Here is a 129962-nt window from a genome sequence, read left to right on the forward strand (position 1 = left end):
TTCCTCCTCTCCTGTGGTGTTCCAAAGCACAGATGACCACTTTCTTTCTATTTCTTTTCTAGATTATCAAATCCGGTTTCATTCAGTGGCAGCATGTACCTTTGTACTCTGCTTTCAGGGAGTAACCAAGGCTGATCTTGTCTCCCTGTTGGTGACACTGAACTCATCAAACTGTGAGCTCTAGCCAATGAGAAGGTTTTTGTGGTCTAGTTAAATTAAAAACCCCAGAGGAAGCAGGCTTGTATTACCAAGCTTAAAGGTGAAAATCCAGCATGCTGAGGGTGATATTAGGAAGGCATAGAGGCCATGTCTTTAGTGACATCCCAAGCCACTCATGCTGAAGAAAGAACCTTATTTTTCTAGGACTTTTTATATCAGATTTTCAAGGTGCTTTTCCCTAAGCTAGGTGAGGGATGTGTGCTGATTCTCAGAACTTGTTGGGAGCTGACTTTAGTAGAAAGTGGCTAGATCAACTTTGCAGCCATCTGGAACCATATACCCTGATGAAAGACTTGGTTTTCAATAGCCTACAACAGCTGAAGCACACTCTGATATCCCACATATTTTGTGTTGCTGTTTACTGCCCCCAGCTGCAAGGCGCACGTGGTATCCAAGCCTGCAAGGCACACAGTGCATGTGCTGTCCACGCTATAGACGCCTGTAAGGATTACGTCATATCCACACCTGCAAGGCACGTGGCAAAAGCGTATAAATACCTCAGAATTCCCTTCAATAAAAGAGACCTGACTTGAGACTTGGTAAGAGACTTGAGGCTTGATCACACCCTGTCTTGTCTTCATTCTTCGCGTCTCCTGCCCCTGCAGCCCCACTCTCTCTCATGACCAGAGCACTTAGCCCCAAAATGTTGAGGCAGAGTGTGGGCCTCAACAAGAACTCCTGCATTCCCAAGAGAAGCAGAGCCTTAGGGGCCTGTGTGTGTGTGTGTGTGTGTGTGTGTGTGTGTGTGTGTGTGTGTTTGAGAATCAAACGCTGAGAATAGCTCCAAGGCAAATTCACAGGCTCCTGGGATTCCAGCAGTGGAAAGACTGAGATAGGAGAACGAGTTCCAGGTTAGCCTGGGCTACATAGTGGAAACCTGGGTGGAGGGGATGAGCAGATAATCATCCAATAGATCTTTGTCTTACAACTACTTCTTGATAGTCTTTCCCAGCTTATAACATTCAATTGTTTTATTTGGGAAGTAACAAGCGTAAGGAAGGAGGAACCTGTCTCCAGGTTTTAGGGGAAAACCATAAAACATAATGGGATTCAGTACATTTCAGAGACTCTTTCTCCTTGGCTCCTTTTCTCCTAGCCACCTGCCATCCCTAAATCCTCTGGCCCACTTACTTTCGGTCAATTAGCCACCAGACTCTAGGCTCCAGTTCCTAATTAACTCGTCCTTTTTGCTCTCAGTGGTTCAGCACAGGCGCCTTAGTTTCCTGCTGAGGTGACTGTTCTCTCCCTTCTTGGCTGCCTGTGTCCTCCTGCTCACCTGATCTCTGCACACCACCAGCCCCAGCTACTGAAACAGCCTAGCTGAGCATAACACATCAAACTTTCCACTAGTCCCCTTGTCCTAAGCATTTTCTCCATCCGGGCCATTCCACATGCTTTTTGAAAGGTCCCCTCCACTCTTCTCCTTCTGAGGTCACATTTGCTGACTTGCCTATGCCTGAGGTTTAGGACATGTTATTTCTTGGTGGTGGTTTGGATAAGAATGGCACCAATAGGCTCATAGTTTTGCTTGGTCATCAGGGAGTGGCACTACTTGAGAGGGATTAGGAGGTGTGGCCGTGTGTGGCACTGGGGGTTGGCCTTGCAGTCTCAAAAACACAAGCTGGGTCTAGTCTCTCTCTCTCTGCTGCCTGTGGATCCAGATGTAGAACTCTCAGCTACTTCTCCGACACCATGTCTGCCCACAGGCCGCCATGTTCACTGCTGTAATAATGGATAAACCTCTGAAACTGTAAGCAAGTCCCAATTGAATGCTTTCTTGTGTTGTTGTTTGTTTGTTTTGAGAGAGCATTTCTCTGTGTAGCCCTGGCTGTCCTAAAACTTGCTGTGGAGACCAGGCCTTGAACTCAGATCCTCCTGCCTCTGCCTTCCAAGGATTGTGGGATTAAAGGTATGTGCCACCACACCCCAACTAAATGCTTTCTTTTATAAAAGTTGCCTTAATCATGGTGTCTCTCCACAGCAGTAGAACAGGGCCTAAGATACCTCTCTCTGAATGCAGCATCTTGATGTCTGAGAAAACAACAGAAACAAAAAAAATCATCATTCCCCTCATTCTGTCCCCGAGAAGCAAATCACAAAGCTTTCATTCTAGATGTGCCCTTGAGGAAAGGGATCTCTTTATCCCCGAAGACCCAGAGATGCCAAGCAGAACCTGAACAAACTGGTCTGGCACCGTCCCCACCTGTGATTGCTGCCTTTGTTCAGTTTTATTTTCCCACGATATACACTTTTTATCAAGTAGCACATAAATAAACACAGGCGTCAGTGTTTCTTCAAACCTTCATTTCTGAAGGCTGTGGTGTCACAAAAAAGTTACAAATCCACTTATATGATTTTCTCTTGATCATTTGTCTTTTGCTTTCGGTGTCTCAGCCATGAACCTAGCCACAGGTAAGGAAGATAACTGTCTCCCTCACATCTCCCTTGATGTGGGGCCCATGCTCTCATTATTGTGTTTTCTCAACCCAACTGTGATTGTGACAAGTGATATGCCTAACTCCATTGTAGACTGTGAATGAGTTGGTAACTTACCCACAATGCCTAGTACAGGAAGTATTCAGTCAGTGCAGAAAAGTCCTTTGGGGTCATTGCTGTTAAATCTGACAACTAGGGTGGAGGTTCACTTAGCTCTCCAGCACTGAGGGGTGTGGTTTGTCCATCTCTGTGCTGTGTTTTCTTTCTCACTTCTCCTTTCTACTTCCTGACTCTAGGCCAGTCTTGCCCACACTAGGACCAAGGAAATGGTGAACTACCGAAGGAAGAGCGTATGTGACAGACAGCTGATACTCCCACACCCAGAAGTCATATTCTCTGGTTATCTGTTATTCAAGATCCAGCCGTAGGGTGTGCAAAACAGCTTTAATGTCGGACATGATGCTGGAGAACAGGAACCTACAGGGAGAGGAGATCTACTTAATGTTAAAGTTTCACAGGTTTCAGTCCTTGATCGCTGGGTTCTGTTGCTTCTGGGTCTGAGGCAGAACATCAGGAGCACATGAGGGAGGAAAATGGCTCCCCTTGTGGTAAACTAGAGGCTCTGAGAGAAACCAGAGGGTCTGGGGAAAATATGCCCTTACAGATGCACTTAGATAACTACTTTCTCCAGCCAGGCTCCACCCGCAACAACCCTTTTAGTCTGAAGTCATTTGTGGATTAGCTCACTGGGTAAGTGTGGCCCTTATGACCAGTCACCTTCCAATAGCGCCTGCAGTTGGGGACCTAGCTTTGAACACACGAGCTTCCAGAGGGAGGCGGGATGTGACACGACACTTAAATTTTTACATACAGTGTGTGAAAAGTAGCAAAAGCCATCAATTCTTCAAAACACTCGCTAACAAGTCGGTCAGTGATAGAAATGGTGTCCACTGGGTTATTCCACAGCGGCATCTACCACTGATCCTTTGATGTTCAGACAACCTATGTGGAAGTATCTGCCATGTCTTTATCTTTGCTACTTGGCTGTTTGCTGATTAGTTTCATGGTGAAAGTCTTATTTTTGTAAGTAAGCTATTCTTGGCCATCACTCTAATCAACCTCATGAAGTTCTATAGTTCAGTAATCCAGGAAGGCTGCCTGTGAGGGGAAAGACCACTGCCTCTGTGGGGGTGGGTGGGGAATGGACTCTGGAATTAGTGTGAGTGGATCCAGAGGACATGTATAAATGTGAAAAGTCACATCATTACATCGTGTTGCTCTAAGCAGATTCTCTGCGGATCCTCTTAAGTCCCAGCTTCTTTCAATCCTTTGGGATGTCAGTTTCTTGTTTCTAGGTTATCTTCCTCCTTGGACCTCCTTTGATTTTTACTGAACATTATTGTTGATTAATTTTCTTATCTAGGGGGTATGGGTAGTAAATATCCTGGGTTATAGCATGTTTGAAAATTTATCTACTCTTTAGCACTTTACAAATAACTGTTTTGGCAGAGTTTATTATTCTAAGACCAATGTCCTCTCACTTGGTAACTCTGTTTTCTAGGACCTAAAGCTCATTGTGTTGGGTGACAGCTCTGCTTTTTGTTCTCTTGAAGGAAATACCAAATTTTTCATGATTTCCTTTTTTTAACTAGAACTATAAGGCATTGCTCTTTGCACCCAGGTTTAATTTAATTCAATAAATCTTTGCTGACGTCTTTTGAGTCTAGGCACTGTTTGTTAGTGAATAAATCAGGCAACAGTTCCTGTTTTCCTGGAGCTGGCAGAATAGTAGGGGAAGCTAGGTCACAGCTAATATGTGTAATGCATAAGGAAAGTATGCAGCATGCTAGTGATGGACAGGCCTGTGGAGAGCAGAAGAGAGCAGGTTGAGGGGCATGCTGGGAGGGGAGTTTATTTATTTATTTTTCCTAATCCTATTCGGTGAGATTTTTCAGTCTTAAGGACTCATGAACTTAAGTAAGTGTTGAATTAGGCATGGTGGTACACAGCTATAGTCTCAGACTGGGAAGGCGATGTAGGAGGATGTCTGATCTTTTCCTAATCACACAGTCAATGGATCTCTAGTGTTCTCCCCTCTTTAACACTTCTGGCCCTTTGTTTCTCTTACTGTACATCCCGAGATTCCTGGACCAACTGCTTTGTTGTTGCTTTTTGTTTCTTTCCTACAATACCTCTCCTTGCGTTTACATCTCTCCAGATGTTAACTAGTTCTGGATGGAGTACACTCTTCTTTAAGTTGCCTGTTTCCTCCAAGGTCAGCCTCCTGGTCGGTTCTTTTCGGACCTGTCTTCTGTGTTGCTGGTTTTCCCGGTGTATTTAGAAATCCTTGAGTTTTGCTCATATTTATGAACAAAGGTGCTCAATACGCTCACCTTTGTGTCTTCGCAGATGTACCGGCTGTTCTTTAGCTGACAGATCAGCAGAGAGTTTTGTGTAAGCAAGCAGGATCTAAAAGAATGTAGAACCAAGAAGTAGTAGGAGGCTTAGGGATGAGCATAGAGTACCAAGCAGGCCTTGTTCTAGTAGATAGGACACTTCAGCACTTCAGGCTGGGTCCATACAGCCTCCTCTAAACAAACATTCCCTTGGCAGATCACCTATGTCCTTCAGGGAGTACAGATCCTGATTAGGAAACAGGAAGCCATGACTTCAGGCCATTTCCTAGTCTTGTAGGGAAGAGGACAGGCATGCCCAGCACTGCTCCTGAAGGACCATCTAGACTCTGTGTTTGTGGACTCTGACCCTGGGCCTACTCACCCTCTCCCACAGGAAGCATTTTCTAGGTCAGGCTTAGGTTCCTCTGGTCTCTCCTGTCAGTGTCTCATCACTGCCCACTGTGGCATAACAAACAACCCATAATTCCAAGCTTTAGGACACCAAAACTTTGTAATCTATAATGATTAAGAAAATTTGTCTTCAGATGCTGTCAGTGTTGGGTTGGCTGGGAGGTTAAAATGCTGCCTACTTGCTGGGAATGTCTATGGCTGTCAGACAGAGCCCTGGTCCTCTGTGCTGGTCTTTTCACATGGCTACTGGGACTTTCCTCATCACACCGTAGCTGGGTTCTAAGAGAGCAGACTTAGAAGTGAGACCCACTAAAACAGACTTCACCTGTGCTACTTTCTCATTGGGAGGAATAGGCTATGCTGCCAAGCCTGATGTCCAGTGCCATGGTTCACTGTCCCCACCCTGATCCCATATCAGTCATCAGAGCCTCTGCCTATCCCTCAGACTTTGACCTGTAAATCATATCGTATCATTTTTCTTTTTAAGTAGCTTAGTTTTTAATCCTTGCACTAGTCAGCTCTTTCTAATGCAAAACTTGGGGAAGTCTTCTTGTCATGCCTCAGGACCGCCTGCACACTACTGAAACGCTGGGGTTTGATATAGGGCTTTAGCCCAGCTCACCTTTTTCATTAGAGTGTCAATCTTCTATTTTCCATGCTTGCTTAAAAGCATGGAACATTTTCTTGCTTGCTTGCCAGCTGCCACAACTTCAATCTCCCTATCACCTCTTGTGTAGTAAAATGTCCTTCCTTCATCTCTCCCTCCTCTTTCTCTTCCCTCTCCCTTTCATGCTTGGAGACAGGGTCTCATCTCCTAGGTTGGTTATGTAACTGAGTCTGTGAATTCTCATTCTCTGTTTTTATTTTCTAAGTCCTGGGATTACAGAAATATATCATCAAGCTTGGCCTTAAAACTTTCTTTGGGAGTGTGTGTGTGTTCTTATGGAGACCGGAAGTCATCTTGGGTATCATTCTTAGGAAACCCCTTTCCTGCCTTGTTATCTTGAGATTGGGTCTCTTATTGTCCTGAACTTTGTTGATTAGGCTAGATTGGCTGGTGTGGTGGTTTGAATAAGAATGGCCCCATAGGCCATATAAATGCTTGGTCAACAGGGAGTGGCTCTATTTGGGAGGTATAACCTTGTTGGAGGCAGTGTGTCATTTGGCATGTGCTCTGAGATTTTTTTTTTTCTTTTGGTTTGGTTTTTTTGAGACAGGGTTTCTCTGTGTATTTTTGGCTGTTCTGGAACTCACTCTGTAGACCAGGCTGGCCCTGAACTCAGAAATCCGCCTGCCTCTGCCTCCCAAGTGCTGGGATTAAAGGCATGCACCACCACTGCCCAGCAAGATCTTAAAAGCCCAAGCCAGGCCCAGAGTCTCTCTCTTCGAAGTTCTATTCTTGGCTACCTCTCCAGCACCACATCTGTCTGTATGTCGCCATGTTTCCAACTATGATGTTAATAGACTAAAACTCTGAAACCAGAAGCCAGCACCAGTTAGATGCTTTATTTTTTTATTTTATTTTTATTTTTTAAATAAGAGTTGCCATGGTCACGTCTCCTCACACAGCACTAGAGTAGCAACTAAGACAGCTGGGCAGTGGTCCCCAGGAACCTGCCTGTTTCTCCCACTAAAGTTACAAGCGCACACCAGCGCGCTTGTTCCCACACATTATGGGGATTAAATTCACTTCTCCAAGCTCGCATGGCAAATGCTTTGCAAAGAGAAATTTACCAGCATGCTCTGTTGGGAAGGTGACACCTAAAGCAAGAGAGTGCAGGAATCAGGCAGGTGGTGATGTCTATCCTCTACTTAACTGGAAGTGGTGGATGGTATGGCTGCTGGAGAAGTACCTTCCATATGTCACTGTCCCCAGATTTTATAAAATCTCCCTCTGGACCAAGTCTAAGTGTTTAGAGAGTTCTTATCTCCATGAAATTGCTTTGACCACTCAAGTATACTGAGCGACACTTGGCAAAATGCCACTCACCTGCCTGAGGCAGTACTGAACACCAGCTGTCTAGAACATGAGCCCGCATTTACTGTAGGAATGTTCCCTGAAGAAGACTGAGGGGAGAGTTCTTCTGAGCAACTGCGCTGTTCTTCATCTTATGGGCAGGGTGAATGTTACAGCTGATTGTGTTTCTTCCCCCACCCCCCTCTGGTTGCTAGGAAGCCCAGGGCAAAACTGCAGACCTCCACTGGCAACCACTCAGGACCTTTGCAAACCTTTTACACAGTCTGCTTTCCTCTTCTCCAACTGCTCTTTCCTACGTCACTTCTGTATCTGGCACCCACACTTGCTTCCCCTCTGCGGTGGGTACTGAGCGTGTTCTATGCTTGGCGCTGTTAAGGGCTGGACACACAGCAACTTCACCCCCCTCAAGATCCTTATTTATAATTTGAGTCTATTCACAGTAATTGTAGAGTTAAGCAGTCATAGGCACTGAGAGTTTCTTCCGGTAGTGAGCGTTAGGGAGGGAAGTGGTGGGTTATTCCTTTCTGGTTTCTGTCATCAGACAGCGTCCTCATGACATACCCCATGAGTCATACAGTCCTAATTTTGACCACTTTCACATCATTTGTTTTGCCACGGTGCAGCCCACAGAACATACCGAGTGTCCCACGCACACTCATCTAGATCATGTAAGCTTCTGTACAAACACATACTCAGCTTTTTTTTTTTTTTTTTTTAATTCTTTCTTTCCTTTTTGTGACATTGGAACTCACCCCTAGGGCCTGGTATATGCTAGGCACGCACTCTATCACTGAGTTACATTTGCAGCCGTACAAACTCAAGTAAAAATGAAACATAGGAGACAGAGAGGGAAGGCCCTGGGGGGATGGGGCAGGGGGTGGGGGGGATGGGGCAGGGGGTGGGGGGAGGGGGCAGGGGGTGGGGGGAGGGGGCAGGGGAATGGTAAAAATCGAAAGGTTGGCTGATTTCTATGTACCTTCCAGAAGACTATTCATCTGGGAGACCTCGACGCTAACTGATAAATGTGAGTTCTTAGTTCCCAGGTGACCAAGCTCCTTGGAGTTTTGCTTTCATTTTTCCTCACTGATGGAAACCTTCAGTTTAATTTCTCACTAACCAGTTGTTGAATCGATACTACAAAAATGGTGACAGATTCCTATTTCTGTTTTACCTTCAAGACACTTGAAATCAGTCTGCTGTTTGGTTATCACTCTAGTTTTAGCATTTATAGTTTATAGATTGATACTTCTTTAAAAGAAAATTTAAAAATACCTATAAGACAAAAAGCAATTTCATTGCCTGAATACCTTAAAACTTTTGGATGTCAGAAGAAGGCGTTAGATCCCTTGGAACTGGAGTTACAGATGGTTGTGAGCTGCAACATGGAAGCTAGAAATCAGACCTGGATCCTATGGAAGAAGAGCAGCCAGTTTTCTCAACTCTGGAGCCTCTCCAGACCTCCCCTGCCCAATGTCCTTTTAAAAGCAGAACTTGTCCCTCTCTCAAACTTAAATTACTAAGCTGTACTGAGTGAGGCTCTGGGTCACCCAAGCAAACCTGAGGTGCGTGCACACACAGTTTCCTTAGGTGCTATTTCCAGTATTGTTGCTGGCTGGCTGTGGCATCCTGAGCAACTGAAAGGGGACATGAATTTGTCATTCCTTCTTCTTTGCCCTTCAGCTTTTAGCAAGTCAGCTAACTTCTTTGAGTTCTCACCTTCTTCATCCACAAATGGCCCTACATTCTTTTAGGATTTGTCTACAGGAGATAAAGATTGTGGGGTTGTGGAGCCGTGGGACACGGAGCAATAGGCCTAGAGCAAGAGTGGAGTTGAGGTGTGTCCAAACCCTGGAAATCTCACCCCAGATCGGCGGGAGTAGGATTGCTTTTCCCCCTGCCCTGGGCCTGAATGTCCTGATGCATGTAGCCGTGTACCCCCAACCCTGCCTCACCAGAGGAGGTCAGGAAACCTGGTAGCCTGGTTTAACTTCCTCCTTCCCTCGCAAAGTCTTGACCAACAGCACCTGGGATTCCACTTTATGCAAATGAGGCATCCCCAGCACCCTGGCCCCAGCCAATGATGTGCACTCAGCCCGATAGCCCCTACTCACCATCCCCAAAGCTTTAAATAGCCTTTGTTCTCCCCAATAACTGGAACAGTTCTTCGAAGCCGTTTCTGGTGTATGTTCTTTGTCCATATACTGCTGAACCAAATCCTGCCTGCACCCAACTGCCCCAGCTAAGCTTTCCTCCTTCCAGCCCGGCCTGGTGCCCAACAGGCCTGGCTACCCCGAGAAGCACAGAAGCAGACATGGAGTGGCAAAAGATGGGGCTTACTTTTTAATCTACAGGATACTGTTATAGATGGGTTTATATTTGCTAGGCTGTGACTACTCACAAGCCCAGGGGAAGTTCCTGCGAAACCTTCCCACCGCTTACTATATATGTTTTCATCGTCAAGATAAATCCCTGAGAACACAAGTCCAATATGCCTGTCATAAAGCTTTGTCTGCTCTCAGCCCTGGGATGTTAGGTGATGGTGCTGTCAGGGTAGGTGTGAGTGTACTGCTCTGCCGGCCTCAGACCCTCTCAGACAGCTCCCCTTTACCCTTCTCTTTGACTCTTCCTCTATGTTGACTTCACTGTCTTGGTTTTAAGCCCCACCCCTAGGCTGATAGCACCCAAACTTGTATCTACAGCCATTGCCTCTTTTGCTGGAACAGATCAAGACCCCCAATGGGCTTTGGGATGGTTGGAACACTGTGGGTACTGAAAACCCAATCCACCCAGACTATAGTTCCTCTAATAGTCTCCTCCCGCTTTGTCTGATTCTTTCTGGCATCTTTCACATCTGTTTCCTCTTCCCTCTCATTGACTTCGGGTTGGTTCTGGTCTTATCATCTTTTGCCAGGATAAACTGTAGAAGCTTCCTGATTGGTCTTCTTGCTGCCTCTTTTTCTGGAAAGCAGCTGTGCACACCACAGGCTTTTAAGATGCCCCCTCATCAGGTCGGACCTTACAAATGGCTTCCTGCACTTGAGGTTTTGTGAGAGGAGCCTGACCTCTCGTCTTCACCATCCTCTCCTCTCTGGCCCACAGCACTTCAGCATTTCCACCCAAAACAGATGACGTGGACCTCAGGATGTGGCATACATAGTCTGTGGTATTTACCGGTACCTTTTTGTTAGTTGAAACAGAATCTCATATTTCCCAGGCTGACCTCAGACTTGCTAGGTAGCTGAGGACGACCTTGAACCATTGAATTCCTCTGCCTCTGTCTTCTAGTGCTGGGATTTCAGATGTGCCCCATCAAATTCAGTTTATGAAGTGCACAAGGACAGAGCCTTAAGATTTGTGCACTCTAAGCAAGCACTATCAGCTACATTCCCAGACTCTATTAAATTGTTTTCATAAATATAATTTTAAATTTAAAACAAACCAAGCATGGATGAGAAAGAATAAGTAAGTATAAATGATATTCAGCAAGTGTCTAGTAGACAAGAAAGATCCAGGGCAGCCAGAAGGGTTCAAACTACACCAGAAGGCTAAGGCAGCTAGGTTCGGGATGTAGAGGAGGTTGGACTGACCTGGGGAGCTGGCCTGGGAGCTGGCCTGGAGGATAGAAGGCACTCTGGGGAATGAAGGAGGTGGCAACGGTAAGGAGCAATCATGGAGGACAGTGCTGTCCAGGTTCCTGACTTCTGGGAGAATCTTTGGAGATGCTGCAGTTTGGATAGAGGCTTTACCCCCTTTGTGCCCATTGTTGGCTACGTTTTCAGGAAAAGGTGGGGCAGGAATTAGGAGAGCTGACTTCGGAACAACCGAATGGCCTGGAGCAGGTTGTTGCCCATCTCTGGTTCATTTTCCTCACATTTAAAATGAGCCAAATGACCTGTAAGCCCCTGTCTTACAGACAGGGAGACATGCGCTCTGCTGCCCCGGTGCTGCTCAGAGCTCACTTTGTTTCCCTTCCCCAGGGCCATCCATACCAATAAGGCTCGGGCCCAGGGGTCACACCCATCAGAGGTCTTGCTCAAGCTGTACACTGGACACTATCGTGCTCTACCCCTAAGACGTCTGGCAATATTCCACGGAGAGCCCTAGTCTTCTAAGTCTTTTTAGCCCTGGGGACCTGCCAGGCTAGCCGGTGGTAACCTGGCCTCAAGAACACTCCAGGCAAGGAATGAACGCTGCCTCAGTGTCTTACATCAGGGCATTCCTCCAAGGGTCAGTTCTGCTACAAACAAGAAAGGGAGCAGGAGCTGGACCAATGTGCCGAGCAGTGCAGGGTAAGCACTCCATACTTGTCAACACGGTTGATTTCCACAATCACACCATGGAGCAGGCTATCCCCATTTCACAGAGAGAAAAGAGGCAGAATGTTTCAGTAACTTGATCAAGGTCAAGGGCCGGTGAGCGAGTAACCAGGGTGGAAAACAAATATTTCCACTTGGACTGGAACATTGGTTGCGGCTGTTGATCGCTGCTGTGTGTGTTTGGGGGGGGGGGGGGGGGCTGCGGGAGGGGCAGGGTTGTTTCCAAGGTTCCAGGAGCATCTGTCCCTGCAGGTCTCTGAGCGGATCTCGCGGGCCTGCGGGCTCTGACACCCTCGGATCTGGCTCCACCCTCTGCTGGCCCTTGGCTCAGCCCAGCTCGGTTCCAGCTCGAGGATGCCCAGCTCCCGTCTGTGACCCGCGTCCTTCGCCCTGCCCCTCCTTTTCCCACTAAAGCAAGCGTCCTGGGTCGCTTGTCTAGTAGCGGTGGCTGCTGAACCGCTGTGTTCGTTAGCGGTAGTCGGGTGGGAACGCCTCTGGGGCTCCTACTGCAGCCCTAGCGCACCCGGGTGGTGCCTCTGCGCGCGCGGGGCAGCTGCGGGCGACGGGGACGCGCAGAGGAGACGCGGCCGGGGCCGGGGGCCGCCTGGAAGAGCAGAGGCGAGGGGCGCGGCGCCTCCGGATGCTGGGGCAGGAACCCCTGGGCGCGATGCGGTGAAAGAAGAGCGACCCGGAGGTGGCGATGAGTGCCTCTGCGGCCACGGGGGTTTTTGTGCTGTCCCTTTCAGCCATCCCAGTCACCTACATCTTCAACCACCTGGCGGCCCAGCACGAGTGAGTGAGCACGCGGGGTCGACTAGCGTCCCGCAACTTTTCCGCGGGCTTGGGACCGCGGCTTTGGGACTGGGTAGCGTCCAGAACGCCACGCCCGCAGCATGAGGGAGGCACCAGGGTCACTCGGCCCTAGGTCCTCGGCTGGGCTTCTAGGGCAGTTCAAGGTCTGAGGGCACCGACTCTTTGTCAGTACTGGGTAGGTAGCTGGTATTACCGAGGTCAATACCGAAATGCCCCTGCCTCCGAGGCTCTCAAACACCAGAGGGGTGCAGAGCAACACGGAAGGCACGAACTGCCTTATTTGAAAGTAAAGCTTTCCATGTATGGACTTTCACATACTTATCGTTTTTAATTTTAGAAACTGTTGTGAGCAGCTAGCAGAAATAACCATAGATTTCTGGGCCTGGCTTTGCTACTCACAGGGTGGTCTGACTTTAGTGTTCTGGTCTGTCAAACGGGCAGTATTTGCACCTCAGGGATCTTGTGGGAACTTTATGCAAGGGATCTGTGAAAGAGACAGAGGTTCGATGCCAGCCTGGAGCACAGTGATTAGTTTAACGCTAAGGAAACGGGTGGAACCGAAGAATTCTGTAAGGGCTCTGTGTCTCAGTCTTGGCTTCCACTTCTCTAAAGGGATCACTGCCTGACCAGGCTCCATGGGCAGCCGAAGGCCTGAGTTGTCAGTAGAAAGGCGCCAGCGGCGGCCCTGCTGAAGTTGATTGTGGGCTGCTGGAGGAGGAAGTAACCGGCTATATTTTCCACAGCAGTTGGTGCTAAGGAAATTGCATCAGTCTATACCCTGCAACCCCCGGTCAGACCTCCAGACAGCTAGCGGAGTGTGCAGTCAGTGGATTCTCTCTCACTGATGTGGTCACCTCATCCAGACAGCATGAGCACTGAGATGCTTCCTTAGGCACAGGCTGCCTCTGCCCTTGGACCAACCCCGCCTTTGATGCATCTCCTGGAGCAGCAGTTCTGAGCAGTTAGATGTTTTGTGCTTTGTCAATAGAGCACAGGGACCTAGGCTCCTAAAGTAATACCATGAGCAAGCAGCTCAGTGGACAGTCGTGAACACCTCTGTGCTTGGATCCCTTGCTGAAGTTGGGGACCAGCTGTGAACAGGCCAGGGATGACTGAGGAGCCATGCATTAAAATAGACATCATCGGATATATAGAGTAGTGTGTTATGAAGACAACAGAACAGGGCATGAGGAAAGGGGCGAGTATGGTAGGGGAAGGAAGTGGGTATGATGGGCAGGTATTTGCTGGAAGAGCAATTTAGAAAGGGCTGCTGGTGTGGGGTGAGGATTTGATGACACATCACTATGTGTTACTGGTCAGTGCTGAGTCCTGGAGTGGAATAGTTCCAGCCATCCTCCCACCCCCTCCTGCATTGTTGGACCTACAGCATGAACAGCAGTCCAAACCCCTCCCTTATATGTCACATTCTCCTTCCCACTGTCCCCTTTCCTGGTAAGTCTCAGGGCTACTCTAGTGTCTGTGTCACCTCTGAGGTCTCTCTGGTGCTGGCTTCCTCTAGCACAGACAGTGGCAAAGTCTCCCTCCTGCCTGAGCCCCTGAGTCTCTGAGGCTCAGCTCCCCCCACCCCGCCCCCAGCATCGACTGTCTTTGATCTTTAACACCTGCTCTACTTTCTGGCCTCTGTGGCTGTTCCTTCTTCCTTTCTCCCCATTGCTGACTGCCCAAGACACCCTTAACCTGACAGCCCTGAGTAAATGAGACGGTCACTCCTTCATTTGTGGGTCCTCCCTCCGAATCAGGAACTTCTGCTTCGAGCCCCCTCAGCCTCATGACTCAGTTTTCCCACAGAGTTCCTGCCTGTGGTCAGAGCTCATCTTCCAGGTTGCAGCTTGGGAACGAATCTTGGTACCGCTCTCCCCAGCCCAGTGCCCTGTGTGTAGCTGGCATTCAGTTACACTCGACTTTCTTAACTTGGGCTTCTGTTTACCCCGGGTTTTTTTTTTTTTTTTTTTTTTTTTAAACTCTGAGAAACAGCGTGATCAGATAGGTTGAAGGGTCAGGAAGAGGTTAAGGGGGTCTCACAGTGCACCCACATATGTTCAGTTGTGGTGAGATCTGAGGACAGAACCTTGCAGGTGTTCTCGGGTATGTGTGAGCTAGGTAAGGAAAGGGGAGGGCTAGCCTGGTGTTTGTTGGGAGAGAAACCTAGGAAGGGTTGTTTGGCAGCCCAGATGGTTCATTAAAGGGCCCCAGTAACTTTTCCCACCGCTCAAAGCTAATGACCATCGCTTATTCAAAGCAATCCTTACCCATCACTTGGAGTCCCTTAGACTTCTTTTTGTCTGTCTTGGGCATGTGTAGTTTTCCCTAGAGGGTCTCCAAGGACAGATGTGGGAGGAAGAAATGACCTACTGCCCCAGTTTCTCTTCATTTGTCTTCCTCCCTCAGAGGTAGAGAGCATGAGAGGACAGCCTGATCCATGCTGCCTGTCATACTCCACAGCGCCCAGCCCCGTGAGCAGGCTGGCTGAGCTCAGCCTTCCGTCTCCTGGGAGAGGGCTGTCTCCTGACCATTGCCTGCCTCTGGGCTTATCATTCACACCTTGTCGTATGGCTCACCCAACTGTTCCTCTCTTCCCTGCATATCTTAAGAGCAGCATCACACTTGTTACCCATGACAGCATCTCCTTCCTCTGCTTTGGACCTCTGTGAGAAGTCTGGAGAAGGTGTTGTTGTGAGGCATCAGAAACCTCCCGTCTTTGGCTCTCACACAGACCCAGCCTCCTTCTCATGATATTATAGAAGCCATCCATACATTATATGTTTTCCATCTACCACCCCTCCAACCACTACCCATATTTCTTACTCATTCACCTGTCCGTCATCTCTCTTGCCATTCCATTCATGCCCCCTTTCTTCCCTCCACCATTGTCTTCTTCCTCCCCAGAGGCATGTGATGAAGGTTATCTGGAGATCCCAGAGTGCAGGCCTTGCTGTGCAAATGTACCGGCTGAGGATCAGTGCTTGTAGCATCTCTGAGTGGTAGTGGAGGGAGAGAGGATGGTATATACCAGAATGACAGAGAGAACCACGCAGGTATTTGTCCAGAACAGGAAGTCCTGCCAGTATTGGCAATCTGGATATCTCTGTAGGTCTGGGGTGAGTTCAGAACCCACAAGATAAATCTCTCCATGTAGACAGAGACCTCTCTTGTTCATCTGGAGTCTCTTTGAGGCCAGCAATGGTGCCTGCCTCATAGGGAAACACAGCTCTCTCCCCGGAGTGCATGTGCAATCATAATGAACTCAGCGTGAGGGGTTATGGCTGGCCCAGGGGAGGTGGCAGACTTGGTGCGTAGGCTAATTAGCTTCCAGGGTGATGGGTTAGAGAACCAGGAGGCAGCGTGCTGTAGATGAACAGCACTGACTTTTCAAGGCAGTCGAGCCTGGATCCCAGGAGCCTTCTGCAGTGCAGGGAGCACGGGCCTTCAACAGCCAGGAAATTCCAGGCGTCACTGTTGATTGTGATTACTGACCACCTCCCTGCTCTGGTCCTTCACAGTTCCTGGACCATTGTTGGGGTTGCTGCCCTCATCCTGCTCCTGGTGGCCCTTTTGGCTCGGGTCCTTGTCAGAAGAAAACCACCGAGGGACCCTCTGTTCTATGGTAGGTAGGCTTCTTTAAAGGGGAAGGGTTTGTATCCACTCTGGCAGGAAGCCGGGCGTTGGGTATGAATTCCTTCTGAGCTCTGACTGCTCTGAGCCCACAGAGAGTGGGAGTGTAGGGCTGTTTGGGAGAGGCCCTTCCCTCTGAGCTTCCCCTTCTAGGCTGTGGTGTCTATTTTCTAAATAGAGTTCTGCTAGAGAGTGACTGGCAGGGCCAAGCGGGCCTCCTTCCTGCACCCTGTTGAGCCCCCAGCAAGCTCTTACCTCAGCCTCCTGCCTGGGCTTTCTGCCTTCAGCTGGCTAGCCAACTGACATGTGGAACTGAATTTAGCTTATAGTGTCTCAGTCTACACCAGCGGTTCTCACCCTTCTTAATGTTGAGACCCTTAAATACCCATGCTGGGGTGACCCTCAAATTATTTGTTGCTACTTCCTGTTATTTTGCTACTGTTATGAATCAGAATGTAAATATCTGTGTTTTCCAGTGGTCTTAGGTGACCCACAAAGGGTGCAACCCACAGGTTTCTCCCTATTTGCACACACACACACAAAACTGACCCTTAGCGAGATCATGTACTTCTCATGTCTGACGTCAGCATTGGGTCCTTATCCCTGTCCCACCCCAAAGCCCTACAGGCTTTGATCTGGTCCCAGACCAGTCTCCCACTGCTGTCTATCTTTCCTCTTCCTCTCCCCGTCCCCCGGAGCCCACACTTAGCCTACTGATGCAGTCTCCCATCCTTGAGGTGGGGCAACCACTCTTGTGTCCTCAGTTCTGTTAGAACTTGGAGGACCCTTTGACCTTGGGGTCAAGGCTTGGACCAGGTTCCTCATCTAGTAGGAGGCAGAGGCTATAACCCTCCATGGTTCAGCAACCGCTAAGGGATTTTCCAGGAGACACGATGGCTGATGGCTACTCACCGGGGAGTCAAAGTGGTAATGTCAGCAGGAAGTAGCCATGGGCCTGCCTCAGTGGAGCCTGATGAAGCACTCGCAGGGACCCCTCACTCATAGTGGCTTCCCATCGGTGCAGCTTTTCCACGATCCCTTTGTTTGTCCATAGCTTTTCAGCTCACCAACTGGGTTTTCTACGGCCCCTTCCACAGGCTCAGACACCAGTTCATTAGAACTTGGAAATGCAGTTTTCTTTATAGTCTCAGATGCCCTGAGTGGGATCGCCAGCTGTTTAAAAGCTCTGGCCCTCAGCAGGTGGGCACTCATAGTGTTTAAAGCTTAGGGATCTTGTACAACTGACTGGATTCCTCAGATGCAGCAGCTCACCTCCCTGCATTTCAGCTGTACCATCTCATGCATATTTTTAAAACTCAATGCCTTTTTCCCCCCCTGAAAGCTCTCTGCTGTCACTTACAAACTAGGCTAAAATGTTGGACATACCCTTCATTGTCCTGCATGCCACACTGAGATGACCCACCTTTTCTAGACCACCTGAGGCCAATTTGGCTGCTTGGCCACAGGCGTAGCTCCTGCTGCCCAAGTGGGATGTGGGTTTCACTTGAAGCTAGTGAGGATGGTGGGGTTGCCTGGCAGGGTCTTCTGGGACATGTGACTGTCTCCCTGACATGAGTTCCCTCAGTGAGAGCCTTGGACAGGTATGGAGAGGTCCATGAGTACAGGTAAAGGCCCAGCTGATGTGAAGTAGGTGCAGTCTGCGTCTCTGTGTAGATGATGCCCACAGCATCTTCTGGGAAAAACGTGAGCAACACTCCATGGTACCTGGTGGATGTCCCGTCCTGGTTGTTGCCTATGGCATGCATTTTCAGCGGCTACTTCCTTTGTTCTAGTGTATGCGGTGTTTGGATTTACCAGCGTGGTGAACCTCATCATAGGCTTGGAGCAAGACGGAATCATTGATGGGTTTATGACACACTACCTGAGAGAGGTAAGGGGTTGCTCAGGGCTCGCTCTATGACCAGCTGGCTCAAATGCAGGCTTCTGTTGGAGTGTTTCCCCAGTCACCAAGCAGCAGAGGGCCAGGAGACCACTCTCTATTCACGGCTCCTTCACTCCGGAACCACTGTGTGATCTAGCACTTCCCTTTAATCTAGATCTAGTATTATAATCCTGGAGCTCCCTAATCAGCCTACCCGTAATCAGTATACCTGTAACCTCAGCATTCGGGAGGCTAAGGCAGGAGGATTGCTGCAAGTCTGAGGGCAATATGACATGGTGAGTTCTAGGCTAGCATGGACTACAGTGTGAGACCTGTCTGAGATGACAGCACAGATATAACATTGGTGAGATTTGTCCAAAGTCTGCATAGCCGAGCTCGGAGCCCTGTGTGGAGAGGCCAGGAAGGACTTAGCCGGGAGGAGAAGCAGTTGAAACTTGGTTGAAGGAGTTCGGGTGAGTTTGAGGGGCCCACAGGTATCCGTCAAGCTCTAGGAGGAGGCCAGTGCTGGCTCTCAGAGCTGAGTGTGTGGGCAGGAATGACTAGAACCAATCAGTTGGAATTATGCAGAGTGCCACGGTGAGAGAAAAGGGCAGTGGCCAGGCTTCCTTGGGTGTGGCTTCCTCCCCCATTGTGATTTGAATCTGAGTTGACTTTGGGCTTGTGGCTGTTGTCCTTGCCCCCGGGAACCACCGAGTTTCAGAGACTGCCTCCTTGGATGTTTGATACAGTCTGGCTGCTCAGACCTTTCCTAGTTAGAGAGGACTGCAGGTATATTAGGGGCACATAAGAAGCAATCTGGGAGGGTACTAACCTGGGAGAAGGAAGAGAGAAAACACCACTGAACAACCCATGTCCCATGATGGGACCCGGAAACATGACTACCCGGGGAAGGGAAACATGCATAGTTCATCATACAATCTTGTGTTCATGAAACTAAAAGTATCTCAGAAAATGTGGTTCTTGGTGATACGTAAGTGGCTCCATGTTAGCTCTGTGACCTCAAGCAAGTCTTGAAGCTCTTGAAATGGTTCTCTCCTCTCTGGACAGTCAGTCCACATCAGCCCACAAGCCCGCTGGGAAGGCTAAATAAAGGGTAGGTGGAAAGCTGAGCACAGTGCTGCCTGTCTGTGTGTGCACGGGCAGAATTGGACACAGGCAGCTCCCCATGTACTGCCCCGTCCACTACAAGAGCAGCATGACTAGTATGACCAGCAGGTGGCACCAGTGAACAGGGCCTTCCTGGGCCGCCCCTCTGAGGAGGGCCAAGCACCTACAGGCCCGGGTTTGGCCTTGCTCCAGTTGGCTGGGATTGCCCACACAGCCATCTGATGCCTTTGTGTTGTTGTACAAACCTTTGCTGAGCAGTCAGATGCCAGTCTGTCAGGGATTCTCCTGTCTGATGCCATGGCAGACCCTGGTTTTGGCAGCCCTAGGGTAAAGATGTATTTTCACAGTCCTACCAACTGCATGGAAGGGAGCTGTTTCATCTCAGTGAGAGAGCAGCAGTTAGCTCTGTTGTTTTATTTGCAATGTAAATATTTAAGTCTTCCTTAAAAACGTCTTTTTAATGCTTTCCTTAGGGTGAACCGTATCTGAACACGGCCTATGGGCACATGATCTGCTACTGGGATGGCTCTGTTCATTACCTGATGTACCTGGTGATGGTGGCCGCCATAGCCTGGGAGTAAGTTAGCTCTCCTGGTGGCTCTGCTATCCTTTGCAGCTCATAAGGGGTATGTAAGGAGAATGCATGCACAGAGGGAAATGTCTGCAGGCACGCCAGAATGGGGATGTTCTATGAGATGAACAAAGCTTTATTCCCCTGTATTACTGGTTTGTTTTTATTGCTTTATGTTTTTTGGTTGCAGTTCAGGCAGAATGACCCCTTAGGTTTCATCTTTCTTGGTGTGGTGGCTCACACCTTTATTCCAGCACTCAGGAGGCAGAGGCAGGCAGATCTGCGAGTTCAAGGCCAGTCTGGTCTTCAAAGTGACTCCCAGGCTAAGACTACACAGTGAGACCCTGTCTTAACAAATAAACAAACACACGGCAACAATAAACCTTGTGTGTGTGTATATATGCACGCGCATGTGTGACAGAGAGAGAGAGAGAGAGAGAGAGAGAGAGAGAGAGAGAAAGAGAGAGAGAGAGAGCGTGCACATACGTGTATGTACCTGTGTGGGAGTGTGTTCTCATTCATGCAAGCCTATATGGAGGCTGGAGGTTAACGTTGGATGTAATCCTTAATTTCTTCTCTACCTTATTTTTTAAAGTTGCATTTTATCATTTTGGGTACATGTTCGTGTGTGTGTGTGTGTGTGTGTGTGTGTGTTTGCTATGATAGGCATGTGGAGGCTAATTTACACAGGGCTGGGGCCTCTCCTTGCACCATGTGGGGTCTGGAGACCTAACTTAGGTTGGCAGGCTCGGCAGCAGGTGCCTTTACCCACTGAGCCACCTTGTTGGCTCACCATCTTATTTTAGAGGTAGGTCTCTCTCTGAGGCCAGAGCTCACCGTTTTGACTAGATTGGCTGGCCAGCAAGCACCTGGGGTCTTCCTTGTCTCTGCCCTCAGCCTGGTGCACATCACCAGGCTCGGCTTTTCATTTGGGTGCTAGAGAGCTGAACCCCAGTCCACAAGGACTCAATGTTGAACACATTGCACTTCAAAGGTCCTGCTGATGTCACTTCCTCCTCAAGTTCAGCTGTGGCCCTAGGGCTTGGGAGATTTCACAGACTTGGGCTCACCCCTCAGATCTTTGTGGCTGGCCCCTGGGGGAGTATAACTATATTATTAAAGAAATTAGGTAAGATTTTGTGACAGTTGCAGTTTTTTGGGTACCAGGATCCTTTGCTGTAACAAGCTAAGTGTATCTCACAGCTCATGGGCTCTTTGGGAACTTCTGCAGCAGAAATCTTTGTGCCACACCAACTGTAAAAGCACTCCACAGCTTTGGCTTAATTCTCACTGTCTGTCCACTGTGGCTTCCGTGGTTTCTTCTAGGCCCAGGAGGCAGTCTTTGACTAGGAACTCTTTCCAGACAGCCAGAGCTTCCCCAGCCTTGGTGCAGCCTGAGATTAGAGAAGGTTTTTCAGTTCTGCCCCGGGAGGCTGCAGTGTGCCCATGAGCTGACCTCTGCTTCCTGTGTCATGCTGCTCCAGCTTGGTCTTGTTTGTCCTCCTGCGGCATTCTGAGACTAATTATTGGCCTGGTGGGGCTGGCTCCATTAGGGGGCTGCAGCAGAGCAGAAAAACACACAGTGTTCACCACTCTGCCCCCTCATTTTGGATTCCTCTCAGTCTCCAGTGTGGTGGTGCTTCTGGGTTATGAGTTGAAGGGACATCTGGCCATCACTGAGATTAAAGCAGCCCCATTTTAGGACACAGGGACATGTCACTATGCTCACCTCTGGGGCTTTACCCCAAACTGTGTGTTGCCACAGAAAGTCCACTTCCCATCCCCAGCACTCAGGTGTGAGGGCATGTACCTGGAGTCCCAGTACTGGGGTGTAGTGAGGAGAAAAGAGCATCCTGGGACTTGCTGTCCAGCCTGCCTAGCTGAACTGGCCAGAACTCCAGGCTCAGTGAGAAACCCTGTCTCAAAACATAAGATGGAGGGTGATTGAGAGGAGCCTGGCATGGCCTTCTGGTCTCTACAGGCATGCACATGGATAGGCCTGCGCATACATGTGCACACACACATACCACATTTTCGTGCATGAGTGTGCAAACTCACAAAAGACACAAAGGTGGCTTTGTGCTGTGTCACTTCTGGGAGTGATGCTTGATCACCAGGGTTTCTTGTGCTTGTCATCTGAGTTGGTGAGTTTCTAGTCATGTGCCTCCACAGCTGGAATGGAAGATAATTCTAGGATGGCCTCTGGTCTCCCAAGACAAGTGCACTAAATCAAAAATGTTTTCTTGTAGGGAAAGCTACAGAACCATTGGCCTATACTGGGTCGGATCCATTATAATGAGCATTGTGGTTTTTGTGCCTGGAAACATCGTAGGTAAGACCCCTGCTTTAACAGTCGCTTTGTTGTCATTGTCGTCTGCTTGGCGATGACAGGGTTTTTAAAGAGGTGTTGTTTTAAACGTATTATAATAGAGTAATTCCAAGATTATGAAAACAGTTTTTGCAAAGTTGCTCCTATTCCCCTCCATGTCCTCGCTAAATGCGCTGGGACATTGTCTTCCAGCTGAAGTAAGAGAAGTCACATGATGCGCACAGCCTTAGAGCATATGTGTTACACATGCTTTTTAATGTAGCTAGGGCATCACTCTCACAAACATCTCACGTCTTTAAGTTGACATTGTCTTATCTAATACAAATATTGCCTGGTTCATAGCAAACTTGTAAAATTTGGGGTAGAAGGCAGCTTAGACGTTAATGTGTTTACCTATGCAGTGTGTAATGCAATGAGCACACATTTGACCGTCTTTTCCTCTTTCTTTTGAATAGGAAAGTATGGGACACGGATTTGCCCTGCATTTTTCTTAAGCATACCGTATACGTGTCTTCCGGTCTGGGCTGCCTTCAGAATCTATAATCAGCCATCAGAAAACTATAATTATCCCTCAAAGGTGACTTTATTACATTTAGATGTATCCAGTGTGAATATTTAGGTGCTGGGGTGTAAGCTCAGGCTTAAGCTCCAGCAGCCGGTAACTCTTATATGTTCTCAGACTCACAGGGCTCACTTACATATCCTGTGAGGAGAGGGGTTTTGAGGTCTGTATTGATGGCTTGGCGTTTGCTGGCATCTTCTGTAACATGGCCGATGGTCTGCTTCTGCCTGAGCCCATCCAGGCCACACTTCTGGAGGGATCAGCTTTTGCAGGGATCAGCTCTGCTCCTGTCACCCTTCTGTGTTCGTGTGACACCGCTTAAGGAAGTTCAAAGCATGTGGTTTCCCTAGGTTGTTAATGGCCTGTGTGTGAGCACCTGACACTTCTTTCAATAATATCATTTACTGCAGAGGTGTTCAAGGTGATCCACCTGGCCATAGGGTCTGACGCCTGGGGATGCAGGCCCCTGGACAGTGATTGCAGAAGCCACACCCAAGGCCCTCCCTTCCATCCACTTCGGAGGTGGTCAGGGTGAAGTAAGTTTAGCCCTGAAGGGTTGGTTAAATCTAGTGATTTCTTTCTAATTTTCTCTTCAGTTTATACACGAGATCCTTGGGTAAGGATCTTTAGATCTACCTGATATGTAAAAACACTACTAGTTAGAGTACAATTACTCACCTTACAGAGCCATTTTTGGTTTTGTATTATTTATTTTTGAGGCAGGGTCTCACTATGTAGCTGGCCTTAAACTCTCTGTGTGGACCAGGCTGGCCTCAAGATCACAGAGATCTACCTGTCTCTGTCTCCTGAGTGCTGGAATTAAAAGTGTGCACCTCCACACGTGGCCAAAGTTATTTTTTACAAATAGAAACTGTGAAAATGTTGTTTTAGGGGAGTGTTGGGGATAAAGTCATGGCCACCCATGTGCTGAACCAACCCACCACTCAGGTTTACATTTTGCTCTATGTACATTATTACACACAGTTGATTTGTAAATATTTAGATACTGCTGTGTAAACACAGGTCAACAGCAGCTACACTCATACCAGCTACACTCATACATGCCTTTGAGGAGTGAGCAAGGGTTACAGGGAAAGGCAAGCAGGAAGCCTGAGGCCCTGACTCCTGTCTTGAAAGGTCTCCATGCCACAGTGTGAACACTGTCTGCATAACAAGAGACACGTAAGCATTTGTGTAGTTATTCCAATGCTAAAGCCTAGCTGTAGGCTTTGTTACACAGTGCTGATAAGAACTAAACTCAGAACAAACAAAACCAACAACCTCAGAGGTACTCTGCAAAGCAGTTTAGCCGTGCTTCCAACCTGTTTCCACACCAGGGCTTGCCCTGTGCCAGCCGGTATAGACCAGACACTCTCCATCACAGGAAGTGTTACAGTGAAAACTGCCTAGTGTCTTGCAGTGGGAGGACACGTGGCTTCCTTAATCACGTGGGGATGTGCTCACAGGCAGTTATTCAGTGAAGAATGAAAAACTATTTATATTCTAAGTCTTGTTTTTCAAAAAAGGTTACGTGTGACATATAAATGTTTAGAAACGTATGAGTTAGGCATGGTGGCACATATGACATCTAATCCTAGCAATCGTGAGGTAGAGACAAGATGATCATGAATTTGGGGCTAACCTGAGCTACCCAGGGAGTCTATCTCAGCCACATAATTGAGATCCTATCTCACTCCCCCCCCTCCAACCAATCAACCAACCAACCAAACCAACCAACCAACCAACCAAAACTATCCATCATCCAACCAGCTGACCAGCCAACCAAAGAGAACCACGTGTGATGGGGACCGTGGGCGGTGTGGCAGCTTATGGTTTACTTTCTAACATTTCAGTTTTGAAATTAATGTAGCTAACTTTTATAATCATAAAAATGTGATTTCAAGAAAAAATATGGACTAGAGCTGGAAGGGCCCCACATCGCCTGGCTCAGCGCCTTCATTTCACAGAGAGGGAATGCACTGGAGGAGACTCTCGTGCCATTCAGTGCCATGGGCTAGGACGTGAACTGTCCATCTTCTAGACTCTCTCTTCATATCGTGGTGCTCAGGATTCTAGACTTGTCCCTGACTGTGGGACAAGTTTGTTCTCTGGTGACAAATTCTATTTCAGGTTCTTCAAGAAGCCCAAGCAAAGGCCCTGCTGAGAAGACCATTTGACTTAATGTTGGTCGTGTGTCTTTTCTTGGCAACTGGATTTTGCCTGTTTAGAGGCTTGGTAAGCATAATGTCAAAATAACAATATACTATTCCATATAGGAAAAAAACTGGTGTGTGTGCATGTGTGTGTGTAAAATCAAACTGACAAACTTCTGCTCCTGCCTGGAGCTCTGGACTACCTTCCTGCTGCCCTCTTGCCCTCAGTCCCCCCACTCACAAGAAATGGCTCATTCTGGGCTATCTCATCCGTCTTCCTTTGGGCCCTCCAGATCAAGCTCTGTCTAGAAGTATTTTAGGCACCTGACAAGTTAGTATTAGAATCTTATTCTTTTGTTTTATTTATTTATTTATTTATATTTATTTCTGATTTAAAGGCAACCATCCTTGGTCAGGGTGATCCTCTAAGACCTTAATACACCTGTGGTCCACAGCAGCCATGTGCTCTCAAGAGTAGGGTGATGGAATCAAGGAAGGGTTCCCTGGTCCTCACCTATACGGGGTTACATGAGTTTCTCACTGCTGAGGGTAATGCTGAGTTAGGCTCAGGTTTGGAGTCTGATAACATGAAGGCCTCATGAGCTTTTTGTTTTTGTTCCTCTTTGCCCTTTATCATTTTTGTACATAGTAAATGCTCAATAAACAATTGTTACAGTTTTAATTCATTAGTGATCCTTCACAGTGACCCAGTTTTATAATTTATTTTTAGAAGAAATACTATCTCAGAATTCTTTGTTAATCATTCAGCTTCCACAGTTACCAACTATTCTAATATTCTAAACTTGCTGGTGTTGGAACAAGTTGAGAATGAGCCATAGAACCTCTTTTTTTTTGTTGTTGTTGTTGGTTTGCTCTGATTGCCAAGTTCAAACCTAAGAGACACAGGGGAATCCTTCCATGTCCTTTCTCTCTTGCTCCTGAGAGAGATGTGTGCATGTATAGTGGGTGGGGCTTTTGCAGATGAGAATTCCGGCAAAGGCCCAACTCTAGTGCTAGCCTGTAATCTACATTGTCATCTAGGTGGAAATTTTCCTGTACAGCCAAGGATATGATGAATGGTGCCTCAGGGAACAGTGTCTCAGGAATGTGCCAGAGTCTATTCTGTGGCCTAGTGTTGTTCACTGCCAGGACTAAATCTGCTCTCTGTTCTTTTTCAGAGTGGACAGAAGGGGCCTCACAGGAGGAACCTGCGTTCCGAGCACCCCTTACTGCTTCCAATGGCCATATGCTCTTTGAGGCACTGCAGAGAAGTGGATGCTATTTTTGAATCTTGCAAAGCATAGTAAAAATTAATTTAATTTTGTGCAGAATTGTTCTTTTCCTCCCATAGAGACTTCTTGACTAGTTATTCCTAAGAAGAGTGAAACTGGCCATCTACAGCAGCAGCTGTGCTTTAGCTCACCACACCTAGGTGCTAACGCTGTGACAATCAGTCTCGAAAGCCCCCCTCCACTAGTAACCTAGGCTTAGTCATTTAGAGAAGTCTGAATATTTCCTGAATATTTCTTTTTCCTGTTACTGGTGAGCTTATAAAGACACACAATTTATATTGAGATCTGAAGCAGTTTATGACTAAAGCTGGCACACAGCCTTATCAGCAAACTGAAGAACCAGACAAGACTATTTATAATGAACTCACTTTGTCCTTAGATTGCTTTGGATTGCCCAGCTGAGCTCTGTCGACTCTACACACAGTTTCAAGAGCCCTACCTAAAGGACCCTGCTGCTTATCCTAAAATTCAGGTCAAGTAGTTACAAAGCCTACAATTTGTCTAAAGTTAATTCTCTCTTATTTTAAATGGGAATAGGAATTAGCATTTTATCTTTGAAAATATTTCATGTTTTTGCTTTTTGTTAAGGTCAAGCCGTTAATTTGTCTTTTCTTCTTTCTCTTTTCTTTCCACAGATGCTGGCATACATGTTCTATTCCGTCCCTTACTTTGTGATTGCACTTTATGGCTTAGTGGTCCCTGGATGCTCGTGGATGCCTGATATAACGCTGGTCCATGCAGGAGGTCTAGCTCAGGTACTGAGAATATTCCCTTGGGAGAAAGTTCATTAGTTCTCTAGCTGTTATTGGATGTAGCCCATCTCTACTTGGTGTCTGAGTAGGAAATTACCTTCTAGTTTTCAGAAGCATTTCTGCTACACACACACACACACACACACACACACACACACACTTACTTTAAATCTAATGATACCACCTTGTAGATGTAGTTATCTGGTGAAAATAAGGTTTTTCTGGGGGTCACAAAAGTAACATGTGGCACTGCTGTGTAATAGGATTGTTTCCCAATCTATGGACATTACGATTACTGAGTTGAGAGCTGTAACTCTTAACCTGTTCTAAATGAAGAGGCCAGCGCTCTGCTATACAATGCTATACAATGTTATACAATGCTCGGCAGAACCAAGAAGGCTGGGTCTGTTTCTGGAAAGCTGAGCCTTCCTGGTCCTTCACCTTGGCACCTTGCCAAGTCTCTGCCTGACAGCAGGTGTTTAATGAAAGCAACACTGATTGGAAATGAGATTGGGGTCCACCCAGAAGCAAAGCACAGTTAATTACACACCCGTGGTACTGTAACCATGATGTCAGAAAGACCCCAGAATTCATAGGGTTGAAAAACAGAGTACTTATGGAGTCAGTGGGTTAAATCCTTCCCGTGGTACTTAATTAGAATATTCATAGAAAAAAAATGATAATGCTTGCAGAAGAAACACCACTTTGCTCTCCTTGGTCAGCTTCTGAATACCTGATCCTCAAGGCCTTGGCTCGGGCTTTGATTTCATCATCTTCCAGGCCTTACAGCTTACAACTCTAAGCTGGTGACAGTCTCTTCAACCCTGACTGCTAACTCCTCAATTTAACTCCCAACTTAATCACTTAATCATCTCATTTGGATGTCTCACTAGCTCATCAGATTTTTTTTTTTTTTTTTGAGATGTTTTGAGAAACTTCTGGTGCCTTTGTAATAGCAGCAGGTACACATGAGTTTTTAAGCACATATGCAAAGCAAGTATCGGTCTATACAAGAAAACATATTGTCCTGTTTGATGCAGAGTCTTGTTTTGTAGCCCAGACTAGCCTTGAACTCATGATTCCCAATCTCCCACTATGTCCAGGTAGCATGTCAAATGTAGACTCAAACAGGACGTGTGATCTCACCATTTCTCCTGTTGCCCATCATCTTTGTCAACAGCCTGAGCTTGCATTGCCAGCTCAAGCCAAAACCCTGCAATCTTCTAAATTCATTTACCGTCATATATGGGTGTTTTGCCTGCATGTGTATCTATGCACCATTTGTGGACCTGTGGAGACTAGAACAGGAGCATTCTCACCTGGAACTGGAGTTCCAGATGGTTGTGAGCCACCATGTGGGTGCTGGGAACTGAATTCCAGTCCTCTAAAGAACAACCAGTTCTCTCAACCACCGTGCCACCTCTCCAGACCCTGGAATAATTTTTATACGCCCTTTCCCCTCACCCACTCTACGTATAAGACCATGCCTAGGTCAGGTCAAGTCAGCTGTTTCCAGAGCGAGCCTGTTGCCACTGTGCTAGTCTGAGCTTCCAACCTCCTGTTTTGATTTACTTGCTTTATGTGAGGGACATCTACATGCTCTGTGGTAGTAAACAAGTTCTCAGTGGCTTAATGAAGTAAATGTGTGTTTTCTGGGGCCAGCTGAGTCAGCTTATGCAGAGATCACATGGAAGTTTCCATGGACCAGATCTTGCAATTTAGCTGCAGGGGAGGCTGGCAAATGTGGTCTCAGTTCTCCAAAGCAATGGTGTGATGAATGGTCAGAACATCTTTCTGTGTTTTTATTTAAATATCCCTTCAAAGATGTGGTACAGCATCACCAAATGACATATAGGGCTAAATTCTTCTGCCCAGCTCTAAGTTCACATCTACAGTGTCATCTCCTGCCTCTGCAAACAATCAGCTGAGGCAGTGCCTAATAGCACAATGTACTAGCACAAGGCTGTAGGTGGCATCAGGGAGTTGAACATTGTGGGGCAAGCATAGTGGTAGGAGGCAGTGCTGCCTGCAGCAGTTTTTGAGGGTTGAATGGAACTTCACTAGGTTGAACTGCTTTAGGGAATGACAGACGGAAGAATTTAGGTATGGAAGCAGGCGGTCAGGGCAGACTCCCAGCAGCACCCACATGGTGGCTCACAACCATCTGAAACTCCAGTTCCAGGTGAGAAGGTTCCTGTTCTAGTCTCCACAGCTCCACAAATGGTGCTGTAGCTTTTGTCTCCTTGGCTTGGTTCCCTTTTCACTTGTACCCTCTAGGACAGACAGGCACACTTACCTCACTTTCACCAGCCAGTCCAACAGCTAACTATGCTTTGATTAAGGTGGACATCCTCTACATGCCATGGGCACTGGTTTGCCCACTGCCACCACCCCAAGATAGGACTTTGAGTGTCCTCAGCTAAGGGGGCAATGGACAGGTCAGTCCTGGGATAACTTGAGAACTAGACAGAAGAAGCTAAACACGCATATCCAGTTATGTGGAAGAATCATATGGCTAAGACAGGAGGTTTAGGAAGGCCTAACCTAGAGGCAAGTAAGTTTAGAGCCTACAGTAGGACCAACTGTTCTGTGGATGAGGCTTGGTTTGCAGTGGGTAATTGTGACTCCAAACAGGTGGCCCTGGGAAGGGCACTATAGGCTGTAGGCCTGGCAGAGGTAGCTTAGACAAACTTTAAGCTTCGAAACAGCCTTTGGGCTTATCTACCATAGTCCAGTTTGACCAGATAGACTGAAGTCATTCTTGCTGTCGAGTACAGATCCAGGATATGAGGGTCAGGCCCTGTTATGTCAGTTTTCTCCCAGTGGATCAGCCCACATGGCATGGTTCAGGGATTATATGTTCAACATCCTCCTAGCTCTTGTTTGGGTTTTACTACCTTCTTATTCACAGTGTTCTGCTTATGTAAAAGTTAATCAGAATGTGCCTTGTTCTGCACTTGACAAACGTACTTAGGAAATAGCCCCGCCTGCTAAGAGGTGCACCCGTGGCAGAAAGGATCTCTGTAACCTTGACCAGCATCCCCAAGTTTTTAAAACTGTTGTCTAATTCAGATACTTTACACATGGGTGCTCCTACTGACATTATCAAACCTTTGTTTGATCTCCAGCTCCCCCAGCATCCAGGCTGGTCTTGTGACCTTTGTGCTCCAGCCTCCCAAATACTGGGATAACAAACACGCACCGCCATGTCTTATTCATGTAAAGTACACTATTGAGTGATGTAGTAAACTCCTAAGGTGCTGCAATTTAATGAGAAAACACCTTAGTATTTTCTTATTTAGGTCATTGGAAGACATACTAGGTGATCAGTTATTGGGTCTTTGATTTCAGACTGTATTAGGAACCTTCCAAATCTGTTCTCTTCAAAAAAAAAACAAACAAACAAAAAAAAAAAAAAAAAAAAAAAAAAAAACAAAAAAAAACCAAGCTCAGTCAATATTTTAAAATAAATATCAGATCCCAGCACTTGGGAGGCAGAGGCAGGTGGATTTCTGAGTTCGAGGCCAGCCTGGTCTACAGAGTGAGTTCCAGGACAGCCAGGACTACACAGAGAAACCCTGTCTCGAAAAAACAAACAAACAAACAAACAAACAAACAAATATCAGGCCAAGTTCCATTGGGGGGACTTACAATAAAATCTCTTTTCATACCCAGCTTGCTAGAGGACTAGAATTCTAAGTTCAATGAGAAGTACGGCAGAGCCTCTCACCTCGCTTTCCATTCCAGAGTGGTCAGTTCTTAGTGCAGCTCTAACCAATTAAGAGACGAGTGTTGAGGCCTATGATGGCCATCAGTACTGAACAAAAAGTCGACTCTTCTTACTTCCTAAAAGACACAGCACAACTGCTTATACTGCATGTACACCGTGTGGCTCTGTAAGTCATTTAATGTAACACATGCAGAAAGATGTACATAAGACACAAACGTGTTTTATACAGGGGAATTGAGGCTCCAAGGATTTTGACATATATGGGATTTGACATGGTCCTGGAACCAATCCTCTTTGGATCCCAGTGGCTGACTGCACTGTTAGAATCACTGAAAATGAAGCAAAAGTCTAAGTTAATATAGTCAATATAATTAACAGCAGGAGCTGGTTCAAGTACCTTGTCGCTAGTTAATTCAGTAAACCCAGTTAGAGCAACTTGTCACTTTGACTCTCTTCATCAATTTTCTCTTCTGTAAAGCTGCTGAGGAGGAAATAGGGTTGTAAGTACAGAACTAATGACAGTGCCTGACATGTAAGATACATGACTCCCATTTATAATTATTATTAATATAGATTCCCAGAAAAATGCCTGCTGAGATTAATTCTTCTACAATTTAAACAAAGTGTATCCCACATATAATGTCCTAAAAAAAAAAAAAAAAAACAAACAAAAAAACAAAAAAAAACAAAAAATGTAGGTAAAATCTGAGGGGCAGCTTCCTAGTAGGTATTCAGTAAGCCCACACTGGCTGGGGCAGCGGAGTCAGGTGACATCCCTTCCCACACACTATCCTGGCTCCCACTCCTGTCCTGGCTATGCCAGGATCCACAGGTACATCTGTGGACACTCTAGTAGAAACGGTTGACCTTCCTTGAGGTAACTCTTGTAACATTTTTGCTTCAGGGAAACCTTTAAGGAGTGTTTTAACCTTTTAGGAAGCTCGTAGATAACTAGGTTACCAATTTCCCATCTGCTTCTGGTGCTTCCTTACCAAGCACCTTTAGTGTTAACATTTGACCTTGGGTTTCACTTTCTTACATGCTTATCCTTTGATAGAGGAGTTAAAGGTCAACAGGGGAATCTAAAACCAAGGAGCCCAGGTTTTCAGCTGAGTGCCAGCCCGCAAACAAGCATTTAACTGACCTCTGTATGCCTGCTCCTCCCGAGGGAGGTGGACCTTTCCCCAGCTTGTGGTGGAGCTCTGATCCCAGATAGCCACATGGTTCTAGAGTCAGAACTGTCAACCTCTGCGCTGTGGATCATCTGCTTGTATCACCTAGGGCCCAACAGACTACAGGTTCTGTCCTCTTAACGTTCATGTGGACATGTAAGACTCACTTCCATGAGACAGGGTTGTTGATTAGGGAGGAGAGGGATTAGGATAGGGAAGTCATCCTTTCCTAATTTTCTATATAAACACAGGAAAGGGAGCTATTACAATTTAGGTTTTGCTTACTTTTATCACTACATTCTAAACCTTTAATTGGACTAAAAAAAAAAAAACAAAAAAAAAAAAACCCAAACCAAACAAACCCCCCAAACCAAAAATGAGTATCTTATTTCTGCTAGGTAGAAAACTCAGAATCTGAGTCAAAGGGAAATGACTAGCTGTGTCAGCCACATCACTGAGTTTTATAGTTATCATAATTGGGATGTGGAATTTAGCAGCACACAGTACCTCCCTCCCTCACCTCCAGCAGGGTTCTCAGGCAGAGTTCTAGGCCCTGCAGGGAAGCAGGTGTGGTGGCTCTGCTGGCCAGTGTGCGTTTGGGAAAGGAACCCTCTTCACCTGAAACTTGGAACCCTGAGCAGCTGACATCAGAGGAAGCTGCAGGGGTGGGCCCACTCAGCTGTCACAAATACACCCCGTGCAGTAGCAGGAGAGCACAAACTGGTCTCATGATTCTTTTCTCAGGGGTACACACTTTTTGGTAAAGACGGTTATGATCTTCATCCCTTATTAAGAATTCTAAGTATAATGGCCTACTACTATAGATACAGAAAAAAATGCTTAAAGATTCTTTTTGTATTCTGACAGTCACAAGACCATTGTTGTTGAACGTTTATTGAACTCTAACATTGTGATAGGTGCCACACAAAACATAAGACACAGTATCTGCCCAGTGGGCGTACAATCTAATCTAAGGACACAGCAGTGTTTGAATGTTGCCATGAGCTTCCTGTTGGTGAGAATGAGGTATTAACTGCACCGTCCAGTGCAGGGAAGGGCCCACACAATTGCTGACTTTTCAGGCAGGTCTGCCTACATAAGTACACCCATCTGCTCATGTTACCTATTCTTGGGAATTATGGGTAGTATTTCTCGGTCATTTTATGACAAACACAATAATGTATAGGGATAGAATCACTAAACCCACAAATTGGACATAACCAGGGTTCAAAACTGGCCTCTAGTCCAGAAGAAAATTGTATGTTCAGAAAAACAGCTAAAGTAGGACCTGGAGAAAGCGTCAGGAGCCAAGTTTTGTTCCCCGTTCCCAGACTGTCCACAGCACTGTCTCCTCAAGGCAGCTTCCAAAGTGCCCTTTATTCTCAAGGTCTTTGTCTGTGTAGCCCTGAGATGCAAACATTTGCTGGGCCTTTGGCTATGTGCCCTAGGGAGGTGTGTCTGAGGGCAGAACTTTCTCAGTGCCTAAGGATCACAGTGTAGGTAATCCACTCGTTGGTCCTTGTCAACATACCACAGGAATTTAATTTTTATTTCCAGAGTAGTAAAAACCTGTTAGAGGTATCTGGAATACATCAGTAATTTATGAATTGTAGCTCATCAATGTATCTGCCATTGATACAAATTCGTAACATGCTCTTTTCTTGTCAAGGTCACATCAAATGCTAAGTAGTCCTTTATCTGTTAGCACTTAGCACTCTCAACTGATTCCCTGTGGAAGGACGCATAAGGTAACAATACATTAAGAACAAACTCCCTAGTGATTCACTGTTACTCTGTCTCTTTAGATTGCAGGGTCCTTTATCTTTTCACTTTGATCATAGTACACTGATAATTTACAATTTAACTATATTTAAATCTTTAGTCTTTATTTCTGTGTATCTTGAATTTCAAGCAAACATAAAAGTGCAGACTTGGGGTTTGCATTTTAAAATAACGTAAAGTTTTCTGAGAAAATACTCTCTTGGTTTTTAATCCTGCTATGGCCTGTATTACTTTTCTAATAGTTTATCTCTGTGCTTATGAAAAGTACAAAAAACAAATGAGCCAAGCAAAATTCAGCCGGCACATTCTGAATAGTTTATAAACTGTTCCATATCAACAGAGGGAGCCTGTTCTGTTCTGAAATTTACACTGACCAGTCAGGGTTCTAAGTAGATTTCAGTTTGATTTGGAAAGGCTGCCTGTGTATATATTTGTCATTTTATTATCATATTGCTATCCACAACCAAGCTATTAACAAGCTTATCTTACAAACAACCACAGTGCTATTAAGTTACATAAAACCAAACACATGAATGACTAAGCAGCACGCGCTGGTCGCTCTGAGCTCTGGCTTCTAGTGGTCGCTCTGAGGCCCTCGATGCTTCTCTTAAGTAGCTCATTATACTAACTACATCGTAAAGGTTAAAACAACTTCATTTGTAACTGAAACCCAGTTTGTAAGACCCTGATCACTCTCTACATGGTGTTCCTAAAATTCAAATTAGAAAAAAAGGGGGAGATTTTTTTCATTTTTGTTGTTATTGTTGTTGTTGAATTGAGCCAGTACTGTTTGGTATTCAGCACTGGATAGGTTAAAACCACACAACTGGAATGATAAAATCACACTTTAAAATGGATACATCATTTGAATAGTTATATCAAGAACAACCTTAAATTTAGTGAAAGACTATATATTGAGACTGGATTATCTAAAGGTATTTTGCCTTTAAGACAGGCTTTGAGGGCACCTGGTCTGAATGAGACACTGATCCAAGTGAACAGCTCTCATCCTTACTCTCGTTTGTTTTCTTTTAATATGAACAGGCTCAGTTTTCTCACATTGGTGCGTCCCTTCATGCTAGAACTGCATACGTCTACAGAGTCCCCGAAGAAGCGAAAATCTTTTTTCTAGCATTAAACATAGCATATGGAGTTCTTCCTCAGCTCCTGGCCTACCGCTGTACCTACAATCCTGAGTTCTTCATAAGAACCAAGGCAGATGAAAAGCTGGAATAAACATACCTCAGTTCTCTCTGACCTGTTCATGGAGCTGGCGCTCTGCTCTCCTTTCTCTCCTTCCACACAGGAATACTCACAAGAACACTCTCTTGCTCTGCAGCATACGTGAGTGAAGTGATGCTATAGCACAGGTATATTCTCAGTTTTGAAGGAAAATTAAAGTTGAGAAACAGCTTGTTTAAGGGAATATATCAACATTTGTCTGTGAATATGACCATTGATCTTAACATTGTTTGCACATAGTATGTGTGAAAATGACAACTCTAGTGCCTACAAAAAGCATAAAAATGAAACTATTCAGAAGTGACTAACCATGTTCACTATGCATAGGAAAGAATTCAATAGCAATTACAGGTTGGAGAAATAGCTTCATATGAAATGTATGAGTTGTTGACAATCTTAATATAAATGCCAGATCATCACAATATTTTTAATTGATTCAAGTGTTTTCACAAGGAAAGCGTATTATTTATTGCTGTTTTAAAAACTGCTGTCAAAACCTCTATTGTGAATTTAAGTAGCTGACACAAAACAACTTTATTAGTTGCCTTAATGAACACTTGTTCTATTGGTGGCTGGCTGATAATATTTCTCTTGTGTTTCTGTGTGTATCTTCAATAAAATTATTTTTTGGTGTTTATGAAGATAAACTTTATTAATTTTGAATCATTTTATATATAAATTTTCATGAGAAATTTTGAACTTTTTATTTAAGAAATCTGTGCCAGGTAGTGCTGGTACAGGCCTTTAATCCTAGCACTTGGGATTCAGAGACAGGCTAATCTCTGAGTTCAAGGCCAGCCTGGTTTACAGAATGAGTTCCAGGACAACCAGGGTTACACAGAAACCCTGTCTCAAACAAACAAACAAAAAACTTTGTGTTATATGTTCCAATTTAAAATGTTATTGACATTCTCCATATGTTTTGTGTGACAATAAAGAGATCTTTTGAAAAATTTCATTATTTTAAAATATTTAAAATTAAAAAGTACCTTTAAAGAAAAAAAAAAAAACTGACTTGATAGCCTGCCTCTTAATGGATTTTCCATACTTGGAACTGTGTGAGTACAATAGGGGAACCACTGATTGCTAAAGGACAGGAACAAGCCTGAAGGGCAGTAAGTAGACTGGTTCATCCAAGCCTCAGAGCCCCACGTCACCTTCATCATCACAATGACACTGGGCTTTTAAGTCTTCCTATTTTCTCTTCATGTTCATGTTCATTAGCTCTTCAACAAAGTAAGAACACCAAAGCAAACAGGTGGCACAGAAGGCTGTGTGTAAACCAAGGTCCACTGAGCTGGTGCCCTCAGACGGCAGACACCCTACTGCTGCTCCTCCTGCCCCTCCCAGGGTTTTCAATTAACCTAACACCCAGAATATTTAAAAACAAAATGATAGAAAAAATAAAATTTTCACCTGCACATAATTCAAATGTCATTTTGCTGTCAGTCTTTGCTATAATACAGGAATTACATTAATACTTCACATTACACATATGAAGCCAAATAACACTAACTCAGTTGTTTACAACCTCAAACCTTACTCCCAGTACACATTCCAATAAATTTATTCTGTAAAAACAATACATTTTTTTGTTGTTTTTGATTTTTTTTTTTTTACAGTAAACTTTTCAGCTACAAACCTCAAACATACACAAAAGATCTTCCAAGGACAAGCATAGCAGGGTTGTTGAAACCCAAATAACTAATGTATTCTCTCACAGTATAAGCTGGCATAAAAATAAATAAGACTCTCCATTATCACAATAGCGACAGTAATGTACACGTAACAATGGTTGGCAGATGAATGCTAACTACTCTAATTCTAGTTCTAAAAGAAAAGTTTATTTTAAAAGTCTATATTCAAGAGTCTATGCTTTGTTTTCCCATAGTGCTCCTGCTGATTTCAGCTTGAGTGTAAAGTGACCATCTTGAGTGATTAGCTCAAATCATATTGGCTTTGGGAAAAAAAAATAAATTCTTGTTTTATTTTGGTATGACACAAAAAGACTCACTAAGTTCACATATAAACTCAGTTTGTGTACACAGGAACATGAATTTTGAGAAGTATAAGTTTCAACTAGCTATTTCTAATACAGAATAGGTATTGTACAACATGGTTAAACTTTACACATGGCCTTAAAACTGAAAGATGACTCTAATTTCATCTCCAATATACCAACAGTATGTATCAAGGAGTTGGTTCTTGGGTTCTGCTATAAAGAAAATCCCATCCTGAAGTATTATGTTGAGTAGTCATCTAAAAATACGAATTACTATTTAGCTGATGATGGTAGGGTAGAGGCAGGAAGCTGATGACTGCCTTGGAAAAGGAGCCTAGACACGAAGAAGTCTGCAAAATCTTGATCATTCTTAGTGGTTAAGGGCAACTTCATGCAATCAAATAACATAAAATTAAGTCAATAACCTTAAAAAGGTTAAAATGTCTCTTTTCCCTTCAACAGAACAGAGAGGAATGTGACTGATGCACACACATACTGGGGCTCTGTCAGTGACAACAAAGACTGTTGGTTCATATCAAATCCAAGTATTAGACAATCAAACAGTTAACCTTCTTGTAGTTTCTCTCAATATGCAGCATTCATTACGGTAGTTAGGTCTGTAAAAAAAAAAAAAAGCAAATAAAACAAGCCTTAGATGAGCTAGGACACTAACAAGAGAAGCTAGTCACACCTGTGGGCACTGGACTACTGTTCTTTGAAGTCTGAATTAGCATCATGGCAGCAACAATACTTGGCAAAACAGTTTCAGAAGCTTTGCTTTTTATCAACTAAAAAGTTACATGCTATTGTTAGTATTCTGTTAAAAACCAAACCAAACCCTAAAGAGTACCTTTGTCTACTCTCCAATGGAGGAAGCTATGGCAGTGGCACATGCTGCACCACTCAGGGAGGTGTGTACTGCTGGTATCTGTCCACCAAGCTAAGATGGAGCTCATCTGTGCCATACAACTGGATTGTCTCAATAGAGGTGAGCAGTGTAACGCTGAACCCATTTGGACACACTCAGACTGTCCCTCATAGGATTTGCAACTTAGTTACTTGTGGTACACATGGCCTAGCCAAGTATAAAGTTAACATCAGCATGTCTAAGTCTCTGATTTCACTCCTTTGGAGGAAAAAAAACAGAAGAAACAAAGAAAGTCCAGATTTCTTTTTTAAAAAAAAAACTTATATGGCATACATGTGACAAAGATAATATATATTTCTGCTTTGTAAAATAATTAAAATCTTAATTTTTATAGTTTATCCTTTTAAGATGTGTGTGTGTGTACACACGCACATGATAGAGTACACGTACTAAGGTCAGATCACAACTTGCTGGAGTAAGTTCTCTCCTACCATGTGGATTCTGTGATCAAGACTCAAGTCATCAGGCTTGGTGGCAAGTCACTTTATCCACTGAGCCATCTTATAGACCCAAGAATTACATTTAAATTTAGATTTCACTTTAAATTGTGTCAAGTTATATTTCCCCAAAGAGATGTTATTTTTGTTTTCTGTGTCATTAACCTAAATATATTAACCACTTCCAGTTCTCATGAGATGAACAAAAAAGGGAACTCAGGCCCCAAATATTTTCCCCCTAAAGCAGCTTGAGTTATCTCATAAATAACTCAGTCAACACACATATGGGTAGATGTTTTGACCTTCACAAGAAGAAAAGGTATCAAGCTTACCATTTCCACAGAACAGAAAATTTAAATTTCTCTGTCCCTACTCCAAACAAGATTAGGGCTTTTTAGACCTTTAAAGGCATATCTACAACCTTTGAACTTAAACTGTAAGGCCTGGTAACTGACTCATCAGTAAGTGAAACACTGAACATATGATTATACTCACAGATACTTTGGAGGACTCTTCCCTTGGGAGGAAGATACCCAAATAATGAAAATTTGTTAATCAAAGAAACCTTTAAAAGTGTATTTTATTAATATTACGTGAAAGGCAATAAATTCTTTGTTTGCTGCAGCAGAAAATTCATTTAACAGCTCAATTCATATTAAAGAATAGTTTACAGCAGATCCAACAGTAGTCTCCGAGTACTGTCCATGCACTGAAGAGATGGTAGCAGCAATGTGACCACCATAAGAGCACAGCTCTGTTTTAAATAAGGCGCTGTCAAATGGATGCTGTGGAGCAATTGTAGAGTTTATGACTTTTAACTGTCTACTATAACTACTGTGCTTATATGTAGTCATTTTTAATTCATAATCGTGTCTACAGACTGGACAAAGAACTCTGGGTATCTGCTAGGCTTGATGCTTCCTTGACCTAAAAGCCAATGTGGTGGTCATGTTCTGTGGTCTCCTTTTGAGCCTTGCATGGCTATGTTGGAGGATGACATCTGGAGGATCCCATCAGAGTCTACCTTGAGGTATTTTAATGAGAGACAGTGAAAGAGGCTTTAGGGGACAGCAAAGTTAGTGGATACCCAAAATACGGCAGGAAGAAGCCAAAAAGATTATATATATATATATATATGCCATTTTTATATGAAAAAAATTGGTATTATGATTTGGATGTTTGGTGAGCTGAACAGTGAGATGCAAATCAAAATTACAGTAAGAGTCCATCTCATGCCAGCAGGAATCTATCATCAAGAAAACAAACATCAAATGCTGGGGAGGACACAGGTGACAAATGAAGCCTAACACACTGTTGGGGAAACAGATTAGCATAGCTGTTATTATCTGTACGGAGGTCCCCAAAAGACTGAAAGTAAGGGCTGGGAACACGGCTCTGCGAGCACAGTGCTTGCTGCTCAAGCATGAGGACCTGAGTTCGGATCCCTAGCACCTATGGAAAGCTGGGTATAGCGGTATATATTGGTAATGCCAGGACTTGTAAGAGGAAAACAGACATGGCGGAGGCACTAGCCAGTCAGCCTAGCAAAATCCGTGAGCATCAGGTTTACTGAGAAACTGTCTTCTTTTTTTAAGTGGACAATGATAGAGGATTTTCAATGTTGCTCTCTGACATACATATGCACAGACAGACATACAAGTTTTAAAGAACAATCAGTAGAACAGAATGATTACAGCTCATGAGTACTAATCCTGAATAGGTATATACAAGAACCAAAGGCACCATTCAGTAAGGTACATGTACACCCATGTTTATTGTGACACTTACAATAATAGCCCAGTTATGGAATCAGGCTGGATGCCTATGAAAGGATAAAGAAAACATGACACACACAGACAGACAGACAGACAGACAGACAGACACACACACACACACACACACACACACACTCACTTTACTCAGTCAAAAGAAACTATGGTGTTTGAAGAAAAATTATTAGAACTACAGATCACTGTGTTAACACATAAACAAGACTTAGAAAAACAGATAAGGCTGTTCTCTCTCTATATATATACATTCTAGGTTGGAAACAGGAAAGAGCTAAGCAGGAGGTGGGAGTGGACAAGGACCAGGCCTCCTAGATAAATATAATAAAGGTGTGTGTGTGTGTATGTGTGTGTGTGTGTGTGTGTGTATGAAAACTTCCTCATGAATCTGTGTAGTTATACACTAATAAAAATTTTAGTATTGGGCACTTCATAAAAAAAATAAAGTGACTTACTAATTCATAAGAAAAAAACTACGGTATTTGTTGCCAGTGATAAAGTTTGATTAAGTGAAAACTATAATTTTAAGTCCTCCATGTGACAGTTTCTTGACATTTAAAGACTTCTAAAAAGATGGTGATATTTAGAAACATGATTAAAATGTAATAAAATACATTACTACAAGATGCAGTAAAGTACAACAAAGAAGCAGTGTGAAGAAGTAGTAAACCAGGATTTGCAAACAAGTAAAAACTACTTAGTGTTAAGTAGTCTAAGAGACTTTACTGAACCAAAACAAAAGTTCAGATCCTGTCCTTGTTAACATCAGCTGTCAATCTGACACAACCTAGACAGCCCAGCACGCTGTGGTCAGCGCCATCCCTAGGCAGGCGGTCCCGGGTTATCTAAGGAAGCTAGCTGACTACAAACCAGTGGGAAAGCCAATGAGTAAGCCAACAAACCACATTCCACTGTGATTTCCTCTTCAAGCTCCTGCCTTGCTTGAGTTCCTGCCCTGGCATCCCTCAATAACAGACTGTGACCTGAAATGTAAGCCAAATAAACCCTCTCCTCCTCAAGGTGCTTTTGGTCAGTGTTTTGTCACGGCAACAAAAGGAAACTAGACAAGTTCTTAATGCAATGACTTTTAAGACACTCCTATATACAAGAACTAAAAGGGCTGGAGATGGAAAATAAAGAAGTCAACCTCACATGCAGCAGATGGTCCTCAAAGTTTCACCAGAGAATCCTCAGACCACATAAACAAAGGAGCAAGAGACAAAGACCACATACAGACAACAGAACACTTGCTATACACTGAGAACCAGAGAAAACCATCTCATTTGTAAAAGAAGGTAAAATGCCCAGGAATAAGTCTAACCAAGGAGGTTGAAGATCTTCACGATGAAACCTGAAGATGCTGAAAAACAGATTGGAAAGCAGGAGACAGAAGGGTTCCCATGCTTATGGACTGGAAGAATCAATATTTGATCAAAAACACCTTACACATATCTATGAAATTCTCAATAATTTTTTTTACCTAAAAAAAGTGAAGAAAAACATAGGCAAAATATTTTAAGACATAAGCATAGGCAAGGGCTTTCTAAACTTCATCGGCATAAGAAATAACATCAAGGATTGATAAATGGGCTCATACAAGATTAAAAAAGTTCCTGTTAAGTTAAAGGAAAAAGATGAAGGAGGTGGAGAGAGGACCTATCGTGTGCCAGGGGAACAACCTTTGCCAACTTTACATCTCCCAGAGGATTAGTATCTACAATGTATGAGAAACTGTAGAAACTGAACACTAATTCAATTACTTCACATATTTTGGACTTTATAGGCACCCCCACCCCCCACCCCCGTACCTCCTTGGCCTCAACTTTTTTTTTTCCATACTCAAGATGAATTGAACGAGATCTCTGCCCTCTCTGTGCCTATACAATGAATTCTACCTGGAGCAAAGTTCAGCCCTTTCCACTGCTTCCTTCAGACGCATGCCCACTAGCCCCAAGAGCCTCAACAATCACCACAGTCCCCAAGTTCATTCACTCTCCCACTCTTCTAAGAAACTGTTTAAAAACTCGCTCTTTCTTGTGAAACTTCAGCACTTTTTCCTGCATTCCCTCAAGCCATGACCTTGTTTCCTTGGAAAACAATCAATCACACAAGTTTTTGTAAGCTCATCTTCCAAGCACCCACGGACCTGAACTTCTGTCCTAATACCCCCTCATGATATGCACTCATCTCATGCATCTCTGCTTTCTAAAGGTCATGGTGCCATTAACTTTTCATTTTGATAAATCATATATCGAACCATTTTAGAGATCTGTGCATCAAGAACACAGAGGCCCTTTGACATTCTACCCAGCTCATGACTATGAAGTACTTAGAGTAAGTTTAACATCAGGCCATTAGCTTTATGAAGTATCATGACTCTTTAGAAAGCTACTAAATTTAGGGTAGGTGGGTAATTGACCAAGGAGACCCAGGAGAACACAGTGTGTTACACTTATGATGTGTAACACAATCTCAAAGACAGCTGACATGGTTATGCTTAAAGACAGAAACTGCTAACCACGGAAAGAAAAGTGAACAGCTGAGTATAATAAAGTTAACAAACTGGGTGTTTTTAAAAAGCAAAAGAAAGTGAAGAGATAAGACATAAACTCAAAAGAGTATCCTACAGAGTAAGTGAAGTCCTATAAGCCAGTAAGAAGAATGTCTAATGGGAAAATGGGCAAAAACCCTGGAAATGTGTATCATGAAGAAGAAACATGGCTGGTTGATAGAAACAAAGTAGAACGACCACAAGCCTTGACCTCATCCCTGATCAGACTGCATCACACACTCATGCCTTAACGACTATTTTACACCAACATAGTGCCAAAAACAAAAGTCAGACAACACCAACTTAACCACAGGGGCTTTAATATGCTGTTGAGCATAAACTGGCCAACTCCTCCATAAAGTAACTAGATACGGCTGAAAGCCAGGAATTTGTACGTCAGCACTGTCAGTTCTAGTTACGTACCTAAAGAACTTGAGCATGTGCACTAGGAGACAGTATTGCTATAAGCTGTAAGCAATACTGTCCAAAGCGGGAAATAGGCTAGATACCCATTAATAGTAGAGTGAATAAACTGTGCATATTAATATAGCATTATATACATCATATAAACTGAAACACTGAAAACTGAATAAGGCCTGGCAAGATGGCACTTTCTGCTAAGTCCAAGGCCTGAGCTGGATCCCCAGGACTGATGTGAAGAGTATAGCTTCTTAAAAGTTGTCCTGGGACCTCCATACATGGACCTTTGCAAGCTGTGACAGGCTCCACCCCAAGAAATAACTTTTAAAAAAAATTGATCAAATGAATAAACCTTAAAAGCACAGTAGTGAGTAAATACCATCATTAAAAAAATACTCATTAGCAAGCCAAATTGAACAATGTTGATAAGACAGAATGGAACTTTTAAGAAAGTGTACACAGATAGAAGGAGAGCTCTGGGAGCCTGAGGGGAAGCAGAAGAGAATGGTGGCTGGTAAGAGAAGTCAAAACAAACTGTCTAATGATACCAAATGCTGCAAGGACACAGGCCAAACCCTGCAGACCCAGCACTCCAGAAAGTGAAGCATGGGGGCCATGAACTTTCAACCAGCCTGAGCTACCTAGTTAGGCAGACAGAGTTGTACAGCAAGACCCTGTCTCAAAAACTGAGGAGGTAGGAGGAGGAAGTTGAAGAAGGCTAACCCGACAGGAGTAACACAACAATTAAAGCCATACTTCAAGAGTAATGATGGATAGCTAAGATGAAGGAGGAAAAAGCTGAGAGGCACAGGGTTGATATGAACAGGTAAGAACAGACACACAATCAGCTTAGTGCAGTAACAAGTCACCACTCGTCTATTCATTCAATCACTGTAGTGCAAGAGTCAATCCTTAGGCCAGCACTCTCCGCTCAAGTGCTCAGCCTTCAGGGGTCATTATCTGAAGGAGAGTACACTAAGAAATGCTATGGGAAATGCCTATGTGCACAAATGACCTTTATTACACTTTATGAATGCGGACCTGCCTGTAAATGCCAAAGTTAACAGACGTTAACAAGAGTCAAGATAAGTAAATCTGTTTCTATGGGTATTTTAAATATCAGTACTCAAATATAGCTTGAACACTTTTATTCTTGTAGGCATCCATAATGTTTTGTGCACTGTATAAGGTTTACCCTTGTTATTCAAGTGCTGATTTCTCTGCCCTCATATTTTGTTTCAACGTGGACATGGCACTGTAATGCTTATACCAAGTTTGTGTAAACGGTTCTTACCATTTATTTTCTGCCTTGTCAATAAATGATGATCACCCAATGTCTGGGCAGAATAGAGAATAGGGTGGGGCATCTGCCAGCAGGGAGAAAGAGAGAGAGATGGAGGGGGAAGGGAATGGGAGGGGGAGAGGTAGAGGTAGAGGTAGATAGATATGGGGAAAGGAGATCAGAGCAGGATGGAGGAATCGGAGCCATGAAGAAGGGGTCTGAAGAGACAGATCAATAATAATATGCAAGTGCCATGGGATGGGGCTGGGAGGAGCCAGATCAGCACAGAGGTAAAGGTAATCATTTAATTGCTCAGCTACTGAAATGCAGTTTTGAATAAATCTTATTTCTTCTGTGTGGCTATTGGGGAATAGCATAAGGTAAAGAAATATAGCTGCCTTATTAATTAATCCTTTATATTTATATTAAGGATACTTCATTTACATATTCTATTTTAGATATGCCATTGACTGTGATAAAAGAAACAGAACCTTTAAATTTCATACTATCAGTAATTTGCAACCTACTTTAAAATACTCTATAGTTACTAACATAGTTTGAAAAAATAATATTCAGAGCTTGAATTTTCCAAGACAGTATACCTTCCACCTGGCTCTCTTTTGTCTTCCGATTCTAAACATCTGACCACTCATTCAGGCTTTGTGAATGGATTTAACAAGCTGAATGGTTACAAAGGCTAAGCCATGGACACTGATTCCACAGTGAAATGTCTTCTAAGAGGCCAACAGAAGATAAGGAAATCATCAGCACATCCTCACCCCTTCACCGGCTTTCTGCAAGTCTGAAGTCGTGTTTCTCGTGTCATTGCCAGCGTCTCCACCCTCAGAGCTGCTTCTGTTCTCCTCTTCCTTGCAGTCTTTATCATCTTCATCTCCTGGAGATTTCCGGGATTGTTTAGAAGACTTCTAAACATTTAGACAAGTTAAAAATTAGAGTCAAAAGTAGAGCTCCAAACGCACAAATGTAAATATAGAGGTGCACAAGGAGCTGTTGGCATGTAGTCTGTGTGGCTTGACACAGCAGGTATAGAAAACACAGGCAGTGTGCCAAGGCTGGGCTAGGTAATGGTGGACAAGTCATTTTACTTCACTGGGCTTCTACTAACTAGCTAGAAAGGAAGCAGATGTGGGCTCAACAACTCCTGAACTTTTCTAAGAAGTGTGCTACTAAAAACTAGACTACACAGATACCCACAACTGGGGGAGTACCTACTACCTCAGGAGACATTAGAAAGTCATCATGTCCTTCTCTGTCACATCATAGTAATAGAAGCCAAGGTCCAGAGAAGTGAGGTGAATGTTCCAAGGCAACACATGAGATTCAGGGCAGAATACTTCTTGAAGCAGTTTGGCTAAGGATATACACAGAAAGAAACCTAGACAAAGCTTTTGTATCAGCACAACACAAACAAGTTAATCTTTATGGGCAATTAAACACTAAGGCTATACTGGTAAAATAGTCTATTTTCTTTGTCATCTTGCATTTGAAATCAAACTATAGCTTGCAGCAAAAGTCTCTGGGCAGAACAGTACTAAAGTTAGAAAAAAGATGCCTCCAATTTTACGTCTTATTTATAATAATGAAATGTAGGATTTTCTAACATTTCCTTTTAAAAGACTTTTTTGGATTTTTAAGGATTTATTTATTTATTTATTTAATGTATATGAGTACACTTAGGCTGTCATTTTCAGACACACCAGAAGAAGACATCAGATTCCATTACAGATGATTGTGAGCCACCATGTGGTTGCTGGGAATTGAACTCAGGACCTCTGGAAGAGTAGTCAGTGCTCTTAACCACTGAGGCATCTTTCTCCAGCCCTGACTTTTTATAACTACACTTATTTACTGTGTATGAGTATGTATTTGTGGGTATATGCACCTGCCATGGCATGTGTGGAAGTGAGAATAACCTGTGGGAGCTAACTCTGTCCTCCAATCAAGTGGTTCCCAAGTCTACCTGAGGTCATCAGGCTTGCTAGCAAGTGACTTCACCCACTGAGTCATTGTGATGACTGATCTCAAGTGGTTTTTTGTTTTAAGTCAAAAATGAGTTTAATTCCAAGCATATAAACAATGACTAATGGCTTGTGTGAAGGACCACTAGGTAGAAAAGCTAGACAGTTTGTTCTAATGCATTTTTAATGCATAATTAACATTTTTTGCCTTTTCATCTGTCAAATTCATTTTTCTCTTAAGAAGTTTTGAGGGCTGAGATTATAGCTCAGTGAGTAGTGCTTGCCTAGCATGCAGAACACTCTGCTTTGATTCTCTAGCATTAAATATCCTGGGCATGAGGGTGCATGTCTGTAACCCCAGTACTCAGGAGACAGAGGAAGGAGGATCACAAGTTCAAGGGCAACCTATATAATGGAGACCAACGGGAACTACATGCAACCATTTCTCTAGGGAAAGAAGTAAAAAGGGGAGAGGGAAATTTAAAAGAAATTAATCTTCAAATACTTTGCAAACAAAAGCTAAGGCAAATGGACTCAACCAAATCATTTTTTTGGCCTCCCAGAAATGAATTATTAAATTTGAGCCCCCTCATACAATCAGATTTTAAAAATTACATTATTTTGTTTGTGCATGTGTGTGTGTGCAGGTGTGTGTGTAAGCAGTTGTGAGTAGCCTGATGTGAGTAATGAGAATCCAACTCTGGTCCTCTACAAGAAGTGCTTTTAACTTCTAAGCCACCTCTCCAGCCTTTATCTACATAACCAGCTCATTGAGGGGTTGTTGTTGTTCAATGCAGAGATGGGCTGAAGAGATGGCTCAGTGGTTAAAAGAACTTACTTGTAGAGAACCTGGGTTCAGTTCCCAGCACCAACATGATGGCTCATAACTATTTGTGTCTCCAGTTACAGGGGATCCATAGCTGGTCTCTTCAGGCAATACATACATGTATTGTACATTCGTATATGCAGGTGACACACATACATTTAAATAAATAAACTTAAAATACATAAATAAATGTAAAATACAAACAGAAAGATCATCCAGTTACATGACAGAAGATATTACATTGCTTCTATTTTACTCAACTAAAACTACAAACTGCACTAAGCATGCTAGTTTAAAATGTTATTACTTTCAGCTTTTAGATTAAAAAAAAGATTTATTAACAAAGTTTGGAGCATCGTCAGTTAAAAATTCCATATAACAATATAAAGGTAACTTTTTCATTTTAGTAACTATCATGTAACAGTTGAAATGTGCTAACTGCATTATCTAGTAATCTTCAGATAACAGTTCTGATCTGCCACTCTTAGCCTAACAGTATCTGGTGCAGGGTGTTTAAGCTTCTCAGCACTTGACATTATACAAACACCAAGTTTCAATACCAATGGGAAGTAGGGCATTGTTGTGCTTCCACTAATAGGTAACAATATTTAGTATCTTAGCAGGAAGTCTAGCTGCCAAACTAACTTTGTAAATCTCTTCAGATCATAATTCCTATCATTTGCTTGGAACTGGTGTTTATCATCTATTTTATTAGTGTAGTTCTGAGCTGGTTTTATGTCTAATTGTTACTTTGTTAACTAAAATTCTTACTCTTTTAGAATCTTTAGTAGTTATTTGTTTTAAGAATTTGATAAGCCTTAACTATAATCATTTGCATACAAATTGTTATTAAGATGAAGTTATAATTTCTTAAATGGTACAAGATTTACTTTGATTTTATACAAATACTTTTAATCAATATTTTTCAGTATCTGCTAGTGCTTAATATAAATCAGCTATACCTTTACTTAAAAGATATATAATTTTCTTCAGATCTGTTGTACTTTGGCTTTTTGATTATTGAAGTTTTTTCCCTCACAGGTAAATGAAATTAGGTAAACAGAGGAGGTGTGAGATAATCTCTTACCTAACTGGAATGTTGCAGAGGTTTATTGACTACTAGTTTTTTAAGTGCAAAGGGAGACTACTCAAATTTAAGAGATTTAACACATTCAATAAAAAGAATGCAGTGGGAATCCAGAAAAAGTACCAGGAAATAGTTTCTCCAAGTGCTATTCCCATGTCAGTGGACTTAGAAACTAGATTCCCTGTCCTGTCCTAAAAGTCTGAATTAGCAGTGCTGGGCCTTAAGGCATGGCAACAGCATCTCACAGGATTCTCATACACATGAGATCCCCTATGTGATACTGACAGTAAAAAGCTAGAGTTCTGACTGGCTTCTGGGCCCATACCAGAAATCACATCATTTAGGAGTTTGAGGCAAGACTACCATGAGTTCAAGGCTAGTCTGGATTACAGAGATTATCCTTCTACAAGGAAAAAAAAAAAAAAGACAAAAACCAAAACCAACAACAAAAAAAACCAACCCTTACTTCACTTTAATACACAAATGTTATAAAAAAGTTAAAATTCTGGGTTGGGCTGTATCTCAGGTGGAAGAGTATTTGCCTAGCATTGTGCAAAAACACCAACAGCAAAAACTTAAACAGTTCTGAAGTGATTGTGAAAGATGAAATTAAATATAAATAGTAATCTTATTCAATTAAAATTAAACAATCATCTAAACAGATAAACTTTAGCCCTCACCTTCATTGCTGTAAAGTGTTAACTCCATCCTAACTACGAGTCTTGGTACTGTTGATCTTTGAAACATGCAATGAAATAATGACATTTAAAGGTCACATATTCATTGTTAAAAGTCTACAAACCTTATGTAGCTTTTACATAATCTAGGGTTGCAAACACATTCCAGAGAAGCTCAGCAGGCAATCAATTAAATAAAAATAACTCAAATGGATGTTTAAGTGAAACCCAAAATGCTAAATGAAATGCAGTCTAAAAATAAATGCAATGGAAGAAACAGTGGTAGAGGGATTTTTTTTCCAACTGTATACTCTACCTCCATCAAAAGCAATCATGTTTGTTTGCTTGCTTAATGTGTGTGTGCACATGTGTGTTCAACTCCTTCTCTACCTCTCCCACTGCTCCCCTCCAACTAACTGCATGTGCCTGTGCTTTGTTTTTCTTTAACTTAATGCCCACTGTGTCCATTTAGCCTGTATTTTCACTGGTGTGGTGCTATCTACCAGAACATAGATATCCTCAAAGGGCCTGAATCTACCTTATATTTTTAGATGGGGTCTCTCAATGAATCTGGAGTTTTCTGATTGAGCTGACCAGCAAGACTTTTCCAGGGATCATCTTGTTTCACCTACCCACCCAGCTTAGGAATTATAGCCGTGTGAGCTGGGATTTTAGGTGGGTGCTAGGTTATTTAAACTTGGTCCCCACGCTTGTGCAGGAAACACTTTACCACTTGAACAATCTCTCCAGCCCCAGCCATCATGTTTGTAATCAATAAGGTACACAGAGAATAACACAATTAGGAATATAGGAAATGCATACAATTTTACCTGTATGTTAGTAACGTGGATTTAAAAGGCTGTCAAAATAAAAATTTAATAGTCTGAGAAGCTCTTGGTACTTGTTTTCTTAGATGATTTCTAAATATATCTAGCCATTAAATATAAGAATCTAAACAGAAGTAATTTCTTCAAGTATTCAATCATGTGATAGACTACTGAATCTTGAACCTAAGGTCTTTAAGGAGTCCTTTATCTTGCTTTTAGTGTCTACAGGACAAACAATTTTCACAAATATCATAGGTTTTTTTTGATTGCATATCTGAAATACTGTTCAACAGATGTAGTCTTTTCTTTTGTAAATCACGATGTCACTGCTGCTACATTTGGACTAAATTCCAAACTCATTGATACAGCTTACAAGTCTGCTCTGTGTGGCATTGATACAGCTTACAAGTCTGCCCTGAAGCATTTGCCTGTCTCTGTCCCTGGGATCTGGGCATGCCTGCCCTTTGTTCAGGCGCATGTGAGACCGTTGCCTTCTCAGGTTGCTGGCCCCATTCCTCTCCCTCTATTGCACATAGCTCTTCTCCTTCACCCTCTTTCAAGTCTTTAGCATAAGCTGTGCCTTTACAGAAAGGTCTGACCATGTTTCTAGTACGTGTTTTCTTGACCTCATTCATTTCCTTCAGAACCCCTTTCACAATTTACATTTATTTATTAACTTGTTACTGTCTCTCTCTCCTTTTTCATGGAGTTGAATTTCCTCATTCCTGCACAACCAGTTCCATTCAGTGTCTGGCTCAGCCTATATGCTTAGCCCTCCTCCTTCAACAAAGTATGTGGTATTTTCAGGGCAAGTCCACCTTGAGGAGTCTGTAGTGACCCCTCATTACCTCGGGGGGTTTTGGCTTTCTCTCTGGTATACCACTCCCTCTAAAGTTTGTAGTGTATGTGTTGGGGTGGAGGGCGAAGAGTGTTGAATGACATGTTCTAAGCAAATACTTTGCCAAAGAGCTAACCTCCCACCCAATCTGAAAATCTCAGTGCTTATGCAGGACACGTTAACAGTAGGAGGGTTTCAGTGACCTTGGACGTGTAGGACTTTTTCCGTTTTGAGCCTCCTTTTTCATTCTTTCTTTTGCCTTTTCCATCTTCTACTCTATCGCCTTCTTCCTCACTGCTTGCATCTGCAGTATTTCCACCTTCTCCCTCAGTTTCTGAAGAGCTCTGTTGCTGAATTGTCTAAGGAAAAAAAATTAGCCAATTACATTTTTTTTTTTTTTTTAAAAAAGAGCAGGAACACAAACTGGAAAAAAAAAAACCCTATGTTTTAATTTCAAAGACGTTGGCCTACTTTTCATATTTTCAAAATAAAGGACTATGGAGCCAAGCACAGCAGCACATATATCTAATTTCAGCTGTCAGGGAGGCTGAGGTAGGAGTGTTGCCTGAAGCCAAGATACTGAAGCTAACCTTAGCAGCATGTGTAATCCAGATTCAATTAATGATTCAAGTGGCCGCCAAAGGCAATTTTTTAAATGTCCACTTAACTCAGGCTCTTTTTGGCAAGAGCTGGTACTTAATCAAAGAAGAACTCTGACCTCAAATGAATGGAAGGTTAGTACTAACATGAAGGACACTTTACACAGGTGCATAAGAGTTAAAAGCAAAGAATGAGACACAACAAGAGACTGTGATGCAAACTATTACCTGGTACCCAGTAAATTTCACTCCTGGATTATTTTCAATTTCCCATAATCCTTCATTAAATCCTTTCCGTTTGTTTGACTTTCCAAACTTGTCTTTGTATTCCTTATATGGGAAAAGGTCTTTAGGACCTAGAAATGCACTGCAGGGATAGATAGAAATAGAACTGACATGCTGATCTTCAAATACAAGGTATTCTAAATATCAGGATTAAATGTGATGTCAGAGCACATTACAATAAACATATTTAAAGTATACATAAACCCTGTGGGTTAAGCACATACCAAAGATGCTTTAGACACATATTTCAAGGCAATAAAATGGACATCTGAGTATGTAAGCCACCAACTCTGGATTGTCCTATTTTGACTTTACATTAATATTATACAATATGCTTTGTTTGAAACTGATTCCTACTTATACAAGTAGAGCTAAAGCTATTTACTTTGACTGCTTCTATCATCATTTAAACTAGTACCTATGCTAATCTCACTGTAAGTAAGGGTTTGTGAGATCTGTAGTAAGAAGTTAAATACTAGGATAAACATTATTTAATACTTTAGAATAGTTAGCCAGTATTATTTCTGTAAATTGGGCATCAGTGGGAGGGAGGGAGAACAAACCAGAAGTATACAGAATAGTATCTAATTTAAATCTTACTCTAAATTAATTGTATCCATTAAAACGTAGTTAGGTTCTATAGTGCACACACGCTGCACTCTGCACAGTCTGCAGCATCGCTCTGTGATCTAAATCTAGTGAGCGAAGCTGCTGAGGGTCACTTTGGCCGACACCCTGGAGACTTACATTTCAAATTAAGGTTTATGTATCTATTAATTTAACAAATAACAATCAAACACCTCTAATGTGACAGGCATTGTTGCAGTTGTACTGGAATTCCACAGGGAATAAGGTGCAGTCACTGCTGCCTTCAGGAAGTGTAGGTGCTGATATATTAAAACAGCAAACAGAGCATGTATCTTATGTATTCAGAGAGGAAGGAGGGTGTCTTAGTTTCCTTTCCTATTGCTGTGATAAAACACCCTGAAATGTTTGTGGGGGATACCCAGGGGGTTCCCCACTCTCTTAGAGGGGACGGGGAGGGGGTGAAAGGAAGGATTGTGGAGGGGGTGACTGGGAGGGAGGCACTGAGTGGGATGCAAAGTGAAAAAACAAACCAAAACCAAAAATGACAACCTGAAAAAAAGCAACTTAAGGAAGAAAGGATCTATTTAGCTTACACTTTAGGTTATCATCCATAACTGTAGGAGAGTCAGAGTGGCATAGATATGAAGCAGATAGACACATTAAATCCACAGTCAAGAGCAGAGAGCTACAAATTAATGCTCAACTCAGTCCATTTATACACTCAGAATACATTTTAGGAAATGGCGCTGTCACTTTGGGTGGGTCTCTCTATCTCAATCAACTCAATTAAGAAATTCCGCACAGATATACCCATAAGCCAACTTAGTCTGGATAATTTCTCATCGAAACTTTCTGTGGTGATTCTAGATTGGGTCAAACTGACAATTAAAACTAGCCATCACAGATAGGGATGGCTTTTACAATTTTAGCTATAAAGATTGGGGAAGGCATCACCAGAAAGGGAACATCTAAGAAAAGGAGTTGTAGAGAATATTTAATCCCAATACTGGATTTGTACCCCACCTTTGACTATTCAGGTTTTGGTTACAAGACACACAACTTTTATTATTTGCAATAAGCCTTAATCAGTACTAGAGCTGGACACATAATTACCTTCTATGCTACTACAATCTATTTTCTATAATAACCCTGAGTTATTCCTTACTATGTTTTATCTAAGCTGCACTTAACTCCATTTGGCCAGCCTTCATGGCCATGCTTACTTGACTTCTAACCCTTGGAGTCTTACTCTCTCCACCTTCTTCTCTCCCCACTCATGGTTGGGAACACCAAGGCCCACCTTTCTCAATTCTGCCCAGTTACAGGCTGTAGGCATCTTTATTCATCAATCAGAAATAACCTGGAGGCATGGTCCCATAGCTTCACTTGAGTCTAAGGGAAAATTCTTAGTCTCTGGGACAGGCCTTCCGCCTTATCTCTTACCCTGGACCCCGAACTTAGCATTGCAATATATAGGAACAAATCAAACATCAACAATGGGGTAAAGGAACCATCTGTGCTGTACCTGGGAAAGAACAACGTGTCTGAGAAACACAAAAGAGGCCAGGGCGGCTAGAGTGAGATGAGTAGCAGTAGACCAGCATGGGATAAGGATGGAGAGGTAACAGGTTAGCATCACAGATTATTTAGGGTTCTGGAAGTCACTGCAAAGGTATTCAGCGATATGGGAAGGCATGAAAGGTTCTGAGATGTGTCACCAAGCATCATTTTGGCTGTTGTGTTAGAAACCAAGTAAAGGTTAGGAAGGAAGATGGAAGTAAGAAGTAACAGGAGGCATTGAAGTAAAGTTAATACTGACAACTCGGGCCAGGATGGATAATGTAGTTGGTGAAGAAATAGTTAAGTCCAGAATTCATTCTTTGGAAAGAACTTTTGACAGAGAAACTGAATTTGAGGCTGTCTCTAAGGTTCCAGAATAAGAAATAAGAATGCTGGAGTTATTTATTGAAATATGATTTTCCTTTTGGAGAAAAACATTTGGGGAGAAGCTCATTGTTAGATGTAAAATCTAAAGTCCCAGTTAAGACATTTAAGTGACGATATCAAGTAGAAAGTTAGAAAGTAATTCTGGAAATTAAAAAAGGCTGTGAGCTAGAGACAGGACTTTAGAAATCAGCAAAAGATGACACTGAAGCCTTCCAGTCAACATGTTAAGAGCAATTCATAGATTCCATTTTCTGACAGGGTATAGCAATGATCTCTCACACTGTCCAGTTGATTAAAAAATTACAGCTAACAAGTGTATTTATACTAAGCATGCTGATACACACTCCTAATGCTTTAGGAAATGGAGGCAGGAGTTTGAATCCATTCTGGGCTATGTGAGACCCTGGCAGTAAAGGAGAAGGAAAGACAGCTTTATCTAAGAATGTAGCCCTGGTAGTCAATCATACTCTAGGAAGACCACACATCCAAGAATATTTGGGCAGTACAAATTGCTATTGGTGGCTTAAAAAGAGACGACATGAAGTTGAATGGATTGAGACGGTGTGGGTTCAGGAAGAGTTGGGGGAGGGGAAATGAGTATGATCAAAACACAAAACCAAGAACAAATAAAAATGATTGAGGGGTGGGTAGGTCGAAGTCTTATTTGACAAACAATATGAACACGAGGAGAAAATGGACACTGTACAAGACTAGTTCATTTTCAAAGAAACATAACAGGAATTAGTACTCTGGCTTTTGACCGTCTGCAAGCATTGACTGTGTGCATAGAAAGTAACTGTGGGTTAAAGTACGTAATGAAGAAAAGGCACATACAGTCTTTATTAGATGAAAATATAGGGCTTGGGTATAGCTTAGTTGTAAAGTTCTTGCCTGCTTGAGGACTTGCAGATAGTTCAGCAACACACACACACACACACACACACACACACACACACACACACGTGCACACACACCACAAGAAAACAAACAAAAAACCTAAAACAAACAAAAAAAAATAACTAAGCCAAACTCAAAACAATACCAAAAAAAAATTCTTACAAAATGTTTATTTCCTGAAAGATACACAATTATTTCTCACATAAGAAAAAAAAATCTGTCTTTAGGATTTTATCCTGGTGTTTTCAAGACCAGAATGAAGTGAAGTTAGAATGGAAGAAACAGCAAGCTAAGATTCATGTCAAATTCTGCCAACATTCAAATGAAAATAAATGATAGGCCGGGCGGTGGTGGCGCACGCCTTTAATCCCAGCACTTGGGAGGCAGAGGCAGGTGAATTTCTGAGTTCGAGGCCAGCCTGGTCTACAGAGTGAGTTCCAGGACAGCCAGGGCTATACAGAGAAACCCTGTCTCGAAAAACCAAAAAACAAAACAAAACAAAAAAAAACCAAAAAAAAAAAAAAAAGAAAATAAATGATATAGTGGAAGTGTGGTAAGACCGCCAATTGTCCCCCAGCGTCATTTTCTTAATTTTTTCACTAACAGATTACTTCTCCCATATTTTAGAACTGCTCAGCTGGAGGTTATTTCCCAGCTTCCCCACAGCCCAGTGTGGCCACATGACCAAGTTCCTGACAGTGGGATGACTGTGAGCAGAAGTGATCCATGAGCCTCTTTTGCCACTTCCTTACGAGGCATTCCTTGTTCTTCATTCTTCTCTCCTTCCCTCTCCCTGAAGGATGCACATATAACTGAAGCAGGTTAATTTTTAGAAATAAGCAAACAAGCTGGGTGTGAAGGCAAGTGACTTTAACTCCAGCATGTAGGAGGGAGAAGCTGGGGATCTCTGTGAGTTCAAGGCCAGCCTGGTCTACATAGTGAGACTCTCACAAACAAGTACACAAAAGTGATACCAAGGACTGGTAGGGTCTGACAGAGGATACTGAATTCTTAGCAAATCTGTCTATCCCTTCTACCTGTGCTCACTTCTGTAATATTGTGAAAGAAGAAAATACATGTCTAGATTACTTTAATCTCTATATTAACAGACATAATTAGAAAACCTTTAAAAGGCAGTACATTTGTTATAGGTCTAAAATTGAAAGAGTTTAGGAGAACATAACTTTGTCTTATAAAAAATGAGTTGAAAAAGCTTCTGTAAAGAGAAGATATACAGAGCTCTAAAAGGGGCTACCAGGAATCTAGCACTCCAGGACTTTACAAGTGGCCTGAAAGGAGACTGTGGGTTGATGGCCAACACTTAAAACAGAAACAGAAGCAAAGATGTGCTTTCAGTAATCAAGACTTCTATGAATGAAAACTTATTTTATGGCTTGAATTTGAAATGCTTCTCCTACTCCTGTGTTTGGACATGTAGTCCCCAGATGGTGATGCTAATTTGGGAAGTTGTGAAGTCTTATGAGGTGAGGCCTGAATGATAGGCCATTAGAAATGGATCTTTAAAGCTATGCCTGTCTGCTCCTGTTCTGCCTTTTCTGCATGTCCTAGCTCAGCATGTGAAAACTGGTTTCTCATCTACATGTCCTAGTTCACCGTGTGAAAACCCGTCTCTCATTCTTGCAGACACAGATCCAGTCATGCCTGCCCTGCCACGATGAACTGAAATCCCAGAAACCATGAGGAAAAATAAACATTTTCTTCCTAATGTTGCTTCTCTTATATATTTTGTTACAACATGCAAAAATAACTAATATGCCTTTCATTAATAAAAACATGTTAAGTTTGGCTACTTTATAAATGGATACAATGACTAACAACATATAAAATAGTATAGATCACAGTTAAGTACATAAGCTAGTGGAGTCAAATTACAATTGTTGAAGATGGAAGCTATCTTGTTAACTTACGTTTCATGGGTACCAAAAAAGAAGATAGGGTACTTGTTTGCTGGAGGCTTCACAGCACCCTCTGGGAGCTCATCAATCTATTAAAGAGAAATTCAGTTATGAGATAATGTTGTAAACACAATTAAATATTGTTTTGATAACATTGCTAATTTCAAAATAAAATTAGTGTAATAAAAATTCTAATAGTTTTTTCCCTCAAACCTGGAAAAATTATTCTAACTATCCTATTTGGTCTATTTAAAACTATAAATAAGTTTTACCCATTATATTAATTTATTGAGCCCAAACTATTCATTTCTTTTGACTTAAGAGTTACTCCTGGAAATCTGTTCTGTGAAATAAAAAACGGAGAAACAAAAGGTATACTTTTTATTAAGACCTTTCAAGTTCCATCTATGATCTTTTTATTAACTTAATGTTTTATTGATTACTTGGGAATCTCATATCATGCACCCCAATTGAGTTCACCTCCCCGTCCTCCTGTATCTGCCTCCATTTCCTCACATCCTCAACGCTGGGGAAAAAAAAAGTCCATGTTGTGTCAAACTCCTAACGGCCAGCCCCTCAGGGAAGCTGAGTCCTTCTCCACTTACACCCCTGCTAGAAGCCATTAACTGTGGAGAGCTATACCTCAGCATCCCCACACATTTTTTAAAAAGTTCTCATTGATGGCTTCCTTGCTAGGCTGTTACTTTTTGGGGGTAAGGGTTGGAGTGGAGGTGGGGTTCTCACAGAAGCCTTTTATGTTCCTCTTTCTCAGCTGTGTGTCTGCAGTCACTGTTAGCACAGCAAGAGTGGATTCCTCATCCCTCATTTAGCAGGAGCAGGGATCCTAGGCTTCCCCATGGTTTCTAGCACCAGCACAGTCCCTGAACATCCATTTGGTCTCTGGTTGCAGTACGGACTGAGAACATTTATATGGCACAGGCAACTGACCAGCATGGCCCTTGGGAGGAACATGGACTGTGGAGGTCTTTTGAAGAGTCCAATCCAGTTAATAGACCATTCTTCACTTACACGATCCTGTGGCTGGGCAGCCTGTTTGGGGGCTGTGTCCGTGCAAGATCCAGACTGTTGCACACCATCCTGTCAACCCTACTGGGTGACAACCTACTCCTCTATCAACCATGCTGACAAGTCTCCAGTTTTACTATGCACACACTGTTCAGATCTGCCATCTTTCCCACTTCTCTATCACATATTGGTTAATCACATTGCAAATGTTTGTTGCAATGAGTTGTTGGTCAGAGTCAAAGCCTTTGGCTTCTGCTACACCATCAATACTGGATCCTTGCAGAGACTCCTCTTTGATATCTTGCTATTGCCCAGAGTTGTGGATGTCCTGTGGCTACGGTTCCACAGGACTAGTTCCTTCATGCACTCTAGATAGAATAAATGTTGGGGTGGGCCAACTCAAAGCCTTAGATCTGGGCCTGGGTGGTAGCTGAGTTGGTCAGCCTGGGCTTCTGCCAGCAGTGGCTGGTTAGGAGGCTGAACCAGCCCTCCTGCCAATGTCACTGGTGCTGCCCATGAAAAATACTACTACTATAGATAGTAAATAGTACTACTTATTATCTATACTACTTATTTGCTTGTTTATTTATTTTATGCCTATCAGTGTTCTATTTATATGTACACCTGCATACGGAGGGAATCAGATCACAGATGGTCATGAGCCATCATGTGGTTGCTGGGATTTAACTCAGGACCTCTGAACAGCAGCCAGCACTCTTAACCGCTGAGCCATCTCTACAGCCCCCCCCCCCCAAAGCTGTATCTTTTAAAGCAATGACAAACACATATCCCTAGACCATGTTTCAGCACAGGAAATTTATGAGAACTAACTGCATTATTATGTAAACATTGGTCTAAACCATGGCAAGTTTCTCTCTCCATCCCTGTAAGCCTTAAAAATGCATAGGTATTATTTCACTTCTGTGTTTCATAGTCTACAGCTTTTTGTTGCATATATCATTCCTAGTTATGTATCACAACTATTTCTGGGGTTTTAAAAATAAAAACAAGTCAGCTCTTCTCAAGGTCTACCAGATCTTATGTAACGCTTAGGCTGAAAACTTCAGATATGATAAGGTCTGAATTTCTTAGATTATTTTTAAAAATGGTCATTCTCCTCATAGGCATGATTCAACAACATGAAGCTACATGGAATTATTTATAATCATGTTATTTTAAATTTTTGTTGTTGTTGTTGAGACAGGCTTCACATTGTAGCTGAGGCTAGACTGGAGCTTACTATGTAGCCCAGGTCATCCTGCAACTTGGAATCCTCTAGCCTGTGCCTCCTGCACGCTGGGATTACAGATAAATACCAGCATATCATTTTCTCTCACAGTCTTCTCTGATGGCTGAACTTCCCATCTTTCAGAGACACATGTTGTTCAATTACAAAAATGAATATTTGTTTATAATAACAGAATAAGCTACAAGACATCATCAGCTATTTCTCAACGTGCTTATATAGAAATGGTTCTAGTATAATACAGCCTTCCAGTTGTAATTTGAGCATTTTAAGCCTTGCAATCACAAATGAGGGGTTCTGAAATTTAAGATTTAATAACATGGTAAATCTACACTGTTGGCCATGGTTTCCTCTGAAGCTAGATATGGGTACTCTATCACTTATTGGCTGTGTGATCTTGGGCTAGTTACATAACTACAGTTTCTTCATCTTGTCACATGACAAACATTGTTGTTGTGACTACAAAGTGAAAGGTAGTTTAGAACCCCTAGTCCCAGGTGGCCAATAAATAAAATTATAGGTAATTATTATTACCATCAACCTGTGAAACTTTCTAGGGGCCGTATCTTGGTTTTGTGCTTGCATGTATGCACATCTAATAGGCCCGAGGAGAAGAACATCAGGTGCCTTTCTTCGATTGCTTTCCACCTTATTTTCTGAGATACGGTCTCTCCCTGAACATGAAGCTTATTAATTCCACTGGGCTGGATAGCCAATGAGCTTCAGGAATCTAGCTGCCTGTTTCTACTCCACTAGGGTCTAAACTCAGGCTCTGATGATTCCCTACCAATAGTCATTTTCCTAGCCACTGTAAGAGCTAATCATATTTAAAATGTCATCACTAATATCCCTGTAGTGTAGTGATGTTAGGAAGTAGTAGAGCTTGTGAGGTTGTCCTGGAAGAGACTGGCAGAAGTTCTCACAGGCTCCCTCACCAGTTCTTATAACAGTGAGCTTGTATTACAGCCAAAGCCTGACTCCTGAGTGGCTCTGTCATTTCCTATTGTTCTTTGTAGTATTTCTCTCTTGATATATTTCTACCATTATGCTATCATTCACCACAATGTCATGAATGGGCCTTTACCAGGGTTGTGACATACTGTCTGGACTTTCAGCACCCACCCACAAAATAACTAATTCATTTATCTAGGTATGGCAAATAGTGGTTATCAATCGTTGTCATAATGGTTAAAAAAAACCTTAACATTTCATAATGGGAAAAAAATCTCATGACTTTGTTAAGAAGAAAAACAAAAACAAATACTTCATGTTCATAATTGAGTACAATTTTAAGTATGTATTTTTAAAGACAGAAACTAAGAATGAATAGGAAAATATAAACATTTAAGTGTGACATCAGTGTGGTATTAAAGGGGAAAAAATCTCCCTCTTCAATTTCCTTGTTGTCATAATTTGTAAAAATAAATCTTTCTTTTAGAGGACTATAATTGTCATTACATAAATAGAGAATTTCTTGCATTTCTTTACTGCTGCTGTTTTAATCACACCCTAAAGATCAAAACAAGCCATTTCAGTATGCAAAAAATTGTATCAAGTTTATTTCTGAAAATCAAAAAATTTTATGACCAGATTTTCTAATTATAACATATTCCAAAGTTAGTCTGAAGACTATAAACAATCTTGGAGATTACCAACACATATTTTAGGCACTGGACAGTAGAGAGCACAGGAATACAGTCCCCAGGAATCAGTATTTTAAGAAGTCACCAGGCTGTTCTGACACACACTGTAAGACGTGCTACCCCGTGGCTCTCGTACATGTGCTGCGGTGTTCGTATTCACATGAAAGTCCTTGTAAGGCTTTTTTTTTTCTTAAATGATACAAAAATTCAAGATTGCAAAAATGTATGAATGCAAGCTTGTTTCCCCAATTCTTTAAGGAAGTACTGTTAAATATGTAGCTTTTTGAAATATTTTTTATAGTAACTAGAAACTCACAAGTGTTTAAAGACAGTAATCAGATTCAAACAGTCAAAGTAAATTATGGAACAGATCAGACTGGTTTGATATAAAACAACTATCTGGATAGAATCACTATGATGTGTAAGATAAGCAAACATTTTGCTATTTAAAATAAGATGGATTTGTTTTCCTGTGATGACATTAATTCTAATTAATTCTGAACTTTAAACATTTCTTACACTACTACTGTGAGGCTAATATTTCTACACAATATTTAAGATTAAGGACAATATAAACAAATTACAATTCTGAGAATTTTTGTTTTTTCTTTGTAGGTCTCACTATATAGCCCATACTGGCTTTAAACTCTTGACTCGGCTTTCTGAGTGCTAAGATTACAGGCATTGCTCTACCACACTTAGCTCTTCACAACTATTGTTTTGTGTAGATAATCATGCACAACTCTGGAGAGGCCAGGAAGGCCACTGGATGTCTTCCTCTATGGTTCTGGTTTACTCCTTTGAGATATGGTGTCTTATTTGGGGGGAGGGTTAGGATACAGTGATTCCCAGCATGGGGGTTACAGGTACAACTTGTTTCACTTGTCTTTTTATGGGTACTAAGGGTGTACACTCAGGTACTCATGATTGTACAGCAAGAACTCTTACCTGCTGAGCCATCTCCTTACCCTTACAACTTTTACTACGTATACAATACTCTAGCTGCATATGCCTGCAGGCCAGAAGATTATTGTAGATGTTATTACATATCTCATTACAGATGGTTGTGAGCCACCATGTGGTTGCTGGGAATTGAACTCAGAACCTATGGAAGAACAGCCAGTGCTCTTAACCCCTGAGCCATCTCTCCAGCTCTCCTTACAACTTTTTTTTTCATTTTTTTTATTAGATATTTTATTTACACTTCAGATGGCATCCCCTACCCCAATTCCCCCCCCACCCCCCTTAGGAAACCCATATCCTATGCCCCCTTTTCCTTTTTGCATTTATACATTTTTTTAAAAAAAGAATGTTAATCATAGGCTTTATAAGTTTGGAATTGTTCAATCAGAGGTGTAACCCACTGACCGACTTAGATATAACAACTATCTTTGACTGGTGGAGATACATGAATATCTGCCTCCCTGTCTCCCCCCTCTTTCTCTCTTTCATCACCTAGCTTCTCCTCTCCTTCTTCTCCTCCTCTTCTTACTCCTTTTCCTCCTCTCAGTACTCCTCCTACCTTATCTCCTCCTATACATCACCCTTCCTGTTAAAATGAAACTTTTCTCTCAAAATACAATTAGAGCATAATTATGCCAATTTGTACCAGTGAGGTACAGGATAGTCCTAATACCTAGTCCGTCCTTTTGTTGACTAACCAGTTCCTCTGTCATCTATTCTAACTAGAACATTTAGTTCTGAACCTGGCTTTAGGATGAATGTCAGCTGACGATCATCCACTCAATCTTTTCTCTTAAGGTCAATAGCTATATGTTTTCAACCCCATCAGAAATCCAGAATGACTGAGTTAACTATAATTGTGGGAAGCACAAATCGTAGTTTCTAAAACTTAGCCAATTTATAGAGACCTCTGACCACCTGGACACTCGCTCTACTTCAAAACGTTGGAGCATCTGTTCTTCTGCCTTCTGGTCCAGGATCTTCTGACAGACCTTAGTGCTGCAGAATTATTAAGGGCTGATTACTCTGTCTAGGCAGATATAATCAGTCGACTATTCTGCAAGTGTGTCCTTTTCTGGACAGTAATTTGTCTATAGAAGGAAAGTGGCAATTCTTGCCTAGTGGCTGTCTCACCACAACTGGAGTAACTCCAAGGATGCTCAATTTCTTCTTAGAATTTAACATAGGAAGCTGTCCGGAGCAGACAGGTCTCTAATGAAAATGAACATTAATACTGAAATGTTTGTCATGTCAATTCTAAGGATTTCTGATGTTTTGAAAGCCAGCTATCCATGTAAGGTAATCTGGACTGTTGCCTGTTAACTCCACTCAGCTATTTCTACATAAAACATAGAGAATACCCTTATAATAAACTCCAAGTCATGAATTTGCTGTAGTCCCTTAACTCACAGGCTGACCATCTCAAATCAGTTAAAAAGAGTTAAAGAAGGACTGGGTCTAAGCTTTGTATTCCTAAATGTGTTATACTGGTACAATGCCTATGAGAGTAACAATATTCATCTCACTCTTATATCATTAAGAAGCTCATGCCAATGAAAACCTTAAAATTTGTAAACAAAGTAAATTGGTGCCATTTAAGAATTTATATCTTCATCTTGATATTAATTATACAGATTTCTACTAATAGGTTATGGCTATGCAATAAACCCTAGCTAATTCTCTCTATTCTGACAAAACCACTACTTTTCCCTAGAGAGACAGCCCAACATTTACCACCTTAGCCCCCTAGCCCAGGGAATAGGGGCGCTGACTCTTCATTAGCTTCTTCAAGCTGATTCCTTACAACTTTTAAAATATAAGAATTATTTTCTGTGTATCAGTCATAATTGCCAGTGTTTAAGGACCCCTCCTTCCTAGCATTAAACTGAATTAACTAAACGATAATCTTTATTCCACTGAAGATGTGGGAGGCACAGCAGGTGGGCTGCTGCAGAGCTGGAGTTAAGACTGGTTTTAGAGGAGCTGAGGGAGAGGTGAAGATCTGCAGTTGGCCAACTGGCTTCCCTGATCAGAGAGGCCTATGGGTTCCCAGCAAGCGCCTGCTGGAGTTGGGGGCTGGGATAAAGCAGCAGAGATATGGTTTGGAGGGGAAGGTCTGTGTGATCCACTGGAGATGAGGGTAGGAGAAAAGGAAGGCCTCAGCAAGTGATCTGATGCAGAGCTGGGAGTAGACTCAAAGCAATTCCATTAAAATCAGACCCAAGATTGTCCACTCTAGTCATACCTAGTCAATATAGTAAGTACTTGAAGTCGTAGTTAGAACAATAAGACAAGAGGATACGAACTGAAAAGGAAGAGGATGAAGTATCTTTATTTGATACATATGTGATATGATAATATACACAAATGACCCTAAAAGTTCCCCTGTGGAACTCCTACAGCTGATAAATACTTTCAACAAACTTTTCAGCTGATATCCATTTTCAGCTGGATACAAAATTAACTCACAAAAATCAGTAGTCCTATATCCAAATGACAAACAGACTGTGAAAGAAATCAGGGAAATAATATCTTTTACATTCTCCTCAAAAAATATAAACTCTATTGGGTAACTAACTAAGCAAGCGAAAGATCTGTATGATAAAATTTTAAGACATTGAAAAAAGAAATGGAAGAAGGTATTAAAAGATGGAAAGATCTCTTATGCTCATGGCCAGTAAGATTAAAATAGTAAAAATGGCCAGTCTACCAAAAGTAATCTACAGGTCCCATTAAAATCCCAACACAATTCTCCACAGATCTTGAAAGGACAGTTTTCTACTTCATATGAAAAACTCAAGATAGCTAAAACAATTCTGAATGATAAAAGAATTTCTGGAGGTATCACAACTCCTGATTTCTAGTTGTATTACAGAGTTATAGTAATAAAAATAGCATGGTACCGGCACAAAAACATACACATTGCTTAATGGTAGCAAACTGAAGACCTAGACATAAATCTACATATCAATGAACACTTGCTTTTTGATAAAGTAGCAGAAATACACCCTGAACTAAAAAAGTATCTTCAAAGTATGGTCAAAGTGGACAACTGCATGTAGAAGAATGCAAATAGATCCATGCTTATTCCCTGCAAAACACAGCTTTTGATCAAATGCATCAAAGACCTCAACATTAAACCAGATACCTGAACTTAATAGAAGAGAAAGTGGGGAAGAACCTTGAACTCACTACTACAGGAAAAGACTTTCTGAACAGAACACCATTGGTGCAAGCACTAAGATCAACAATTAATAAATAAGACTTCATGAAGTTGAGAAGCTTCTGGACAGCAAAGGATACTGTCATTCAGACAAAGCGATACCCTACAGAATTGGAAAAGATTTTTTTACCAACTACACATCTGAAAGAGTTAATATCCAAATTATATAAAGAAATTAAAAAAACCCAGATATCAAGAAAATAAGTAACCCAATTAAAAATGGGGTACAGATCTAAACAGAATTCTCAAAAGAAGAAATTCAAATGGCTGAGAAACGCTTAATGACATGTTTGACACCCTCAGCTGTCTTAGGGTTACTATTGTGAGGAAACCATCATCAAAGCAAACTGAGGAGGAAGGGTTTATCACTTCCACATCACTGTTCATCATAAAGGAAGTCAGGAAGGGACTCAAGAGGCAGGAACCTGGAGGCAGGAGCTGATTCAGAAGGCATGCAAGGGTGCTACTTATTGGCTTGCTTTCTTATACATCCCAGGGCCACCAGCCTACAATGAGGTGGGCCCTTCCCTAACAAACACTAATTTAAAAAATGACCTACAGCTTGATCTTATGGAGGCATTTTCTCAATTGAGGGCCCCTCCTTTCAGATAATTCTAGCTTGTGTTAAGTTGACATAAAGCTAGCCAGCACATTAGGAAATGCAAATCAAAACTTGGAGATTTCATCTTACACCCCTCAGAATGCCTAAGATCAATAAAACAAGTGACAGTTCATGCTAGCAAGGATGTAGAGTAAGAAATACTCACCCATTGCTAATGAAAGTGCAAACTTGTACAGCCACTATGGAAATCAGTGTGGCAGTTCACCAGGAATGTGGGAATCCATTTACCTTAAGATTCAGCTATACTAGACTTGGTTATATAGACCCAAAGGTCTACATACAGAGACAAAGGTCCTCCTACAGAGACATTTGCTCAAACATGTTCATTGCTGCTCTATCCAAAGTATTCAGGAATTATAAGTAACTTAGATGTCCATCAACAGAGGAATGGATGAAGAGAATGTGGTACATAAACTGGAGTATTACTCAGCTGTTAAAATAAGTGGCATCGTAAAATTTCTAGGCAAAAAAAAAAAAAGAACTAAAAAAAGAAAAATCACTGTGAGATATCTCAGACTCAGAAAGACAAATATGATGTGCATTTGCTCATCAGTAGATATTAGCTGTTAAGTGAATGATAACCAAGCTACAATCAGAAGAATCAGGTTAGTTATAAAGTAAGGGACTAGAAGAGACAAATAAATCTCATTAGGAAAAGTGAAAAGAATACATAGTTAGGATGGGGAAAGGGAGCTAAAACAGGATGGATCAAGTGAGGAGACAGAAGGGGATGAGAGAAGGAATGGGGGAGAGAGCTGACATTAAGAGCCATCTGAGGGGTAGTGCATGAAAGTTTATATAGTAGAAGCTTCCTGGAATAGTTGAATATATGAAAGTGATATAAATTGCCAAATAATGGGGGACAGAGCCCTAACTGGACATCTCTTGTCACCAAATGAAGCACCAAATCCAGTACCAGGATTGGGTTACATCTAAGTTGTTGGCCAAAGGTGTCCTGTGAGAATCTCCAAATGGCCCAGGCTGTTGCCAAGATTATAGGTTGCTCTTCACAAACTGATGTCAAGACTTCATTGCTGAAGACAACACCTACACAACTCATAGAATGTGGAGAAGTTGAACTGGTGCCTAAGCCTTAAGTTCAGTGTTCCAGTGTCTTTGGCACATGAAGGTACTCTGCATGCTACTATAAGAAATGTAACATTTTATAAAATTAGTAACTTAAGAATAGCAATGTTACTATGGATAATAAAATAATGTCATTTTATGGGGAAAAATAAAAGAAATGTAAACACCTACCCAGCCATGAAACCTTATAATGATGTCCTGCCTGTAAAATATGCTAGGGCAATGGTGGCACAAAGATTGTAGACGCAACCAACCAACATTGGATTTGATTTAAGGCCCATTCCATGAGATGCAACCCATATTCACTTCTTGGGTGACTAGACCTGAGATTAGATAGCCCGGAACCTAGGGTGAAACCAACCGATATATGCAACAAAATGACTCCTAACTGAATGAAAAAAAGAAATAAAAAGGAAAAGAAAGGACATGACTGCTCCTAGATATGGTAAAGGAGGTTTATTATAGATAAAAGGGAGAGAGAGCATAGACAGAGGCAGATATATCTGGGAGAGTTCATAGTAGACGAACACCAGGAGAACAAGTCCTCTAAATCAACATGTTAAAGCTCACAAACTCTGCGAACTCACAAAGACTGAGGCAGAACACACAGCATGTACAGGTTTGCACCAGGCCCTTTGAGTATATATTACGGTTTCCAGTTTAGGTTTTTATGGATTCCTGTGAGTGTAAATGAGTGGGTCTCTGTGTCTTGTGCCTTCTCTCAGGCCCTTTTCCTTTGCTTGCTAACACAATCCCTATGTGTTAGGTTTTGTTTCATTATATTTTAGTATAAATTTTGAAAAAGAATCTTTATTTCTAGAAACTTTAACCTTCTCTTTTCCAGGTCCCCAGCAGGATTCTTAGCAGGTTCTTATCCAGCAAAAATTTCCTAAGCATAGTCAAGACTTTCTATAGTATATTTTAATAAGGGAAAGAACCTAATTCTGATTTTCCAGTGCCTTCTCATTAAACATTTCAAATAAAGATGAGCACATGAAGTTAATTATTTGAAACTCTTGTAAACCCAGGTTACAATATATGTGACAATTTGCACCCCCTTTTGATGTCACATAAATACTGTCATCTTTTTGTTTTATCTAAATACACCTTTCCAATTTGGGACTATTTTTTGCTTTCTATTCTCTTTGTTAAGTCAGTCTTTTATAAGGGCTATACTGTTGGATTTTACTAGTCCAAATAAAAATAACTTATGATGTACCTTTTAAACACCAATCTTTTTTATATGTATCTTTTTTCCTGTAAATTGTAACTTAAACACCTCATTTAAAATTCTATCAGCAGTTAAATTATCCCGAAAACACAATATTTATCATAATCTAAAATAAGATATTTAGTGCTTTCTTCTCACCCTGCTCTCCCTTCCCAATCTTTATTAACCTGCTCCCTTCTCTTCATCAGGTGTCAGGGTTTGGTTTAATAAATTAGTTAGCAACCACTTTCCTTGGTAGTGATATTGAGGGTAAACAGTCCCAAATAAAAGAGCTGCCAGAAGGCGGACATCACAGGTCAGGATGTCAACACAAAGCTACCTAAGTGTCCGTTTTAGCTGAAGATCCAAAATAAAAAGATAGTATATCCCAAAAAGAAGTGAATAATCACCCAATGGACAAGAATGGAGTCAAAATCCATGTATATTTTACTCTACATAATAAACAGAAAGAGTGAGAGGGGAAGAGCTGAAGAAGATTCTGGTATGATGGGTCTCTCTTTTTCCAAGGACTTCAACCTATAGAAAGGTTAGGTCCCTTGAGAGGTATGTCTTCTAGATTTTTAGATGACTTAAATCTGTGAAATCTTTGAGAGAGGCTACAAACAGAATCATTTGGTTATTCTGAGGACAGCATGAAATCAAGGGAGACTGCCAGGAATACCTGCAAATAATATCAAACCCATGGTTCACCTGCAAGGTGAACAGTATGCAGTATGGGATCTCCAAACTCTTGATCAAGAGAGCCACCTGGAGGTAAGGGGGTGACTGCAGGGAGGGAAAAAAGTTGATAGCACCAGAAGATGACCAGGGAAAAGATCACTGAGAGGATGTACATTTATTTGTATTAAGGAAATAAAAATGAGGTAATCCAAGGAATGTTGTTGGTATGAGAATTGTAGGTTGCTTTAAAAATGGTGCCTAGTACAAGACAGAGACATGAGATAAGAGAGGTGCCCAAGAACAAATGCAGGGGTGGGGGGTAACTTTAGCTGTGGCTCACAATATTGGGGATATGAAACCTGAAGAGGCTACCCCCTGTAGACAGGCAGGAACCCCAGTGGAGCAACAGAGACACCAACCCACTCATAAAACTTTCAACTCAAAAGTTTATCCTGTCTACAAGAAATGCAGGCACAGGAGATGGAACAGAGACTGGGGGAATGGCCAACCAATAAACTGCCCAACTTGAGACCCATCTCGCTGGCAAGCACCAATCCCTGACACTATTAATTGTAGTCTATTATGCTTGCAGAGAGAAGTCTAGCATGGCTGTCCTCTGAGAGGCTCCACCCAGCAGCTGACTCAGACAGATGCAGACACCCAAAGCCGAACAGTGGATGGAGCTTGGGGACTCTAATGGAAGAATAGGAGGAAGGATTGTGGTCACCAAAGGGGATAAGAACTCCACAGGAGTCCTTCCGGTCTGGGCCCAGGATCCAAGACCGCAGCTCTGCCCCCAATCACACAGTACCCAGAAGAAGCGGGCATCCCAGGAACTTTAACCCAGGCAGTATCTTAGATAAGCAGACAGCAACATTCACCCCAATCAGGGAGTAATTGGGACGCACAAGGACCCAGGAAGTCACTCCCTGCCCAGAGCACTGGCTTCCTTTGGTCTGGGCCAGAGCACTGAGCAGATCTTGGGCGGCAGCTCTGCCCTCAATCTCTAAGAACACAGAGGAAACGGGGCTCCCAGAGCTCTAACCTGGGCAGCATCCTGTCTGTGCTTGAGCACTGAGCAGATTTGGGGCCCCAGCGCTTACCCCAGTAGTTACACACACCCCACAAAGTTCTGATACAACCAAGATAATAGGAAAGACAGGCTCCAGTCAGGGACAGGGCAGGTAGCACTAAGGAGATACAGATGGCAAAAGGCAAGCGCAAGAACATAAGCATCAGCAACCCAGGGTACTTGGCATCATTAGAACCTAGTTCTCCCACACTAGAAAGTCCTAAATTCCCCATATCACCAGGAAAGCAAGATTCAGATTTAAAATCACTTCTAATGATGATCATAGAGGACTTTAAAGGACATAAATAACACTCTCAAAGAATTTGAGGAGAACACAGGTAAACAGGTAGAAGCCCTTAAAGAGAAAACACAAAAATCTCTTAAAGAATTACAAGAGAACACAACCAAACAGGTGAAGGAATTGAACAAAACCATCCAGGACATAAAAATGAAAGTAGAAACAATCAAGAAATCACAAAGGGAGACTACGCTGGAGATAGAAAACCTAGGAAAGAAATCGGGAGTCATAGACACAAGCATCACCAACAGAATACAAGAGATAGAAGACAGAATCTCAGGTGCAGAAGATACCATAGAAAATATCAACACAACTGTCAAAGAAAATGCAAAATGCAAAAAGTTCTTAACACAAAATATCCAGGAAATCCAGGACACAATGAGGAGACCAAACCTAAGGATAATAGGTATAGATAAGAGTGAAGATTCCCAACTTAAAGGGCCAATAAATATCTTCAACAAAATTATAGAAGAAAACTTCCCTAATCTAAAGAAAGAGATGCCCATAAACATAAAAGAAGCCTATAGAATGCCAAATAGAGTAGACCAGAAAAGAAATACCTCCCGTCACATAATAATCAAAACACCAAGTGCACAAAACAAAGAATATTAAATGCAGTAAGGGAGAAAGGCCAAGTAACATATAAAGGCAGACCTATCAGAATTACACCAGACTTCTCACCAGATACTATAAAAGCTAGAAGATGCTGGACAGATGTAATACAGACCCTAAGAGAACACAAATGCCAGCTCAGGCTACTATACCCAGCAAAACTCTCAATTACCATAGATAAAGAAATCAAGATATTCCATGACAAAACCAAATTTACACAATATCTTTCCACAAACCCAGCATTACAAAGGATAATAGCAGGAAAGCTCCAATACAAGGAGGGAAATTATACCCTAGAAAGAGCAAGAAAGTAACCCTCTTCCAACAAACCCAAAAGAAAATAGCCACACAAAGATAACTTCACCTCTAATAACAAAAATAACAGGAGACAGCAATCACTGTTCCTTAATATCTCTTAACATCAATGGACTCAGTTCCCCAATTAAAAGACATAGGCTAATGGACTGGATACATAAACGGGACCCAGCATTTTGCTGCATACAGAAAACACACCTCAGTTCAAAGACAGACTCTACCTTAGAGTAAAAGTCTGGAAAACAATTTTTCAAGCAAATGGTCCTAAGAACCAAGCTGGAGTAGCCATTCTAAAATCTCCAGCCCAAGAACACAAACGGGGGGGACTCATGGCTCCACCTGTATAGGTAGTTGAGGGTGGCCTTGCCAGGCATCAGTGGAAGTGGACAGTCTTGGTACCTGAAAGTTTGGATTCCCTGGTGCTGGGGAATTGCAAGAGCAGGGAGGTGGGAATGAGAGGATGGTGGGAGCACACCCTCATAGTAATTGGAGTGGGGGAATGGGGTAAAGGGTTAGGCATCAGTGGAAGTGGTGGGCCTAGGTGCCCGAAAGGTTGGATTCCCTGATATTGGGAAATTTGAGAGCAGGAAGGCAAAAATGGGAGGATGGTGGGAGCACACCCTCAGAGAAACTCCCAGAATTATATGCATTAGACATGACTGAGGCAGGCTGCCAGAAGACTAGATCCCAGAATTCAAACAAACAATTTTCTTGATACTAAAATTTGTTTTGAGAATTTTTATATTTCAGAATACATAGCCTTGGTGTATCTACTCATCAGGCAAGCTGAACAGACCTGCTCAGACCTCTGATGTCCTGGAATTCCAGCTGGATGCAGTGAAGACACAATGTCAGAGGCTTATCAATTTACTCTTCCCCCAACCCCTCTTCTAATATCTCAACACCCATAATCAGTTTGAAGAAGTTAATGAAGAGTCGGTGCCCCTATTTCCTGGGCTTGGGGACTGAGGTGGTTAATATTGGACTGTCTTTCTAGGGAAAAGTAGTGGTTTTGGTGGAACAGGGAGGATTAGCTAGGATTTATTGCATAGCCATAACCTACTGGTAGAAATATGTATAATTGTTATTAAGATGAAGTTACAATTTCTTAAATGGTACAAAATTTACTTTGATTTCAAATTTAAGGTTTTCATTGGTACGAGCTTCTTATTAATATAAAAGTGAGATGAATATTGTTACTATCATAGGCATTGCGCCTGTATAACACATTTAGGAATACAAGGCTTAGACCCAGTCCTTCTTTAACTTTTTTAACTTATTTGAGATGGTTAGCCTGTGAGTTAAGAGCCTATAGCAAATTCATGACTTTGAGTTTATTGTTAGGGTGTTTCCTATATTTTCTTTAGAAATAGCTGAGTGGAGTTAACAGACAGCAGTCCAGATTGCCTTACATAAATAGTTGGTTTTCAAAACATCAGAAATCCACAGAATTGACATGACAAACATTTCTGTATTAATGTACATTTTGATTAGATACCTGTCTGCTCCTGACAGCTCAAACCTCTGAGGTCCGGGAATTCCATCTGGAGGCAGTGAAGACACACCATCAGAGGCTTATCAATTTGCTCTTCCCCCATTCCTCTTCTAATATCTCAATGCCCATAGTCAGCTTGAAGAAGCTAATGAAGAGTCAGCGCCCCTATTCCCTGGGCTTGGGGACTAAGGTGGTAAATGTTGGGCTGTCTTTCTAGGGAAAAGTAGTGGTTTTGTCAGAATAGAGAGGATTAGCTAGGGTTTATTGCATAGCCATAACCTATTAGTAGAAATCTGTATAATTAGTATCAAGATGAAGATATAAATTCTTAAATGGCACCAATTTACTTTGATTACAAATTTTAAGATTTTCATTGGTATGAGCTTCTTATTGATATAAGAGTGAGATGAATATTGTTACTCTCATAGGCATTGTACCAGTATAACACACTTAGGAATACAAGGCTTAGACCCAGTCCTTCTTTAACTTTTTTTTAACTGATTTGAGATGGCCAGCCTGTGAGTTAAGGGACTACAGCAAATTCATGACTTGGAGTTTATTGTTAGGGTCTTTCCTATGTTTTATTTAGAAATAGCTGAGTGGAGTTAACAGGCAATAGTCCAGATTACCTTACATGGATAGTTGGTTTTCAAAACATCAGAAATCCACAGAATTGACATGACAAACATTTCTGTATTAATGTTCATTTTGATTAGAGACCTGTCTGCTCCTGACAGCTTCATATATTGAATTCTAAGAAGAAATTGAGCATCTTTGGAGTTACTCCAGTTGTGGTGAGACAGCCACTAGACAAGAAGTGCCTCTGTCCTTCTACAGACAAATTACTGTCCAGAAAAGGACACACTCGCAGAATAGTCGACTGGTTATATCTGCCTAGACAGAGTAATCGGCCCTTAATAATTCTGCAGCACTAAGGTCTGTCAGATGATCCTGGGCCAGAAGGCGGAAGAACAGATGCTCCAACGTTATGTAGTAGAGGGAGTGTCCAGGTGTTCAGAGGTCTCTATAAATTGGCTAAGTTTTAGAAGTTATGCTTTGTGCTTCCCACAATTATAGTTAACTCAGTCATTCTGGATTTCTGACAGGATTGAAAACTTACAGCCTCATAGCCAATTCTGGCTATTTACCTTGAGAGAAAAGATTTGAGTGAATGGTCGTCAGCTGACATTCATCCTAAAGCCAAGGAAAAAGCCAGGTTCAGAACTAAGTGTTTTAATTAGGAGAGACGACAGAGGTTCTGGTTAGTCAACAAAATGATGGACTGGGTATGAGGACTATCTTGTACCTCACTGGTACAAATTGGCATAATTATGCTCTAATTGTATTTTGAGAGAAAAGTTTCATTTTAACAGGAAGGGTGATATGTAGGAGGAGCTAAGGTGGGAGGAGTACTGAGAGGAAGAGAAGGAGTAAGAAGAGGAGGAGAAGAAGGAGAGGAGAAGCTAGGTGATGAAAGAGAGAAATAGGGGGGAGACAGGGAGGCAGATATTCATGTATCTCCACCAGTCAAAGATAGTTGTTATATCTAAGTCGGTCAGTGGGTTACACCTCTGATTGAACAATTCCAAACTTATAAAGCCTATGATTAACATTCTTTTTTTAAAAAAATGTATAAATGCAAAAAGGAAAAGGGGGCATGGAATAGGGGTTTTCTAAGTGGGGGAATGGGGAAAGGGGATGGCATCTGAAGTGTAAATAAAATATCTAATAAAAAAAAAAAAAAAAAAAAAAAAAAAAAAAAAGAGCTGCCAAGTCCAGGCAGCAGAAACACCAGCTCACCAGTCAATATAAGTAAGATCTTTCAAGGCAGAGGACATTAGCATATAGAAAGCCCAGAGCTCAACACTCTGTACCGAAACAAACCCACAAAACTTTCCTGCCATTCCTACCTCACTTCCACTGAGGTGACTAAGGCTGAAGAACACGGCTAGTAAGGACATGGGGGAAAGGGGTCTGTAAGACAGGCAAGGTCAGAAACATTCGCTGACTTCTCTCCAATTGTAATAGGTCACTATTCAGGAGGCATGGACAAATTACTTTAGACAGGAGGGCTGAACATAAAATTCAAAGTTATCAATCATTACACATAATTGACAATATTAATTATTGATTTGTATGTGTTAAACTAGAACTGACTTCAGGACTTTTCATTAGCAGACCTTACTCAAGGTGCGAGAGAAAAGGCCAGCATTACATAAGTAGAGACAAAACATAGCTTCAACAGAGGAAAGTAAGAAGACAAAGAAGTCTTATCAGTTCAATTATAGCTCAACACCAAATTAAAGACATAAGAGAAAACTAACAAGGTTAGATATAACATTTTATGAATGGTAGTTAGCAAACACACAGGTACCCAACACACTGCCAGCTATTAGTTCACTTCCATTTAAAATTAAAAGTAAATAATAATTTACATATTTCTTCTCTAAAACCTAACAGTATGTTATTATGTCTACTGAACAAAGGTTTAACATTAGAGGATAACAGATAATTGGGTTCACAGTTTACACTCAAATTAAGCACTGCTAGTTATTTGTGAATTTAAGTATTAAACTGTTCCAATGTTTGTTATTAGTCTATTATTTAGTTTATACCCAAAATAAAGGGGATGGTTAAAAATGGAAAGTGAAAGTAACAAAATGAACATGAAAATAAACATTAGTAAAAAGCATAACATAACATTTCTGTATATTTCTCACAAGTAAAATAATATGAATTGAACCTTGACCAATGTGAAGATTTTTTTCCATCTAAACCAATATTGATAGGTTAATAAAGAGGTAGTGAGTACTTATCAACTAGTACTTTATCTTTAAAATTAATTATCCCTAAGACTGTAACTGTGATGACTGTGTGCACCTTAGAGCTCCTTCTTCTCTGTAGAGACAGGCTACCTTGCCTATCTTCTCCTAGACCTGCTCACTCCAGGTAAATACTATTTACAACCAAGTATGCTTTTCTCCATCTCCACACACATAACCATAAGCAAATGTTTTAGACAGTGTTGGGCTGGTTTGGGGAGAGGTGTGTGGGGAGAGTGGTGCCTGTGATACTTCTCACACACAAAGAAACAGAAGGAATTTTATTCTATAAAATTCTCTTCATTGGGCTGGAGAGATGGCTCAGCGGTTAAGAGCACCGACTGCTCTTGCGGAGGTCATGAGTTCAAATCCCAGCAACCACATGGTGGCTCACAACCATCTGTAATGAGATCTGATGCCCTCTTATGGGGTGTCTGAAGACAGCAACAGTGTACTTACATATAATAAATAAATAAATAAATAAATAAATAAATAAATAAATAAATGGTTTAAAAAATTCTCTTCATTATGAAAATTCTTAAAATCAGCATGGACCAATTAACTTTTTAAATTACTAATAATAGAATGATTATAGAACCTATACATTCACCTTTCCCTAAGAGATGGACATGTACCTTGCTTTTCAGGGACTTTTATCCTACATTTATGTAACAATCTCAATGAAATAGGTTGCTAAGACTTTGTTGGGTCATAGATAAAATGTTTTCAATAGGGCTGTAGTAACTCACATTTCCACCGAAGTATAAAAATGGCCTTCTTCAGATTTCTGAGTTCGAGGCCAGCCTGGTCTACATAGTGAGTTCCAGGACAGCCAGGGCTACACAGAGAAACCCTGTCTCGACCCCCCCCCCCAAAAAAAAGGCCTTCTTTACCATCTTTGATAGCATTTGGGTGTTACTTTTAAATTTGCATTTTTGATTGATAGGGAGGTTAAACATCTGTTTATAGCTTTATATATAACATTATAATTTGCCCTTCAGCAAATTGCCTATGCATATCATTTTTTCATTTCCCTACAGAATTGTCTTTTTTTTTTTTTTAAAATCATTCTCTGCCATATCTTAACCCTACATTTGTTATTTCCTTAGTACATAGTGTTCCCAAGACAGTCAATGTCTTTGGAAACATTTTCTTTTTCTGAATTCCAGGATATCAATCAATCACTCAAATCTATCTGTCTCTGTCTCTGTGTCTCTGTCTCTCTTTCTCACCCCCCCCAAACTATCTCTTCTCATGAGTTGCCTCTATTTTCACTTACTCTATTTGTGATCTTCATGGCTTTAAATGTCATCTATAAGTTGACAAGTCTCATTTGTAAGTACCCAAATACCAGAGTTTTGTAAGTCTCTGATCACATACTGAGGTTGTGCTAAAAATTACCACATAAGTAAATGGCATCACTGTCTACTCAGCTATTTACTAGCAGACACTAGGACGACCCTTATAGATGTAATGTTCTTTAAAGGCATTGCACCTTGGTCATCACAAATTTCTTCCAATTATGTTGCTAAGAAACACCTTCAAACTAGCCACTTCTTTCCAACCTCACTGTTCTTCTAGTCCTTGTTAGTCATCTAAGGCCCACACATCTACAAGCCTCCTAAAAAGGCCCTTTCATTCAACATCCCCAATCCTTACCCTCCCCACCTAGCATTCAATTCTTCAGTTCCTTAATATAAATCAGATTGCCACTGCCTGCTCAAAATTCTCCAATGACTTCTTACCAGTTACAAAATTCTAAATAAGCCATAAAATCTAAGGTTAAGGCTTTTTGTCTACCTTGCAGAACTCCTCTCCTGTGTCTTTTTACCAAAAGGAGAATCTACATGAGCCTCACTCATCTACTTACTCCTTCTTGACTATTCCAACTTCACTGTCACTTTTTCCTTCAGGGAGTTATATGGATTTCTCCCAATGAATAATAAAATCTGCTGAAACATTAGCATTTGCAGAAAGTTCTTCCTTTTGTCAAACAGACACATACATTCTCTCTCCTCAATTCAGCATTACATCATAAGCACCCTCTTTAGCTTGCTTCATCTCCCATTCTCTTATGGTTACATTAAATTACATGTGATTCTGTTTTCTGGCTTATCCATAAGTCCCTTCTAACTAAAACATCTCACAAGGACAGAAACATTTTCATACCATTCAGCATTTAATCTCTAGCACCCGGAACAATGTGTAGTATGATGGCTAATCTTGTTCGTTAACCTGACTACATCTGATCTGGTATCAACCAAGAAGCTGGACACACCTGTGGAACTGATTGGATTATTACAAAGGCCTATCCTAAATCTGGACCACATCTTCTGGTGGCAGCCCAGATAAAAGGACATGGAAGAAGGAAGCTTCGCTTTTTGACCAGTTGCCCACACTCTCACAGGCAAATTCATCTATCCTGTTGGTGAGGCATTCCTTCACTAGTATTAGAAGCTACTTCTTTGGGATTCCAACATAGACTCCCTGGAGACTGTAGAACTACTTTGAGACTGCTGAGACATCCTGTATCAGAGACTGAACAACTACTGTATCCTTGGCCTACTGGGAAAAATCCATTATTGACTATTTGGACAACAGCCTATAAGCTACTCTAATAAATCATGTGTGTGTTTGTGTGTGCGTGTTTCATTCTACCAACTAAGCTACATTCCTAGTCCTCTAGAAGTGGAAATACATGTGTCATGGAAATTATAGATGCTGAGTCAGAAAGCATGCAACATTCTACTTCACAAAGTAAATTGTTTTCCAAAGTGACTGGACCCTTACACAATCCATCAGCTGTGTTAAAGAATTTCCTTTGTGTTACATCAGCAGCAGTTTATGATACTTACAAATTTCTTAATTTCTGGCATTCCCACAGTGATACTAATTTGCATTCCTATGATCACTTTTATAAACTTATAGTCATTATGTATTTCTTCAATAAAATAGATGTTCATCCAGCTTTGCTAGTCACACTTTCCCAACATTTGTATATGATGTAAAAACAGATGTTTGGTTTTATGTAGATGTTATGACAGTTAACTCATCTGAACATTTGATGTGATATTAATCTTGTCAACTTGATTAAGATTAAATATGCCTAGGAAATTAGTAAAGAACTTCTCTGGGTATGCTTTTGAGGGCATTCCCAGAGATGATTAGATTATGAGGCTCTGATCTAATCAACAAATTAACTATTGGGAGCTAGTGGAACTGTAGGCTAGCTAGAGGAAGTGGGTAATTGGAGGCTTGACTTTGAAGGGTATTAAATTGTCCAGGGCCCCACATTGTTGCTCCCCACTTGCTTCTTGGCTACAATGAGTGAGTAGAGTACTGTTCTAGCCTGCCCTTTTACTATGATGCTCTACTTCCTTCAGGCACAAAGGAACAAAACCAGATGACTATGAAGTATCTAAAACTGTAAACAAAAACAAATGCTGTTTAAACTGTTTTAGTTATTTGTCAAAAAAATAAAATAAAACTCTGAAGCAATGCACATGGCTAACTAAGCATGTCAGCATCACTTTAAAACACTCTCCAATCTGTAATCCCACAGTTGTCACCTACTGTGGATTGCATCATCTATGGACCAGTTTCTGAATTCATTTTTTTCTGAGTCTAAACTATCTTACCTTATCTTTAATAGCTCTTTGAAAATTTCTATGTTTTACTACTTTATAAAGTCCCATCATTTTGATATTGTTTAGAAATGTTTTGCCTTGGCCATCTCTTATTTTTATGTACATTTCAAAGAATAGAAACAAAAAGAAAATATAAATGAAACACACATAATATGAGCAAAAATTAGACTAAAATGCATTTAATACAGATGCGCAGAAAATTATAAAAATTATAATTTTTTTAAAGGCCTAAAGAAACAGAGAAGGAAATAAATTACATTCATGGGTAATATTATGTCAATTTCCCCCATATTAACACATGATGGAATTTAAATCAATCAGAACCCTAAATCCTAACAAAGTTCATTGATTAGAAATATTCAGAATTATAAGTCTAAGACTTTAACAATGTGTTTTGTAAAACACGTTAAGTGCTACCTAAGTCTAAACTCAGATCTTTCTTTTAAAGTCAATCTTGAGCTTTCTCCTGATAATCTTAAACTATTTGTTCTGTCTTTTGGCATTCATGTTTTAGAAAGTTAACTTTCCCACAGTATACTTCATTAATTATTGTTTTAATCTCTAATAATTTATTTTTTTGTTTTGGCTAATTCCCTCAAAGTCTGCCTCTGTGAGCTAGCTTATTCTCTGAAGCACTGATTCTACTAGGTGTCAGGGTTTTATAGATTCCAGTCTAGATTTTCTGATTTTATGTCAGGATTGTTAATATTCTCATTTTCTTCACTGATTAAAACATTTTAAGAAGCATAGATGTAGGTTCTTACAAAAAAGAATAGCTTTGAATGAAGACAAAGATTAACACAAAAGAACACAAAACTTCTGGGCAAGGAAGAAATAATGCAAAGACCAATGAGAGAGATATATAATTTCAGATTTAGGATTGAAGCAATTATCTTATTTACCTCTGAAAAGGAACATATGTACTAGATAATACTAGACAAATGGCAAAAATCACTGAATCAATGCACAATTTCATAGTCTATTGAATACCTCAAAAATTTAACCTATAGTAGTAATAATACCATTCTAAGGATTTAATGCCTCCCTCTGTAAAGTTATCTCTTTTTAAGGGTAAAATATAAGGGTATTTTTGTTATCTTTTAAAAGCTTTAACACAAAAATGAACAAAACAAAATAAAAATTATTTTGATGGACATATGATTTTGACAGAATAAGTAATCAGAAGGAGGGAATTATTAATGTATGTTACAGTTTTAAAGTCACATAATTGTGAGTACTATGATTAGAAAGCTAATGTTATTACAGATGAGGTAATATAATGCTAACAAATAAGGTGTGTGTGGTGAAAGTAAGAAGCTAAGCAAATAAACCCTTTCTCCCTGACTTGCTTTCATCAGGGTGTTTTATCACAGCAATAGTAAGTAACCCTGATTAAGAAACACTTAATTATAACCTTCCTATTTGGGTTTTGGAGGGCAAATGGCCATATCTACTAGCCCTCACTAGAATTTGGCCTCTGTCCTAGGACTCCAATTCTTTACTTACACAAACGAATATTATTTGGTCTTTAAAAGAGAATCCAGACACAACATGGACAAATCTTGAGAACATTATGGTAAGTGAAATAAGCCAGTCTCAAATCATATATAATGTATAATTCTTATGTGAGATGCCTAGACAAATCACATACACAGAGACTGTTGCAGGGTTAGCAGGTAGGAAATGGAGAGTTACTGTTAAATGGACAGAGAGTTTCATTTTTATAGGAGGAAGTAAGTTCTAGATCTAAAGATAGATGAAGGTGATATTACATTACTAAACCACTAAACCATTCACTTGTGTGTGGTTATTAAGCTGGTACATGTTCCATAAAAGTTCTAAGCCTCAGCCACATAGTATAAAAAAGATTAAATATTAATTTTTCTATCAAACACTATAAAATTTGTGTTTCCGACAAGGAATTCAAGTCTTTTTATCTCCCCTACCTGGTAAGGCTTTAATGCAAATTTTAAAAACACTCCCACTAGGCAAAACCTTTGTTTTCATAAAGGTCATGCTGTATTCTCAGAACTTAATGAATTAAGTGGCACACCTCAACCAGCTTTTCTCCATTTCTTTTATGTGGATCCTTTTAAACATAGCCAATTGTGAAAAGACTGTGAGACTGGACTCCAGCCAATGGGGGGAGAGACACAGTCACCACCCTCATTAGAATAAACTTTAGGTGCACTTCCTGAACCCCTGGCTCTTCTGCTTTTGTGAGTAGCATACCCTCTTGATTAAGAGTCAAGTTTGCCTTGTTGAGACTCTTCAACTGGAATGTGGTCTTTTTCTTTGCAACCCTGAACACTGCTCTAATAATAGCAAAATCCTGTAGCAAACAAGATATGGATAAGATGGTTATGTAGTACGTGTATTGTACCATGATTTCTATTTGTCAAAACCTGAGTGACTTCATTTACTTCCACTTCCTCCTTATGTTACACAGATAAATAAGACCATCAATTTTAGCAAAGCACTTTCCATTAACTGAGTGTAATCCAAGCAACTTAGTTGGTTGCCTAGATTAGTACATTTAAATTTTCTCATCTTCTCTAAAACAACAAACCTGAAGCCCTACATTTCAGAAAGTACCACCATTTAACTTTTTATTTAAGATTTCAAACCTGCCTGCAGGAAGGGAAGAAGCAATAGAACAAAATGTAAAAACAGGCTCATTCAGGATTTAGTGATCTTTCTCTAAGGGTCTGTATTTAAATGCCATTTTATTAAAGGGCTTTTCTCAGAGTATTCTATGTAACACAGAAACATCTACTCTGTACTCTGCATACTTGGTAACACACACCATCTCTTCAACTATTTAAGCAATGCCTGAAGACAGGGTCTTTGCCAGATTCCAAACATATAAACCCTGCCTCTAGACCAGTGTACAGGCACTCAATAGCATTTGAATGAAAAGACGAATAAACTTGCACTGCTAGATATAAACACACAATTCACTGCATAGTTTAAAGTAAGTACTAGAGACAGTTTTCAGTATGTCAATTACTATAATTGGGCAACTTAGGGGAGATACTTAGAATCTCTCTAGACTTTAGTTCTTTTCCATCTGTAAAGGGAGAGATAAAAATATTTATTATATAGGGCTTCTGTGCTGATTAGTGGTACACAAATACTATATAAATGCTTCAAATTTTCTCCTTTAAACATTTTCTCCCCACACATTTACTTATTTTGTGTGAGTGCTCTAGCACTTACAGAGGTAAGAGGGTAGCTTCTGGGAACTGAACTTCCACTATCTGTATTCCACAAACTTGCCTCTTGTGAACATAACAAAAGTCTTCATCCTCAGTCATAGAGGATCTGACACTTTAACAGTTTAACACTGTAAACCCAAGCAAATTCCAGAGCCTCAATATTAGCCAAGGAATATTACATAGTCAGACTCTGCATAAATAGCAATTAGTAAATGCATAGTATTTTTTTACCCTTAACAAGTGCTGTACATAAAATTATAACAGCTTTGAAGTATTACACTTAAAAAATTAGAAAGAGGAGGAAAGTAGAAAAGTTTGAGCTTGTATTTTAAAGCCCTTTGAGAACATGGGATATATAGGCCTGGATGATGAAAAATATCTAACACAATATTACTTTCATTTGTTCTATTTATGATTTTGATATAAGACTGTAGTTGTATTAAAATACACAATTCAGGAATGTTAGTAAATCATTATTATTCTTAAAACCTAACAATTATTCCATATAACATATAACTCACAATAAATTAACTCCCCCTCTGCCTAACAGAACAAAATTGTGCTTCTAAATTAGTAAAAACTGATTTACTGGTATTCAACCTGACCTTACATCAAATTAAATATAAAACTATCAGGCTGCATCCCACTTAGAAAGTATGGATTGGAAAAACTTCTAGTGTGTGTGCTAGGAAATAGCATTTATTTTTTTCTATGGAATATAACAAAAACAAACAAAGCAAAAAACCACCCTAAGTGCAGGATCAATTACTCATTTTTAGAGTCTACATCTTCAAAACCAGTGAGTTAACCATGTAGCAGTCCAATGAAGAAGAAAGTTGTACTTTGTTTGGCAACAGTTGGTCTCATATTGAAAGTCAAAGAAAGACGGGTATAGAGAAAATTCATTTTCAATCAATTCAACATGTGAATTCAAAACTCACTGAGAATGTATAATATTGTTCCCACTAGATATGCATTTCCTTTAAAATTACAGATGTCATTAGTACAAAGTTTCTACTTCAGAATCAAAAAAGGAGAGTTCTAAAGCTGGGTTATTTTCTGACATTCCTGCCTACATAATTTTTTCAATCTTCTGTGAAGTTTATTTTTGTATGTGCTAAGCACTACTGAACCAAACTTTTAATAACGCTAGTCTTAAGCATATTTTGCATTAGAAACACTACTGTGTTATCAAGAATTTTCTAGTACCCACACAGGAAACATCATTGCTATCACTGAGTCTAGCATTCTGTGGAAACTGGACCTCACTTCCAGTGGCCTTAAACTATGATCAGAATTATCATGGAGCTCAAGTCTCACTAACCAAACAGAAAGGTCGATTTGTTCATTCACTGACCTACTTGTGCACAAAAATGGCCATATGCGTTTCTCCCCCCCCCACCCCCCAAATTCTGAAGCTATGTGGAATCTCTAGAAATGGTTCATTGCACTTGAAAATCTTACAATAGGAAGGCTCCAAAATTCCCAGAACCTAACTCCAAAAAGATTATTATAAAATCACAAGGAAACCATTGAAAAACATAACCACCAAGCCATACAAAACATTTACTGAGATTTTTACTATCCTTTTTTTTTTTTTCATTACTAAGTAGAGAATTGGGTACTCTTAGGATGTAACTGAATAGTCACTTAAAAGTTCTTTCATGCATACTTTAATACTGAATCCCTAGGGAAAAGATTGAGATGTTATCATCCTTCTTGTTGTAAAAGGTATGCCCATCCTAATAGACTAAAACAGTGGCAGAACAGATGCTTGGCTTCCTCAGTATCTGGAAGATGTTATCCTGCAGGTTTGAATTCATCTTTCTTTTCCTTTCTTCTTTCTTCCTTTACTTCTATGTGGGTCTCTGTAATCACATAGTTATTTACCAGACTAACTGTAATCAATTCGTATTTGGGCAAGGAAGAGATAGATCAGGAATGCAGTAAATTGGTAGAAACTAAACTGGCTAATAGTCTTACAACTTAACTTAAAGGCTCCAGCAAATTAAATATTCTTAATTAGTCTACTCGATGTTCAGAGAGTACCTGTTCTCTTACACATGTAGGTTTTGAAACCTTTACCTAAGTAAATAATACTGTGCAACTAACTCAGAATTGATTTTAATAGTTCTCTAATTTGTCTAAATATATAATTACTACCTTATTTATTTTTATATTCCCTTAAATAAAAGGGCTTTTAATGAGATGGACTAAAGAAATATAATCCAAACCACTATAATGAATGTTCTATGATTTAAGATTGTCAGCTTCATAGACACTGGGACTCTATCTATCTATCTATCTATCTATCTGATCTTCTAAAAAATTTTCAAATGTTTCTTCAGTCCTTTCATCTAATCTAATGTCACACTTGTTAGCCTCTTGTGTCATTTTTAACAGTCAGAGATTAAGAAAGATGGCAGAGTGTTTGCTTAGAAATCCCGAGGCCCCGGGTTTGCCTCCCAGCACTCTATGACTGAACATGGTAATGCATATCCATAGTCCTAGTACTCACAGAGTTTACAATGGAAAGAGCAGAAGTTTAAAGTCATTTATTATTTCAAAATGGATTTGAAGTCAACCTAGAAAATAGGAGACTCTGTTTTGAAACAATAATAAAAATAAGATATTCATTAATTGGGTCGTGCATTTAAGATAAGTCTTGGGAGTAAAAAGTATTATTATATTTACCTTATCCTATTGTCAAAAATATATAATATATATACTTTCAGAGATAGTTAACCATAATTAAATAACTTGAATCAGGTACATGTGAGCATTTGTTAAATTGACAGATTTATTTATTGGCGCTGAAGATAGAATCTAGAGCCTTATGCATGCTAGACACTTAAAAAGTCAAGTTATTTATTTCTAACTAACTAGAAGAAAAACAGGTATTCATTTTTTTTTGCTAATAAACATGTGGGAATCAAACTTTCTCTGTTAAAGCACTCTTAGTAACATAAGTCCAGAGCTCTAAAATGCAAACATATCCCTTGACTCAAAAACAGAATGTTTAGAGGTTCAGCAAATAAAATAAGGATTTAGAATGTTCCTGAATCTTGTAATATAAAATGGAAATAACCTGTGTTATATAACAGGAACTATTATAATTTATAACCATTCTAAGTGCATATTCAGGTTGGTTATAACTAGGTAGAGTGATATTAATCCTTCTACAATGAATATTATTTGTATAATACAACTTTTTACTAGGAGAAACTATCACCTACAATATAAAATTCAATCTACTTTCTTTTTAAAAAGTTGATTATAGCTGGGCAGTGGTGGTACACACCTTTAATCCCAGCACTTGGGAGGCAGAGGCAGGTGAATTTCTGAGTTGGAGGCCAGCCTGGTCTACAGAGTGAGTTCCAGGACAGCCAGGGCTACACAGAGAAAACCTGTCTCTGAAAACAAAAACAAAAACAAAAACAAAAACTAAAGTTGATAATAGTACAAATAGTTTAAAGTATTGAGTCAAACATTTTAGATGAAAAGGCTACTAGTAATTTGCCTTTAAAATAATCTTTTATAAATAGCATTTCTACTTATTGTGAAAGACATTCATATTTTTAAACAGTCTACTGGTGTTTATAAAATATAATAAAGATGAATAATTTTAAAAAGTAATAATTAAAAGGCACACAAAATTAAGCCTGGTTTAAAATAATTATCTTCACAAACAAAACTACCTTAAATGATTTTCACATATATTTTTGTTTGTTTGTTTTTCAAAACAGGGTTCCTCTGTGTAGTCCTGACTGTCCTGGAACCTGCTCTGTAGAACATGTTTGCCTCCAACTCCTGAGTGCCTCTGCTCCTGAGTGCTGGAATTTAAAGCATGCACCACCACTGCCGGGCTACATCTTCACCTTCTTATTATACTTTCTTTACCTATTTTACCAATGATAGTTGACAACCTGGAGATCATGTTCCCAGTAACATACTTGATGTGTCAGAAAGGCCTAAACCAGTAACCACACCAAGCCGACCAGATTCTTGTCTAACCTTTGGATACTCTTAATAACAGAAAATGATCTTCTAACTAGCCTATCTTGCTTTGATACTCATGGACACTTCTAATAAAGTTGTATATAGTTCTAAACTATCAGTCACCTTCCAAAAGAATCATAAGCAGTATCACAAGAGTAGAGACTGTACATCAAAGAATTAATGCACAGATTGGTATTAAGGGTTTAAGTTGACTATTTATTTGCTCTCAGTTTACGTAAAAGAATGAGACAACCCACCTATTTCTTGGCAAGGTCAATGCAGCCTCTTGGGGAAGAGGCCTGTGCTGTTTTCTACTGAAGATAACTTCTCTGGATTCACGCATAAATAGTGAACATTATAGATATCTTCCTTTATGCAGAGATTTACGCACACTTAAATTCTTAAAAATGTGTGGCCTGCTTTCCAGAAAGGAAGTCTTAGATACTAGTGCTTTCTGCCAAAGGCAAACAAACAAATGCATGACCACCAGCACTTGGACTGTGGTACGGTAAGGAACCAAAATGTTCCAAATGTTTACATTAGTAAAGGGTATAAAAATACTTTATATTTATGGCTTTACTGTGCCACAAATTTAATCTAAATTTTAAATCACCTAGTATTGTGCCCTACACAGAATAAATACCCAACAAAAGTTCAGTAAGAGTTCAGGACTTCAAGCAATACAGAAGGGTAAGGTAAATGCTTTTCTGTAAAGTTCTATCAAGTGACAGAGGTAGAGACAGATCCAAAACATGATCCTAAGTGATTCAGTAAGGAAGGAACAGAAAGGCAAATGCAAGTAAAGAAATGCAGCTGAAACCAGAACTAAAAGGAGACCTGAAAGAAAGTTGTAAAGTGGCAAATGAAACCTACTTTTTCCTGTTTCCAAGTGCCTCGGAATGGAACTTAGGGCTTCACATTGCGAAGTGAGCACTACCATTGAGCTAAATCTCCAGCAGTAAAAGGAAAACAAAACACTGAACACTAAAAATGGTGAAATCTAATCCATGTAGCTTATAGGACCACTTTCTGTTTCCTCACCTCATATAAAATGTGTGAGAGAGGTTGTAATACCACATACTGCCCAAAAATGTGTTTCTAAAAATTAAGACAGAATTCCATTACAGTACAGTAAAGACATGCTTTCTGTGAGCTCTGGCTTATCCAGCACCAGGAGATGAAGGCACAGGACAGCTGCAGCACGGCTCCCACTGCCCGCGCAGTCACTGTGAAGCTTTGGTTGTTTCTGAACATTATATAAATAGGTTTCTACTCAGCATACTGCCATGCCTGCCTTCTTTGGCTCACCTTTATAGTTTTTGTGGGTATTAGTATCAGTACTACTTGACACAGTAGCCTCCTCTGAGGGGCACTGGGTTGTTTCTACAGTCTATTATGAGTATGCTGCTGTGTGCAGACACTTTTAGACCTTTTGCTGGACACAAACACTTATCTTTTCTTGGTTCTAAGACAACAGACTGCTAGGCCACAAAGTAGGTTTGTATTCAATTTCAGATTTTGAAAGTGAGTATATTAATTACTTATGAACAGTGTTTAAGAGTTTATATAAAAATATATTCATTGAAACTTTGAGATGGGGAGGAGGTGTGTGTCTCACTATGTTACACAGTCTGTCCTTAAGCTTTCTGAACTCAAGCCATCCTCCTGTGGTAGCCTCCTGAGTAGCAGGACTAAAGGCATGGGCTAACATGCCTGAGAATAGGTTGGGGCAGAGGGGAGAACGAGGGATTGCAAAGCACATGATTTGCCACTGAAGTCCATAGTATCAAGTTTTCCAACTTTACAAGGCTCTTCCATTGAAGCACAAAAGCTTTGAGGCTATTCTCTGTACTCTGTAACACAGACTGCTCATAACTCACTCACAAGGTGAATGGGGTGGGTGTGTGGGAAGAAAACACTATTTTAATTTTTTTTAAATCTAAAAAGTAAGTTTCATTGTCATTTAATATATGAATGAACATTAATGTCCGTACTCAGAACAGTTGTATTTATTTAGCTTAGGCTTACTGTTATTTACAGTTATGAGAGCTTGGTTGGACAGAATTATAGAATATTTATTTAATTCAACTACCTTTCACCAAACAGACAAATAACTAAGAAAGCTCTACACAGGCAATGCTAATGAATACAAGCAAACAACTTTTAAAAATGACTCAACTGGCAAGTGTAATCTAAAAAAACCCTCAGAAAAACAAAACAAAATAAAACTCCTCTTTGGAAGATTAAAAACTACAAGGCTATCTGATCATTTGGGTCCCACAAAGTACAGACCAGAAATATTCTAAAAACTAAGGCTTAAAAATATGGATCTAATACATTACTGTTAATATTTTGACAATAAAACATTTGAACCATAAAATATTCTTACTTCATCCCCTTTGGATCATTTTGGTGTTTACTTTACAAGGTACATAGTAGTAGTATAAAATAAAAGGATGTATTATATTTTATATATGTATTATATTTTAAGATAAATTTACATGTATTAGAGATGTACACTCCAATTTTACCAACAGGATAACTCAATCAAAAGTTCAGATCCTTGTGCACATATTTTTTTTTTAGTATTAAGTTAACAAATCCTTATGCACAAATGAACTAGTATTTAAAGCCATACACAACAGTCAAAGAAATAGTTGCTATTTCATGTTAAAATAACAGAGATAAATGGTGGGAGAAAAGGGAGGAAGACATCTGCTGGGAAGAGACACAAGAGAAATTTCGTAGTTACTGCAACTAATTTATATCTTGGTAGATATTTTTATTGTGTCACATATAGTCTAGTGTATATATTGGTCAAATTTAGTGAATGTACATTTAAGTTTCCTTCTGTATAAATTTTGCCTTATAAGGAAAAAAGATTCATTAAATATGTTGATCTCTAGTTAATGACAAGCATATTTAACTGTTTAAGAGTAAATTATAACAATGTCTACACCATATATTGAAATATATCAAATTAAGGTAGACTGCTATATGGAGAAAAGGATTGATTGATACAAGAACAAATATGTGATACTACAATATAACTGATACAAATCTAGGTGAAAGATACATGGATGTTCACTGTATAATTGAACTTCTCTTACCATTTTTTTCATGGTAAAATATTGAGAAAATTAACACATTTATGAAAGAGCTAAAAACAGCCAGATATGAACTTGAAATGGGACAATGTAAGTTATAAAGTTATAAAGAAGAAAGTAGAGACATCTGCTTGAGCACACTGCTTTGGGATATAGTAGCTCCTTATCATCTCAGTATGCTTCAAGATTCACAGTGAATATCTAAAATGAGGCAGTACAAAATCCTATAAAATTGGTTTTTTTTCTTGAAATGCATATAACTATGAAAAAGTTCAACTTATAAATTAGGTAAAGGGAAACAATAAAGTAGAATAATTAAAACAATTTACTGTAATATAAGTCATTTGAATGTTGTCTTTCCCTGTCTCTCAAAATACTGTAGACACTACACTGGACTTTTGGACTGAAGGAAATGAAAGCACAGATAAAGGAGAGTAATAAGCTCCCTATTACTAAATTGAAATGCAGAAGAGTTATCGAAGTAGAGCCAGACTACTAAGCACCAAGGCCCGCCAGGAGTGGAATCCAACTCTTCCTATGCATCCTCTTGACACACATTCCTCACAAGGTGCTTCCCTGAACCACAAATGTTCCTCAGAAGCAAGGAAATTATTCTTCCATTCCTGTATGGACCAGCTCTGGCTTGTTTTCCAAAGCTCCTTCCTATAGTATGAAAACAAAAACAAAAACAAAAACAAAAACAAAACCTTATCTTCCCATCTTAGGTTTGATTCTTTAGGGCCTCATATATTGCTAGCTTTTATATAAGGTGAAAGGACTGGAAATGCAAATAAGTAGAAGCAGGTATAAGGAGGGATAATGCTGCATAAAATTGAGATGAAAATGAGAACATATGTAATCAAGCATATGTAATCAAGAGGAGGTCTCAAAATACTCTTTTCTCCTAACCTTTACCTTTCTTTGGAAAATGCAAAATGTTGCTATAGTTTTTGTGATCCTTAGAACTTTCCTTAAGAAGGTAAATGTGGGGGTTGGGGATTTAGCTCAGTGGTAGAGCAAGACCCTTGGTTTGGTCCTCAGCTACAGAAAAAAGAAGAAAACAAAAAGAAGGTAAAAGTGAACACATGGACGTTTCTTCCATGCATCGTTTTAAATCTGAAAACCTAATGGCTTTTGCTTTCTCATTTCCCTTTTTATATAGGTTTGGAATTATACCTTCTAGGAATTTTTTTATACAACTAGAAATACTTTTGTAGCAGTTTTGTTTCACTAATTACCACAGGTGGGCAACCTGTGACAGCAGTAGGTTAATGAGATTGTATTTTCCTTTTGGCCCTCAGAAGATACTTTTCCATGGCAAGATTCTATGGCATGACTGTGACCTAAATATATACATACAACCTCACAGAGCTGTTTATTTGCTTGACAGACACAGGGATTCCCAAAAAGACCCCTAAAGACAAAAATCTTGCCCTTCAAGTATTATACACTATTTTGTAAGATTAAAGCAAACAAACAACAAAACAATAACAACCAGTAATTCAACTTTGAAACTTTGCCTTATTTAAGGACCTGGAGTTCATACATGCAGAACTTATCACATCAGAGTGGAATCTGAGTAAGACTGTTTTTTCCTCTTGACGCCCGAGGTTGTTAGTGTTGGAAGGAATCCTAGAGATAGTTATTTTAAAGTTACAGAAATGGATGTGCAGGCAGTTAAAATGATTAGTTCCTAACTGCCTGAACCACTCTCCAGATCCCCTAAGTTCCTGGCCCAACGTCCTTTCCATTTTAAAACCATGCCAAAACAAACGATTTCAAAAATGATTATGTCTATCCATTACCTCAACTTCACTGAATTTCAGCCTGCCCCTCTTGATGTCACTTCCTTGTGTGAATGGGTGTATTTTCCCCTTGGTCTTGTTATCTTCACTTCATTACCACACAACACATGAGTTCACACTTCTAATTGTTGTCAGCTTTCCCCTTGACTATTTTTGTTCCTCAAGAATATCAACATTTGTCTCCAAGCTGCCTTGACTATCTTTTACCTGTATTTATTTCAGTCAGACAACTGCCAACTATTAATTTTAAACAAATTAAAGATAAAAGTGATTGATTTTTTTTCAACATAAGGTGCACACACAGGCGGTAGTGATTCTTCCTCAGTCAGGGAGCGTAATAAAAATACTGAATGCTGAGTATTAAATGCAGATGCTTTCTAGAGAAAACCTAGCGACAGTCTTGCTATTTAGGAAGAAGAGAGCTGTCGTGGGTTTGGTTCGAGGCCAAGAATAAGGAACAGACCTAAAACAAATATGGAGGTGAAAAGGCACAAGGAGCTCCTTGAACTCACCAGCCAGTGACAGGCTATTTGGTGTAGGTTTCTAAGAACCAGGGCACCAGGGAGGTAACGGACAATGAGAGGGCAGGTGGGGCACAGGGAATCGCGCCCAGGAAACACTCAACAAGTCTGCAAGATGAAGGATGCTCTGAGATCGAAGATGCTGCCACGAGGCTGCCGCTGGCCTCTGCACGACTAACCCCTTTCTAGGACCGACCGTCCCCGGCTCTCGCCGGCTAGGGGACAGCCTTTTGCTTTCCTACCTGCCTCGACGTTCGCCCGGGGCAGGGCGTCTACCCAGGACCATGCTGGGAGCCGGCGCCGGCGCCTCCACCCCGGGCCCGCTTCCCGGTCACCGCCGGCTTCCATGAGGAAGGCGACGTCGGGCCTGTCCGGCCGGACCCGCCTTCGAACGTGGGCGTCAGGATGGCCGCCGAGCCGGCGAGGGCGCAGCCCGGAACCTTCTCCTCGGCCCGGAGCCCGGTGCGCAGCGCGGCTCGCGGCTCAGCCCAGGCGGCGGCCGGCTGCGAGGCGGGCTCGAGCCGAGGTGATGGGGAAAGGGGGCGGGCGCGCCATCATGAAGGGAAAATGGTGGGCGGGCGGGCCCGCGCGCGCGGCCGCTGTACTCACCCGGGCGGGCCAGTGCGGGTAGCCCTTCATCTTGGCGAAGACCAGGTCTCCCGCTTTGTACTCGCGGGGCCGCGGACGCGCCATCCCGGTCGTTCCCTTGGCCGCTGGTCCTTGGTCGCCGCGAAGATGCCGGGAGGCCGCCCCTCCGCGGGACGACGGACCGCGCCGCGCTCCCTGCGGGCCTCGAGCCGGGCGCTCGAGCGGCGGTTCCGACGAGGGAGAGCGGCGAGCGGTGGGCGGGGGGCACCGCAGGCCCGACAGATCCCCGCCCGGCTGCGGGGGAGGGGAGCCGGCGTCCGGCCGCGCCGAGTCCCGCTGCTGCTGCTACCGCCGCGCGCTGCTCACGGGAGCCGCGTCGCCAGCCTCATGCAGCCGCCGCCTCCCCGCCGAGCTTCTGGGTTCCGTGCGAGCTCCGGGCCTCGCGCCTCCTCCGAATTCCTCCTCGGGCAGCGACCGCAAACACGATCTTATTATTGTTCTCGCGCGCGCTCAGCATTCCCCCCCCTCCACCCCTCGCCCGCCCCGCTTCCCTCCCCTTGCGCGCCGGCCGGTTAATTCCTAGGTGCACGGCCGGCTTTCTCGGAGAAACCGCGCGCGCCGCCTGGCTTGCTCCGCGGGCTGCTAGTGGGTGCGTCCTCCCGCAGCAGCGAAGCCAGTGCCCGGCGGGTGGGAGCGCCTTCTCCGAGGACGCCCGCCGCCTGCTCTCTTTTGTTCTTGGCCGGGAGCTGCCTGGCGTATCCTAGCCAATCACCATCGGCCGCCCCTCTTTCCCCTCCTGCTCGTGCCCACCCCCCGCGGCCTGCACCCCCATCTGACTGCCCCTCACCCACGGGCCATTTCCGCGGGTGCTCTCTGGTGAGTTGGGGGGTGGGGGAGTCAAAGGTGCCCCAGGCATGGGGGATAGCTGTGCAGGAGACTCGCTCTCTGGTCAGTAGCCAGCTGGAAAGAACAAGCGACTTCCTTAGGTTCTTGCCCCAGGTCTGCCTTAACAATGCATCCTGACCCACCTAGGGTGAGCTACTTCACTGGAGTCAAGGCCGGTCCTCACCAACAGGATGGCACAGTCGGGTTTTGAACATAGACCTGTATGGTTCAGTGCCCATAGCCTAAGTTATGCTTCTCTGTGTGGAAGCTTCATGGGCCAATAATTTTGGTGCAAAGGACTTACCCTGACAAGTCAGTTGTTTTCAATCCTGGTAACACACTGGACAGCAGCTTCTGGAGATTTCTTTATACAGGTCAGTAGGTCTACAACAAACGTGTGCATTCACCGTTGTTTTATTTGGATTTCAGCTGACTGCTTTCAAAAAGACATTTTGGGAATGAGAATCTTTATAGCATTCTCCTTGGTGAGAAGTAAATACAATAACTCACTCTTTTCTGAATCTGCCTCTTGAATGAGTGAATGCTGCCTCTTCCATCCCCGTGAACTTGCCTTCTTTAAAAGGTCCGCGGGTGCCGCACCTAATTTAAAAGACAGCTCTCCTTTGTGAATTACCGTCTTTGCCATTTCTCCCCTCTATAGAAAGTGGCTTTTCCAAGTATCTGCCTCACTCACTTGTGCTGGAGAACTGGGTTTTTAACGCAGCCTTTCCATGTTGGGCTTCCAGTGACTGGGTGTAGAGTCTGTAGACTTTCTGGGGAGCGTTTACTTTGTTCACTGTACTTGGCCATCTCTTTTCTGCATCTCTTAATTCTCCTGCGAAGAATTCACCTCACACCTTTCCTATAGGTTCACCCTTTCCACTCTTCTGCTGCACAATTAGTCTAGGTTTTTTGCCCCAGCTTCGAGAGCCTGAGAATGTGCTTTTTCACTTCTAGAAATCATGTCACACACATTGTAGGTACCTGGAGTGTTTCCTAGATCCTTACCTCAAAGACACATCTCTTGACAAGCCACCAAAGCCCTAACTGTCCAAAGCTGGAATGGCCAAGGCTCCCAGTGGGCTCAGGGTGGTCATGAGTAGGGGAGAGAATTGAAAGAAGTAGTCAGTGTGGAAGCCATGCAGGGAAGTTAAGATGGGAATTAACGTGATCATAGTTGGGTTTAGACAGAGTATTCAGGTGGCCAGTATAGAGGTTGGTCTGAGGGTGAGCGGTTGGAGCGGGGCTTTCACCGGCAGAGAGAAGATGTGGTCTCAGACATCTTGCTAACTCATGAGTGGCAAGTAGTAGGAAGAATGGTGACTAACATATGGTTCCTCAGTTTCTGGGTTAAGTAACGGGATCTTCAGCATCTGGAAAGGCGAGGTAGTCTAAAGAACAGGCAGGTTTGCAAGATAGGGCCATGAGTGAGTTTATGATGTGTTGAGATTTCTGTGGCTCATATTTAGTGGGCTGTTGGTTAAGACGGAATGTAGAGGTTTGAGTGATGGTGGTTGACGCTCTGGCGTCGCCCGGGAGTCTGTAGAATGAGAGAAGCAATGGACACGATTGAAGACAGGTCACCAGAAGGTGAGTGCGACGTAGAAGAGAAACGTTCGTCCTGGGAGCCAGAGAGTTAAAGTGGTTCTAGAAGAAAGGAAATGTCTTGCTAGATGACACAGAGAGGATAAGTGAGCTGCTGAAGGAGATGTCCCATTTATTATGCTGACTGGGAAGTTGTGGGTGAGCTTGTTGGGAACGGAAGAGTTGTGGAAAGAAACCAGAGTGAAGGCTTGGGGTGCGTCAGGCACAACTGTAGAAGCAGGAAGTGCAGACTGCTCATTGTCACCAGTGGAGAAAAGTCCCCAAGGAGGCAGGAAGAGGGTTGTCTCAGTACCCTGTTGGTGTTTATGGAAAGGGGAAACAACTAGCCGAGCAGGCAGAGGGAGGTGAAGGGGGATAATTGACAGGACTTGGGTTATTTTGAGAAGGTGGATGTTTCTCCCAACCTTGGTCTCTTGTTTTCAGTCGAGCTTGGCCTGACTGCTCAGCACGTATTATTGGCCCGACTCTTGTGTCCTAACCAAGCCAGACTTAGTAACACAGAATCAGGGAATCCCCTTCTGGGTTGATTTGGATGATGACCAGGACCGCCACATGCCTGGCTAAGAGCCTGTCTGTCTGCAGCCAGGTTGGACGTAGACCTGCTGGGGGTGAAACACTGTCCTGCAGCATTCACTGAAGCTCCGACTGGTTTCTCCAGAGGACTGATGCTGTGGAAATTCCAGACAATGTTCTATTCAACCATCCAGCAGATGGTACGAAACCCTTTAGAGGTATCATTAGAACCATACAAAAAACACCTGATGTATTTATTTAGTCTGTGTGGTCCCAGAAGTTGGTCTGTTTGTTACATTAGCACTTGAGAAGAAGAGGCAGGGGGATCAAAAATTTAAAGCCAGCCTCAGATACAAAATGAGTGTACATCCAACCTGGGTTATATGAGACCATATCTAAAAACAAAAAAAAATATTAATTTTATTTCCAAAACTTGGAGGGAAATCCACTCAAAAGTTGTAATACCATCCACGTTCTTTGATTATTTTTAATTTCAGTATTCTCAAATCCCCCTGGGTTAATAATTTCACTGCCTCTGGCTTCATGATTTATTTTTGCAAATCCTTATTTACTCATATCCATCCATGTATTTTGAGCTGATCCTGCTTTTACCTTCTCCTTCATATCTTAGTTAGCATACAATAGAGTTCTGTAGTTTCTTTACATCCTGCCCTTAAATTCACCCATTCCAATTACCAAAAATGTATTCCTTTGTCTGAAATTATGTGTGAGGTAGGATATAAATAATTATATAAAATTATATGTAAATGTAATTATATTACATATTTATAATTATATAATATAATGTCATATATAAAAATTTTGTATATTTCATATATATATGATATATATAAAATTTAGACAGTGCTGAGCACACAGTAACTGCTCTTTAATTGTTAACATGACAAAGGGAAAGTAACTGAAAGGGGAGTCTGGGAAAGCTGGGCCTAATTCAACATGTACAGTAACTATGTTAGAAGAGAGAGCTCTTGCGACTTTGCATCAGGCCATTTCAACTGATTTTGCTATTTGAAGCATCTCTTAAATGCCCGTAACTCATCTTGAAAGTCATAGCAAACTGCCTGAGAGAACCCCCTAATCAAGTGTGCATTGGAAGCAGTGTTAAGTGGACAGAAGGTACCAAAAGCCTACATGGGCTAGAATGGGAGAGGTTAGGGGCCCAACAGTATTAGCATCTGAGCATTAGAGTGGGGGTGGGTAACATAAGTAACCACACTGAGGCCAGCAAGCAGATAAACAGAGGATGCTCTCATAATAATCTAGGACGTAGCAAAAGCCTCTGAAGATGCTGCATGGACTGCCTGGGACTATTGCAGGAGTTGGGAATTCTGAGACACAGCTTAAAACCTATTTCACTGAGGTCAATTCAACTCTTACTCCTTCACCGTCCTGTTCCAGACTGAGGAAGAAAGAGGGTAAGTTTAATAAATTAGTTGCTACTTGGGGAGGAGAGATTCAGGTGTAGAATACATTGAGCACTCAAAGAATCTACAAAATTGCCTGTCATTTTTGCTAGTATTGTTCTTTGTCTTTTTTTTTTTTTTTTTCAGAGCTAAGGACTGAACCCAGGGCCTTGTGCTTGTAGCAAGCACTCTACCACTGAGCTAAATCCCCAACCCCGCTAGCATTGTTCTAATGCTAATGTGTATGGTTATGAAGAAAGCATTAGATCAATATTAGCATGCATTCCTTCATCTATTCAGTGAATAGTTGTTGAATGCTGGTATGTACCAGTCATATTCTAGAGACCTAGGATCACAGAGAGCAAAGAGTGATGGTACCAGATGCAAAGTCATGAAAGTAGTGGTGCAGGATTCTTTGAAGGCTGAGATTCTGGGTATCTCAAGATGTGGAGTGAAAGACGTAGAGGAAATCGTGTTTTGATAGTTCCAGGATCAGACATCCAGAGGTGTTGTGCTTTCACTTTTATCCTCTTAGAGTCCCAACACTGTGTCAAGAATTATGAATATTTTGATGCTGTGGAGAGGGCATATGGAGAGAGATGGTGTCCTAGTTAGCTTTAACTGTCAACTTGACACAGCCTATCCAGTTACCTGAGAAATGAGTCTGACTTGATGGATTGCAAGATCAGACTGGCCCGTGGGCATGTCTGTGTCTGTGGGGGGTTGTCTTGATTGTTACTTGATGTGGTAGTGGGGAGCACATTATCAGTGGTAGCATTTCTGGAGCAGATGATTCTGGGCTAAGTAAGCATGAGCCTGCCATCAAGTCAGCAAGCAACATTTCTCCATGGTTTCTGCTTCAAATTCTTGCTTGAGTTCTTGCCTTAACTTCCCTTAGGGATGGACTGTGACCTGAAAGTGTAAGCCCCCAAAATGTTGCTTTTGGTCATAGTGTTCTATCACAGCAGTAGAAAGGTGACCAAAATAGATGATGGGTAAGATACTAAAAAGACAAAGTGAGAGATAGAGTGAGGAGAAAAGCCTGAACAGCTACGAGCTCTTACTGTCTCCACATTTGGGTTGTCAGTCACATGAGTAAGCCATATTGGATCCTCTAAGAAAATTCACAAAGGACCTCCAGAGGGTTAAAAAAGCAACGAATGCTTATATAAGAAGGGTGAGCTTTTCAGTTGCCTTTGAGAGTCCTCTGTTATAGCAGCCTAAATCGACTTAGTGAGGAAGACATGGATTAAAAAGTATTTTGAAGGCCAATCAGGAAGACAGCTTAATCTTATCATAAAATCATTGGAACACATAGACAGGATGTGTCTACACAAAAAAAGATGCGCAAAACATCATTATCTTCAGAGATACAGCACAAGACAAGGTGCTGATTTATCAACAGAAATAAGTAGCAGCCAAAAATTCTAAATCAAGTTAGCTTTCAAATAAAGGAGAAATAAAAAGACTGTAGAAATAGACATCCAGAGAACTCATCAACATCAAATTTATACTAAATGAAATACTAATGAGAGATAGTCGGGCAAAACCAACGTGGCCCTGAATTGAAGCAGTAAGATGCAGAAGAAATAGACAATTGAGAGAACAAATATCGCAGCAAATCAAAATGAAAGTGGAGTGCTTTGCTTAGGCAGTGATTGCTTACTTGAGCTATATATGGTGAATTAGGAATTCATAAAAAGGTGTCAGTGGAGATGATTCAGAGGTTAAGAGCACTAGCTGCTTTTACAGAGAACCTGGGTTTGATTCCTAGCATTCACAGGACAGCTTACAACCATCTGCAACTTCAGTACCAGAGGTCTGACACCCTCTTCTGGCCTCTGTGGATACCAGGAAAGCATGTGGACAAAGACATCCAGACAAAACACCCATGCACGCGAATAAATTAACTATAAATATTTTCGAAGAGTTCCTAAGGTGTTCCTAAGGAGGACTGAGAGGATGCCTCGGTGAATAATGTGCTCACTGCACAAGCATGCAGACCGAGTCTGGATCCTTAGACCCGTGTAAAGGCTGGGTGCTTTTGGTGTCTTGTCTGTAGTCACAATGCTTGTAAGGTATGTTTGTAAGGTAGAGATGAATCCCCTGAGCAAGCTGGCTTGGTACACTAGCCATTTCATCAAGGTGAGCTCTAAGTTCATTTGAGAGACCCTGCCTTGATGAATATTGCAGAAGAAGCAAGGAATACTCTCACCATCAGCCTTGGACCTCCACATGCATGCACATACAACTCCATGTGCACCCACACACAGAATATGCACACAGAATTCATGAGGGATATAAAAATGTCTATATTAAATCCAAAACATGGAGTAGGGAGGGCTGGAGAAGTGAGTCAGCAGTTAAGAGTACTTGTTGATCTTACAGAGGGACCAGGTTTATTTCCCAGAATCCACAAGGCAGCTCACCATCTTCTGTAACTTCAATTCCAGGGGATCCAACACCCTCCTCGGGCCTCTGCAGTCACTGTACACACATGCTGTATGGACATACATGCAGGCAAAACATCAATACACATAAAATACAAATAAAGGCTAAAATTTTTTAAAAATCACAATAGTCCATAATCATGGGTAATTTTATGCAGCGATTAAAATTTTAAATGAGGCTGAAGGGTAGTTTACTCAGTAGTTAATAGTAGGTAGTGCTCTTGAAGAGAAGATGAACCTGTAACTTAAGCTCCAGAGAATCTGATGTCTCTAGCTTTCATGGTTACCTGCACTCAGGTAGGCACAGACAGACAGACAGACAGACAGACACACACACACACACACACACACACACACACACACACACACACACAATGTAAAAATCTTAAAATACATGTGATTGTGATGAATGGAATAATTCCTAGGATATGAAGAATTAACAAAGGTACTAAGATACTAAATTCTAACAAAGATACACGTGACTTTTAGGATAATTACCAATGAAATAATAATTAAATGCGCAGACTAACAAAAATAACCTGTAACGGTAAATATTTTAAAAAGCCGTGGCACAGGCTGGCTATCTAATCAGCAGGGCAGATCTGCTTAAATCCCGCCGCCATGTACCGCACTGGAAGCAGCCAGAGGCCAAGCGCGCTGAAGCTAGACCCACGAGACGCGTGGAGGCTGGCTCTGCCAACCCACCACGCTGCCCCTACAAAGTTTGGCTGAGCCCCTGATAATATCTGCCACGCTCGTGGTACCCGGTAGAATGAAGACTCTTAAAACTTAAAGATTAGCCAATGGATTTATATATTTGGAAATGATCAATTAACAAGATGCCCACACAATTAGAATTATTACCCAATATCTAACCTTTGGGTATAAATTGTTACCCTGGACTGCTTTCAGCTCATCCGTTTTCCTCGAAGGTTGCTAAGCAGAGCCACCCTGCTGATTACATAGCTGGCCCGAGCCAGGGCTTTTCTAAATATTTACCGTTACAATACCCCATACCCCCAAATGGGGAAAAGTAAGAACAAAATCATAGAATATGAAATAATTACACAGAACCTATAAACTCATGTACATCAATGATCACACCAAGGATAAAGTGACAAATTTTCCAATTAAAAGATTGCCAAACTGAATTAAAAAGGCAACTTTGTACCACTCACAGGAGATTTCTCCCACTCCTCTTTTTTGAGAAAGTTTTACTTGTCATCCAGGTTGACCTTGAACTCATTGCAGTCACCCTGCCCCAGCCTTCCAAGTGTTGGGACTGTAGGTATAAGCCACCACTGAGAGATAGCATGAATAAAGACACTGAAAGGTAAAATGATGGATAGGCAAAGACACTTGCAAATTCAACTAAAAGTGGTTCTATTTATATCAAACAAAATAGACTGTAAGGAACAAAACATTACTATAAATTAGGTAGTACATAACCAGGAGTGATTACCACCAAGTGTCTACCACCATGGACATTTGGCAATACCTAAAGATATTTCTGATTGTCACTGTTTGGGCTGAGGATGCTACTACCATGTAGTTTATTGAGGAAAAGGGTGTTACTAGACATTAATTATCCCGCCCCTATATCAATATGCATATTTGAGAAATGCTGCTACAAAGAGATAGTATATAAAAACAAAGGGACCAATAAATGAAATGCTTAATTTGTATAGATTAATGACATATCTCAAAATATATAAAGAAAATATGACAGCTAAAGAAAAATAGAGAAATTTACAATCATAGTTGGAGATTTCTATATAATTCTCTTAGGAACTTATAGAATACATAGATTTTATAAAGTCTGTGAGAAAGGTTTTATAGTTCAATAGCAGAGCACTTGCTTAGCCCTGGATTCCATCACTAGTACTGCGAAAAGCATTAGTAAAGCCATAGATAATTAAAATAACAGGAGTAGACCTGTGAGGATTGCTCAGTGGTTAGCCCTTGTGCAAGAATAAACGCGTTCAGATCTTCAGAACTCAAAACCAGACGCAGTAGCTTGCACCTGTAATCCCAGCGTTAGAGGAGAGGTTGAGATCTAAGAATCTTTGCAAGTTTGAAGTTCAGCTTGTTAGTGTGGCATAGACTCAGATGAACATTGAGAGACCCTCTCTTAAAGTAGAAAATGGAGATCTACCTCTGGAGGCTGCCCACTGATCTCCACTAGTGGCTTATGTTTACCTAAACTCACACACCATACATGAACACACACACACACACACAAACAAACACAAGTAATAAATGTAACTTTATTAATATACTTAAGACACAGTTCCAGGTATGCATATGGAACATTGACCATATGCAGGGTAGTAAGGTAATTTCCAATATCTTAAAATTTTAGCTTTTTAAAATTAGACAAGGTATAGTCTCTGATTATAGAGCTATGCATCAGTAACTAGAATATTAGGAAATTCCTAGGAACTTGGAAATTAAACAATATTTTTATTTCCAGTTTTAAATAATACATGATTCAAGGAAGAAATAACAATGGAAATTAAAATTTATTTTGAATGAATAATATTGGAAACACAATATATCTATACTTGAAAGCTCAAGTTAAAGCTGTTTAGAGAATTCTAAATTCATATCATATAAAGCAGGCTGAAAAGCAGTGATCTATCTCAAGAAAGCCAGGAGAAAAAAACCCAAACTATGACACAAAAAGGAGAATAAATATATGATAAAAATATAGTGATTTGACAAAGCAAGGGATAATGAAATGCACATGCCACTGTAGAATTTGATCAAGATAGAAAGTGTAATAAACAAATATGAGTGTTAAAATGGTACATAACTTCAAATCCTATGGATATCTAACGTAAAGGACATTATGGACAACTCAATGCCCATGCATTTGAAATATTAGTTGAAATCGTCAATGTCTTGGGAAAGCACAGCTTACAAAGTTGACACAAGAAGAAAGAGAAGTGAGAATAGTCCTGTATCTTCCAGAGAAATAAATTGCATCTATAATATAAAATCTGTCAAAGAAATTCAGGCTTATATAGCAGGCTTAATCAATGCTAATACCATACAAAACCAGAGCCTACAAAGAGGGTGAATTTACCAAATTGTTTAATGACACAGTACAATATTAATATCAGAATTTGACAAGTATAACATGGGAAAGGGAGACTTCACACCAGTTTCTCATAACTGAAAAAAACCCAACTAAATATCAAACCAAATTCTGGTATATACAAAAAGGATAATCCAGTACAACAAATTAAAATAAATCTAGAATGCAAGTTGACATTTGAAAACCAACTTATCACCGACTGTCTCAACCTGCCAGCCACTCAAGTAATGATGAAGAGATCCTTTATTAACTTTGAAAGCTTGGCCTTAGGTTTGGCTTGTTCCCAACTATCTCCTATAACTTAAATGAACTCCTTTATACTAATCTACCTTCTGCCATGTGGCTTGTTACCTCTCTTCAGCACTGGCACCTGCTTCTTCATTTCTGGCTGGCCAATCTCCTGTGCCTAATTCTTTCCCAGAGTTCCTATCTCTGCCAGATTATCCTCTCCTGTTTTGTTATAAGCCATTCAGCTCATTTTTTTAAAAAAAATTTATTTATTTATTTTATATATAAGTGCACTGTAGCTATCTTTAGACACACCAGAAGAGGGCATCAGATCTCATTACAGATGGTTGTGAGCCATGTAGTTGCTGGGATTTGAACTCATGACCTTCACCGCTGAGCCATCTCTCCAGCCTGGCCATTCAGCTCTTTATTAAACCAGTCAGAAGATGATGGAGAAGATGTTTACAAAACACTGAGATAGGTATACTTCATAAAAATAACAATACCAAAGTCTGGCCTGTACTCAACTCTCTGCTGGTACAGAAATCAGTATTTAAATAATACAAAGACAAGCTTTACACAAAACATAAGGCATTATCCCAACACCAACTGGTGTCATCACATTAATAGATTATAGGAGGAAAAAAAAAACCCATGACTCTATAAAGGGATTTAGGGAAAGTGTTTAAGTTTTTAAAAGTCTAAAATATCGCAGAAAACTAGAAATAGGGCTTTTCTAACTCAAATACAAGATATCCATAAAATACCTGCAGAAACCATCACATTTAGAGGTAGAATATTGAAAACTTTCTCTAGAAACATGAACAAAAAAGATCTGATACTATTTCTTGTATTTAAGACCATTCTAGAGTTCTTGGCCTGTGAAATATGGTAAGAAAAAAAAAACCCACAGGGTTGGAAAATAATAAATCCACTTTTAAAAACTTAAATATAATTATGCATGTAGTAATTTTAAAAACCGGTAGCTATTTGAATCAAGAAGTAAATTCAGCAAGTTTATTAGTGAAAATGTTGCTTCAGAAAAATTAACTGTAGAGGCCGGAGAGATGACTCAGAGGTTGAGAGCGCTGGCTGCTCCTTTAGAGGATCAGATTTGGTTCCCAGCACCCACATGGGGATCTGATGTTCTGTCCAGGCTTCTGTGGGCCCTGCACTCACATGGTGCACAGACATACATGCACACAAACACACATAAACATAAATGTTCTTAACTTGAAAGAAAAATAAATGTATTTCTTTATGCAGCAACTATTATAAAATGGAATTTTAACTATGTCATCATTTGAAATAATACCAAAAATCAACTACTTATGAATAAATTAGTGAAACATTATAAGAGCCCTAAACAGGGAAGTATAAAGCATTATATAGAGAAATTATAATACCACCATATCAGTGGAATTTCGTGTACATTTCCTGGAACTCAATATTATTCCGCCTTAAACTGATCTATGGGTGCTAATTAACCCACATTAAAACCCCAGTGCTTTTTGAGTTATATTGAGGGGACTAAGCTCAGAGCCAGGCTGACTTCATGACAGGCTGCAAACTGACAGTTTAGGAGACTAGACCTAAATTTCTGTTTCCCAGGGATCCAGGAACCTGTGGTCAGCCAATCACAGCCTCAGGCAGCGAAACTGAGGACACCTTGTCATCTGGCCTGAAGTAAGAATAGGTAGCTAGAATGAATAAGTGACCCCCCCCCAACCCCCCCCCGCTGGAGGTCTTCAGAGCCTAACCAATTTTAGAATCTGTCAGACCCCTAGTTAACCAATCAGGGTAAAAGGGCACATACCCCTCCCCGGAATTCCCCTAACTGACAATCAAAGGTGGGCCTTTGAGCCCACTAGGAGTCTCAATTCCCAAACAGGAAAATTCCCTGTGTGCAGGAAATTCAGCTGAATAAATGGTCTTTGCTTTTGCATACTATTTGAGTCTGGGGTATCATTCTTCAGTGATTCTTGGACCCTAACAATATGGATCTTTGCTTCTAAAACTTATGTAAAATGTAGTGTACCAAAGAGGAACAAGAAAACATTGAAAATATTAAAGAAAAAATTTGAAGGATTGATATTACTAGATATTAATATTTTCTCAATATTAATTTAATATACAGTGATCAAGACAGTAAGTTTTAGGATGAAAGTAGACTGACAGACTATGAGATAAAATTGCAAGATCAGTTACTAACCCACATATGTATTGGGGAGCCTGGTGTGGCCCTGGTGGGGACAGAGTGACATGGTTCCTGCCCCTGGGACAGGGACCTGGTATTGACAGCTGCTGTGGGCAGAAGGCTTGTTTGTATACTAACATACAAATTTCACATTCCTCTAAGGAACATCCTCCCTGTTAACCTTAATGACTCCATGATAATTAGAAACAGCATGGCTCTGGCGGTTGAGGTGCTGCTACTTCTCAGCAAAATGGTAAACACTGGGACCTTCAGGACAGCCCTTAAAGCTATGTGAAAGAGTTCTACATACATGAGTTCAAAAATATATAGTTTCTCAACTATGCAAAAAATAAGGATGCACTATGAATTATTTGAGGGGCTTCACAGATCTAAAGTAACAGAGAGGTAGCTATACTATGAGCCAGCTTGTCAGAAAGATACAAAGGCAGGTAGGTAGATTCCTGAGTTCAGGATCAACCTAAGACAGAGCAAGGTTAGGCTCAGATGTGGTGGAAATGGTAATTGCAGGGTAAGGTTGTCTGTGTTTAACAAAGACAGACAGATCTCTGAATTCTTTTGCAATGTTAAGAAACAAGGTATGTTTGCTGTCTCCTAAGAATCAAAGGGCTGGGGTCATGATTCATAAGGGCTGGGGTCACAAGATACTGATTCATAAGATAATCAAAAGGAAAACAGGAGTAAATGACTGGATTGAAATGTAAAATAAAAGACTGGACCTGTGTTCTGCAGGAGATGAGCTATCCAGAAAAAAATTTAGGATAAAAAGAGAACTGGTTGGAGAGCTCTCTCTGTCTCTCTGTCTCTGTTTCTCTGTCTCTCTCTGTTTCTCATGCCCCCCCCCCCACACACACACAAGCAGGACATGGACAGAGAGATCTCTTAGAATAGCAAGCAAGCAGAATATAAAAATCTCCAGAGAGAAAGCAGAACATAGAAGCAGACTGGTCGTCAGCTTGAAACCAAGATTTGACTTCAAGTCATTCTCATCAGCACTCCCAGACAACTATTCTCTTAGAACCCATCTCCAAGCCAAGGCTGGTCATTGACAATGTGTGTGGTAGCATATACCTATAACCCTAACAGTCAGAAGGCTCTACTGAGAGGATTACTACTAGTTTGAGGCCAGCCTGGGCTATATAGTAAAAACCAGATGTCCTAGTCAGCTTTAACTGCCAACACAGCCTAGAGTCCTCTGAGAAGGGAGTCTTAGTTGAAGACAGCCCAGATCAGATTGACCAGTTAGTTTATCTGTAATAGATTATTTAAGTTCTGTTTTTTTCTCATCCACACATACTACGACAAAGTTTAATTTATAAGTTAGGCACAGTGAGCGATTAACAACAATCAGAGAGCAAACTAATCATAACACTGTGCTGTGATAAAGAGGTGTTTCAACGTGAATTATTTACTTTTGAAATTTTTTTCATTTATTTTTCCAACCACAGTTGACCACAGATTAAGACGGGACTCCACCACAACAAATTTGAAATCGTGTGGTCAATTTTCACTGAGGTTGGAGCTATCCACCACAGTTGAAGTGCCTTACTCTTTATGAATGAGAACACATGCGCAACAGAAGTCAGGCACAACAGGTTTCTCAGCAGCATCGTTCATGGTAGTCAAGAGCTGGAAGTAAGCCAGCACTAGAACTGATGAATGCACCGTGAGACAATCATATAATAGCACATGGGAATGGAGAGCAAATGGCCACTATATGCAGTAGCACGGACTGTATTGGAATGTCAAACAGAAGAAGCCAGGCATGGGAAAGGGCAAATCCCATGCCATTCCCCTGACACCAAGTTCAGAATTGGTCAATGGCATTTGAAGCAACAGAGGTTGCTTTTATGTAGAAAGATGGAATTTGGAAGGGCATGGGGACTTTGGGGTGCTGAGTGTTTATTTCTCACGGGATTGGCTGCACAGGTATGTTCATTTCATGCTAATTCATCAAGCTGCACACAAGATTTTCTTCGCTACAACTATGCTTGAATAAGGTTACTTCAGAATAAAAGCATTTATTGAGTTTTGGAAGCATGGCTTAAACATTGTGAACTGGGTGCCACACAAGTGCTTGCATGCCTGGTGTTTCTTTCTTTGAACAAGTCCCTAAAGGATGAGAGGGAGTTGTCTTTTTCAACATGACTTCAGAAGAGAATTCTTAGAGAATTCTAAGATTCTAAGGGAGAGAGAATTCTTAGATGAAACTCAGAATCTTGTTCAGGTCATTAAAGGTCACTTATCAGTAACATTTAGACTTCCCCTAAGGGAGACTGTTTGATTCAGTTATGTTGCTGTGAGTCTATCATAAACTGACCCAACTTTGGGCTAGGGAAAAGGCAAATAGGTTTCATCCACTGTGCCAATTCCAAACCATTGGTAATGGCCACCTGGAGCAGGATAGAAGATGCATCTTGAAAGTGCCCTTAGGATCAGTAGGAAATAATCTGCCTTCCCCTCAGCAATGGATGTAGATACTATAGACAAAACAGAAGTTCATGAGACCATTAATAGCCATCTGAGGCCTTAGATCCCACAACCATAGCATGCTGATGGATGATGTGGAATACTGAATTATAAACATCATCGGTCAAGGAACTCACAGCAGGAACAAAAGGATGTTGGGCTAATGCTGCATATTATGACAGAAAATTCAGTGAACCAACCCATGCAATTACTGTGAAGATAATCAAGTTTGATGGGAAGACAAAGCATAGTGAAAGATGTCAGCAGTACATCATGGTGAAATGAAAACAGAGTCGGAAAACTGTACATCAACTCCTCCCAAACAGTTGTTCCAAGAAAGACTGTCTTTTAGGCTCTTCATAAGTAAACATAGGCCTATTCTGAATACGTCCAAGACCCAAGTCAAGGGTGTCAGTTGCAGCTGCATAGCTTATGAATCGCAACAACACAGTTAGATAAAATGTGTATTATTTACTTACTTTGACAAACATCTTCAAAATGACAAAATTCTTTATGCATCTGAAAGATGGTAGAAATCAATAATGATTAATTCAATGATTATTAAGCACATCTGACCAGGTGTGGTGCACAGCTGCAACTCCAGGCTTTGCAAAATACAGGCAGAAGGATCATGATATCAGGGTCAGTCTTGGGTACATATCAAGTTGGAGGTCAGCCTGGACTACATGACACTGTATTTTATAAAATATAATAGGCTCAGATATGTCTGTCTTTTCATCTGTTGTTGGCCAAGTGATGTTTTTGGATAAATAATAAAGAGCATATATGACTAATCAATTATTTTGTATTTTCCTTCATTGTTTACTTCCTTTATCTTAGCAAAAGCAAGATTTATGAGGTGCATTTTATTGACAATAATGTGGAAACAGATATAACTAAGTCTATAATACCCTATTGCAATTCTTCAATAGTATATTGACTAGCTATTTATCACTGGAATGAAATACCAGACACAGGCTATTCCTGAAGGAGAGGTTCATTTAGCTCACAGTTTTGGAAGTTCAAGTGTGTGGTATCAACACTAGCTCAGTTCTTGGATCTGACCCATCATGGCAGAGAGCAGTGGTTGAAGTACACAGCAGCAGGCATCAAACCTGATCCAGGATGAGGAAGAGAGAAAAGAGGAGTTGGGAGGAACTGGTACCTGCCTACCTGCCATCTTGCTGAGGACACCCCCCAATGACATGAAGCCCCACTTGCAAAAGTCCCACCACCTGGCAGCTTTGCCTGAGGAACCAGGTCTTTAATCACAAGGCATTTTCAAGGAATGCAAAGCACAAGAGATGTTTTTAAAAAGCGATCTCAGAGTACAACACAGTGACACACACCAGAGTTCTCAGCTATTTGGCAGGATGAGGCAGGAGGATCACTTAGGTCTAGGAGGTCAGGGCCAGAATGTGCAACCAAGCAAATACTTGTTCTTAAAAAACAAACAAACAAACAAACAAATAGCTAAAAATAAAAGACAGACTAGAGAGAGAGAGAGAGAGAGAGCTCAGTGATTGAGGGCACAGTCTACTCTTGCAGAGTACCTGGGTTTGGTTCCCAGTACCCACATGATGGCTTGTAACCATATGAAACTCCAGTTCAGGGATCTAATGTCCTCTTTTGGCTACTTCGGCCACTACACTTGTTTGCAGTGCACAGAAATACATGTAGGCAGACTACTCATAGACAGAAAAAAAAAAAAAAAAAAAAAAAAAAAAAAAAAAAGCTGTGAGTGGTGGGTGATTCATGCCTTTAATCCCAGCACCCAGGAGGGAGAGGCAGCCAGGGCTGTTACACGGAGAAATCCTGTCTCAAAAAACCAAGCAGACAACCAAACAACAACAATAACAAAACACTTGTAGACATGGATTTTTTTTTTTTTTTAAATTAAAGTTAAAAAAAACCTCACTGTTTTGCCTGAGCTGTAACAACTTTAATTGTGAACAATATTTTCAAATAAGCTTTAGAAACAAGTCAGCAAGTTTACCTGCCATGCATTTCATTATAATGGGTTAGTTTATGTAAATGATCATTAGCATAGAATATGCTACAAAATACTTCAGTTTCACTACATATTATTTTCTGTATCATGGTTTTACTGTCTCTTAGCTAGATTTCTGTTATCACACATAGTATCCCTCTTGTTATGAGGGTCTTAAGTCCAATTAGAGGGCCACTGGTTACTGCCAAGGTATGTGTGCCACTACTGCACCTATAGGATTAAACAAATTTTTTTATGAAAAGTATTTGCCTTTCTAGCTTAAAATGCCCATCTAGTTACAAATACAAGGTATTGATGTCACATGGTTTTTAGGACATAATTTTAATGGTTGAGTCCACAAAATGTTTTTCAACCACCATCGGTTGTTGGTAAATGCCTTGCTGACTCATAATACAAAGAAAGAAGAGAAAAAGAAGTCTCTCTCCACCAGGGAAAGATGTTTGGTTATGTAAAGACAGACTGTTTCCAGCTATCTGAGAAGGGCTTGGCGCATTCATTTTTCTTTTCTCTTACCTAAGTGCTTCGCCCACTTGGCTCTTCTCCAGACTTCTAGCCAGCTGATCGCACCCACACTCCAGCAGCGTCACCCACATACTTTCATTGTGTTTTCACATAGTCACCTTGGAGTTTGGGGAGGCTGCAGAGGCTGGAAAAGCAATAGATGACTGCCTTTCTCCAGGTCCTAGGAATGCGCGTTATTTGTGGGGTCCAGGACAAAGGCGTTTGTTGCTAGGGCTTGTGACCAGGACAGTATATGTGGAGCAAAATGAAGTTTATAGTCAAATTAGTTTGAGAAATGCTAAGTTAAAGCACAGACAGAGACATCTTAGGAAATTCCCAGAGCCTTTAATATGCTTACAGAATCTAATCAAAGGGGGAAAACTTAGAAAAAAAGGAGTCAAGAGAAACAGTATGGCGCTCATTCAAAATGGATTCCCTTACAGTATCCTTTACTGTTAAAACAGCTCAAGAGCTTGCATTCCAGGGAGCAGAGTGGGAAAAACATGTACAGTCTGGGGCACAGTGTTTCTCACACACAGAGGTCTAGGAAGAACGAAGGCACCATCTGGGCCATGTAGTCTTTGTCTTTCCACTACATGTCTATCAAAGGCAAGTCAGGAAATCCAAAAAAAGAATTGCCTCTAGCATTTGGGATCTACTATAAGGAGAGACCACTGGCATTTCTGTCTCTTGATTATGTGCTTGCTCAGTCAGTTGATCCCTCTGCTGGGAGAGAAACATGTGTGTGCCGGGGCAGAAGGACCAGGACAATTTGCCCTACTTGATAGCCACTAAAAAATGGGAGAACCTACATATACCCAAGAGTTCATGGATTCCCGTGGAGAACAGATGATATAAGGGAGGATGAGTCTTGCTAGGACCACCACAGTGGGCAATGACAAGACATAAGACATCTCATGAATGTAACATGATGTCACTAGCTGTCAATCACCTTGAAAATAAGGCTACATCTCCTAATGGCATGGTCCCATCACCAAGAGGACTAGTTGGAGTTACCACTATCCATATCATGTTAACAGACAATTTTGTAAGACAGGCTTGTAGCATGGACGACCTAGTTCTCCTAGCTCTCTTCTTGCCCAGGAGAGGGGTATCACCAGGAATTAATAATGCAGATCCCTCTTCCTGCTGCTTTCTGTGGTGTCTCTGTGCCCCAGAGAGGGAGATTTCACTCACATTTTCAAAGGATGCATTGAATATACTGGATTAGATCTTAGGTTTAGGGAATTTGATTGAGAAGAGAAACTAGCCAGTAGTAAAGGGATCTCTAGAGATAATAAATAAATAAAATTATTTCACTTTAATGATTTTAAAAGCATGAAATTTTGAGGCAGGTTTTCTCCATTGAAATGTTGGGGTTTTCCTTTTTATTACTAAGTGATTTTTAATGTTCATTAACTTCTCTGTGTCTCAATTACCTCTACAGAATGAAGGTTATCAATTCCATATGGTTATTATGAGTTACTATTTTTACAAGATGGGCACATAGGGAATGTTTATATATGGTTATTATGATGGTTTGTATATGCTTGGCCCAGGGAGTGGCACTGTTGAAAGGTGTAACCTTGTTGGAGTAGGTGTGGCCTTGTTGGAGTAAGTGTGGCTTTGTGGGTGTGGGCTTTAAGACCCTCATCCTAGCTACCTGGGAGCCAGTACTCTGCTAGGAGCCTTCAGATGAAGATGTAGATCTCTCAGCTGCTCCTGCACCATGCCTGCCTGGATGCAGCCATGTTCCCACCTTGATGATAATGGACTGAACCTCTAACCCTGTAAGCCAGCCCCAATTAAATGTTGTTCTTTATAAGAGTTGCTTTGGTCATGGTGTCTGTTCACAGCAGTAAGACCCTAACTAAGACAGTTATTAAATGAATTAGGGTTTTTTTGTACTGTGACACATGTGAAATGCAGAGCATATGCTCTGTGCTCAGAACAGGCAGCAGAGAAGTAGCACATGACAAGAGCTGCCAGTCATACCCTGGGCTCAAGACACATTTGATTTTAAATGCTTTTTTGGTTGTTGAACATTAGGTAATATTTTATTAATGATAAAAATTTTATGACACCACCCCCTATACAATTAAACAACCAATATAGGGAACTGGCCTGCAGCAGAAGAAGCTTGGCTTTTTGATGATGGTAACCTCTGTCAAAAGGACCACAGCTTCTTGATGAACCCCAGCCCAGAAATGCCTAGTTTAGGAATTTATGAATTTTCAATCTGTAAAAAATGTCAGAGAAAATGAATACTTACAGTTGGTGTAAACCATTTAAAATTATTCTTCAGTTCATACTTATCCTAATAAGATTTGGTTGCTTTTTCACAGGTTTGATGGGCATTACTCTTTGATTCGATCATTTATTTAGCTTTGTTGTACTGATATGTAAGGAATTTTCTTGTAACTAACTGAGGAAATTAGTCTTTTTTTGCTTATATACATTTTAAAATATATTTTTAGTTTATATATATATTTGACATTTTTACATTTATTTACTTGTGTGTATGTGCGTGTGTGCATGCATGTGTGCATGTGTGTGTGTGTGTGTGTGTGTGTGAGTGTGTGTGTGTGTGTGTGTGTGTGTGTGTGTGTGTGTATGTGTGACTGTGGGGGTGTGTGTGTGTGTTGGGGCAGAGGACAATTTTCAGGAGCTGTTTGTTTCTCTTCCTCCACATGTGGGTTTCAGGGTTTGAACTCAGGTCTTCAGTATTCTCAGAAAGCTTCCGTACCTGCTGAGCTGTCTTGCTGGCCCCCACCAAAGTTTTAAAACTTAAAATCGACCAGTCTCTCCCATTATACATTTAAATTTTGACATTCTTGATATACTTGTTTTTTCACTTTATAAATATGAAAATACTCATCCATGCTTCGCTGTAGTACTTTGATGGTTTAATTTTTAATTTTAAGATATTTTCCTTCTTTAGGATTGTCTTGATGGAGAGAGAGATAACAACCTGACTTATCAGTAGTTAGGGAGGAACTGAAGCTTTTTGCCAGCAGCCAGCAGCCCCAACTTGCCACTTGGTACTTGAAATGGACCCTTGATCCTGCAGAGTCCAACTCTCCAACTCTATTGAAGTCGAGTAGCCCATGGTCAGCCTGGTGGGCAGTCTTACTGGTCCAACTGCCCCTTCCTTCTGGTCTACCATCTCTTCACCATATGTTAGGTTCTGTCTACTTTTTGGGTTTACCTGGGTGCTTGGCTCTCTTTCACTGTTGGTCTCTTCCTGTACAGATGCTGCTCTTCTGTTTCTAGACATCCTCAGTGTCTTCACTTGTTTCATTGTTCTACAGGAATTTTGAAATCAATTTGAACCTTAAATAAAAGAAGTAAATCAATTATGTGTGTGTGTGTGTGTTTGTGTGTGTGTGTTGGTTTGTATATGCTTGGCCTAGGAAGTGCCACTATTAGGAGGTGTGACCTGTTGTGCCAGGGAAATGTTAGTGATCCCCCAAAACACACACAGGAGCCAATCTGATGCAACTCACAGCAGGGTCTTTATTCTATTCAAGCTAGCTTGAGCCACCCCCCAATGCACCACTGCCAGGCAGGACATTTTTGGTGGTGGGGGAGCCCCAAATGTCTATCCTGGCAAGGCTTTATAGTAAGCAGCAAGTAGGGAGTACGTGTGTATGTATCTAATTGGAAAGCTGCTGTGGCCTTTACCATAATTGGCTGGTTTGGGGAGTCATATCATAAACTTAACTTCTGCTCCCCTCTGCATTGGTGGTTGTTAGGCAGGGGGGTGGGCTTGTAACCTGGGGGTACAGGCTTATTGGGGGAATAATCTGGAGACACTGGTCTCGTTGAGGGTGTAACCTGGAAATGCTGGTCTTGTTGGGAATTCGCCTAGAGACTGGAGCTAGGCTTGGGTTTGTTGGGGGGGGGGGGCAACTTGGAAACTAAAGCTAGGTACCAGCCTGTTAGTTTACCTGAGTTCAAACTTAGGTCAGGTTCTCTAAATGGAGTCTGAACTTAAAAGCTTTGGCATCTCATCCTTGTTGGAGTGGGTGTGGCCTTGTTGGAGTAGGTGTGGCCTTGTTGGAGTAGGTGTCACTGTCAGCCTGGATTTAAAGCCCTTGTCCTAGCTGTCTGGAAGTAAATATTCTGCTAGAAGCCTTCAGATGAAGATGTAGAACTCTCAGTTCCTCCTGCACCATGCCTGCCTGGATGTTGCCATGTTCCTTCCTTGATGATAATGGACTGAACCTCTGAACCTGTAAGCCAGCTCCAATTAAATGTTGTCTTTATAAGAGTTGCCTTGGTCATGGTGTCTGTTCACAGCAGTAAAACCCAAACGAAGACTATATTTTTTTCCTCCGAGACACAGGGTTTCCTTGTGTAGCCCTGGATGTTCTGGAACTCACTCTGTAGACCAGGTTGAATTCAAGCTCAAAGATCTGTCTGCTCCTGCTTTCTGAGTGCTGGGAGTAAAGACATGTGTCACCACTGCCTCCTGACTATTTGGTGGTATTTTTATTGCACCCACTTTTTGAAATAGAGTGTCCCTATCAATGGGTAAACTGTCTTTCTATTGGACTCTATTTATTTTATGTGTCTTAAAAAGTGAAAAATAAGCATTGGAGAGTTTCTTCTTGTAGGTCCCATGTAGTTTTCATTAAGTTTATGCCGAGAGTTGGGTTGAAACAATTGAGGCCTAACAGATGTTCAATAAATTACATGGGTTTAAGACATATAATTTACTAGATTTTGACAAATGACATAATCATGGAAGTATCAACAAACCAAGAGAACATATGGGCCTATCCATAGCCTCTAGTTTCTTCATCTGCCTTTATACTCACCATCTCCTTGACAACCATGGGTCTGTTTTCTGTCACAATAAATTAGTGTGCCATTTAATACAAAGGGAACTATGCAAAATATACTTCTGTGGTCTGGTTTCTCTTAAGATTCATGTTACACAGTTAATTCTTTACTGCTCAGTAGCAATATAAATACACAACAGCATGCTTATTCATTCATCTGCTTGCCAGTTTTTCATTACTATAATGAAATACCCAAGGCAGGCTTACTTTATAAAGTAAATAGGTTTATTTAGTTTGCAGTTTTGGAGGCTTAAGATCATAGTGCTGACATTGGCTCTGTTTTGATGATGATCTTCTTGTTGGCGGAGCCTTGAAACAGGACATCTCATAAGGTACATCTCCCTGTCTGCATCTGGTCTCTGAACTTTTCTTCCTTCCTTCCTTCCTTCCTTTCTTTCTTTCTTTCTTTCTTTCTTTCTTTCTTTCTTTCTTTCTTTCTTTCTTTCTTTCTATTTTTCTTTCTTTCTCTGTTGATGGGGTTTCACCCTGTAGCCAAGATTAGGCTCAAACTTACTCTTTAGTCTAGGCTAGCCTTGAACTTGCTGGGATCCTCCTGTCTCTGCTTCTCTGGTGCTAAGATTACCAGCAGAAGCCAAATCCTCTTCTTTTAAAGCCACCAGTCTTGGGAGTCCACCCTAATGACTTTATCCAAACCTGATCACTTTCCACATTCTCCGACATTAAACACCACAGCTGGATTTAATTTCTACACTTTTAATACTAGTAACATGATCTGGAGATCTCTATCAAGTTCAAGAAGACAGGCCATAGTTAAGCCACAGCAGGTGAGATCCAGTGTCTAGCAATCCTAGGCAAACCTGCATGCATCTTTGCACTTAGGTAATATGGACAAGAGCTTTCTTCTCTCCATAGTAGGTGCCTTGGAGTGAGAGAGCTGGACACACAGTAGATGTGTGACTGATTCAGAAACAGCCAAGGTATACTGCCAGTGTGGTACCATCCCATCCCATCAGCATCTTGTGAGGGTGTCTGGGATCCCATCTTCACTGTGTCTCAGCAACACACCGGGTGTGCTTTTCTCATACTTCCTTTGACTGGATACAGGTTTTGTTTTGGGCCTTACAAAAGGCTGATTTTTGTAAATGTTGTGTCAATGCTGGACAGGGCAGTGTTCACTGAGGAGGTCAGGTTGAATTCAACCTTATTGACTATGAAACACAGAGCCTGCGCAGGCCTGTTCATGCCATTCAAGTTCTGCTTGCTGCCTTGTCACATGTGGAGAGAAAGGAAGTGCCACCTCCTCCTGCTTCTGTGTTTTTTGTGGGATGCTAATAACTTTCTGCAGTCTTACCTTGTGAATTTGCACAGAGATTCATGGTGGACATACCTGTATTGTGTGTTGTCTCCTTTAACATTGTAAAGCCACTGTGTTTTGGACATGACTTCCTAATTTAATTTAATCTTATCTAATTTCACTAATAATTTTTTTTTTTTTGCAATAGGGTATTACTTTGTAGTTTAGGCTGTCCTCAAATTACAGTAATCATCCTGTTTTAGCTTCCTGAAAGTTGGGATTATAGGCATGTACTACCAACCACAATGCCTTAATATTTTGTAGTGGCCCAAGAGGTTTTATGCCACTAGAGCAGAGGCTGCGGACCACTCAGATATCAGATTTGTTGGGAGGACCCGCCTAGTCTTAAAACGAGCCAATGGGTAATTTCTGCTCTCTATCAGAAGTAGATGGAATTTAGCATCCTCATCCTTTTTATTGCTCCCAAGATGCTTGCAGAAAGCCCCTTCTCCCTTAGTCAAATGGTAGAGATCCTCCTTGGGGAAGTAAGGAGCAAGGCCTTTGGACCTGAGGATTCTCAAGACTTTATTACCAGTCACAAAATAGAGTCGTGGTGCACCATGTGAGTTCCTCTGGATCACGCCGATTTAGGAGGGAGTCAGGTCTTTCTTGGCCAGTGTGTCAATCTGTTCCTTCATGTCATCAGACATAAACTTCATCCAGGTGGGGATGCTACAGGGCCGTATGCAGCGCTGACTGGGACAGGCCCTTCCCCAGGGTGTACGCATACATGACTTACGATGGTGGAGGTTTGGCAGCAAAGAGGACACAGTGAGATATCTTAAGCCTTCCAGAACAAATATTATCATAAGGTGAGAGGCAACAGGTTTTGATGAGAATGTGGAGAAAAGAAAATATTTGTCCATTGTTGGTGGGAATATAAAGTAGTTCAGGCGTGGAAAAGGTGTGGATGTTCCTAAACACTAACAATAGAATTACCATAGAAACCAGCGATTCTACTTCAGAGTTAAGTCGGTTAGCAAAAGGATATTATCACCTCATGTCAATTGCATCATTCTTCACAACAGCCGAGTTATGGTATCAATCTAAGTGTGTCCATCACAGATAAGCCAATAAAGAATTGGTATGCTTACACAATGGGAATACTACTCAGCTTTTCTAATGGAAGAAATTCTGCAGTTTATGACAGCGGAGATAGAATTAGAAAATATACTGCTTAGCTAACGAAGACAGACACTGCATGACCTCATTTGCCTGCTGGGTCTAAAACGATAAAGCTCCTGGAAACCAAAGGGTAGTTACAGGGCCTAGGGAGTGGGAAAGGGGAGATGCCGGCCCAAAGCTACCAAATCTCAGACAGGATTTGAGGCAAATTCCCAAATGATCGCTTAGTTTGGTGGTATGGTTGAAAGTTCACCATGAGCCAGGAAGTGGTTGAGCACTCCTTTGATCCCAGCACACGGGAGGCAGAGGCAGGTGGACAGATGGAGACAACCAGGGCTACACAGAGAAACCTTGTCTAGAAAAAAAAAGAAAAAAATTCACTGTGTATTGCAAAATTGCTGAAGGAAATTTCAAAGGCTGTCACTACAAACAAATAATTGTTATCTGAAGAAATTAAATAGTTTTTGAAAAAAAATTCTCTTTATTTTTCATGTGTATGAATGTTTTGCCTGCATATATGTACGTGTACCTTGTGTGTGTCTGGTATCTGCAGAAGCCAGAAGAGGGTGCTGGATCCCCTGAAACTGGAGTTACAGACAGCTATGGTTCCTGGGAATCAGATTTCTCTCTGGAAGAGCATTCAGTGCTCTTAACCACTGAGCCATCTCTCCAGCCCCTGTAAAATTGATTACTAAAAACAATAGTTGTGAATGGCTGTTTCTGGAGATTAGGAGCATAGTTGGGGAGGCAACGGGGACCAGAAATTCCTAGTGACTGTAAGAGCAACCCTAGCATTTGAAAATAGAATATGGATATTTTGTAAAATTAAAACAACAAACAAACAAACAGCCTGGGATGAAAAATAGCATAGAAAGAGAAACAAAACATCCCAGCATCCCCTGTTCCAGCTCCAAAGCCAGGAAGGGAGTGTCTCCTTTCTTAAGAAGCTAGGCAGAAGCACAGTGCAGGTAGTGCTAACCCTAGCTATGGACAGGTTTGCAGCTTTGAAGGCACACAGCTTGAGCAGATAGATGCCACCTGAAATCTGCAGAGCCGATGTTTCTGAAAAGGAACTGACTCCATTCAGAGCTCTCTTGAGAGGGACCCAACTTGGCTGAATTTGGGCTACTTTAGGAGCCCTACATGTCCCCATCCTGGGGACCCCAGACACTCTACTGCATTGACTTTACAGGTGGCAGCCTTAGAAACCAAGCCTGACTTGCAGCTCAATGCTAACATAGACTTCCAGAGAGTGCTACTACAGGGAGGGGACCGTGCAAAGCAGAAGAAGGCTGCCATCTAGAGGAACCAAGGGGTAGGAGATGAGGCAGGTGCCTGCTGACTGACTCTGGGGACAGTTTCCTGTGGGAGCCAGGACCAGGGTGGTGGCATTGGCAGTTGTCCTACTGTCAAATATAGGTGTTTATACAACTTACAAGATGCAGAAGAAGTTAGTTTCTACTAATTCCAACCCACAGTGGAACGCTGGGGCTATGTCCAGGATGATGGCTGTTCTTGTTGTTACTTTGACTACATCTAGAATTAGCTAAAACCCAAGTGGTTGGGTATACATACCTGTGAGGGATTGACTAGATCATGTGAGGTGAGAAGGCCCACTTTTAGTCAGGGCCACACCTTCTGCTGGCAGCCTATAGGAAGGCCGTGGAAGAAGGAAGCTTGCTGGGTTTTGCTTGCTTGCTCTCATTCTCACTGGCAAGTCCATTCCTTCACCAACATTAAAGCATACTAGATTCCAGCATCTACTGAAGACCAGCCAAGACAGCCAGCTTTATGGCAAGGCAGGGTGGCCAGTATGAACAACTACTGGATTCTTGGTCCTTCCGTTGTTAGACAGACAGCCATCATTGGACTAGCTAGACCACAGCCTGTAAGCCATTCTAACAAGTCCCGGCTCTATGTATCTATAGACCCACTCCACCAGCTCTGTGCCTCTAGAGATCCTTGACTGATAACACATCCAGTCTTGATGCTGTAGCCTTGCTCCCAATGCACAGCCTAAGAAGGTCCAGAAACCCCAGTGTTGGTGGCATCTGACCTCAGGCTCTTCCGAAAGCTCCTCAGCTGGGAGGAATTTTGCCTGGAGCCAGCTGCAGCCTATTCACTATTGATCTCTGGAGGATTCTATGAGGAAAGAAATGGCGAGAAAAGGTCCTGGCCAATACTTTATTTTCAGGCATATGTGCCAGGGAGGCCTGAGGTGGCTTGTGGTAGCAGCGAGGGGAGCACCATCATTTTTACCATGTATGAATCTTCGTGGGTCCCTACAGTGGGTGCCTCTAGACCTTCTCTGACCAGGCACTACTGACAAGACAGAGTATGAATATCGCAGTGGGAATGCGGTCAGCCCTGTCCCTCTGTGTGAAGCACCCGGATCCACCACCAGGGTGTAACCAGAAGGCAAAGCTTCAGGTGCCTTTACTGTTACTGGATAAACCAATCCTGGTGACCCGTTTATAACAGAGCCAATAATGACTATGCCTAAGGAAACTTCCATCACTCAGTCATTAGGGGCCACTGCTCCTTTTGAGGAGGTGACATATAGGTGACCCCTCCCTCCAGCTCTTCCTACTCCAACTCCAGCCTGAAGAGCTAGGATATGTTTCCATTATGCAAGACCCATTGTAGGATGCTCTGCTCCAAGACCATCACCATCATCATTAGGCCAGCTGTGAGCTCACAGGTGGCCTCCGAGTTTGGCTGTTGCTGTCCCTGCTTAGAAGGGGGTGGGGAGGGTCATTAAACTCCCACCAACACCCTGGCCACCCTGCTTTTTGTGTCTCTGCCAGCTCTATGGAATTCTGCCACCGCTGCATGTGGGTTGGGGGCGGGGTTAGAATATATAGCATGTGGAAAGTTGGATGAAGTGGGTGGGAGGCATCACTTCTGCAGCTCTGAGGAAGCTATCACCCATGCTAGGTAAAACTTTTTAGTGATATCACTATTTGGGGGGGGGGTCACCTGTAAGTAAACCCAATAAACTCTTTGTGTCATCTGACTAGACTTGGGTGGAGCCATTATTTGCTCTGTAGTTGATGCCCTATTCTGGGTGAGTAGATCTTCATTCACATTCCCCCAGGAAAAGTTTCCACAATAGGGTTTTCCAACACTGATACAGTATGCACTGTACCCAAACTCACTGATCACAGCCAAAGAAGCTGCGTGGAGATTACACTGGGGTACAGGTTGGAAATAATCTTGGCCTTGTATAGCAAATGAATCACCCAAGATGAAGTTCTAGGAGAAGGTCACCTTTAAGAAAATTAAATTTGTTCTTCGACAATTTCATACAGGTATTTGGTGAATCCTGCTTCCTTTCTCCCCGCCATCACCATCTCCCCCACACTGTTCCATTCCCTCCTCCCCGCAAGTCTCCTCACCGTCATGACCTTTTGCTTTATAGCACACTGCTTTTTAACTAGCACCCTCTATTTATTTGGCCGTGGGTTTATAACTACCCTTTGGAGCCAAATGGGCGGGTCACTGTTTGGTACACAGTTAACTGAGGGTAAGGGAGGCTGGCGTCCCAGTCTTGTTGCTGACCCAGTGCAAGCAATCCCAGCTGCTGTGAGATCCCGTCTGCAATGGCTAGGTTGAACCCTGAGAATGGCACTTTGCAACTCTTCCCCCTAGCTTCCGGCTCTTACACACTCTTTCTGTTTCTTCTTTTGCAGTGTTCCCTGAACATCAGAGGGGGTTGTATAAATGTCCTGCTTAGGGCTGAGCACTTGACCATCATGTGCTCTAAGCATCTCCGGCAGCTGTGAGTCTCTGCATTCACTGCAAAGACAAGCTTCTCTGATTAAGAATGGGAGGAGTGTCTGTCTGAGTAGAAACATTGATATTTAGACCGCAGCTTTTTACCATGCCAATTTATCTAAACAACAATAATGAGTTCCTAACCAAGGCCTATGACCTTCCTAGCCATGGGCCTTTGACTGGGTTTACAGTCCTGGATCTGTTGTTTCTTGAGGTACTTGTCTGGAGGGGCTCATGTGAAGTGCCCTGCAAATTATTTGGTGCTTTCCGAAAACCCAAGGAATTATTTGGTAGTTTACAATTAATCATGAAGCAGTAACGTTAGCTTAGTTCATTCCTGAGCTCTGAGTCTGGGACCTCTCAAGTATATGAAAAGTGGGTTTTCCCCAGGAGCTACTGTTGATTCAAAGAATTCTACCAGACCCAGTGGGAATTTAAAAATCTCACTTGTTATCTAACCCAGCAGACTTCAATTCTCAGATTTTAACATTAGGAAGAAAATAGGTAGAATCTCCAGTGGAAGACCGAGCAACAGCAGTACATACATGTGACATGCAAATCCAGATGAAGGCACAAGAACTGTCACAGAGCACCCAGCTTCAGTGTCTAGAATTGGGGTGGCCATTGTGTCAGACCTCTTATATCTTCTGGTGCTGGAAACTGAGCTCAGTGCTTTGTGTATGCTAGGCAGGTACTCTACCACCGAGTAGCATCCAACCAAGGGCTTGTGTGTGTGTGTGTGTGTGTGTGTGTGTGTGTATGCGCGCGTGCGTGCGCGCAACTCTAGGGAGTTATTCTCTCTTGACACATTGTGGGAATTGAGATGCGCCCTTATACCTGCCCAGCATTACATGGGTGCTGGGATTTGAACTCTAGTTTTCATGCTTGTATGGCAAGCACTGTATCCTCTGAATCATCGCTCTGTTCCTGGGGTTTTAGATTTTAAAGGTGAATGTCTACTCAGCCTCCTCCCTATTCCTGGGGGTTCACATCTTACATGCGAAAACTTAGAAATTTTTTCAAATGTTTGTGTCAGCTTCCTCTGAACAAGGTATCGTCAGTCACAAGTCTTCCTGACCAGCTCCAGCGAGGTTGCATTTGGTTGAGCCAGTTTCTTCACAGAAGTTGGAGAGTGAGACTTGGTGTATGACAAGTTATTGAGCTTGATAGGAACTGGATTTTGGGGGGAGCCAGTGTCATCTTCACACTGAGCAACTGGCTGCAGCTCACTGGAAAAGCCAGGTCACCCTTCACTGTTCTCTACAGCACAGCTTGAAAACAGGGAAGAGGGGAATGTAGGGCAGGGGTCAGAGAAACGTGGACTTTAGATGTCAGCTTCTGGATGGTTTTGGAGAGAAAAGTCTTTCCTTTTTCAGTATCAGTCCACATAATGTTAAGTGATCTGTGGCTTTTATGATGGTGCAAAAGCACGGCCATACAATGAGACCGTCAACACTTTATATTGGGAAGGTGTGGCAGACGACAATGTACCGCTAGGCTAATGCAGGTGTTGAGTTACCGTGGGACAGGCCACCTGTGTTGTTCAGTAGGCTGACAGGTTTGGAAGAAGATGGCTGAATCATTAAGTTGAAAAGCATCTATGAATAAAACCAGGTAGGCGTGGAGATGGGAAGGTAGGAGGTTTGGTAGAAGTAGAGTAACTATGGTCTAGAATAAGCCATGATGCGTTACAAGATAACTAGAAGTTCAAAGGTCACCAGCGCAAGAATAATTGATGCCTGAAGAGGGGAAATACTTGATTAGGTCATAGCACAGTGCACACCTGTATTGAGTTAGTGTACGATAGACCATACCTTTGCAATTATATGTATTCTAGAATGTGCTCCTTTGAGCAAAACAGCTGCCATTTTCACCAAACCAGTTGTGTTAACTTGCAAGAGGCCCTGAAGATCTACCTGATGACTCTTGACAAGACAGAGAGGTCCTGTCAGGTCCTCTGGTGCCCCATCGGTGATTCCAGCCACCTTCCCTAACCATTTGTATTCAAGTTTGCCTTAATTGCCTGCAGCCTCAGAGACTTCAAGTCTTAGGAGATGCTAGAAAATGTTGGATGGGGAAGTGAAAGGGGCTCTGGGATGCCATCACCAATGCTGCTGAAGACTTTCCAGTGCTACTGTTTTGGTGTAACCCACACTCCTTGCTCACACTCTGGTGGTGAGCCCATCAGTTCCCCAGGCGAGCTTTAGTGGATTCATAGTTTGGTTTGTTGCTGGGACCTTCTGAGGAGTGGGCAGACATCACATCTCCTCCTCGTGGAAGGAATTCTCACAACTGATATGGAACACAAGCAAAGAACAACAAACCCTAAAAGAACCAACCTTAGAGATTATAATGTCACACACCTCTAAGTTCAGCACTTGGAGGTGGAGGCAGGGGCATCTGAGCTACAAGAAAACCCATTTCAACATCAGAGACTGTAACTAAAAACCAAAACCCCACCAAAAACTCCTCACCAACCCCCAACCCAAGGAAAACAATCTCAACACCCTAATAAAATCCCAAATAGATGGAAATTGAGTGAATGCTGTCTCATGGAAGTATAGCGAACTGCACACTAGCGTCTCTCTACATCCCCTTCGCTGTCCTTCAATCACGCCCTGGGAGGCACTTCTGAGGTTCCCCCAGAACACCCCGACGTGCAATCTGGGGCCACCATGTCACAGATAAGGAGATGTGGACTCCAGAGTCGATGTTTAAAGTCTTACACCAGGTGTGCTGAGGTGAAAGATGATGCCAGGGGCCAGGGCAGGAAGCAGAGTAAGTTCCTGATGACACGGACTGCCCCATTCTGCTTTTGTTTCACCAAGAAAATGCCGAAGCTGTGGGGTCTGGAGCCCTGGACTGAAGTTCTGTTTAAGGCACTTAACTCCTGGGAGAGCGAGTATGCAGGGAGCGGGTCCCTTCTTTGCTGCTCTTAGAACTGGAGGGCAAGGATGGCAGCCTCAGGGGAACTTTCCAATTACATTCTGAAATCTGGAGGATTCCAGAGTAGCGCATAGCGCCTATTGAAATAACCCACAAATTCCAGCAGAGGGCACTCCTCCCTAATAATCTGAACAGCTAACAGCCTTGCTTGGAAAGCCACAGTATTTATAAGTTTTTTCTTGGCCTCAGCATTCCCGCCCCTCTGTAAAGATAAAGTACCACGATTATGATTAGAGAAAATTCATCACTTAGACTTATAGAGGCTGATTTTACATGTTCTCTCTCACTCGTGAATCCTAGACTTTATGTAGATACATGAACGCACACACAGAGAGACACAGAGACACACATATGCACTCACACACACTTTACATATATAAACATGAAAGTACATACATCAAATGGTGAAATTAGAAGTGAGATTGGGGGGAAGGAAAGGCCCTCACGAGAAGGAAGAAAGGGGAAGGTACAGAGGGTAAATTCAGCCGAAGTATATCACATACATTTGAAAATGTCTTTATGAAATGAACCACTATGTACAATTGGTACCACTATGTACCAATATAGGATCAAAACAAAACTTATCAATGGCACAGATTTATAGTGTAAAAGCAACAAGTGAACAGTAGGAGTTCTTCCTCTGAAGTTTCTGAAGCAGCTATTTTTAAGATACCCACTATACTGTCCCTGTGAAGGGACGACTGGCAGAACCCATGCATGTCAGGCCTGTCTAATCCGATGCCCCTTCATACATCCCAGTATGGCCATGAACAGGGCCCAGCATGTTTACAGATAATGACATCATGTCACGATATCAAAAGGTTGGATGCCTCTGGTAGACCAATAGCTCTCAACTTGGAGCTCTTTGTCTCCACCCCCGTCAGGGAATGTTTGACAATGTGGAAGGCATTTTAGTAGTCATAAGGCTGTAGGGAACTACTGGCACATCTGCTGAGTAGAGGTCAGGGCAGCAGCTGAACACTCCAGTGCATAGGACAGTCCCATACAAGGCAGAGTGCCCTGATCTGAGACATCAATAGTGCTAAGTTTGGGAAAACAGGGTCTAGACCCGGGACTAGTAATTCTTAAAGTGTGGTCCCAAGACTTAGCATGGCAGTATCACCTGAGGACCTGGTACATATGTGGAGTCTCGGGCGCCATCTCAGACCTGCTACGTCAGAAGCTGGGAACAATGGCTGTGCAGCAATGTGTCCTTCAGATGATCTGCAGCAGGCTCAAGCACAAGAGACCTGTCTAAGAAACGTAATGCCCAAGGCTGGGAGTGTAATGGTGCACTTCTAAGCTAGTTTGCTTAGAGGAGGAAAGCGTGGCATTGAGTCTCTGGACACCAGCTGTGCCATCCTGAGTGGCTGCCTGATCTCTGTCACCTTCACAATGTCTTCTGAGAGCTATCCACTTAAGCCAGTGTTTCCAGAAGTCTTTTAAAAGTAGCTACAAGGAAACTTCAGAGGAAGGATACCTGACATTTTTACACTATAAATCTATGTCACTGCGGAATACTGAGTTATTTAGTTAGGATTTACATCTCTTACACGGTTCAGGTCATGCTGTTAGTGCTTGTCTAGAACCACATTTTGAGACAAACCCAAGACATTGTTTCAAATTTGCCTATGTGAAACAGCCAAAGTGCTTAGATCCCAGGTTTCCCTCACTCCTGACCAGGAGGGCAGCTCCAAAGGATGGACCTATGGCTAGGTTTGATTTTTTTCAATATATATATATATATATATATATATATATATATATATATATATATATATTTAAAGTGTATCAGAACATATGATCAAACCAGGATGAAGATTCTGTGTTGGGAGGTTAAGTGCAGGAGTTATTGACTAATGACACAATCTATGGGTCTCTCAGGCCTACAGAAGTTGTTGAGCCAGGATGGGGAAAATCAGCTGGAGAGTTTCCAAGCTTTGTATCCAAGCCACAGAATGAACAGGCAGGCTACATCAGAACTTCTGAAGGTTGGGACTAACAACCAGTCCTTTAAAAATCTGCACAGGGGTTCCAGCATAAAACCACATTTAGGAATCAGGGACTCTTAAACAGTCTAGCAATTTCTCAGACACATAGTTACCATATGGTCAGTAATTCTGCTCCCAGATAACCACCCAAGGGAATTGAAAACATGAACCCACACAAAAATTTGTACATAAATGTTCACAGTCATAACAGCCGTAAAGTGGGACAAGAGATACCCATCAGCCAATGAATGGATCAATGCATTAAAATAAATGGGCTTGAACACATAAAGGAAACACATTTCAAAGGGTCTCAAATTGTATGAATCCATTTCCATGAGGCATTAAGAATGAGTGAATCCACAGGAAGTAGATCAGTGGTTGCTAGGGGCTGGTATGAGCTGGGAATTTCCAAAGAGTGAGTGTTTAGGACACATAGTTTTATTTGAGGATGATGAAATGTTTTAGAACTAGATAGAGTGGTGCAACATTATGAATGTCATCAAAGAGAATGCTTTAAAGTGGCAAGTTTTATGTTACAAAGATTTTATCTCAAGAGACAAAACACACAACAAACAAACAAAGTCGTCCTCAGCATTCTGTACGCTTTCCTTTAAAAGTTTTTAAGAAACAAGGGACGGTGTAGATCTATTAGTCTACTAGCGTAGTCAGGGGAGATATCCTAACACAGACAACATGACATAGCTGTACTCCTGTGATTTTGAACACTTGACCAGGATAGGCACTGAGATGCTTTTGGAGTTTGACTGAAGTGTATACGGTCAGACCCTGTGAGTACGAGCAAAGACCCAAGTTTCCTCCTAGGAGCTGTAATTTATTATTTGAAAGTTTGTCTTCAAAATGAGGTTTGTGCTTTTCTGATATTTAGAGGCCAATGGAGAGAATAATTGCTAAGACAAATTATCTTCCCATGTTGTCTTCCCATGTGTGGTGGAAACTCAGTTATTTAATATGAATATACGTGGAAGAATGGAATTAGAAGATCCGAGGTTCAGGCCACTATAGGCAATTGACACTTAAGTGTATGTAGCCATTTATGTAGCTAGTCTTTTAAAAAATATCTGTGTTTCTGTGGATATGTGCATGTGCACATGCTCTTGGAAGCCAGAAGAGGGCATCAGATCCACCAGAATTAGAATTACACAAACTTGTGAGCTGCCAGACATGGGGTTCTGGGAAGGAAACTTGGGACCTCTGCAAAAGCGGTGTCTCAGGTACTTTCTTATTGCTGTGACAAAACACCATGACCGAGGTAACACAAAAGGAAGCATTTAATTTGGCTTATGGTTTCAGAGGCTTAGAGTCCATGATGGTGGAGTAAAGGCATGACCACAGGAACAGCTGAGAACTCTATCCATAAGTAGAAAGTGGACAGAGCTAACTTAGTTGATGTTCTTCCAGGTTGTGAGTGTTCATGGGTAATGATACCTCTTCTCTAACATGAGGAAAGATTCGGAGGTTAATGGTTGGGCAGAGGAGAAACTGAAGTGCCACTGAATTGAGTGTAGGATGAGGTAAGCTGGAGAGGCTGTGAACTGGTTACTCTGTGGCATCCAATAGGCATTTATTTACTACCTGAGAAGGCACTAGCAACCTCAAAGCCTTCCTCCATTGCCTCCTCCAACAAGGCCACACCTCTTAATCCTTCCCAAACATTTCACCATTTGGGGACCAAGTATTCAAACACATGAGCCTATGAAGGTCATTCTCATTCAAACCACCACAAACAGTATGAGCTTTTAACCTTGTTTTAAAGAAGACAAGCCATGGGAGGTGTCCTGACCCTAACCCTCAGTTATTTACAAATGGGTATCTATGAGAGAGATTATATCAAATAAAACACAAAGTAGAACTGTCTTCTAACAGTTTAGCTTGTATTACGTTCTTAATTTTTGGCCTAGAATCTTTCTTTGTCTCTCATACTTTACATCCTGACTGTAGTTTCCCCTCCTTCCACTTCTCCCAATCCCTCCCTTTCTTAATGGATTCCAAATTTCATAAGGTCAGGGACTAAGTGCTTCGTGGACTTAATACTAAGTATCTAGCAGTTTTTTGATTCTCAGTCTCTCTCTGTTGATGGACACCAACCTTAAGGTCACCATCAAGATCTGTGAATACTGACAGAGGACCATCACCCAGGTGCTGGGCATGGGATAAGGAAATCTGTGAGCCAACCCTGAGGATGTGGTGCTCAGCCCTGCCATGGACACAGTAGGAGTCAAAAGAGGCTTCCTACAAACGATGTATGCTGAGTTGAATCTCAAAGGAAGACCATGGACTAGTGGGCCAGAGCTGGAAAGACACTTTCTGTAGAGCAGGTGTCATATGCAGGGTCACAGAGGCTGTAGAGGTCAGGCTGTGGAGCATGATTGCAATCATAAATGACAGGCTTGGTCCTGCTGGATTCTACCTGAGAAGGGTGGGGTGCAGATAGAGGTTGGGACACAGTCAGGTGTGTGCAGTGGTGGAACTTCCTGCCATTGCTATGCCAAGGCTGGATTTGAGAATTTGAGAGCAAACAAAAGTAGTTCACTGGAATAGCCTTACACAAAAGTAGGAAAGCATGGTCTTTATCAGTGGTTCTCAACCTTCCCAATGCTGCAACCCTTTAATACAATTCCTCATGTTCTGGTGACATACACCCCCCACCCCCAACCATAAAACTGTTTTCATTGCTACTTCATAACTATAAAAATTTGCTACTGCTCTGAATTGTAATTCAAATACCTGTGTTTTCCAATGGTCTTAGGTGGCCCCTGTGAAAGGATCATTTGACCTCCTGAAGGGTCACAACCTATGGGTCGAGAACCGCTGACCTTGATAAACAAAAATGCATTATGGGTATGAAGAAGTGTGTGTCGAAGGTAGTTGTGTTGGGATTTGGTGGCTGCTGCCTACTAGGAGGAAAAAGAAGTGCTACATGTGTGTACAGCACCATAGTTCACACTTATTGAGCACTTATGTACCTGGAACTGAGCTAAGAGCTACATGCTCACTGTCATTAGGGTCTTACATGACTCCTGAAGTGGAGAGCATTTTCTATGCTCATGGTATCGATGAGGAACTATGAGTCAGAGAAGTCCTTCCTTCCTTCCTTCAAGTCACCTGTTAAAATGTGGAGTAGCCACTTGACCTTGGACAGTTGGATTTAAGAGCAATGTCATTGACTATAGTTGTTCTTCCAGGTTGTGAGTGTTCATGGGTAATGATACCTTTTCTCTAACATGAAAGATTCGGAGGTTAATGGTTGGGCAGAGGAGAAACTGAAGTGCCACTGAATTGAGTGTAGGATGAGGTGAGCTGGAGAGGCTGTGAACTGGTTACTCTGTGACAACCAAGAAACACCAAAGAACCAAGCATGTCCTTTGAATGTGGCCATCAGAAAGTCACTGGGAACCTTAGTGTGGGTTGACTCTTTAATAGGGTAATGGAAGAACCATGACTAACTTGTAAATGTTCTAAGGGAACACACTGGAGTGAGTCAGCCGTGATGGTGCACACCTGCAATCCCAGCAGTTGGGAGGCTGAATCGGGAGCATGTCTAGTTGAAGGAGGGCTGGGCTATGTGGGATGCTCTTGACTTTAAAAAAAAAATAAAGGAAGTAGTGGAAAGGATGAGTTAGATACTGAGTAGGACAGGGAGAAGTGATGGTTGCTGTCCCTCAAGGAGAGGCGAGATGACAGACATAGGGAAGAAATCTGGAGAGTGAGTTGGGAGTAGCATCCTTCAGACAGGACGAATACTTTGTGGCATCTAGAAAAAGCAGAGGTTTGAGCTCACTTTGACCAGGACATAGGGATTTCAGAAAGGTGACATTCAGCTAAGAGCTCCAGGTACTGTGTTCTGAAGTTCCCATGGCTACCTAGACTGTGAAGTAATCTTGGGTGCTTTCAATAGATCTTCTCTCCCTTCAGGTTAGAACTACACCATGTATGCTGTCTGTCTGTCTTGCTTTCCATTATTCCCTTTCTGACTTAAAGAGGTTCCTCACGATAAAATCCTCCTGTATTTTAAAAAATCTGGTTCATGGAGATTCCAGACCAATACATAGCTCCAAATGGGGAAAACAAACAAAACTCAGCAAGCAAGCAAGCAAGCAAGCAAGCAAGCAAGCAAGAAAGCAAGCAAGCAAGCAAGCAAGCAAGCAAACAAAGCCAGCCAGGCAAAGCTAGGGAAAACTGGATCTTTCAGTCATAGGTGATTCTAGAGAGACTGGGATGGGACTGGGTTGTGACAGAAAAATGGGTGGTGGGGGAATTCCACTTACTTCTCTTGAGAGATTTGCAGGTTACTCTGATGGCACACAGACACAAGCTGGATCTTCTGCAGGTGTAGACAGATGTGACCACAGACAATGAATGTGAATATGGACACCGTGACAAGGCAGTGCACAAATGGATTCCTATCTAGTTACCTGAAGAAAGAAGTGAAGTCAGCAGTTTGGCGATTTGTGAATGGGGTTTGGGAAGAGCTACTGCAGGAGAAAAAGAGGAACATCATAGACAAAAAAAAAAGTAGCATAGTGGGCAAGAGGATGGAGAAGTTAATAGAAGTAGAAATATACTGCCAGGTCTTTGTTAACCTTGAGATGCTTCTGGGTGTTCCATTAGCTATTAGGGGAAGCCATTGGAGTGGGCTTGAACTTGGGCACATGATCTAACTTACAACTGGT

The 129962-nt window shown here is 41.6% G+C and overlaps 2 protein-coding genes, 1 long non-coding RNA gene and 1 pseudogene across 7 annotated transcripts; 2 read left to right on the forward strand and 2 right to left on the reverse strand.

Annotated features, from left to right (window-relative positions):
* Positions 1-12032: 12032 nt before the first annotated feature.
* Tm6sf1 (transmembrane 6 superfamily member 1) lies at positions 12033-35753 on the forward strand. 2 transcript variants are annotated; one of them, XM_034496511.2, is made up of 10 exons: positions 12033-12548; positions 16091-16194; positions 17996-18093; positions 19686-19789; positions 22033-22115; positions 22568-22689; positions 24805-24909; positions 26499-26591; positions 26755-26874; positions 34600-35753. In XM_034496511.2, the coding sequence occupies exons 1-10, from the start codon at positions 12457-12459 to the stop codon at positions 34789-34791; spliced, it is 1113 nt and encodes a 370-aa protein (XP_034352402.1). In that variant the 5' UTR covers positions 12033-12456; the 3' UTR covers positions 34792-35753. The 2 variants fall into 2 exon arrangements, with proteins under 2 accessions (XP_034352402.1, XP_034352407.1); XM_034496516.2 differs by lacking the exons at positions 22568-22689; positions 24805-24909; positions 26499-26591; positions 34600-35753 and having other exon boundaries at positions 12055-12548.
* Hdgfl3 (HDGF like 3) lies at positions 32652-92376 on the reverse strand. Of its 3 annotated transcripts, XR_013111333.1 has the most exons (7): positions 91891-92160; positions 56683-56759; positions 51266-51404; positions 49604-50797; positions 48777-48832; positions 44984-45130; positions 32652-37416 (listed from the first exon to the last, which is right to left on the reverse strand). XR_013111333.1 is itself a non-coding variant. In XM_034496529.2 (6 exons), exons 1-6 carry the CDS (start codon positions 91972-91974, stop codon positions 37411-37413), a joined length of 609 nt encoding a protein of 202 aa, XP_034352420.1. In that variant the 5' UTR covers positions 91975-92376; the 3' UTR covers positions 32652-37410. The 3 variants fall into 3 exon arrangements, 1 of the variants encoding a protein (XP_034352420.1); XR_013111329.1 differs by having other exon boundaries at positions 48777-50797; XM_034496529.2 differs by lacking the exon at positions 48777-48832 and having other exon boundaries at positions 50642-50797; positions 91891-92376.
* A 141-nt stretch (positions 92377-92517) lies between these two features.
* LOC143442824 (uncharacterized) lies at positions 92518-107556 on the forward strand. 2 transcript variants are annotated; one of them, XR_013111339.1, is made up of 3 exons: positions 92518-92745; positions 96157-96308; positions 105738-107556. It is a non-coding gene; the product is annotated as an uncharacterized LOC143442824 (long non-coding RNA). The 2 variants fall into 2 exon arrangements; XR_013111335.1 differs by lacking the exon at positions 92518-92745 and adding an exon at positions 93312-95072.
* An 8154-nt stretch (positions 107557-115710) lies between these two features.
* Positions 115711-116164, reverse strand: LOC117710513 (small ribosomal subunit protein uS15 pseudogene; annotated as a pseudogene).
* Between the last annotated feature and the right edge of the window lie 13798 nt (positions 116165-129962).

Source organism: Arvicanthis niloticus, chromosome 1 (genome assembly GCF_011762505.2).
Source record: "Arvicanthis niloticus isolate mArvNil1 chromosome 1, mArvNil1.pat.X, whole genome shotgun sequence".
Taxonomy (NCBI): domain Eukaryota; kingdom Metazoa; phylum Chordata; class Mammalia; order Rodentia; family Muridae; genus Arvicanthis; species Arvicanthis niloticus.

What these genes read in the sequence shown, in the direction of transcription:
- Tm6sf1 (XM_034496511.2), top strand. Translation starts at nt 12,457, where the DNA reads ATGAGTGCCTCTGCGGCCACGGGGGTTTTTGTGCTGTCCCTTTCAGCC. An exon ending in ACTATAATTATCCCTCAAAG is followed by an intron (nt 22,690 to 24,804) that starts GTGACTTTATTA and finishes ATTCTATTTCAG; the next exon opens with GTTCTTCAAGAAGCCCAAGC. An exon ending in CTGCTTATCCTAAAATTCAG is followed by an intron (nt 26,592 to 26,754) that starts GTCAAGTAGTTA and finishes TTCTTTCCACAG; the next exon opens with ATGCTGGCATACATGTTCTA.
- Hdgfl3 (XM_034496529.2), bottom strand. Translation starts at nt 91,974, where the DNA reads ATGGCGCGTCCGCGGCCCCGCGAGTACAAAGCGGGAGACCTGGTCTTC. An exon ending in TTTTTTGGTACCCATGAAAC is followed by an intron (nt 51,405 to 56,682) that starts GTAAGTTAACAA and finishes CTATCCCTGCAG; the next exon opens with TGCATTTCTAGGTCCTAAAG. An exon ending in AAAAGTCCTACACGTCCAAG is followed by an intron (nt 45,131 to 50,641) that starts GTCACTGAAACC and finishes CTAAATGTTTAG; the next exon opens with AAGTCTTCTAAACAATCCCG.